We start from the raw sequence: 144,179 nt of genomic DNA, 5'->3' as shown, positions 1-144,179 counted from the left end.
ATAAAAAGGTCTACAGGCAAATATAAATACATCCTCCTAGTCATTTAGGTCTCAGCCTTACGTTACCTCCTCAATAGCTCTCAATGACTGGTCACCTAATTACCCTGTTTTACTTTCTTAATAGTACTTATTACTATCTAAAATTATCATAATTGTTTAGTTGTTAATTGTCAATCTTCCCTCACTGACATAAAAGCTCCATGAGAACAGAAGACGTTATTTGTCTCATAACCATGGTCTGTTCAATGCTATCAGAGACTGACACATAGTGAGCCCTCAATAAATGTATATGTTGACAAATGAAATACACGTGTCTCCTAAACAACCCCAGTTCCTTTAAAGATTTATTTATTTGAGAGACAGAGCAAGCATGATTTGGGGAGGGGCAGAGGGAGGGAGATAGGAAGAGAATCTGAAGCAGTCTACCCACTGAGCATGGAGCCCTATTGGGGGCTTGATCTCATAACCCTGAGACCATGACCTGAGCCAAACACAAGAGTTAGACGCTTAACTGAGTCACCCAGGTACCCCTAAATGTTCCTAATTCTAGCCATACTCTTCTGGATAATGCTCTAGTTTGTCAAAATCTTAGAGGTGCCAGAAAGTAACGGAAAAACAAAAAAATTATTCAAGTACCTGTTCTGTTAATTTTAGCAATGTGAACTTAGGTATTTATTTCTCTCAAAAACTGTCTCCTGATGCATAAAATGGTTGGAATAACAAGGTTTACCTTAAGGCTTGAATAAGGATTATGAGGAACAGTGCAATACAACTAAAGGAACACAAGGGTTCGAAGATGAAGGATGCTCCTTGCAACACCATTTATAACGGCAAAACATGATTATCAGTCTAGATGCTCATCAGTAATTGAGCAACTGACAGTACATCTGTTTGTGATGAAGCAGATGTTAAAAAGAATGATGCGGGGCACCTGGGGGGCTCAGTTGGTTAAGCGACTGCCTTCGGCTCAGGTCTTGATCCTGGAGTCCCGGGATCGAGTCCCGCATCGGGCTCCCTGCTCGGCAGGGAGTCTGCTTCTCCCTCTGACCCTCCTCCCTTTCATGCTCTCTGTCTCTCATTCTCTCTGTCTCAAATAAATAAATAAAAATCTTTAAAAAAAAAAAAAGAATGATGCAATTCTATCTAAATGTACTGACAAGAATAGATACCCATAACACATTCTTTCTTTTTCTTTTTTTATAGATTTTATTTATTTACTTGACAGAGGGAGAGAGAACACAAGCATGGGGAGCAGCAGAGGGAGACGGAGAAGCAGGCTCTGCGCTGAGTAGGGAGTTCGATGGGGGGCTCAATTACAGGACCCCGGGATCATGACCTGAGCCGGAGGCAGACGCTTAACCAACTGAGTCACCCAGGTACCCCCTCATAACACATTCTTAAGCAAAAAGGGCAAGTTTCAAAATGCTACAGATAAAATAAAGCCATTTTCTATTTTAAAATTAGATTATTATTATGGTTGTATAGCTCTGGAAATGAACCCTGAACAACCACTGAATTGTACACTTTAAATGAGTAAATTTTATGGTATATAAATTATATCTTATAGCTGTTAAAAATAAACACTTTTTGGGGGCTCCTGGGTGGCTCAATCAGTTAAGTGTTTGACTCTTGATTTCGGCTCAGGTCACAATCTCAGGGTCATAAGATTGAGCCCCATGTCAGGCTCTGTGCTGGGCATGGAACCTGCTTATGATTCTCTCTCTCCCTCTCCCTTTGCTCCCCTCTCCACCACTCTTTCTTCTCACAAACAAAAAAAACCCCACAAACAAAAAACTAAACACTCTTCTATTTTTAAAAATTACACTTATGGATGTTAATTATACATACATATAAAAAAACTGTTTGCAGCAGGCCTGAAAAAGGATGAAGTCCTGAAACAGACTATCAGAGGCAGTTTCGTGATGACTTTGCCTCAGTAATCAGTTCTTAATTATGATCAATCCAATTCTACTTAACAAGCAGCACGTATTTCATTTTTTAAAAACAAAAATGAACTCTGTCATTGTACTGCTGAAAATTACACATATTCTGTCTACAACATAACCCAATCTACTGATAACTACTTCATAAATGAAATAAAGATGGACACATCTTATGCTTTTATGAAGGAAGTTGGTCCCTAATGATAAGCAGTTTTCCCCTAAGCCTTCCCAAAATATTAATAGCCTACTAATGAAATTTTTTAGGTTTCACATTTAGCTCACCAGTCTAAAATTTACAGAATTCCCCTCTTGCCCTTCCTGAAAGTGAAAATATTTTCCATTTCCTGTTCCGCAACCTATCATTTCTCTGCAATCAAGGATTAACAATAGTGGTTATGCAATGTCATGTGTCAGTTCTCTCAATATCTGAGTTATATTTCATTCATAGCATCTAAGCCTTCCATTACTAAGTCACTTATTTTGGGTTTCAACTCCAAGTTTAGTACCATTTTACTATAAGTATTTTACCATTTGCAGTATCATTCTCCTTGACAGAGAAGATAAAAATTAACAAAATAAGCATAACTTGCTTTTCTCTGTCAATATACAACATTTGCTTCCATTCCTAACACAGAGCCTGGTAAACAGTAAGCAGTGCAAAAATATCTGCTGAACTAATAAATGCAAGTGATTTATCCCTTCTTTTTACTCTTAAAAAACTATAATCTTAGTTTTTTCTAATTATACAAAAATGCATCTTTATTGAAAAACTTAAATATTATATAATATAAAGTAGAAGTCCCTCATAATTCACCTCCCTCAACAGTAAGAATCACTTCAGTAGCCTGAATAATGGCATCCTAAAAGATATCTACTTCCTAATCCCTAGAATCTGTAAATGTTATCTTATTTGGAAAAAGGGACTTTGCAGATGTCATTAAGGATTTTGAGACGGAGAAATTATCATGGATTATTCAGGTAAGCAATACACACAATTACAAGTGTTCTTCTGAGAAGGGGGAGATCGGATACACACAGAAGGGGAAGAGGCAATGTGTCCGAGGGGACAGAGACTGGAGTGATGTGGTCAGAAGCAAGGAATGCCGGCAGCCAAAATGGCAAGGAACGGATTTTCTCCTAGAGCCTCTTGGAGAAGAGTGGCCTTGTCAACACCTTGATTTTGGGCCAGTGATACTGATTTTGGATTTCTGGCCTCCAGAACTTTAAGAGAATAAATGTATGCTTTTTAAATCCTCATGTTTAGTGATTTGTCATGTAAGCGGCACGAAAGTATATTAATACTGCATATTCTAGACATTTTTCCAAAGAAGACATACAAATGGACAACAGATACATGAAAAGGTGCTCAACATCACTAATCATCAGGGAAATGCAAACCAAAACCACAAGAAGCTATCACCTTACACCTGCCAGAATGGCTAGAATCAAAAAACAAGAAATAACGTTGATGAGGATGTGGGAAAAAGGAACCCTTGTACCCTGCTGGTGGGAATGTACATTGGTGCAACCACGGTGGAAAACAGTATAGATGCTCCTTAGAAAATAAAAAATAGAAATACCATACAATCCAGTAGTTCCATTACTGAGTATTTACCCAAAGAAAACGAGAACCCTAATTAAAAAAGATATATGCAGGGGCACCTGGGTGGCTCAGTCGTTAAGTGTCTGCCTTCAGCTCAGATCATGATCCCAGGGTACTGGGATTGAGCCCCACATCAGGCTCCCTGCTCTGCGGGAAGCCTGCTTCTCCCTCTCCCACTCCCCCTGCTTGTGTTCCCTCTCTCAATGTGTCTCTCTCTGTCAAATAAATAAATAAAATCTTTAAAAAAAAAAGATATATGCATCCCAATGTTTACTGCAGCATTATTTATCATAGCCAAGATATGGAAGCAACCTAGGTGTCCAATGACAGACGAATGGATAAGGATGATGTGGTACACACACACACACACACACACACACACACACACACAAAACGTACTATTACTCAGCCATAAAAAAGAATGAGATCAGGGCAGCCTGGATGGCTCAGTGGGGTAAGTGTATGCCTTTGGCTCAGGGCATGATTCCAGGGTCCTGGGATCAAGCCCCATGTTGGGCTCCCTGCTCAGCAGGGAGTCTGCTTCTCCCTCTCCTTTTGTCCCTCTCTCCCGCTTGTGCTCTCTCTTAAATTAATAAATAAAATCTTAAAAAAAAAAAACCAAAAAAACCAAAATGGGATCACAAAATATGACATCATTTTATATAATACATGAATTTATAAGAAGAGAATGCTGTGTTGCCCAAACTTATCTGACCAAAGAACTTTTTTCCTTCCGAGCATTTCATGAGATTCATTTCTATGGAATATATTTTAGAAGATGCTGGGCCAGGGGCACCTGAGTGGCTCATTTGGTTAAGCGTCTGCCTTTGGCTCAGGTCATGATCCAGGAGTCCCCGGATCAAGCCCCGCATCGAGCCCCACATCGGGCTCCCTGCTCAGTGGGGAGTCCACCTCTCCCTCTGCTCCTCCCCCTGCTCATTCTCTCACTTGCTCACTCTCTCAAATAAATAAAATTAAGGAAAGGAAAGGAAAGGAAAGGAAAGGAGAGGAAAATGCTGGGCCAGTCATTCTAATCCTGTATTCTGTAACTCTGTACTTGAATGATGTAATTTCTAACAGTGTTAACATCTGAGTATACAATGGTCCAGAAATGATTGAGGTCTGGTATATGTGTAATAATGTGTTTTAAGTTAAAATAAATGAAAAATTGGGCGCCTGGGTGGCTCAGTTGGTTGAGCGACTGCCTTCGGCTCAGGTCATGATCCTGGAGTCCCAGGATCGAGTCCCGCATCGGGCTCCCTGCTCAGCAGGGAGTCTGCTTCTCCCTCTGACCCTCCCCTGTCTCATGCTCTCTCTCTCTATCTCATTCTCTCTCTCAAATAAATAAATAAAATCTTTAAAAAAAAAAATAAATAAATAAATGAAAAATTAGTTTATGCTTATCTCTTTCATCTACATGTTGAAATATGAATAAAATATGATGTCTGGAATTTATTTTAAAATATGACTTCTGGAATTTTATTTACTTATTTATAATTGGGTTTTGTGGTGAAGTGGAGACACAGATGAGACAAACGTAGCTGATGACTGCTGTAGCTGGGTGATGGGCACATGAAAGTTTGTCATACTATCCCCCTTACTTTTGTATGTGCTTGAAATTTTCCAAAACAGAAAGTTAACAACTAAAAAAGAAAGGAAATGACTACAGTGCTCTGGATCTTGAAATGGTTCTGCTGCAGATTATTCTTACACAAATACAAAACACACAAAGAACACACAGGATTTCTTTAATTTAAAGGAACCATTAATTCCATGCAACAACATCATTTCAACATTAGCTTTTCAGGGGAAATAACAGAGACATTAATCTTTTTTTTTTTTTTTAAGATTTTATTTATTTATTTTAGAGAGGGAGAGAAAGCACAAGCAGGAGGGACAGGCGGAGAGAGAGAATCTCAAGCCGACTCCATGCTAAGCACAGAGCCCAATGTGGAGCTTGATCTCACGGACCCTGAGATCATGACCTGAGCTAAAACCAAGGGTCAGACGCTCATCTGACTGTGCCACCCAGGCACCCTGAAACATTACGTTTAAATGTTTGTTTCAAAAGGTAATCCATACCATCTGATTTCAATAATGATGGAATGGAGGAAATGTGGCATATCTTTATCTAATTGCTCTTGATAAATCCTTGTGCCAGAGACTATCTTCACATACTGCCCTCTATTTCCTAAATTAGTTCTGGCCAAAGCTCTGTGAACTGATGTAATGTGTCAATTCTAGGTTGAGGCAGTTAAAAGCCAGGGCTTCTCCATCTCTCTCTTCCTGCTTCAATAACAATGCTGGTCACATTTTGAGATGGTAGCTTCACAATATGGAGGGAATATGGGTTCCTAAGCCACTGGATGGCTTACTACTGAACCCCACTGGACTCTGTGTAAGGAAGGTAGGAATCTCTGTTGTGTTATACCACTGATATTTTGCGATATTACCACAAAACAGCCTAATATTATTGTGGAAATAAAGACCATCCAAGGGACGCCTGGGTGGCTCAGTCAGTTAAATGCCTGACTCTAGATCTCAGCTCAGGTCTTGATCTCAGAGTCATGAATTTGAGCCCTTGCAACGGAGCCTACTTAAAAAACATTTTTTTTAAATAGATAAATAAATACCAGTGAAAATAAGCAGAGTCTATTTATTAAGAGCCTGCCATAGCAAGGGAGGCAGCCAGCCACCATCTCTTTGGCAGAGATTCAAAGGCAGGCAGGGGAACGGAAAAGCTTTAAATTGAATAAAAGGGAAGACATCAGGTATGCTCTGCCAGAAGAAAGCTGGAGGCCAGCTAACTTGAAGCAGGGCAACCTATGTGATTGGTTGGGGGGTGTATTTGTCTTTCCCTGTTTAGTCCTGAGTTAGAAGTTGGCAGTTACTGACCAAGACCTGGCTGTTTGAGCCTATTGCTACTGAGGCTGTGGGTCACAGTTCTATTTTCATGTATGATCTGGCCATTGTCTATCTGCCTATTTAGTCTCTCATTCTCCTAATACAGACATTGGTACCTAGAAGTGACATGCTACTATAACAAATACCCTAATATAGTATAGAGTTAGTAGTGAGGCAAAGGGCTTCAAGGAAAGTGATGCTGGGGGCTGGAAAAATGAAGAACCATGTTTTACCGTGGCTAAATATTTGATAAAGCTGTTGTCTGCTATAACTTACAAGGTGACAAAGAGTCTACTGAATTTGTAGTTCTATAAAAAAGAGTTTGAGAAAGAGAATCTTAGAAGTGTATGTTGGCTGCTATTGGCTATTTGGGAAAGCATTATAAGTAAATGATAAGGTCAGGAAAGAAGCAGCTGATTTGCAAACAGAAATAGGAAGGAATAGACAGAATTCAGAAATTTAAAGTCTTGTTGGAATGCAGCTTGCTTCTAGACCCCAAACGGGAAGAGATGAAATTAAAAGGCTGAGCTCAGATGCCCACTGGCATCTCTCAGCTGACTAAAGTACCTCAGTGGTAAAACCCACACTGAGGGGATAGCCATCTCTCAAACAACCAACTGAGTAGAGAAATGGGAGCCCTCAATCTTTGGAAGAGGTTACTAACACATGTGAACTTATGGTTAGGGACACAGGGAATTGACTAGAACTAAACACATCAAAGGCTTACTAACTTTGAGGAAATTACTTTGTTAAAATTTTATTTATTTACTTATTTATTTTTAAAGATTTTATTTATTTGACAGAAAGAGACAGCCAGAGAGGGAACACAAGCAGGGGGAGAGGGAGAAGCAGGCTTCCCTCAGAGCAGGGAGCCCGACACAGGGCTCGATCTCAGGACCCTGGGATCATGACCTGAGCCGAAGGCAGACACTTAAGGACTGAGCCACCCAGGCGCCCCAGTTAAAATTTTTTTTAAAAAAACTACTCAAGCTGAGACTAAAAAAGCCTTTGACTATTCACAATTTAAACCCCTGGGGCTCCCAACTTCCATGAAGCATATTCTAGATGAGAAGATTTGCACCTTCCAAAGAGGACTAGTCTCCCAAAGTTCACACAGCCCTATGTGGCCAAGGATGATAATCGGAAAAAGAACCCCAAGGAGGTTCTTGGAGGGAACTATGGCCAAGGGTCACAGAGAACAATGAATGAGGGAGTTCTTTCCATATAATTGGATTAAGGCCCAATTAAGGAAAATCCCTACCTCCAAGGCTGGTTGCCTTTAAGACCTATGGTTGTCCTTAGAGGTATCAAAATTATTACAAAAAAAAAAAAAAAAATTATTACAGAACAGCGATTGCTGCTATTTCCTATTCTCCTTTTCTAACAGTAGTGCTTACTAAGGCCCTGCCATTCTTGTTATACCACTGTGTACTTAGTGGTGAGTGAATGAGTGAGAAGAGATGGAGAGGAGGACAAAGAGTGAGAGCAAAGATAACTGAACAAGTCTCTGGACCAAGAGGAACCATAGTTGTACCTGAAGGGCAGATTACTGGACATACGGGCCACAGGGCCTGTGAATCTAGCTATTGCCGCTTAGGGCTCAATATACTATCAAAAGAATAATGTAATACTATGAACATCTTTCGACAGTAAGTACAGTGTTTTCTTGATTCTAAGATACATGCTTTTCCATATTCTAGTATTTCTGAAATTGAGTATATACAAAAGTCAGTATTTATTTTTAAAGATTTTCTTTTTTCTATTTTAAGTAGGCTCCATGGCCAGCATGGAGCCCAAAGCAGAGCTTGAACTCACGACCCTGAGATCAAGACCTGAGCTGAGATCAAGAGTCAGATGCTAAACGGACTGAGCCACCTGGGAGCCCCTTAAGATTTTTATTTTACTTTTAAATATTATTTTTTTCCAAAGATTTTATTTCTTTATTTTCTAGAGAGAGAGCACCTGAGTGAGCAGGGGGAGGGGCAGATGGAGAGAGAATCTGAGGCCGACTCTGCATTTAGTGCAGAGCCCAGCACAGGGCTCAATGATCTCATGACTATGAGATCATGACCTGAGCCAAAACCAAGAGTTGGTCGCTTAACCAACTGAGCCACCCAGGCTTCCAAGATTTTATTTTTAAGTAATTTCTTCACCCAATGTGGGGCTCGAACTTACAACCCCGAGATCAAGAGTTGCACGCTCTACTGACTGAGCCTGTGAGGTGCCCCTTAAAGTCAATATTTAAAGAAATTTTGCCAGCTCCAAAGCAGAGAAGTTCTGGAACAGCAGACAGTGCACATAGCTAATTTGACCATAAATACGAGGTGAAATTTCCTTGTCATCTCAACTCTTTGTGTGTGTTTTTAAGTAGGCTCCATGCCTAGCATGGAGCCCAATGTGGGGCTTGAACTCAGGACCCTGAGATGGAGACCTAGCTGAGATCAAGATCTGACGCTTAACCGACTGAGCCACTTATGTGCCCCAACTGTGTTATTTTTACGGGCAGCACCACATATAGTTGAATCTAAACCCTTGATTAATAGTCAAATGTCTTTTTTTCAAAAAGATTCTATGATGTAGCATTTTGTACTCAGGCAATGCAATTAAAGGTATAAAGAATTGCCAAATTTAGGTGAGATCACATAATTTTCAAAGGTAGGAGAGATTCATAAAGTACATGCACTCAGACATGAAACAACTGTCAAAGTTGTCTGAGTTGTCATCATCAAATGTTCAATTTCCAGCAGTAATTCACTTAGCTAAGAAAAAAATAGTTTAAGCAAAAAGAAAAGACAAAACCCCAGTATTCTTCAATATGCCTCAAAATTATATACTCAATCATAAAAAAAAAAAATAAAAGTAGCATGTCCCCATATTATGTGTTAACTACCCCAAAGCCCAAAGAAATTCAGCCTTATTCACATTCAGAAGTTTTTCAGAATTTTTTCTGAATGTGAATAAGGCTGACTCAAACTTTATTGCCATTCAAAAAAAAAAAGGGGGGTTCTACAATTGACTAGATAAATGTATGCTACTGAAGGTTAATAAAAAACTATGTTTAGGGGCGCCTGACTAGCTCAGTCAGTGGAGCACATGACTTTTTTTTTTTTTAAAGATTTTATTTATTTATTTGAGAGAGAGAGAATGAGAGAGAGCACATGAGATGGGGGAGGGTTAGAGGGAGAAGCAGACTCCCTGCCGAGCAGGGACCCCGATGCGGGACTCGATCCAGGGACTCCAGGATCATGACCTGAGCCGAAGGCAGTCGCTTAACCAACTGAGCCACCCAGGCGCCCGAGCACATGACTCTTGATCTTGGGATGTAAGTTTGAGCTCCACAATGAGTACAGAGACTACTTAATTTAAAAAATTTTTTTAAGAAATATTATTGAAAAAATTAACTACAGGGGCACCTGAAAAAATTAACTATAGGTGGCTCAGCTGGTTAAGCGTCTGTCTTCGTCTCAGGTCCTGATCCCAGCATCCTGGGATCGAGCCCCATGGCAGGCTCCACGCTCAGTGGGGAATCTGCTTCTCCCTCTCCTTCTGCCCCTTCCCCTGCTTGTGCTCTCTCTCAAATAAATAAATAAAAATTTTTTTTTTAAAAAGAAAAAATTGACCATAAAAAAACTGTTTCTCTTTCTTTCCCTGAAATACTGTTACTAAATAGATGGTTTTAGACTTACTGTTTAGAATTTCTTGAAACTGAGAAAATATGACAATTCAACCTTATTTTTCTAAATAACTAAATATTGAATACATCATGTATATGTACCATAATTTATCTATCCCCTACTCATGGGCATTTAGGTTGTTCCCAATTTTTGCTATTATGATGTTTCAAACATTGATAACTTCAGCTGTACTGGTAATATTCTAGTTCTGAGGATGGGTGGAGAGTTCATGAATTTTTTTTATTATGATCATAGCTTACACGTATATAACATATTCCTTGTAAATATAAAAACTAGTTCATTAAAAAATAAAACAATAAACTGTTGTGCAAACATTGTTGAGCATTTCCCTTAGGACAAATTCCCAGGCACTGGGTGGCTTAGCTGGTTAAATGTATGACTCTGGATCTCAGCTCAGGTCTCGATCTCAGGGTTTTGAGCTCAAGCCCCATGTTGGGTTCTACGCTGGGCATAGAGCCTACCTAAAAAAATAAATAAATATTTATATATTTTTTATTTATATATACTATATATATTTATTTATATATATTTTATAATAAATAAAAATACATAAATTCCCAGAACTGGAATTACTGCGTCAAAGAGAATGCATACAGGCATATCTAGTTTTAGTATACGTGCTGCTGAAGCGAGCACCAGGCATACCTAGTTTTATTTGGTTCCTCTTTATTACATTTCAGATACTGCATTTTTTTTTTTTTTTTTAAACAAATTGAAGGTCTGTGGCAACCTTGCCTTGAACAAGTCTATCGACACCATTCTTCCAACAGTATTTACTCACTTCGTGTCTCTATGCCATATTTTGGTAATTCTTTAAGTATTTCAAAACTTTTCATTATTGGGCGCCTGTGTGGCTCAGTCGTTAAGCGTCTGCCTTCGGCTCAGGTCATGATCCCAGGGTCCTGGGATCGAGTCCCACATTGGGCTCCCTCCTCAGGGGGAAGCCTGCTCCTCCCTCTCCCACTCCCGCTGCTTGTGTTCCTGCTCTCGCTATCTCTGTCTCTGTCAAATAAATAAATAAAATCTTAAAAAAAAAACAAAACAAAAAAAACTTTTCATTATTATTTTATTTGTTATGGGGATCTGTGATCAGTGATCTCTGACACTATTACTGTAATTGATTGGGTACACCATGAACTGCACCCATACAAGACAGCAAATTTAATGTTGTTGTTCTGACTGCTCCACCCACCAGCCATTCCCCCATCTCTTCAGGCATCCTGATTCCCTGAGACACAACAATACTGAAATTAGACCAATTAATAACCCTATAATGGCCTCTACGTGTTCAAGTGAAAGGAATAGTTGCAGCTCTCTTGCTTTAAATAAAAAGCTAAAAACGAATAAGCTTAGTGAGGAAGGCATGTCAAAAGCTGACAGACCAAGAGGAACCATATCTGGACCTGAAGGGGAGATCTCTGAAATTGAGTATATACAAAAGTCAGTATTTATTTATTTATTTTTAAAGATTTTCTTTTTTCTTTCTTTCTTTTTTTTTTTTAAGATTCTATTTATTTATTTGAGAGAAAGAATGAGATAGAGAGCATGAGAGGGGGGAGGGTCAGAAGGAGAAGCAGACTCCCTGCTGAGCAGGGAGCCCGATGCGGGACTCGATCCCGGGACTCCAGGATCATGACCTGAGCCGAAGGCAGTCGCTTAACCAACTGAGCCACCCAGGCGCCCAAGATTTTCTTTTTTCTTGTGCCAGTTAGCTAAGTTGTAAATGCAAAGGAAAAGTGGTTTTTTTTTTTTAAGATTTATGTATTTATTTTATTTTATTTTATTAAAGATTTTATTTATTTATTTGACAGAGACAGACACAGTGAGAGAGGGAACACAAGCAGGGAGAGTGAGAGAGGGAGAAGCAGGCTTCCTGCTGAGCAGGGAGCCCGATGCGGGGCTCAATCCCAGGACCCTGGGATCATGACCTGAGCTGAAGGCAGATGCTTAACGACTGAGCCACCCAGGCACCCCAAGATTTATGTATTTATTTTAGAGAGAAAGAATGAGAGTGCGAGCAGGGGTAGGGGCAGAGGGAGAGAATCTTTCAAGTGGACTCTCCACTGACAAGGCGCCTGAGGCGGGGCTGGATCCCACATCCCATGAGATCATGACCTGAGCCAAAACCAAGAGTCAGACACCCAACTGACTGAGCCATCCAGACACCCCAGGAAAAGTTTTGTTTTTTTTTTTTTTAAGATTTTTTATTTATTCATTTGAGACAGAGAGAGAGCATGCATGATCAGGGAGTCCACGTGAGGCTCGATCCCAGGACCCTGGGATCATGACCTGAGCCGAAGGCAGACGCTTAACCATCTGAGCCACCCAGGCGCCCCCTTCTCCCCGGAAAAGTTCTTAAAGGAAATTAAAAGTGCTACTCCAGGCATGCCTGGCTGGCTCAGTTGGTATAGCATGTGACTTGATCTCAGGGTTGTAAGTTTGAGCCCTACGTTGGGTGTAGAGAGTACTTGAAAATAAAAATCTTCAAAATAAAAAAATAATAAATCAAATAAAAGTGCTACTCCAGTGAATGCATGAATGATAAGAAAGCGAAATGCCCTTATTGCTGATATGGAGAAAGTTTTGGTGGTTTGTGTTAACAGATCAACCAGCCACATTACCTTAAGCCAAAGACTAATCCAGAGCAAGGCCCTCCCTAACTCTCTTCAATTCTGTGAAGACAGAGAGGTAAAGACAGTGCAGAAGAAAAGTTTGAAGCTAGCAGAGGTAGGTTCTTGAGATTTAAAGAAAAAAGCCATTTCCATAACATAAAGTGCCAGGTGAAGCAGCCAAGTACTGGCTTAGAAGGTGCATCAAGTTATCTAGAAAATCTATCTAAGATAATTAATAAAAGTGGTTCCACTAAACAACAGATTTCCATTGTAGGTAAAACAGCCTCTATTGGAAGAAAATGCCATCTAGGCCTTTCATAGCCAGAGAGAAGTCAATGCCTGGCTTCAAGGCTTCCAAGAACAAGCTGACTCTCTTGTTAGAGGCTAATGCAGCTGGTGACTTTATCATTCTAAAAATCCTAGGGCCCTTAACAATTACGCTAAACCTACTCTGCCTGTGCTTTATAAATGTAACAACAATGCCTGGATGACAGAACATCTGTTTACAACATGGTTTCCTGAATATTTTAAGCCCATTGTTGAGACCTACTGCTCAGAAAAAAAGATTCCTTTCAAAATATAACTGTTCATTGACAATGTACCTGGTCACCCAAGAGCTCTGATGGAGATGTACAATGAGATTTATGTTGTTTTCATGCCTGCTAACAAACATCTATTCTGCAGTCCAGGGATCAAGGAGTCATTTCAACTTTCAAGCCTCATTATTTAAGAAATACATTTCATAAGGCTATAGTTGCCATACACAGTGATTCCTCTGATAGATCTGGGCAAACCTTTTCCAGAAAGGTTTTCCATTTCCAGAAAACCTTCTGGAAATGATTCACCATTCTAGATGCCATTAAGAACATTCATAATTCATGGGAAGAGGTCAAAACAGCAACATTAAGAGGAGTGTGGAAGAAGCTGATTCCAACCCTCATGGGTGATTTTGAGGGGTTCAAGACTTCAGTGGAGGAAGTAACTACAGATGTGGTACAACCTCATGATAAAACTCTAATAGATGAGGGGTTGCTTCCTTATGGATGAGTAAAGAAAGTAGTTTCTCAAGATGGAATCTACTGCTGGTGAAGATGCTGTGAAGATTGTTGAAATGACAACAAAGGATTTAGAATATTACATAAACTTAACTGAGTTTCTTAACTTAGTTGAGAAAGCAGTGGCAAGCTTTGAGTGGATTGGCTCCAATACTGAAAAAAGTTCTACTGTGGTTAAAATGTTATCAAACAGCTTGGTGTGCTACAGAGAAATCGTTCATGAAAGGAAGAGTCGATCGATACAGCAAACTTCACTGTTGTCTTATTTTAAGAAACTGACACAGCCACCCTAACCTTCAGCAACCACCACCCTGATCAGTCAGCAGCCATCAACATGGAGGCAAGACCTTCCATCAGCAAAAAGATTATGACTTGCTAAAAGCTCAGATGATGGTTAGCATTTTTTAGCAGTAACTTATTTTTTAATTAAGGTATATATATTATCTTTTTAGATGTAATGCTATTGCACTATCAAGTAGACTATAGTATGGTGTAAACATGACTTTTATATGCACTGGGAAACCAAAAAATTCATTTGACTCGCTTTATTACAATATTTGTTTTATTGCAGTGGTCTGGAACTAAACCTGCAATATCTCCAAGATATGCCTGTATTTAAAATCCTGACATCTGAATCGCTAAAATCAAAAACACAAGAAACAACAAATGTTGGTAAGGATGTGGAGAAAAAGGAACCCTCTTGCACTGTTGGTGGGAATGCAAACTGGCACAGCCACTGTGGAAAACAGTATGGAAATCCCTCAAAAAGTGAAAAATAGAACTACCCTTAGATCCAGTAATTGCACCACTGGGTATTTACCCCAAAAATACAAGAACACTAATTCAAAGGGATCCGTGCACCCCTATGTTTATAGCAGCATTATTTATAAGAGCCAAATTGGGAGCAGCTGAAGTATCCATCAATAGATGAATGGATAAAGAAGACGTAGGGTGCACATACACACTGGAATATTATTCAGCCATAAAAAAGAATGAAATCTTGCCACTTGCAAGGACATGGATGGAGAAACAGACCTTTAATTATAGAGAACTGATGGTTACCAGAGGGGAGGTGAGTGGGGGGGGATCGGTAAAATAGGTGATAGGGATTAAGGAGTGCACTTGTGGTGATGAGCACTGGATGATGTATGGAATTGTTGAATTACTATATTATACACCTGAAATATAACACTGTATATTAACTACACTGGAGTTTAAAATAAAATACAATTTTTGAAAAAGGGAAAAAAAATAAAAGATATGCCAAAAAATAAAATGAAATGAAATAAAATTCTGACACTTATTGTCAGATTGCCTTCCAGAAAGGTGTACTAATTTATAATTCCAACCACCAACAAGATATGGTCAACACTGGCATTAACAAATCTTAGTAATCTTTGGGGCGCCTGGGTGGTTCAGTCATTAAGTGTCTGCCTTCAGCTCAGGTCATGATCCCAGGGTCCTGGGATTGAGCCCCACGTCCGGCTCCCTGCTTAGCAGAAAGCCTGCTTCTCCCTCTCCCACTCCCCCTGCTTGTGTTCCCTCTCTCACTGTGTCTCTCTCTGTCAAATAAATAAATAAAATCTTAAAAAAAAATCTCAGTAATCTTTGCTAATTGCAAATGTGAAAATTCAAATTAATAATAAGTAAAGAGAGTTTTAAAAGAATTCTTCAAAAGCTATTTTGCTTTGAAACACGCTAACTCATGTTACAAACTGGTGCCAGATTAATCTTCCAAATAAATAGTTCTGATCATGTCACCCTCAATGACTCCTTTAAATTAGTGGTTAGAGAGCTTTGGAGTCAAACTGCAGGGTACAAATCCCAGTTCTACCACTAACTGGCTGTGTAATCTTGGCAAGCTGTGCCTCAGTTTCTTCATCTTCAAATGTGGGCAATAATGGTCCTATCTAATCGGGTTATTTTGAGCATTATGCTCAAAATACAGTTTAATACAGTTGACCCTTGAACAACACAGGAGGTTAGAGGTGCCAACCCCCTATGCAGTTGAAAATCTGAGTATAACTTTTGACTCCCCCAGAACTTAACCATTAATAGCCTACTGTTGACCAGAAGCCTTACTGATAACATAAACACAGTTAACATATACTTTAAGTATTATACTCTATATTCTTACAAAACTTTTTTTTCTTAGTTTTTTCTTCAGTATTTCTAGGTTATACAATTCATCTGTTTTTTTCATTTTTTTAAAAAAAGATTTTATTTATTTGAGAGAGAGAATGAGAGAGAGAGAGCACATGAGGAGGGGAGGGTCAGAGGGAGAAGCAGACTCCCTGTTGACAGGGAGCCCCATGTGGTACTCGATCCCAGGACTCCAGGATCATGACCTGAGCCGAAGGCAGCCGCTTAACCAACTGAGCCACCCAGGCGCCCTCATCTGTTTTTTCAATTTCTTGCAAATCTCCAAAAAATTTTCCAATATATTTAATGAAAAAAGTCTGAGTACAGGTGGACCCGCACACTTCATATCTGTGTTGTTCAAGGGTCAATGGTGCATGTCAAATGTTTAGAATAAATGCCCACTGGGGTGCCTGGGTGGCTCAGTCAGTTAAGCGTCTGCCTTCGGCTCAGGTCATGATCCCAGGGTCCTGGGATCGAGCCCCAAGTTGGGCTCCCTGCTCAGCGGGAAGCCTGCTTCTCCCTCTCCCACTCCCCCTGCTTGTGCTCCCTCTCTCGCTGTGTGTCTCTGTCAAGTAAGTAAATAAAATCTTAAAAAAAAAAAAAAATAGAATAAATGCCCCACTCAATTATCTTCTTATCTCTTTTCACTACCTCACTGGACTCTCCCCAGTGTACCTTATACTCTAACCAAGCCAAACTACTTGCTCTCAGCTTTTGTACCTCTGCTTTTCTACCTTCATGTCCTTACTCATCCTGTTTCTTCTTGGGAGAGGCCCTGCCATATTTTTTTCTTACAGAAATTATACCCAACTTTTAAGGTGCCATTCACATGCTGTCTTCACAAAGATTTCATTGAACTGCCTGTTTGTTAGCCTTCTCTGAACTGTAAATGCACTTTGCATGGTCAAATAAAACCTATGTTTTTGCCCTACTTTTGTAGTTGTCTCATTTTTCCTACTAGATCACAAATTCATAGAGAATAGGGTATCTTAAATATATATATCCCATCCCCCCCCATACACACTCCAGATGAGGAAATGGATCCAGAGAGATAAACTGGCCTAAGTTCACACAGCCAGCTGGAGGTCACACTAGAAACAGAATCCACACATCCTGAACTGGCCCAGTGCTCTTCTCATCAGAACCTGCATCTTGAGTTTCCTAAAGGCAGGGGTCATGACTCACTCATTCCTTTAAGGAACATTTAAATTGGTTAAACTGAACAGACAAAACCTCCGTTTCTTTGAAACTTCAGACCTTCATCAAATATGCAAATGTCAGCAAACCCAAACAGTTTTTGTAGATATCTCGTTCAATTTGGGGAAAAACCAGGTACCACTACATAATAAGATTTCAAAGTGTTGCCTCTGGTTGAATTATGTTCATAAAAAAAGATGGCCTGTCTCAGTGCTTTGATTAAGTCAGTTATGAGAATAGCAACAGTAGTAATATGTACTGTTTCTTTCTGAGCAGCATATAGTCTCAGTTGCTTAGACAGCAATATTCAAGACTCTATTGCTTACTGATGACATTTTCTTCAACTCGCTTTCTACAAAGCTGATCAAAAGTGAAAACTACCACTATATTTTATTTTATGCTGAAAAATGCCATTTCCACTTGATAAAAATGTTGTTCAATGACTAAATAACTTTGTGGTCTACAAAAAAGCTACTAATCTAAATATAACATCTAGAATGAAAACTAAATACCCAGAGTTGCATCTATTCCAAGGCTATATTTATACAGAATAACAAGGACTAGCATTAAAAACAAAACAACCTATAGGAGAAAACAGATATCATACCAAAAAAAAAACACTTCTAAATTTTTTCATACCAAAAAAAAAATTGTAGAAGTACTTTTTTTATTTGCCTTTAGAGAGTGGCAAGGCATATTCAACAGATATTCAAGCACAGAAAGAATGCGCCTTCCCCAGCATGTGCCACGATCCAGTTTCTTGCAGCAGCATCTGATCAGCAGAATACAATGCCGCTACTTTTACTGTTAAAAATCAGTCAAATTCCTCCACTGCCTGAGGGAATCAACTAGCTCATTTTACCTGCCTATGAACATTTTAAGGAAAGAAATAACCTTACTTAAATCACAAATGTAGCTATCTTAGCAGAGAACATTCATTCCAATTATAATGTCCTACCTTTTCTTCCTCATGAAGGAAATTTGATAAAGAATTTTAATCTTCAATAAATAATCCATAAAGGCCTGACAAGCTTCATGATCCTGGGTGAAGTAACACAATATTTGTGTGTGAGACTGTATTTATTTACTTATTTCTCACTAGATTTATGAATAACGTCTACACAGCGATATATATTTTTTAAGTCATAGTAACATATGGGGCGACAAACATTAAACCTTGTTCTCTTAGAAAATAACTTTCAATTGGAGAAGTGAGAGAATGGGGTTAAATCAAATCACCGGAGAGTCATTCTTTGAGATCCAAGTTCTTTTTGAAGTCATAACAAATAATATTCCTTTCCTTTTCTTCCCTTCATTTTATTTAGGTACACATTCCTACTCCATAAAAACCCTTCCATCCCTCCTACCCCTTCCAACTATGAACCGTAAGCTAACATTACAGTGGACTGGAAATAGAAATTCCCACGCTTTCTTCAAGGTAAATCCAGGATCGACTCTCTCTGGGATGCAAAGAACTGCGGCTCTTTCACTGCAATTTTCTTTCAGAACCACCTTTCACTTTCCTTCCTTCCTAAACACTGACCCGTCCGTGTTCGGGATAGGGGTGGAAGTGGGAGACACTCCGCGCAAAGCCTCCAGCAAGTCAGACTCTCCCCAACCTAACCCGCACTTCCAAGGCCGCGGTGCCTGCGGCTCTTCCTTCAGCCCCGGGCGCGGCCAACCCTCGCTTCCCCAGGGCAGGGCTCAGCTCAGGTCCATGCAACCAGCCAAATCAGGCCCGCACCGGGCCGACCGGGCCCGGCCCACCCGTCCGCAGCAGCCCCTGGACCCCCGCCAGCGGGGCTGGGCGTGGGCCCCGGCGGCCACCGCCCCGCTAACTCGGTCTCGGGAGGAGAGAGTGAGCCCCACCCGCTACGCCAGCCCCAGACCTACCTGCAGGGGAGACCGGGGCTCCTGGACAGCGGCCACGGGCCCGAGGGCGGTCGCCCAGGCGGCTGGAGCCCGTCCCAAGGACCCCAAGTATCCCTGGTGGGGCAGGGCGGGGAGAGACGCCGGGGAGCTGCCCCGGGCCAACGCGGCCCGTCGCGAGGGTCGCGGGGACCTGGCTCTCCCCTCAGCACCAGTCCACCGCCGCCGCCGCCATTTTGCCTTCCACTCGGTGTCGCCGCCGCCGCACTCCGCCGCAGGTTTCCCGGATGTAGGCATTTCCCGGCGTCGCTTGCGCGGGGGCCGAAGACTGGGGGCTTCTGTCCGCCCGGCCGCCAGCAGCCCGCGCGCCGCCTGCAGCCTGCCAGCCTCCTCCGGTCGCCTTCTCCTCAGCGTGTTGGCGAGCGTCGCCTCGCGTCGCCCCCGCCTGGTGCTGCCCAGGTGACTCGTCCCGGCTCGTGGGATCAGGCTCTCCCCCTCCCAAGTCCACTCATTTCAGTGTCTCTCTTTTTTTAATTGAGCTCTTCTGTGCACGGATAGAGAATAAGACGCACATCTCAAGAAGTTTAATTCTCAGAAGGAAACAGCAATGAGTTGCTCTGAAACCTCGCTGTGGGAACCAGGATCGAGATTTCTAGAGGCTTTGAAATGAATTGAGTTTTGCTTAGCACTCTTTCCTCGAGTAAGTCGGTAGTTAAGTATTTGCTGAATCAGCCAGATTAATATATTCTTGAGCCAAGACAGGGGTTAACAGAGTTTGGAGATTTTTAACCTGTCAACCGAATCGGTAGACGGGGAAGTCATTATTGCCATAATTGGAATAATGGCGACTGTCAGAAGAGGTTTTATTTCTTGCTAAGTTGAATTAGAAGTTTGGGATGGCATCATTAGGCTTATGGTGTTTGCAAGTACCGTCTACCCTTTGTAAAGAGTGCCTTTGCCAAATCTGCCTCTAGAAAATATAGTTAGTATTTTAAAACATCTTTCTTTTTCTTTTCTTTAAGATTTTATTTTTTAAGTAATCTCTACACCCAACATGGGGCTGGAACTCACAACTGGAAGATCCAAGTCACAAGCTCCACCGACTGAGCCAGCCAGGAGCCCCTCAAACATCTCTTTTCATTCTTCTACTAGAGACTAACTATAAAAATTTTCTTCGAATTAAAATACTTCTTTTCATGATGTTAAATTAGGTACTGGCCAGGGCGCCTGGGTGGCTCAGTCGTTAAGTGTCTGCCTTTGGCTCAGGTCATGGTCCCAGGGTCCTGGGATCGAGTCCCGCGTCGGGCTCCCTGCTCCGCGGGAAGCCTGCTTCTCCCTCTCCCACTCCCCCTGCTTGTGTTCCCTCTCTCGCTGTGTCTCTCTCTGTCAAATAAATAAAATCTTAAAAAAAATTAGGTACTGGCCATTGTATCCTGAAGTTCAAATGTGAAAATCTCTGTTAAAAGATTCCATTCCAAGAGCACTTGGTTGAAACTCTGTAAGCACAAGCACAGAGATTGTAGAAGATACAGTGTATGACCCAAGGTGAGTCACATAATAGCCCTAGGTCTTACTTTCTTCAACTGCAGGACTAAGTAACCTTTGGAGACCCTTTCAGCCTCAAAATTATATGAATCTAATATGTTCACAGGCCTGCTTGCCCTTCTCAGAAGGATTATGTATCTGAAAAGACATACTGCCCCCCAAATCTTGTCACCTCTGTCATCATCCAGAGAACTTCTTTTCTTAAGCTCTTCAATTCTAAGCCTAAAGTGGAGTATCTCCATAAACTACTGTTCTGGGGAAATTTTCTGGATTATTCAAGGAGCTTAGTGAATTGCTCTGAGACGGGAGGTTTAACTCCAATGAAGCAGGGAGAGAAGAAGAGCAGGAAAGAAGGAATGATCAGGAAAGATGTAGCAATCCCCAAGATGAAAAGCGTCTGAGACTGGGGAATGGGGGGAGGTGAAAGAGCAGGGAAATGCTTACTAAGGCTGCTGGATGTCTGGATGGCAATACCTACCACTGCATTTGAAGGGCTTTGTATTGGTGTGATGGAAAACCCTTGGTCCAGCTTCAACCTACTCAGCTTTTCAATACTTCATGGAAATGGGGACTTGGGGTTTCATTTTATTTTTATCAACAGGTGTAGGGGCCAAATTTCATGCTTGGGTGACTGTAGGAACAGGGACAGCAAACATGGAAGAAGTCTGAAGAGCAATGTGGCCCTGAGAACTTAAGTCCTCTCAGTAACTCAGTCTTAGGGGAAGGCTATAGACTATGAGCAGCCCACACTTAAGGGGTGAAGAATTGCATTCTACCTCTTTTTGGGCAGAGAATTTACATAAATCGGTTGGAATTCTGAGCAGATTAGTCTCTTCTCCATTATTTTTTTTTTAAACATATCAATATGGACTCATGGATATTTATTTTATAGTTTGAGTATTTTATTTTGTTGATCAAATTGTTCCAGCTTTGACTATTGGGAGCTCTTCCAGTTGAATTGGCTTCTGTGTCCCTTTGACATACCCCTCCTCTCCCCCATTATTATGACATTTAAAAAAATTTTTTTTTAAAGATTTTATTTATTTCACAGAGATAGCAAGAGCAGGAACACAAGCAGGGGGAGTGGGAGAGGGAGAAGCAGGGTTTCCCGCTGAGCAGGGAGCCCGATGTGGGGCTCGATCCCAGGACCCTGGGATCATGACCTGAGCCAAAGGCAGACGCCTAATGACTAAGCCACCCAGGAGCCCCTTAAAATTGTTTGTTTTTTTTTTTTTAAAGATTTTATTTATTTATTTATTTGAGAGAGAGAGAGAAACAGCATGAGAGGGGAGAGGGTCAGAGGGAGAAGCAGGCTCCCCGCCGAGCCGGGAGCCCGATGTGGGACTTGATCCCAGGACTCCGGGATCACGACCCGAGCCGAAGGCAATCGCTCAACCAACTGAGCCACCCAGGCGCCCCTTAAAATTGTTTTTTAAAAGAACTCCCTTAAGGGGCACCAGGGTGGCTGAGGTGGTTAAGCATCTGACTCTTGATCTCAGGGTCATGAGTTCAACCACTGCATTGGGCTCCATGGACTGTGGAGCCTACTTAAAAAAAAAGAACTTCCTTACTTTCTGACAGTACAACATGCTTCAAGCTATCTTATATATTCCCTGTCTCTCCAAGAAGTCCTTGTTCCTTTTATTGGAGAATGGTATTAGAAACCAAATCTGGGGGCACCTGGGTGGCTCAGTCAGTTAAGCATCTGCCTTCCACTCAGGTCATAATCCAGGAGTCCCAGGTTAGAGCCCAGCATTGGGCTACCTGCTCAGCAGGGAGTCTGCTTCTCCTTCTGCCCTCTGCCTTTTACTCTGCTTGTGCTCTCTCTCACTCAAATAAATAAATAAATCTTAAAAAAAAAAGCAAATCTGGTTTCTAGGTATGCTTGTTACTACTGGAGTATCATTGTTTGTAGAACATCTCTTGCTAAGAAATTTTAAAATTTAGCTTCATTCCATACTATGAAGGGGTAAAATCTGTATTTTGATGAGTAGCAGCTATTATTTTACAGTCTACTATTACAGTTTAGCTTCTTATGTCCATGGCCTGCACAAAAATTATTTTTTGACAGCTGATGCATTTCTGATGACTCTGTTAGGCTAGTCTGTCAGCTAATGCCCCCCAAAGTCTAGTTATGACAGTTTGGAACTGAACATTAGTTTATTTTTCATTAAATTTTTTTTTACTTGATCAGCTATATTCTGGTCATTCTACTTCTCCCTTCTTACCTGCCTCCCGCCCAATGGTTTTCTCCCTCCTTGTTTACCTAATACAGCAAAATGTTCGAATTGTTTTGAAGCTAAGATGATGGTAGTCTGTTAGTTCTGTACATTGCCACTTAATGTTGTGGTTCAGAAGATACTGCTGAAAGAGTTTGAATACTTGCTTGTCATAGTTCAAATGTCCGCAGGTTTCTAATCTATAAGAGTAGAGCACTGCTACTGCTTCAAACCATGTAACTAGTCTGAGCTGGGTACCATATTGATACCATAAGCTTAAATGAAGGCTTGATATAAACTATACTGGTGGACTTAGTATTCTTCCTAGACAAGATTCTGGAATGGATTATTAAAAGGATGTTTCCACAATACTATGAAATGGAAGTGTTACAAAGGACAAGGAATTTTTCAATTATACAAAATTTTTGATGGGATAGCTATAGCACAGTTATCTCCCCCACAGCAGCTTTGTGAACAAGATAAATGGGGCAGAATGTCAATAAATTAGGTTTATAAAGATTTCAATAACTATAGTCAAACACCAATGATTTACATGTCACTGATAATTGGGAGGACTAGAGGAGTGGGCCTAAGCACTTCAGTACATTTATCCTATCGCCTAACCAATGGGGTGAGAGTGTAGATCATGCTGGGAAATTCTGAAAATGATCAGCTTCTGCTGAAAACATTCAAAGGAGATTGTTAGTTCTTTCCTCTACGGAAATAGGATTTGTCTTTTAGAACAGGGATTGACCTATAGTAAGGATCAAAATCATCTGCATTAACTCAACACTAGGGGAAGTACAGTATAGTATACTACATGTGTGAAAAAGGCAAAGGGTTTAAGTTCAACTAGTCAGCAGTCTAATTGAACAATAGTTAAGAATAGTTAAAATAAGTTGAGACAGCATTACAAAGGAATATTGTGCCAAGAACCAGGATGGTGAGATTTCTTAAGTCAACTCTGAGGGAGGCAGACACCACCTGGGAAAGCGTTCATTTTGGAGGTCACACTTTAATGATGGTCTTTGGTGGCAAAAGGGAGTATTTTTTTTAAGGGAAAACAAGACTGTGAGGTTAGTTCAGCTCAGTTTGCACTGACTCAGTGTTTACCATGGATCAGATACTATATTAAACATTATTAACACAACACTAAGGTATGGGCCTTGTTTGTGTGGTCCAGTAGAGACAGGCTGCTTAATACAGCTGTAAGCACAGCACAGGCTCTGCACAATGGGCTTTTGAAGCAGAGTACAATTTAGCCCAAATTGGCAGAGGCCAGGAAAGGCTTTCTGGAGAAAATGACACCTAAAAGGAGTTTGGAAGTTTTGGAGTTTAGCCAAGAAGGGCAAGAAACAATGCAAAGAGAACTTTGCCCATTAGAAACCATTGAAGGGATTTAAAAAGTTTACCCCAAAAAGCTATGATACATAGTTTTGAATATTTGGATATGTGATGAAGGATTTTTTTGTGGCTCCCAAGAAGACAAATGAAAGCAAATTTCAGGTCAGTATATGAAAATTAATTTATTTAGTAAAACCTTATAGTAAAGCACCCCAACATAATGTAAATTCAGTAAACTGATTGGTGATTGGCTGTCTTGCAGTAGGTTCACATGATCATTTCATTAACCCACAATAATATAATTCTACTTTTTGTTTTACAGTATTGTTATAGATTCCACTCATACACTAAAACCCTGCCATAATGCTGTATCAGTAAGAGCTGTCCAAGTGAGGGGAAGCTGCATTGGGAAATGGGAAACTTGGTAACAGTATATTTTCAAGTACAGGTTGGATGATAATTTGTCGGGAATGCTGTGGAAGTGATGGTTAAATTTGGGTTAGAGATGCTCTCCAAGGTACCTTCTACCTCTGATCCTGCAGCCCTCAAAGAAACTATTTGATAGTTTCATGAATAAAGGCAGTGATAATGAACAAATTTATAAACCAGGGTTTTATTTATACTACAGAAAGCTTATGTTTCTTATTAAATCTGGCAGAATTCACCAACTGATAAGAAATGTAACACTATCCAAACGTACTTTCTTTTATTCATGGTTACAAATACTCTTAAATCAAAGCAAAGCTTCAAACTTGAAACTTTTTGCAGCCCAAGTTAATATTCTAAGCCTACACATATGGCTCCCTCCCTCTACCAGTTATTTACTATAACAACCCAGGGAAATTGTATGTAATTGCTGCTGGAACCTGAGAAGGGTGCTAAGAACATGTATGAATCCTTCAAACTTTTCAGCAGCATATAATGTAGATGAAAGCAGAGGCACAAGTTTGCCACTCACTGTGCATGAAAAATGTGCCCCCCCAGGAGCTACCCTTCTAGGAGTGAGATCAACTCAGGGCCCACTCAGAGCAAGGATGTTAGTCTGCTGAATGGAATGGGAGTATGCCTGGGAAGTAAAGAAAGGGACACTGAAGCTTAGGTTGCAGCAAGACATTCATATAAAGGGAAATAAGTCAAAGGAAAATTAATAGCTATGTTTTTACTATGGAAACCATGTGATTACTCCTGGGGAATGTATATTCATAAATATAACATGATATATTTCATTTTAATAAAGTATACACACATTGATGGATAAAAAGGAATGAAAAGACTATTAATTGTCTGTATAAGTACTTAAAAATTTCTTTTGACTTTTTTTTCTGTAACAAATTACTTTTGTAATAACAAAGTCTTAAAAATTAGTCAGCAATAAAACTATAAACAGATTAAAAATTCCATTGGCAACATTTTCTTTCTTCTCTGATTCTTTATAATTCAAGTTACTAATTTTATCAAATATTTGAGTCAAATTTATATAAAAAAGATTGCATATATGTATTCCATTTAAAAATGTTGACAAAAAACCCCACACAAACCCCCCCCCCCCCGAGGTAAGATGGCATAAAAGAACTGAAAAGTATTTATTAGGACGGAAAAACAAAACTTTACCATAATTACTATCATTGGAATTATAAAGTAAACGAATACATGCTTTAAGAGCATAATAACAGTGATTTGTCATGAAGGTCTTCACGTTCAATAACAGACTTAACAAACTTTGGAAAGACAATGTCACAAAATTGTTTTTAAGCACTACACATTAACCTGAAACTAATGTAACATTATGTCAACTACACTCAAAAACAAACAAAAGAAAACACCTACATGTTAGATTATCATTAACATTGTAGACAAGGGAGGAGGGGGGTGGGAGGATGGGTTAGCCTGGTGAAGGGTATTAAAGAGGGCACGTTCTGCATGGAGCACTGGGTGTTATACGCAAATAATGAATCATGGAACACTACATCAAAAACTAATGATGTAATGTACGGTGATTAACATAACATAATTAAAAAAAAACATTGTAGACAAGGACAAAACAATATCCTTTACTCTTACCACATCATCATACTAGTCTCATACATGTTATCTATCAAATTTTAGTTTGGAAGTCAGCTCAGTTATCAATATCAAATTCTATTTTATTGCACAATGTCCAGTTCAGCAATTTTGAACTATGTTGTAGAACTAAATAAAAGCAAAAATCCTTAGGAAAAATGTACTTTTTCTTTTTCAAGAAAAATGAAGTTGGGTCTCAGCAGTTGACAGAGTTCTGTTCAAATCTACTCTAATAGAGGAACCTGTCAAAACACTTTCCTTTAACAAAACCTTTAAAAAAAATGGGAACACTACAAAAACCTGTCATCTTTGCTCTACTCAATTCTTTGTGAAGTTTAATAAACTTATTAAGGAAATAAAATGTGGAAAGATTGAAGAAAATATCTACAATAAAAAGGATAAACATTAACATTGGCCAGGGCCACCAGGGAGGGGTAATATCCCCCATAGTGTCGATAAAAAGAATAGGAACCTGTTGGTGGTTTGAGAATATTAAGTTCCATAACATCAAAAATGAAGAGCAGGTTCCATGAGCTAAAGCAGGTTCTACAGAATAGCCTGTTTGAAGGCAGTGTATACATGAGCAAAAGGATCCCTCTGATAGTCTTCCACAGATTCCAATTCTCTTGCCATCAGTCATCTCTCTGACTCTGCAACTATGAGAACATTCAATTGACAAAAGTCAAAACAGGGCATCGATATTATCAATAGTTTACAGAAGCTTCCTCTGCAAATTTCACATTTTCCAATAATAAAAATCTGCATAGAAGTTGTACTTCAAAATGCTAACAATATGCTTCACCTGAAATCTTGTAATTATAGTATTTTCATGAGAAAAGCTGTCTAGTAACATAAATGGCTTCTGAATCAGTTCCACAAACAAGACAAGGACCTAAAACATCCAAACTGTTCACAGACAAAGTCCTGCTGGGAAGCAAGCTTGTGATTTCAATACGGTCTTTTGCAGGATCAGTGCTGAGCCAGGAGCTTATGAGAGACTGGTGAACATTAGTCTGGCTACTAATGCTGTGAGACAAAAAACTACTATTTCTTCCTCCTGCAAGAAAAAAAAGGGGAACACATCTTTCAAGACTAATATTATGTCATAAACATCTGAAATTCTATTGATATTTTTAAAAGGCTAGGATTGAAACTTAATTCCAGAATAACAGGGTGATGACTTCATTATCATACATCACCATTTTTGACCAAAGGCTTATTCAGTGATATTAAATCCTCAAATTTCCATAGGATATTATGGATATCAAATTTGAATTCTTCAAGCAAAGCAGGAGATTTTAACCGTCCTTCTGGTGATTCTTGAATGGAAAGTCTCGGAAATGTAGCATGAAGAACCCTGGCTGTGCGAAGTTAGCCAGCTTATGGCATTTGTAGTTATCAGCACTAGAGTAGTAAGCAGCTGACAGATTTCAAGCCCTATGATACTAGAATTTACCCTGAGGCAGGAGAATGGAAACATTCTACCATTCTTTAATGTTAAAAATATGAGAATTTCTAATGTGGTATTTAAAACTATAACAAAATTCACACAAGAATCTTCATTAAATCCTTTTACCTTGGTTAAACAGTGATGATTTTTCAGGTACGTCTGTGGAGGCATCCCAATGCCAGAGGGATCCATCCTCAGAACAAGTAAATAGATGATCCGGGTTGGACGGGTGAAAGTGCACTTCCCACACTAAAAGATAAGAATCAAGAAGCTAATTCCTGTGCAGAAAAGTTGAACACACTTTAAGACCCTACCTCTAGGCATCATATTCCATTAACCTTCATCACACACCTTCAAACCCCAAGTCTGTGATAAAAATCAAAGGCTTCAGAATTAAAGAAAAGATATAATTTTCCAAATGGCTATAACACATAGATAGGATAAAGAAGCCAAATAAATCTACTTGTGTATTGGGCCAGCAAGTGAATGAAAATAAATGCTACCAGAAGCTATAAAGAACTTATCAAACTCAACACCCAAAGAACAAATAATCCAATCAAGAAATGGGCAGAAGACATGAACAGACATTTCTGCAAAGAAGACATCCAAATGGCCAACAGACACATGGAAAGTGTTCAAGATCACTCGGCATCAGGGAAATACAAATCAAAACCTCAATGAGATACCACCTCACACCAGTTAGAATGGCTAAAATTAACAAGTCAGGAAACGACAGATGTTGGCGAGGATGTGGAGAAAGGGGAACCCTCCTACACTGTTGGTGGGAATGCAAGCTGGTGCAGCCAATCTGGAAAACAGTATGGAGGTTCCTCAAAAAGTTGAAAATAGAGCTACCCTACAACCCAGCAATTGCACTACTGGGGATTTACCCCAAAGATACAAATGGAGTGATCTGAAGGGGCACAAGCACCCCAATGTTTATGGCAGCAATGTCCACAATAGCCAAACTATGGAAAGAGCCTAGATGTCCATCAACAGATGAATGGATAAAGAAGATGTGGTATATATACACAATGGAATATTATGCAACCATTTAAAAAAAAAAATGAAATCTTGCCATTTGCAATGACGTGGATGGAACTAGAGGGTATTCTGCTGAGCAAAATAAGTCAATCAGAGAAAGACAATTATCATATGATCTCACTGATGTGAGGAATTTGAGAAACAAGACAGAGGATCATAGGGAAAGGGAGGGAAAAATGAAACAAGACAAAACCAGAGAGGGAGATAAACGTAAGAGACTCTTAATCTTAGGAAACAAACTGAGGGTTGCTGGAATGGAGGGAGGTGGGAGGGATGGGGTGGCTGGGTGATGGACACTGGGGAGGGTATGTGCTATGGTGAGCACTGTGAATTGTGTAAGACTGATGAATCACAGACCTGTACCCCGAAACAAATAATACATTACATGTTAATTTAAAAAAACAAAAAGAAAATAAATGCTAATCATTTGACCTATTACATTTTTTTATGGAAGAATATGACAATGGGGTAATTCCTAAAATATGTACTTTTAAGATTTTATTTATGTATTTGTCAGAGAGAGCACACAAGCAGGGGGAGCAGCAGGCAGAGGGAGAAGCAGGCTGCCCACTGAGCAAGGAGCCTGATGCGGACTCGATTCCAGAACCCTGGGATCGTGACCTGCGCCGAAGGCAGATGCTTAACCAACTAAGCCACCCAGGTGTCCCTAAAATTTTTTTTTAAATTGTTAAGTTCTCTTATTTTCAATTCCTGTGTCATTAACATATGAAGAAAGGTTAGGTGTACCTGAGTGGCTCAGCTGGTTAAGCACCTACCTTCGGCTCAGGTCATGATCCCAGGGTCCTGGGATTGAGCCCTGCTTCTCCTTCTCCCTCTGCCCCTCCCCACTGCTCATGTTGTCTCTCTTGCTCTGTTCTGCTCTCTCTCAAATAAATAAATAAAATCTTAAAAATATATATATGAAGGTTATATTACTGGAAAAACAGAGAGAATACCATAAAAGTAACATACAAATGAATTTCTAAGCAGCAGTTCAATTTTGCTTCATGCCAGGCTTCTGGATACCTCTGGTATATATCACAGAAATAGCAACTAGCTCTTAGCAAACTAAAACCTATAAATGCTCCCAGAATCTGGACTCATTTTCAGATGGAGGGCTTTTAAGAAGCCAGTGTAGGATTGAGGACCCTGCAAGTTCTAAACTTTAAGGGAACTTTGTGTCAATAGACAAATGGGAGCCAACAACTGGCCAGGACGCCTTAGGAGGTTCTCTGCAGCACGCAAATCAAACAGGTAGTCTGTGAACAAGGGTTCTGTGATTCTGGACTAGAACCTTAAAGAGGCAGCATAGAAGGTGCCTGGGACATGGCATAAAAAGTATTAGAAGGCACATGCTTGCAACTGGGCAATTTTCATTCTGACAATTACCATAATTAAGCATCATGCCACAAAACATTAAAAGGTCATCTTCCTCAAGAGAACTTGTTCTGGGCAAATCCCTATGTAAAATACATTCATACTGTTTCATTAAAAAAAGTGAAAGAAAATAGCCTCTAGAGCCATAAGTCTACTGTACAAACCTAGATTCTTAAGTATTTATTTTCAGAGTAGAAAACAAACGTCTATACTAAAACATCTTATTTCATTTCTAGCCAAGAGTCAGAATGAATCAAAACAATACATTATGATCTGCTACATTTGTATGTATTGCTTGGCAATACAGGCTGGCAGTTAAGGGGGGCTGGAAGAAGAGATCTGAAAGTTTGTAATATTACTACCACTGGCTTAGCCAACATCAGATTCTATGAGGACATACCCTATTTTTTATTTTTTCCCCCCTGGGTACAGTTATAACTAGAAGAGGCAAAAAATTTCTATCCTTTTATTTGCTTATTAAATATAATCTTAAAAATCATTTATCTTTCCAAGGTAATAATGGAACTTAAAATCGAGATTACAATACTGGTATGTTTCTACTTCTGTACTTTTATTCAAGCAAAGCTTAACATAAACTTCTCTTAAGTCAGAATTTAAAACTATAATTTAGTCATGATATCAAAGATGGTGATAAAATGAAAAATTTCTGTCTAGTCAAAAAATCCCCCAAATCAAAAGATGAACAAAAAAGGGACAAGATCCTATATATACTGTTCCTATTTAAAAAAAAAAAAAAAGGTACAATTCTTCTGTGAGGAACACACAGATTGGTAATATTAACAATAGCCTGCATTTGCATGGGAAAAGGGCATCCTCTTATACAGACTATGGCAATATAAACTGGTATTATTTTTATGTATAACAGTTTGATAACATGTATCACAGCTTTATGTTTTGGCTCACCAATTCTACTTCTAAAAAATTATCCTAAGAAGATAAGCCCATAAAGATGAACATATAAGGATAATCACTGTGGTTTTGGATAAAATAATGAAACATGTTGAAGAACTTAAGCGTCAAATAAAAAGGGATTAATTATTATACATTTATATAATTCAGCCAAAAGCTACTATAAAATGATCCATATGTATGATTATGGAAAGCTGCTTACAGTACATCATACTACTATCCAACAAAAACTCATGTATCTCCACAGCACTTACTTTCAGCTTCATGAGCCTTCAGCAGAGACACAGGCATAGTGCCTTGTCTAACATCCCAAATACTCAGCATTCCATCCTGGCCACCTGTAGCTACAACGTGCTGCTGGTTGGGATGTCTGTCAACACAGTGGAGGGGCACTCGGTCACCAGTCCTTTTATGGGAGACACAATGACATCAAACATGTTGTGAAGTAGGATTTATCTTTGCATAATCCATGAAACATGTTTCACTCTAAAAACTAAATGATGACTTTGTGGCTGGAGCTACTAGCTGAACTTAAATTATGTCAAAAAATTGAGTGCATTAAATATATTTCTAAATATTAGAATTTTGCAATGAAATTAAAGCCAAAGTTATTCCCTCTTCAATTTGGAGACATAAGGAGCATGATAATCTGATGGTAAGATATGCAAACATATTTCCATTTCTTGGTATTTTAAAAACATTATGTACAACTAAGCAGCATATTCTTTACTTTTACCTTATTTAATATTTTGTTTATATAATTACTTTTTCAGTTTGACACATTCTGTATTCTTTTTTTTTTTTACTATTTTTTTTATTCTTATGTTAATCCCCATACATTACATCATTAGTTTTAGATGAAGTGTTCCATGATTCATTGTTTGTGCATAACACCCAGTGCTCCATGCAGAACGTGCCCTCCTCAGTACCCACCACCAGGCTAACCCATCCTCCCACCCCCCTCCCCTCTAGAACCCTGTTTGTTTTTCAGAGTCCATCGTCTCTCATGGTTCGTCTACCCCTCCGATTTCCCCCGCTTCATTCTTCCCCTCCCGCTACCTTCTTCTTTTTCTTCTTTTTTTTTTCTTAACATATATTGCATTATTTGTTTCAGAGGTACAGATCTGAGATTCAACAGTCTTGCAAAATTCACAGCGCTTACCAGAGCACATACCCTCCCCAGTGTCTATCACCCTGTCACCCCATCCTTCCCACCCCACCCCCCACTCCAGCAACCCTCAGTTTGTTTCCTGAGATTAAGAATTCCTCATATCAGTGAGATCATATGATACATGTCTTTCTCTGTTTGACTTATTTCACTCAACATAATACCCTCCAGTTCCATCCACGTCGTTGCAAATGGCAAGATCTCATTCCTTTTGATGGCTGCATAATATTCCATTGTATATATATACCACATCTTCTTTATCCATTCATCTGTTGATGGACATCTTGGCTACATTCTATATTCTTATTAGGGAAGAGAAAATCGCACACACAGAATGGGAATTTTTGCTCAGAAAAAATATCTTGGGATTGTATTTTTTTTTTTTTTAAGATTTTATTTTTTGACAGAGAGGGAACACAAGCAGGGGGAGAGGGAGAAGCAGGCTTCCTGCTGAGCAGGAAGCCCGATGCGAGGCTCAATCCGAGGACCCTGGGATCATGACCTGAGCCGAAGGCTAACGACTGAGCCACCCAGGCGCTCCTCGGATTGTATTTTTCACCCAATCACACCTGGATTGCATTGTACCTACTATCAGTAGAATCACTTGCCGAGCAAAAATAAATTCATTAAATAATATAAACTTCAAAGAGATAAAGGCTCTGAATCAATACGACAAATATTTACTAAATGCAGCACAGCAGTACCAAACCCATCAAATTACACTTGCTTTATCAAATTTAATCAGGGCTCATTCTCTTCAAATGCAATTAAAATACAGTATGGTTTAAAGTCAGTTGGTATAAATAATCGAACAAATTAATTTTGCATTACGGTACTGAAATTACAAATGAAAACTTACAGTGATAATATCTGAGAGGGCTCATTTCCTTGTTTTCTGAAATCCCATATTTTTAATTGCCCAATTGAATTTACTGTAAGAATCTCAGGAGTTCGAAGGAAGGTTACAGCATGGAGTGTACTGCTATCTGCATTGTCTACAAATTAAGAAAACAGTAGTGTGTGTTAATAAGTCCTACTTTTCCACAAAATTCTTAAATTGCATTCCTTCTATTGATTGAAATATTACAAGTGAACTTTTAAATAAGTCAGTCTAATTTCTATAGAAAAATGCACGGTAATATATATGTTAAAATGGACTCTCCTTTGATAGAAATATATTACTTACAGAACATCTGACTGTTTTCCAAACAGAGGGCAGAGTTTTCATATATTTCTCTATTTCCACCTAAGATTGTCACCCTCCAACGCTGATATAGCTATTCAAGTTCCTCCATATACAATTTTATATCTCCCACTAGTGCTTAACCCAGAACCTCCAAACCCCAGTGCTTCCTATAGAGCTCATTCCGAACTTGTATCAAATATTTGGCTGACTCATCTCAAATCTATTCATCTTTAGGGTCACCTGGTTGGCTCAATTGGCAGAGCGTGCAACTCTTCATCTCAGGGCTGTAAGTTCAAGCCCTATGTTGCATGTAGAGATTACTTAAAAATAAAATCTTAAGGGGTGCCTGGGTGGCTCAGTCAGTTAAGCATCTGCTTTTGGCTCAGGTCATGATCCCAGGGTCCTGGGATCAAGCCCTGCATCAGGCTCTGGGGTCAGTGGGGAGACTGCTTCTCCCTCTCCTTCTCCCCCCCCGGCTGGTGCTCACTCTCTCTTATGCTCGCTCGCTCGCTCTCTCATGCTCCTCTCCCTCTCTCTCTCAGATAAATGAGTGGAATCTTAAAAAATAAATTAATTAATTAAATAAAATAAAAAATCTTAAAAAAAAAAAAATCCCTTCATCTTTAGCCTCATTAACTCTCTTCTCCATGAAGTCCTTCCAGACTGGTATATACCGGTCCTTTACCTTTTCCTAGAGTGTTTAAGTTATACCACATATTTTTTTTAAGATTTTATTTATTTATTTGACACAGAGAGAGAGCGAGCGAGAGAGGGAACAAAAGCAGGGGGAGTGGGAGAGGGAGAAGCAGGCTCCCAGCTGAGTAGGGAGCCCGATGCGGGGCTCGATCCCAGGACCCTGGGATCATGACCTGAGCCAAAGACAGACACTTAACTGACTGAGCCACCAGGCGCCCCTATACCACATAATTTAACATATACTTCTAAACTTTTGTGACAGTCCTCCAAACTCCAGGCAATGGTCCTTAATGGTTAAATAAGCGTTCTTCAGAACTAAAAAAAACTAACAAACAAATACAAAAAACATTCATGGGCTGAATGCACAGAGGTTCTGATTCAGGAGGTCTAGGGTAGTGAGTTGTTAAAACTACTGTCAGGCTGGAAAGCATAGTTGAGAACTACTAGACTAGAATAATCCTTCTAAAGCATGACAGGGAGTTTATCATCCCCTTGCTCAGAAAGATTCAATGGCTTCTTAGTGGCCCAACTAACAAAATGTAACCTCTGTAGCTATGCATTAGACTCTTCACAACCTGGCCCCAATTTACTTCTCTTGCTTTATCTGTCACCTCTCCTACATAAGTATGGAAAACTACACTTTTTGTCATTCTCTAAATGGACGTATCCTGCCTCCATGTTATTCCCTTTGTTTGGTGTGCCATCATTTAGGATTATTTACGGTCTAGAACCTAGATTAAATCAATTGCCACTTGCTCCTCAATTCTTTATTTGATAATCTTCACCAGCCAAAAAAAAAAAAAAAAACCCAAACCCAAACCCAAAACAAACAAAAAAAAAACCACCCCCTCAAAAAAAAAACCCAAAATAGTTTCTCCGGCGTAGTCACTCATTCATACACGCCTTATCGACATATTGTCTTATAAAGGGAACCTACTCTGTATATTTTTACATCCCTCAAACACTTAGCATTGGGTCTGCTTAGCACATGGTAGGTGCTCAATTACTACGTGATAACAAAAGAAGTATGATTTTTTTTTTTTGGTATTACCATTCTTTTTTTTTTTTTAAAGATTTTATTTATTTATTCATGAGAGACAGAAAGAGAGAAGCAGAGGGAGAAGCAGGCTCCCAAGGAACAGGGAGCCCGATGTGGGACTCGATCCCAGGACCCTGGGATCATGACCTGAGCCAAAGGCAGACGCTTAACCATCTGAGCCACCCAGGTGCCCCAGAAGTATGATTTTTCTTACCTATGGTTCTCACCGCCTCCTTGTGATCGACTCTGAAGAGATTGATCCGACCATCTTCTCCGACGGTGACAATTTCTGGGTTACTGCACACAATACCTGTGCACGGTGCACTGCCGCAGGAAGGACTGCCCGGACCTGTGTGGTAGTGAGCGGCTGTCCACTGCTGGCTGACCGACAGAGTCTAGGAGTCAGAAATGAGAGTACGATGAATCAAAGCAAAGCCCTAAAAACTAGGACTTTTCCCTGAATGAAGAGTATTTTAAAATTCTGTCTCACACCCTCCTAGAGAAAGAATAACTCCCTCCTTTTTCCTTTGTATTTCTGGGCACTAAAGCCTAGAAACTACTTCCATCAAAGTTCTGTATACACTGGATTAGACTGAAAAAATGCTTTTCAATAATATCTCAAACTTATCTCAAAGAAATGGTTTAGGTATCAGATAGTTGTGTGTTCAAAAGCAACTCTAAATTCTTTTTTTTCTTTTTTAATAAGTTTTTTTTATTTGAGAAAGACAGGCACAGCGAGAGGGGGAACACAAGCAGGGGGAGTGGGAGAGGGAGAAGCAGGCTCCCCACTGAGCAGGGAGCCCGATGCGGGGCTCGATCCCAGGACCCTGGGATCATGACCTGAGCCAAAGGCAGATGCTTAATGACTGAGCCACCCAGGCACCGCCCCGCTTTTTTTAAAGATGTTATTTATTTATTTGTCAGAGAGAGAGAGACAGCACGAGCACGCATGCAAGAGAGCACAAGCAGGGGGAGTGGCAGGCAGAGGGAGTAGCAAGCCCCCTGCTGAGCAAGGAGCCTGATGTGGGACTAGATCCCAGGACCCTGGGAAGAAGACTTGAGCCAAAGACACTTAACTGACTGAACCACCCAGGAGTCCCTAAAAGCAACTCTAAATTCTTTTTTTTTTTTTTTTTAAGGATTTTATTTATTTGACAGAGAGAGACACAGCGAGAGAGGGAACACAAGCAGGGTGGAGTGGGAGAGGGAGAAGCAGGCCTCCTGCGGAGCAGGGAGCCCGATACGGGGCTCGATCCCAGGACCAGGACCCTGGGATCATGACCTGAGCTGAAGGAATTCGCTTAATAACTGAGCCACCCACGTGCCCCACAACTCTAAAATCTTAAGGGAATTAGCCTACATCTAAGAAATAAATCTCTAGTGTTTTCTAACTGAAACCATTAAGAAAAATACGTAAGAAGATCTGGGTCTTATATTTACTAGGCATGTCTATTAGGAAGATGACCTTTATTAGCCTGAAAATCTAAATAAGCAATCTCTTCAAGAAACTGTTACTACAAATGGGGCTATTTTAAAGAACTGCCCTACCATTATGAAGGTCAGCACTCAGGCTTTCAATACACAAGAAGGGCACTGAAAAAATGTCAAGTCTTCATATAGTGCATCCTCTCTTCTAATTAAAACCTAGGTTCTAGGGGCGCCTGGGTGGCTCAGTCGTTGAGTGTCTGCCTTCGGCTCAGGTCGTGATCCCAGGGTCCTGGGATCGAGCTCCACATCGGGCTCCCTGCTCAGCGGGAAGCCTGCTTCTCCCTCTCCCTCTGCAGCTCCCACTGCTTGTGCTTGCTCTCTCTGTCAAATAAATAAGTAAAATTAAAAAATAAATAAATAAATAAAACCTAGGTTCTATCCACAGAAGCAAAGTAGCTGTCCCTGTTCTCTCTAATGATACCCAAGCTAGAAGGTGCTCTTTCTTTGAAAGATCAGAACAGTAACTTTTAAAAGAGAAAATTACAGGAAAATTACTTGCCAGAAAACCATATTGATAGCTCTGGACCAACAGAATTTAAGAGATATCTAATTTCAATAAAAGCTCACACAAACCTGGTTTGGGAATTAATCTACTGAAAGATAGGTAATATGGTATTTCCCCCTCCATATTTTGAGAGTATGAAACTTATTTGTGTCATTATTACATACAATCTAGTTTAGGCCTCCTTAAAAATAATAAAAATATAAATTCAGTTTTCAAGCAAAAATTCTTTACCTGGTTATTTGGGTGGTGAAGGAAAACTGTTACACATCCTGTTGATGAAGCAGCTACAATTCTTTCCTGGTCAAAAAACTAAATAGAAAATTCCTGCTTGTTATGGATTCAGAAATATCGATAGGAAGGAAACCCATTTGTTTAACTCAATTAGTAGTACAACAATTTTAAAATGCAAAGAGCCTATAAAATGCTAAGCAAATAAAATGTGATGATGGATCTGAAAAGTCAAAACCACTACACAAATAAAAGGATTTTCATGAACAATAAATAAATTTTTTCCCCTCAACTCCTTCACCTAGAACAGGTTTAATTTTGGACTACCACCATAGAGGTTTAGAAAATAATCATTCTCGGGCGCCTGGGTGGCTCAGTTGGTTAAGCGACTGCCTTCGGCTCAGGTCATGATCCTGGAGTCCCAGGATCGAGTCCCAGGATCGAGTCCCGCATCGGGCTCCCGCTCAGCAGGGGGTCTGCTTGTCTCTCTGACCCTCCTCTCTCTCATGCTCTCTCTCTCTCAATAAATAAATAAAAATCTTTAAAAAAAAAGAAAATAATCATTCTCAGGGTTAGGCAGCTTTCTATAGAAGAAAATGCAGGGACTTTGAAGTCCTACAGACCAGGATTTGAAAACTTAGTTCTATTCCCCCCACTTTAATGGCTTTGAGACATTAACCAAGTTAAGTTCTCTAAGCCTTGGTAAACTTTTTAAAATGGAAGAACTAATCCCCACTTAGGGGGTTGTTATAAGAATTTATAAAGCAAAACTATGTATAGTGCCTTGCACAGTATTTGTCCCATGGTGACATACAACACCTGATTCACAAACACGTGATAAAAATATTAGACTTTTGTAAAGCCCCCCAAATGATGTTTGGCACACAGATGGCCAACTAATTAAACAAACAAACCAGGATTTTAAAAACTGTGATTAAATTCACATCCCCTTCCCCAGTTCTGATTCTGCCATTCAGTGGCTTTATAATTAATATTAGCAAATCATAACCTATAGAGAACTCAGTTTCCTGTAAACCCGGAATAAGACTAGACAAAATCTAAGGTCCTTTGCATCTCCAAATATATTAATCTCAGTTTTAAAAAAATTAGCTTTTGGAAGTTACACAGACTTACTTGTAAATCCATTACATCGCCATGGTGTCTGATATCACACAGTAACTGATGGTCTCCTTCAAACCCTCCATCAGAGTCCAAGTTCCCAAAATCTCCAATAGACCACAGAGAAACATAATTTTCCTGTAAAGCAGAAAGTTTTCTCTTGAGATGAAATATACATCGAACCCTTGAACATTAAAATCTGTATTGCCTTCAAGCAACCTTGCTTTGAAAGCATCTCAGATAAATGGAAGGTGATGGTTTAAAATACGAGATTCGAGGCTCAGGCACATCATCGACGGCTCTGAGGTACCGGACAACCGAACCTGAGATGGGAACTGGAGGACGGAGATGGCGAGAGGAGCTAGAAGGCGAGATGAGCTAGAAGGCGAGAGTTCGCGCGCAGACCCCCAGCGGCGCGGCTCTAGGGGAAAGAGAGGAAGCAGGAGCTTCCCGCCCGGGAGCAGAGGTACCTCATTGTCCCAAGAGCCCACAGCGAAGGTATCCGCGGTCTGCAGGCTCCCCGGAGGTACCGGTCGCCAGCGGGTTTTGCTGATTTTCTGAGACACAAACTTAGCATAAATATCCTCCATGGCAAAAGCAACCCCTACGGGTAGAGCAGGAAACACTGCGCGCGCCTCCGAGTCCCGCCCCTTCCCGCGGAGTCTGATTGGGCCGGACATTACAAGGCGGACGGTGGCTGCGGAGAGCCAATTCCCGTCCTTCGGCAATGCGGGTACCATCAACCCCCAAGCGGGAGGAAGTTGGAGGGTCCTTCCTTACTGAGGTGGCTTTAAACAGAGCCCTCAAAGTCAGTATAGGAACACTGAAACGGTGCATTTGTGCAATAATTGTGCAATGTAAGAAAAATTTAAGAGCAAAACCAAAACAAAATCAATGCAAGAGAAACCACCTAGTAGCTACACCCTAGCATTCAGTTTTGTATCTCAGCACCCATTGAAAATCCTGAAAATCCTTCAATTCTTATAGAAGTACCTTCATTACTGCACAACCTTTATTCTAAAGGTCTCCCTCTTTGTCTCTCAAACAAATACTTTGCTTCCAAGTTGTTAATACACACTGTCAGAGCCTGGAGTTGGAATTCTAAAAACTCCAATTCTAGTTTTGACTGAACTGTCTAGCTATGTAACCTTCCTCAATTCATTTATGTATGTAATTAATGAGTTTGATATGTAACGTCGACAGCCTAGGAATTAGTGCTCTAGGTTCCTGCTTCTGTACTTTGAATTACCTACAATATCCTTTTATTCCTTTCTACTTCTTAGAATCCTTGTCATCCTTCAAGGACAAGTTCCTTCCCCTATCTTTTCCTGATTACTCCAGCCCATGATGATCTAAATAAGCATAGCACTTGACATCTAGACCAGAATAGTACTTATATTTTGCCCTCTGCTGCCTGTTTTCTTTTAATGCAGATCTCCCCAATTAGAATGTAAATCCTATTGCATACAGAAGGTATCATTGATTTTTAAAAAAAATCTCCTTTATAATACATTCATAACTGTGTGTTGGTTGTTTCTTTAAAAGGAGCCCTGATATCTTCTTTTTAACGGATATTGGTAGTCCTATTTCCCAGCCACAGCTTATGGAAGCACCACATGTAGATGCAATTCATCTAGGTCAGCTTTAGAGAGACTTACCAGGCTCTTGTTGAGAATAGACTGGTTTTGTTCTTTTAACTAGAATATTAGGAGACTGCAGAGATAAGATAGAAAACTAGTAGAGTCCCAAACGGACAATTTTATTTCTGATATTAAAGAACACTGAGGTGCTTCCTTAGGGCAGTAGGCAGTGCGTCAGTCACATAAAGAACACTTTTTTTTTTTTTTTAAAGATTTTATTTATTTATTTGAGACAGAGAGAATGAGAGAGAGCACATGAGAGGGGGAGGGTCAGAGGGAGAAGCAGACTCCCCGCTGAGCAGGGAGCCCGATGCGGGACTCGATCCCAGGACTCCAGGATCATGACCTGAGCCGAAGGCAGTCGCTTAACCAACTGAGCCACACAGGCGCCCTAAAGAACACTTTTTTTGAGTGTGGTTTCATTTACGTCACAGAATCCCAGAAAACAGGTAATGTACAAGTGTATTTCGGAGTGGTAGTAGAGGCTGAGTGTTACATTTGACAAAATCTGACAAGAACTGGAATTTGAAAACCACTGCTCATGCAGTAGCGTAGAGGTCTTGACATTGCTTTGTTTCCTTTCTTAAAAGTTTATTGGACTAAATGATGACTGGATTCTGTCAGTCTCAGTTCTGATTAGGAGGCAGCAAGTTGGATGTGCCGGGCAATGTTCCCTGTCAGCTTCCCGAACTCATTGTCTTGCAGGGCTGGTAGCGATAAAGCTGGTGTCCAGTCTAACGGTGGAATTTGTGGGGATTAATTAGCTGAAAATGCTCACTTTTGTTGGGAAAATAACACATTCTCCATTAGATACTGTGGTAATTTTAGCAGATTGCATTGTTTGCAGGAGCAAAGCATTCCCACGCTCCGCCGCCCCCCCCCTCCCCGTTATGGTGTTCTTCCACTCTCTGAGTATGTGCTTTAGAGTTGAGAACAAACCAGGGTCCCAAAGTCTCTGCTAACCAAACACTGATGTACTTGTCACAAAGCCAGAGGCTCGAGTACTCGGGTGAGAGAGGGCCTTTGCCCTCCCGTTCTATTAAGATTATTCAGGCTCCACCATACCGAGCTCCGACTCGAACTGACCTAAATATTAGACAACTGGGTAGGGTGAGGAATAACGGAGGAAGCCCACCGTCTAACAATCTGGACAGCTATAGGAGCAGACCCGCGGCTCGCAGCAGCTGACTCAGCTGCGACTACGGAGCTACCCGCAGCGGCGTAACCGGATCCGGCAGACGCGGGGGCACAGATCGGTCCCGCCGTCGTGCCACCGCGCTCGGTGACCCAAGGCCGCAGCCAGGCACGCGAGCGACCACGCCGGGGCCCACCCCGCCTGGCCGCAGGGCGAACTCAGCAAGTTGGCGGTGCGCAGCCCGAGTCCTCAGAGAGGGGGCACGCGGCGGCGGCGCTGACTCAGCCCGGGCTCCCAGCCCGTCCGCAGCAGCCGCAGCTGCCACAGGCGCAGGCGGTGGGGCACGCGGCCACCCCTGCCGGCGGCCCCACCCCGCCGCACCCGAGGCCGCGCAGCGTCACAGAGCGCATGCGTGCCGCGGGGTATGCCGGGAGCGCGCAGTGGCGGCACCGGCGGCGACAGCAGTCACAGCGGAGACTACAGCGGGGACGCGAGCGGGGCGGTGACCGTGTGGGAGGTGGTCTCACTCTTGGGGAAGCTGCTGGGCACCGTCGCCGCGCTGAAGGTGGTTCTGTACCTGCTCCGGGTGTGCTTAGCGATGGCCTGGAAATCCGGCGGCGCCAGCCACTCGGAGCTAATCCACAATCTCCGCAGTAAGTGCCACCCCCGCCCAATGTGGGGCAACTGGGCCAGGCTAGGCCTGGACTGGGTCTCCCTGGGCCGTCCGGAACGCTCTGTCTACGCCCCGGCCCCGTGCCGGCTGGACGGTACGGTGCAGTGTTGCACCAGCAGTATCGAGCGGCGTGCGCTTGCTATCGCCTCCCCCGGGGACCTGTCACTCATCGGCGACGTGGACTGGAAGGGTAGAGAAAGAGCCACGGGTCGCTCTTGGTGAGGCAGGGGCAGGCGTCTCCCCGCGGGCCTGGGGGAGGGGTTGCGGCACAGGTGGTGGGGCTGTCACTCGAGTCCGCTGCCTGCTCGTTCGGGTCTGGCGGGCGAGGGGCGTGCCCTCAGGGTGGGGAGATGTTGGCGGGGCCTAGAGGCTGGGCTGGATCTGAGGGGACCCCACCTTTGACCCCCGCGTCGTCTCGCTTTCCTTCTCCTTAATAATCGGTCTCACTGCAAGCATTCTCTCCGTCCTATACAGCCTCCCCCGCCCTCCGTTTTTTCCTCTGGAGGGAGATGCCACCGTCTGATACAGGCGAGGGGAGGGAGGGAAAGATGAGAGTATTGTCATTGCGGATGCTGGGAGAAATTTCTGGGGCGGCTGGCCAGTGGAAATCTTCGTGGGGGGCGGAGGAAGAAATAATCAGAGGATGCTGTTCCTGAGAGACTTGTGTTTCAGGAGCTTTTAGAGGTCTTGGGATTCAACAAATGATTGTGTGTGTGGAATGTTCTAACTTTTTTTCAAGGCAGTTTCTTTATATCATTTTCTTTATTGTATTCCTTCCTTTTATGATAATTTTAGGGTGGGGTGAGTGCTGTTACTTTCTTTTGTTAAATCGAGATACAGTGTTGCTGTTGGGTCGGGAGACCAGAAGGACCGCAGTCCCTAATACCTTCACTCTAGTCAGAATTTATAGCATTGTTTGCCACCAGCTTTGCAAATAATTGTATCCTGCCACGTGGTGTTTTTAATTGTCATATGTTATTTAGCTTTTCTTGTATTTGTCATGTTTCCTAATTCAATTTGTAACTTCCTTGAGGGCTAGGACTTTTTTTTTTTATCTTTGAATTCTCTCAAACTTAATTCTCATTCCTTTTTTCATGAATGCAATTAAATATACATTATATGCTTGGATCTGTGCCAGAAATACCAAGATGAGTGAGAGAAATGGCACATGGTTAGTACGTAATATTAGTCATTTGACTTTTTTTTAATTACAGTATTTAAAAATTTTGTAATTGTATCCTTTGCATTTAGTAATGAAGAATGTTTAGATTTCAAAATTCTGTCAAGCATTGCCAATGTTCACTTTATGGAAGGGTATTTGAGTGGAAGTGGACATTTATATGCTGAGGCAGTATTTTTAAGTCTGATTTAGGTTCCCATGGATTACACATAAGCTCAATATGTTGTAAATATTTTAATAACATTTCTTAAAATGATCCAGTGCCTGCTCTCTTAGTGTACATATCCAAAACATTCTATGCACAAATTGTGACTAAGTAATTTTCAGCTGGTAAGTTATCACAGTAGACACTGGCCTGTGGCAGAAATTTGTAATCAGGCTCTTAATGACTCTCCTTTTTGGGTCAAACTGGTAGTAAGTCAAGATTAGCTCTTTCCCCAGTGGTTTTTTTTTTTTTTTTAAAGATTTTATTTATTTATTTGAGACAGAGAGAATGAGAGAGAGAGAGAGAGCACATGAGAGGGGGGAGGGTCAGAGGGAGAAGCAGGCTCTCTGCCGAGCAGGGAGCCCGATGCGGGACTCGATCCCGGGACTCCAGGATCATGACCTGAGCCGAAGGCAGTCGCTTAACCAACTGAGCCACCCAGGCGCCCTCCCCAGTGGTTTTATAACCATTTTATTGCAGGGTTATTATTCCTAGCTGAAATTTCTAAGGATGTTTTTCTGTCAGAAAATTTAATAACAAATGTTTAACATACATGGATGTCAATATTGCAAATATTTAGTCTTTACTGTATCTGTGATTTGAGTACTCAAATTGTTTAGCCTCTTGTAACACTTGCGCAATGTTAGTTTCAACTTCTTGCTGAATTCTAGCTAATAGATTTCATTTTTACTTATTAGTTTATTATAAAAGTAGTATTTTCTTGTGAGAATTTCAATTGGCACAAAATTTGAAAATTTCTCTCTTTTCCTAGTTATTCCACTGTTATGTGTTCTTGAAGGCTTCTAGTTGAATCTTTAGAAAAAGATTAAAGCTTGATTATGTTGTTGAATCACTCTATTGTATACCTCAAACTAATATAACACTATACTGTTAACTATACTGAAATTAAAATGAAGAACTTAAAAAAATGTGCTATGTTGATGTTGAAGTGAAAAAGGATCTACAAATTGGAAGAGGAAGCAAATTACAGTTGTATATTTTTATTTATTTATTTATTTTTAAAGATTTATTTATTCATTTGAGACACAGAGATACGGAGAGAGAGAGAGAGCATGAGCAGGGGGGAGACAGAGGGAGAGGGAGAAGCAGGCTCCCCGCCGAGCAGAAAGCCCGATGCGGGGCTCGATCCCAGGACCCTGGAATCATGACCCGAGCCAAAGGCAGACGCCCAACCATCTGAGCCACCCAGGCGCCCCTACAGTTCTATATTTTTAAAAGAAATGAAGTTCACGATTGCTTTAGTTTTAATATTATTATAATTTTATTGAAAATATCTACTGAGTTTTCCTTTTATAAGATGTCATAATAGAAATATGGTATATGATTTCATAGTTGATATATCATTTATGGAATATTGTAAAATGTAATGGTATGTCTCAGTATTTTATAGCTTATGATGACAAGCACTTTTTTTTTTTAAGATTTTATTGATTTATTTGAGAGAGAGAGAGAGAGAGGAGGAGCAGAGGGAGAAGGAGGAGCAGACTCACCATTGAGCTGGGAACCTGACATGGGACTCAATCCTAGGACCCTGGGATCATGACCTGAGCTGAAGGCAGATGCTTAACGGACTAAGCCACCCAGGTGCCCCAACAACCACTCTTAAGTAACTTAGAACAGTGGTCTAAAACTTGAGCATGATTCAGAATCTCCTGGATCCCCTGGAGAGCTAGTTAAAACAGATTGCTGTGGCTCAAGAACTTGCATTTTTTTTTTAAAGATTTTATTTATTTATTTGACAGAGAGAGAGAGGGCACAAGCAGGGAGAGTGGCAGGCAGAGGCAGAGGGAGAAGCAGGCTCCCCTCAGAGCAGGGGGAGCCTGATGTGGGACTCAATCCCAGGACCCCGGGCTCACGACCTGAGCCGAAGGCAGTCGCTTAACCAACTGGGCCACCCAGGCGCCCCTGTATTTTTTTTAATAAATAAATTTATTTATTCTTTTTAAGTAGGCTCCACGCCCAATGTGGAGTTTGAACTTACAACCCTGAGATCAAGAGTCACATGCTCCACAGACTGAACCAGCCAGCTATCCCCAGGAGTTTGTATTTTTAACACGTTCCTAAGTAATGCTGCAAGTGGTCTGGCCACCACTTTGAGAATCACTGATACAGAGAATTGAAAATTATGAGGTTAAACTCTACCAGTGTTTCAGCTGAATCAGTTTTATGCTTTAGAATAAAGTTTTAAGAAAAAAATATAACAGTCCTGTCCAATAGAGCTCTCTGTAATGTCTGTGTATCTGTCCTGCTCAATATGGTAGCCACTAGCTGCATGTGGCATTCAGCATTTGAAATGTGCTTAACACAACTGAGGAACTGGATTTTCATTTATTTAACTTAAACAGCCACATGTGGCTAATGGCTACCATATTGGACAATGCAGGTCTATAGAAATGAAGAATATAGTTATTTTATAATTACAGGCTGATGATGTGCTCTTAAAACAAATTAACTTAAAACAACTATGAGCCTGCTTAATCCAGGAAATGTGACAATTTAAGTAAAGTTTATATTAGAATTTATTTTCTACTTTTATTGGAATAATATCAAGCCATGGTAAAAGTTAGGAAAAGATAGGGGCAGGAGTAGATGAGGTTGAGAAAGGTGGTCTCCTAGAGCAGGGGTGTCTAAACCTGAGCATTTGTGGAAGGTTAACTCTTAACTGAGAGACTTCAAATGCTATACTGGCCACTTAAAACATTTTTTTTTTTTTTTTACCTATTTTTATTTGTTAGAAAAAATTCAATCCAGTGCTCTATAATATCTGTTATTTTTACTTTGCATTCTTGATTGTGTCATTTTGCGTATACTATAATGTTTACAGGATTTGTCAGTTAACTGATATTTAACTATCTTCTATATGCCAAACTGAACAAAACAAATACTCTCTTTTATAGATTACTTCTAATGGGAGCAGACAAGTATAATACCTAGTATGTCACATGATAAGTCACAAAGTAGGGAAGGAGATTTGGGAGTGTGGGGTACTAGGTTTGCAGTTGTGGGAGGGAAGGCCTCACTAAGGTGTCACTTGAGCAAAGAGTTGGTGGATGGGAAGAAATTCTACCTATGCAGATAGAGCGGGGGGACAGGCATTCTAAGCAGAAAAAATTGTGTGTGCTAGACTTGGGGTGTGGGAGAAAGATTGGAGTCAAGGATATGAAAGCAAGGTTTTGGGCCTGGGCATTTAGAATGATTTGCTATTTTCTGAGTTGGAAACAATAAGTGAGTGAGCAGCAGGGACTTTTGGGTGGTGGGGAGGAGGTGTGCAAGGAGGTGTGGAGAGCACGAGTTTATTTTTGGGGATGTTGTATTTGAGATGCTTAGGAGACATTTCGGTGGAGACCTTGAGTAGGCATTTGAATAAGGATTATAATAATTTGTAGTTTTTGTATTCTTACTTATTTCTGCAAATAAATTGGAATTATTTTCTTATGCTATTTAGAGTGTCAGTTCTTAGCTACTAGTAGCATGACTAGTGGAAAAGAGACCATTCCATTAGTTTTATTATGTGTGTTCATGGACCAAATATAACCAGCTAAGAAAATCCTAAGGGATTGTTTTCAGAAATTGGGACCTCATTTAGAGTCCAGTCCTCCTCATTTTGACTAGTTTCAGGTCAGTCTTATGGGTACATACTAATAGGTAAACTTACAATACATTGAGTAAGATCTAATTTATATGATGGGGGGGGCTTTAATATCAGTATGTCTACTTAAATTTAAATCGATTAAAGTTAAATGAAATTTAAAATTCAGTTTCTCAGTCACACTAACCATATTTTAAGAGCTCAGTAGCCACATGAGGCTAGATCTGTTAGTGCAGACATAGAACATTTCCATCATCCTAAGGTCTATTGGACAGCACTAGATCTAGATGGATTGTATTACATTCTATTTCATGTGGTCTTCAGTCCATTGTGCTGTTCCACATATTTTTATTAGTATTACATTTAGTTTTAGCCAACATGCTTTAAGAGTAGCAGTGAAAACACAGAAGATTATCAGACAAGGGTGATCAAGATGACCAGAGAGAGTCAGCATTTTATATGGTAATTTGATGGGATTGAGGTGGTTTGATTAGCAATGAGAAAGCTTAAGAGAGCAATAGTGTTGAAATATTTTAGGAAATGTCATGTAGTAGAGGGTCAAACCAGTACAAATGGAAGGCAGATCTTGGCTCATTATAAGGAAGTATTCACAAAGCTATCCTAACAATCAGGGGCGCCTGGATGGCTCAGTTGGTTAAGCGACTGCCTTCGGCTCAGGTCATGATCCTGGAGTCCCTGGATTGAGTCCCGCATCGGGCTCCCTGCTCGGCAGGGAGCCTGCTTCTCCCTCTGACCCTCCCCCTGCTCATGTGCTTTCTCTCTCTCTCATTCTCTCTGTCTCAAATAAATAAATAAAATCTTTAAAAAAAAAAAAATAAATAAATAAAAGCTATCCTAACAATCAAAGAGTTGGCTTTGAAAAATAATGTTTTCTGTCACTGAATATGTTGAAGCAAAGAACGGTTGACCATTTTTCTGTAAGGGATATCATAGGAGAGATCTGTCATCAGCTTTAACTGTATATAAACTCCTAAGGACTCTTCCAAATCCACGATTCTTGATTTCAGTTATGTCGTGGATTCTGTAAAATCAGCTGCAGGGTGGGGGGGGGGGGGGGTGTGTGTGTAGGAGAGAGAGCCACAGAAGTTAACATTTGGGTACCTATATTTTAGAATTCTGTATAACACTGTAGTTTGTCAAATGTGAGGAGTCCAGGGAATATCCTCCTTTAAGAAGGTGTCAAAAAGAAAAAGAAAAAAGGGGCGCCTGGGTGGCTCAGTCGTTAAGCGTCTGCTTCTGCTCAGGTCATGACCCCAGGGTCCTGGGATCACCCTGCATCGGGCTCCCCGCTGAGCAGGAAGCCTGCTTCTCCCTCTCCCACTCCACCTGCTTGTGTTCTCTCTTTCGCTGTCTCTCTCTGTCAAATAAATTAATAAAATCTTAAAAAAAAGAGAAAAGAAATAGTGTCAAAACAAATAGTTAACTTCATGTATCTATTAGGAGTGATAGCAGTCCAGGGCGAGATGTGTTTTTTCTTTCTTACTTATCTGACACAAAGTGCTACATTAGTTTCAAGTGTACAACATAGTGATTCAACAACTCTAGGAAGAAAAATGTATTTTTAAATAATCTCTGGTACTTAGATGATATGCTTTATCATAATTTGCCATCATGTGAAATTCTTCTTTGATTATAGTATGAATTTAAAACTAATTTCTCAGACTTTCTATACCGAAAGTGTCTCAAGCTCTGTTTACCTCTTATGCCTAATCATTCTAGATAGGAAGTAAAGGTGACCAGTTTGTTCATTTCTTACTGTTTTTCCTGGCATGTTGATAGTTGAGAAGGAATATAGAGTAGATGGTTAGCAACTGTTCAAGTCAAATAAAGTAATATGTAATGTAATACTTATTTTATTGGAGAGAGAGAGAGAGAGCACGAGAGCAGGATGAGGGGCAAAGGGAGAGGGAGAAGCAGGCTCCCTGCCGAGCAAGGAGCCTGATGGGAGACTCAATCCCAGGACCCCAGGATCATGACCTGCGCCAAAGGCAGACGCTTAACCGACTGAGCCACCCAGGCGCCCTGAGATGCAACTTTGTAGCAACTTTGTAGCAAAAACTTATTTGAAGTCCATGGCAGCTTACTTCCCCCCCCCCCCCCGATGTTCAGTGCTTCATATCAACACAGGCTTTCTTCCTTTCCGTTTCTGCCAGGGTTGCTTCCATTCTTCTGTTCTCCTGGATCAAAAATCTTGGAGTAGTCATTGATTCTTTCAGACTGTTACCACATTAACTCAGCAGTTCTTATGGATACCTTTCCTAGTCATTGCTTCCACTGTTATTGTATTCTCCCAGCCTGGTTCCTTAGTGCATACTCAGAGTGATAGACCTCCAAGTGTCTGATGGGTTGTCACACTCTCAGTTTCCCTCCCCTCAGCTCCGTTCTACACATTATGCTAGTTTTCCTAAGATACTGCTTTCTGTTAAGTCACTTGCTTGCCCAGGCTTCCCACTGCTTACTCTATCAAGTGTAAACACCTCTTGCTCAGCTTTCAGGCCTCTTTAGGGTCTTCTACAACCTATTTCCACCCTCCAACTCCATTCCTGTTCTTCAGACTGATCTTGTTTTCCTCCTCATACACTGTGTGCATTAGGGTTCCTGTTCAGCTGCTATAACAAAGACCACAATAACAATGGCTGAAACAAAATCAAAGTTCTGTTTCCTGTAACAACCCAAGCATAAACAGTTCAGAGCTAATATGGTGGTTCTAAAGTGTTGAGGACCTGCGTTCATCTCTCTGTGCTTCCTAAAGTCTTTCCCTTATCTGAAAGGTTGAAGATAATTTACCTCCATCATTTCCGTATTCCGGCCAGTGGGGAGAACAATGGGAAAAGAGAAAAAAACCCATTCCTCTTTAAGGGGATGATCTGGAAGTTGCATACATAATTTCTGTGTATGTTCTGTTGACAAGAACTGAATTTTAAGACTACACATAACTACAGAGAGGCTAGATAATGCACCCAGTTAAAATTCTAACACTGGGAAGGAAAACGAGTCCCCTGCCACATCTTACATCTTGCTAATTGGAGGTGTGTGTGTGTGTGTGTGTATTGTTTATATATTTATATAAATACATACTATCTGATAACAAGGTTAGAATTAAGATTAATTTTTATTTTTTTAAAAGATTTTAAAATTTATTTCTTTTCTTCTCTTTTTTCTTTTTTAAAGATTTTATTTATTTATTTGCGAGAGAGAATGAGAGAGAGAGAGCATGAGAGGGGGGGAGGGTCAGAGGGAGAAGCAGACTCCCTGCTGAGCAGGGAGCCCGATGTGGGACTCGATCCCAGGACTCCAGGATCATGACCTGAGCCAAAGGCAGTCGCTTAACCAACTGAGCCACCCAGGCGCCTTCTATTTATTTATTTTCTAAGTAGGCTCCACACCCAGCGTGGAGCCCATTGTGGGGCTTGAACTCACAACCCTGAGATCAAGACCTGAATGGAGATCAAGAGTCAGATGCTTTAACCAACTGAGCCACCCAGGTGCCCCAAGATTAATTTTTAGTCAAGTAATACATGTACATGGTTAAAAGATAAAATCCTACACAAGGGCATTTATTGAAAAATAACAATTGCTTGGCTCCATTCCTTCCCACCCCTAGACTCATTGCCTAGAGGGAACCACATTTAACTACATTTTTTTGTTTTTTCTCGTGATTATCTTCATGTCTTTAAATCATGTGGTTAAACTGTCATTTCTTGTTTTATCAACTTCAGACATTATCTGTTGACCTCCTGCCAAGATAGACAAGTATTTAACTCTACAAACCCACCTCTCCCTCATATAGTTATATCATAATTTTTTGCTTCCTTTTTTGTGGTTACCTTTCTAACATTAAGTAATATACTTTAACCTCAGTTTCTTGTTTCATAATTTATAAACTAACACTACCTCTGGTTAACCCTTCTACTTTGTAAGAAAGGATACTAGGGAGTTCTCCCTCTCATTTCCCAACTTATTAGCGGCTCTTTTACATTGTCAAAGTTGATAATTTGTGTTCTGAGCAGTAAATAAATTTTCTGCATTTTGTTGATTTTTAAGTGTTGAAAATCAGTAGTCATCAATTGTATGACTATGTCAACATTTGGCTGAGTTATGTAGTCTGCTGTGAGTTTATTCCCTACTTTCTGTTTCCAATATCACAGACCCCTCCACTATTGTAGAGGAATAGTCGGATATTTTTCCTTGTTTTCACATTTGATCAGTTGCTTGAAATCATGTCACATTTTAGTTTCCTTCATATCTAAATCATGACTCTTACAGCATTTTTGTTTTTTTCCTGGAATTTATCTGTACCCTTCCACCTCTGCACCCTTCCACCATCCATCAAGTTGAAAAGAGAAACAGACATCTTAACATGGCTCTAATCTTTTCAAGTTTTTTATTATTTGACTTATGGCTTGGATTCTATTGCATTCTCCTTTTTGAATCCTACTGACTTCTCTTTTGGATCAATTGCATATTTGGACCAACATTAGCCATTATTATAATTATTATTTTTAAAGATATTTATTTATTTGAGAGAGAGAGAATGATAGCGTGAGAGGGAGGAGGGTCAGAGGGAGAAGCAGACTCCCTGCTGAGCAGGGAGCCTGATGCAGGACTCGATCCTGGGACTCCAGGATCATGACCTGAGCTGAAGGCAGTGGCTTAACCAACTGAGCCACCCAGGCACCCACCATTATTATAATTATTTAATTAAGGTCCTTGGTCTCTAGGGCACAGGAGGATTGGGTATGGGTGGTTCTAAAGCTGTTCACTATTTCAGAAAGCCTAATGGTAATTACACATTTACTCATAATTAGGCTATCCACAAAAAAGTGAAACATTAAATTATTTTGCTGTTTGATAAAAATTTTCAAGGCACTGGCAGTTGTATATGTCAAATTACCAAAAATGGCAAAATCACTTAATAACTTAGTAAATGTATCTTAGTTTAGGCATCTTTCAAAATACAGAATTCAGGGCAAAAATAAAAAGAATCTTCTGGTGAAAATTTTGGAAACCAACCAATAATGGTCTAATAAACCTTGATTCTGAGCCTTGATGTGTTCAGCTTTTTAATAAATAATGACATGATTTAAAAACCATTTGGTGGGGGGTGCCTGGGTGGCTCAGTTGGTTAAGCGTCTGCCTTCTGCTCAGGTCATGATCCCGGGGTCCTGGGATGGAGTCCTGTGTGGGGCTCCCTGCTCAGGGGAGAGCTTGATTCTCCCTCTCCCTCTGCCCCTTCCCCCCGTCGTGCTCTCTCTTGCTCTCTTGCTCACTCCCTCAAATAAATAAAATCTTAAAAAAACCCAAACATTTAGGCGGTGCTTGGGTGACTCAGTCAGTTAAGTGTCTGGCTCTTGATTTCGACTCAGGTCATGATCTCAGGGTTGTGAGATGGAGCCCAACAATGCTGGGCCTGGAGCCTGCTTAAGATTCTCCCCATTGTGCTCGTGTACATATGTACATACACACACGTGTTCTCTCCTCTCTTGCTTAAAAAAAATTACAATTTGAAAAAAAATTTTTTTTTTTAAAGATTTTATTTATTTTTTAGGGAGCAAGTGAGAGAGAAACAGCATGAGAGGGGAGAGGGTCAGAGAGAGAAGCAGGCTCCCCGCTGAGCCGGGAGCCCGATGCGGGACTCGATCCCAGGACCCTGGGATCATGACCTGAGCCAAAGGAAGATGCTTAACCATCTGAGCCACCCAGGCGCCCCACAATTTGAAAAATTTGACAAATTTAGTTGTGTAACCCAGCACCCTAATGATATAGAACAAGGGTCAGCAAACTACACCCCATAAGCCAATCTGGGCTACTGTCTGTATCTATTTATTTATTTATTTAGATGTATTTATTATATATAGAGCGAGTGTGTGCCTGAGCAGGCTGAGGGAGGAGCAGAGGGAGAGAGACTTCTGAAGCAGACTCCTGGCTGAGTGTGGAGCCCAAAGTGGGGCCCGATCCCAGGACACTGAGATCGTGACCTGAGCTGAAATCAAGAGTCACAGCTTAAGTGACTGAGGCACCCAGGCACCCCTACTGTCTATTTTTAGATATAAAAATTTATCTTAATATAGCCTTTATTTGGTATTGTTTGTGGTTATTCCCATACTACATTGACAGTTGAGTTCTTGCAACAGAGACTTTGGTCTGCAAAGCCTGAAATATTTACTATTTGGACTTTCATGTAAATTTGCTGATCTCTGATATAGAACATTTCTTTTACCCACAAAGTTTCCTGATGCCCCTTTGCAATTAATCTACTCCTTTTACCCCCACTCTCTAGCAATCACAGATCAGCCGTCTGCCACTATGGTTTTGACTTTTCTAGAATTTGATATAAATGGAATCATACAGTGTATAGTCTTGTCTGACTTCTTTCACTGAGATTAGTACTTTTGAGATTTATTCAAGTTGTTGAATGTATTAGTAGTTTGCTTTTTTTGTTGTTTTTTTGTCATTGTGGGATTTTAATTTTTTTTTTTTTTTTTGAGTAAGCTCTATGCCCAATGAGAGGCTTGAACTCATGATCCCAAGATCAAGAGTTGCATGCTGTATGGACTAAGCCAGCGAGGTGCCTCAGTAGTTTGCTTCTTTTCAATTGCTGATTTGCATTTTCTTTTCTTTTTTTTTAAAGATTTATTAATTTGAGAGAGAGAGTGTGCAAGGTGGGGGCCGGGCAGAGGGAGAGAGGGAATCTCAAGCTGACTCCGCATTGAGCACTGAGCCTGACCTGGGGCACGATTCCAGGACCCTGAGATCATGACCTGAGCCAAAACCGAGTCAGATGCTTAACCGACTGAGCCATCCAGGCATTTTCTTTTCTTGAATTTCTTGAAAATGTTGATTCATTCTTGCTTTGCTTTGAATTTTGCTTTTAGGAAATCTGATGGTTGCCTAACCTTTTTTTTTTTTTTTTTTTAACCCTTACTAGGTAATATGATTTTTTTGCCTTGAGGCTCTGAGGATTTTTTTCCATGCCTTTAAAGTCTGAGTTTTTGTTGTTGTTTGTTTTTGTTTTATAGGGAGTATGCTCCCAAGCCAGGCTTGGGTGCAGGGCCAGTGGAGGAGGGGCAGAAGGAGAAGGAGAGAGACTCTACACCTAGAACTGTGGGGCTCCATCTCACTACCCTGAGATCATGACCTGAGTTGAAATCAGGAGTTGTATGCTTAACCAACTGAGCTACCAGGTGCCCCTAAAGTCTGATAGTTTTATTAGTATATGTCATGAGGTTGATTATTCCTGGTAATACTTTTCCTTACTTTCTGCTGTTTGTTTCTGTTTAATCATCTGAAATTTTTTTTAATTTTTAATTTTTTAAAGATTTTATTTATTTGAGTGAGAGAGAGCATGAGCAGGGGGAGGGGCAGAGGGAGAGGGAGGAACAGACGCCCCACTGAGTACAGAGCCTGACATAGGGCTCAGTCCCAGGACCCTGAAATCATGACCTGAGCCAAAGTCAGATGCTTAGCCGACTGAGCCACCCAGGCACCCCTTTTCTGTTTTTGTTTTTTTAAAGATTTTATTTATTTTAGAGAGCACAAGGAGGGATGGGAGGGAGAGGGAGGGGGAAGAATCTCAAGCAGACTCCTTGCTGAGCTTGGAGCTCAAGGCAGGGCTTGATCTCACTCATGACCCAGAGACCATAACCTGAGCCAAAACCAAGAGTTGGATGCTCAACCTGCTGAGCCATCCAAATGCCCCTCAGCTAAAATGTTTTGATTTGCATTTTGTTTTCTTTTTACAGTATCTTTGAATGGAGTTGGGTTTTTTTTCTTTTTCCTATTTTTGGACATTTTGTGGACACAGTTCCAGAGCACCTTTTTCAGTATAGTGACTTGCAGTTTCTTTAAAGGTTGGTGATGTGTTAGGAGTAGTGCTGGGGAAAAAGGGGGAGGAGTCGGCACATCTTGTTGCTTTTTGTTTCTGCAGGATCCTTAATTTTCTTTTCCTTTATTGCTGCACCAAAAGGCACCATTCTTTCCCTGTTTTCTTTTGATTCTTCCCCAGAATCAGAGCTTCTCGATTGCCACTTCTAGTCCCATTGAGTTTTTTGTAAAGATTTTTTATTTATTTATGAGAGAAAGAGAGAGATTGAGCAAGCAAGTGGAGGAGCAGTGGGAGAGGGACAAGCAGACTCCTCGCCAAGCGTGGAGCCCAACGCAGGGCTTGATCTCAGGACCCAAAGATCACGACCTGTCCTAAAACCAAGAGTCAGACGCTTAACTAACTGAGCCACCCAAGCACCTCCATTGAATCTTTTCTTTAAAATATATATTTTTTTTTTTTTTTTTTTTTTATTTTTTTTATTATTTATTTGACAGAGAGACACAGCGAGAGAGGGAACACAAGCAGGGGGAGTGGGAGAGGGAGAAGCAGGCTCCCTGCAGAGCGGGGAGCCCGATGCGGGACTCGATCCCAGGACCCCGGGATCATGACCCGAGCCGAAGGCAGTCGCTTAACCGACTGAGCCACCCAGGCGCCCCTAAAATATATTTTTAATTTATTTTCCAATTTTTTTAAAGTAGGCTTCCCACCCAGCTTGGATCCCAGTGTGGGACTTGAACTCACGACCCCGAGATCAATACCTGAGCTGAGATCAAGAGTCACTTAACCGACTGAGCCACCCAAGCACCCCCATTGAATCTTTTTTTTTAAACAGCTTTACTAAAGTATACTTTTATTATATAATTCACCTATTTATTTATTTATTTTTAAAAGATTTTATTTATTTATTTGACAGAGAGAGACACAGCGAGAGAGGGAACACAAGCAGAGGGAGTGGGAGAGGGAGGAGCAAGCTTCCTGCTGAGCAGGGAGCCCGATGCGGGGCTCGATCCCAGGACCCTGGGATCATGACCTGAGCCAGAGGCAGACGCTTAACGACTGAGCCACCCAGGCTCCCCTAATTCACCCATTTAAATTGTGAAATTGTAATTATATTATCTTGTTTATTTCTAATCCTATATAATAATAATCCTAAGTGTGTACCATTGTATCTGCTATGTATTAGACAGTCAGTAAGCATATTGAGTGAGTTAATAAGGGCTTTACTGAATAATAACTGTGCATGGTACCATGAGGGTTATTTAAGTTTAACATATTTACTCAATCTCAAAGAATTTATAGTTTATAATCATTGACCTTGCTTTCCTTCTTGAAAAATTTCTTTTCAGTTGGGGTTTGTAACAGTTTATCTACTTGATTTTCATCTACCCTTGTGGCTGCTTTTTGTCATAATCTTTGAAGGTTCCACTTCCTTTGCATATCTCTTCAATGTTCACTTTTATTTTTCTTCTTTGTGTATTCTTCCCTGGCTACTTGAGTTCACTTCCATTGTTTCAGTTACCGTCTATATTACTAGAAGTCTCTATCACTGTCCTAGATCTCTTTCCTGAGCCCCAGATCCACGTGTTCAGTGGACTGCTGCTTTTCTCCACTTGTATGGTTTATAGCCACTAACTGAATAAGTAAGTTATCATTTTCCTCCTTACTCTGCTCCTTCTCCAGGATTTCGCAAATCAGTATATGATATCAGCATCTCAACCATTACCCAACATCCTTCCTCCAAAGCTAGTTAGTTAGGTATATATTACCTATTAAATGTAACTCAAATCCTTCTACTTTTCTTCATCCTTAGTGTCATTGCTGAAGACCAGGTTGTGTTTACCTGGGCCATTACAGCAACTTCCAATCTTGCTCTCTTCCACTCCAGTCTCTCCAGTGTAACCAGAGTGAATTCTAAAGTATATCTGGTCATCTCGCTCCTAGCTTAAAATGTTTGCCTCATTCATTTCAGAAAATGGAATCATCAAAACAGATAAAGTATTTGAAGTAATGCTGGCCACAGACCGTTCCCATTATGCAAAATGTAATCCTTATATGGATTCTCCACAATCAATAGGTAAGGTCTGGATTTCTGAAAATGTCACATTTTTACTCATTTACTGTATAATTTTTGTTAAATAAAAATGGACGGGGACACAGATATTTATTATTACCTTGCTAGTTTGAATTTTATGCCTCAGTTAAGTGTCATAATTCCAAACATAGCCATTTCAATAAAATGATGTTATGTATTAAGTACCTTTTCTATTTTTTCAAACTGTGTATAATATATATGAAGAATATTTTAAACATTTTTCTTAAAACATACTTTTAATGAAAATTTAAGTTTAAACTGAGTGCTTAGCTTTCTTTAGGCCCTTAATGTTGACTAAAGTTGTTTTTCATATTAACATCAGTTTTTTAAATCAATATTAAAGGAAATAAGTGTAATTAAGTGGTTACTGACTTCTCTGCTTCACTTGCCCTGAATTTTTTGGTTTGTGCTTGGTTTTAGAAAGTTCGGTATTTAACTCCTTCTCCTGAAGCAGGTTTTACTGAACTGCTGAGCCTTGGCAGTGGGCGCCTTTGAGGCTTAGAAGGGCCACAGGATTCTGTCAGCCAGCTGCCATGCTTTCTTCTTTTGAAGCACTATAACAGTCAGCAGAGAAGATCCTGGGGAGCTTCTGAACCCCGAAGGCACCTGCTACCACCGCTCAGTGAAAATAGCTTCAGATGCAGAAGCAGGTAAATAAGTTTTGAGAAAGCAACACTGGAAGAAAAAACTTGAAAGCTTAAAAACTAAGAAAAGATTGTGAATTACCATCAGGCGATAGTATAAAGAGTAAACTGAGGTAGTTTTTTAGTCTCTTAAGCTACTTTGATTGCCAGTTGCTCAATAAGTTGCCAGAAATAGGAAGCAATTTAATTTTCAGAAATTTTGCATACCTATTATATATGGAAGTTTATTTTCTTTTTATAAACCTGGAGAGAAAACAAGTCATAAACTTACAAACTCAACTTCTTGAGTTCGTAAGCTAACTATATGGGAGAAGAAATTTTTAGAAATAGTGGGAGTGTTGTACTAGATGAGCATATTAGCCTTTGGCATGATGTATTTTCTCATTATAACTGCTACTTGACAGTACTCTAAAATGCAAAATAAAAGTTTTATTTTCTTGAGATCATAAAAACGAGAAATATTATTATGAAAAAGAATTTGTGGATGTTAGGAAAGGAGTTACATGGAGTATCTGGTATGTTTTTGCAGCTGAATGTGTCAGTAGTTCTCTTCTTCTTTTGCAGGTTTCCAAGCAACAATCAGTGCTCCACACATGGTAAGTTAACGTTGGTCATTTGGGTATAAATGGATCACATTTTTCCTCTAAGATCATTTTCTTTAGTAAAAAAGGTTTAAAAAAAGTTGAACTTTTAATTAGATCAATTTTATCATCTATGAGTTTTGTAGATTGGTAATGAACCTCTTATTCTTAATACATGATATATAGAGAGAAGTCTTCTTGGTAGAAACTGTCATTAAAGTTTTTGTTGGTTGTCATTAATATCTAATCATGTAAAAATTGGATATAAAAGGTTATTTAGTGATGAGCAAATTAAGGAAGAGAATATTTTTTTTTTAAGATTTTATTTATTTATTAGAGTAAGAGAGAGCACAAGTAGGGGGAGTGGCAGACAGAGAGAGAGAAGCAGGCTTCCCGCTGAGCAGGGAGCCCGATGCGGGGCTTGATCCCAGGACCCTGGGATCATGGCCTGAGCCAAAGGCAGACGCTTAACCGACTGAGCCACCCAGGTGCCCCAAGGAAGAGAATATTTTATTTTATTTTATTTTTTTAAGGATTTTATTTATTTTTATTTATTTGACAGAGACAGTGAGAGAGAGAGCACAAGCAGGGGGAGCGACAGGTAGAGGCAGAGGGAGAAGCAGGCTCTCCGCCGAGCAAGGAGCCTGATGTGGGGCCTCGATCCCAGGACCCTGGGATCATGGCCTGAGCCGAAGGCAGACGCTTAACTGACTGAGCCACCCAGGCGCCCCAGGAAGAGAATATTTTAAATAATATAATGGATATATTGTAGAAATCTCAAGTTGAATATTATTTCTTTTATTTCATATCTTATTTGGAAAAATCATTAGGGATTGGTCAAATATAGCAGCTGTGAAGCTGTATAACTGAGAAGGACCTATTTTAAGTTATCTAGCACTTTTAATCTGTTAGGAATTTTCTTGGGTTTTAAATGTCAGTTATTTGAATGAGTACTCTGTTGGCTTTTGGGGAGAAGAACAATAGCTTTTCTGATTCTCTGAAAGTATTTGGGATTGGAGAAGCTCTTATTTAAATGTAAAGCCTTCTTTATATTAAAATAAATTTACATATATTTATGATGAACTGTTATACTATATGAAAATATAGGAAAATTATTATTTATAAACATTAAATAGAAATGACTTGGGGCACCTGGGTGGCTCAGTCATTAAGCATCTGCCTTTGGCTCAGGTCATGATCCCAGGGTCCTGGGATCGAGCCCTTCATCCGGCTCCCTGCTTAGCGGGAAGCCTGCTTCTCCCTCTCCCGCTGCCCCTGCTTGTGTTCCCACTCTTGCTGTCTCTCTCTGTCAAATAAATAAATAAAATCTTAAAAAAAAAAAACTTTAGGGCGCCTGGGTGGCTCAGTTGGTTAAGCGACTGCCTTCGGCTCAGGTCATGATCCTGGAGTCCCGGGATCGAGTCCCGCATCGGGCTCCCTGCTCGGCAGGGAGTCTGCTTCTCCCTCTGACCCTCCTCCCTCTCATGCTCTCTGTCTCTCATTCTCTCTGTCTCAAATAAATAAATAAAATCTTTAAAAAAAAAAAAAAACTTTATTTTTTAATTTTTAAATTTATTTTCAAAAGATTTATTTATTTTAGAGTGAGAGAACACAAGCTGGGGGAGGGGCGGGGGGGCAGACTCCCCACTGAGTGTGGAGACTGATGTGGGGCTTGATCTCCTGACCCTAAGATCATGACATGAGCTGAAATCAAGAGTCAGATCCTACCAACTGAACCACCCAGGTGCCCCTAGAAATGACTTTTTAAAACATGACAAAAGATGAGCCATTAAAAAACACAATATATTTTGCAACATAAAAATTTTGGATTTCTGCAGAGAAAAAAATGTTATAAGCAAAATTAAAAGGAGAAAAACTGAGGGAAATATTTAGAATACATACAACAATCTAGGTCAAATTTCCATATACAAATGTGGGTTTGTATCCTATAAATTAAGAAATGAAAGACTGGTGAACCCAAAAGAATATAGTTAAAGTACCAGAATGATAGTTAATAGAAAAAGAAATAGAGATGACATTAGCACTTAAACAAATGAAAAGATGTCATTTTCATTTATATTTATATAGTTAGTAAATTACACATTAGCATTGTAGTGAAGTACCATTTTTCACCTATCAGATTGTCAGAGGTGAAAAAGTTTAATACTTTGTATTGGAAAGGGGGAAACAGTTACATACTTTTTTGTTGAGAGTAAATTGATAGTGTTGGAAGGCAATTTGGCAAATTTATAAAATGTGAGATAAATATACCTTACATTCTTCAGTTTTATTTCAAGATATTTATCCTATGGTACATTTTTGTAGGTACAAAATGACTAAAGATGTTCATTGTCACATTATTTATAATAGCAAAAAGACATGATCACTGATAGTCCACTAATAGTGGATGGTTAATAATTAGTTTGTCCATACAGTGAGTTACTGTGAAGCTGTTAAATGAGGAATTTCTGTAAGTACCAATATAGCAAGATGTTCAGGAAACATTAAGTATAAAAGCAGAGTACAGAAGAGTATTTAGAGTATTCTGCAATATACAAAAATCAAATCTGCATGTATACACACATATGTCTTCCTCTAGGCATGAAAACTAAAAATGATTTCTTCTAAGGTCAGAAGTAGATGATTGGAGGGATGGGAATGAAAGTGAGATCTGCTTTTCACTCTGTACCCTTTACATGTTACCAATTTCTTTCTGTTTTCTTCTCTCTCTTTTTTTCAAAGTTTATTTATTTAAGTAATCTCTATAGCCAATGTGGGGCTTGAACTCCCAACCCCAAAATCAAGAGCTGCATGCTTCTCCGACTGAGCCAGCCAGATGCCCCCTTCTTTGTTTTTTTTAACCATGGAATAGGAATGGGTTTTTTTTTTTTTAAATATTTACTTATTTTATTTTATTTATTTATTTTTAAAGATTTATTTGAGCGAGCACGCAAGCTAGCACAAGCCAGGGGAGAGGCAGAGGGAGAGTGAGAAGCAGACTCCCCACTGAGCAGGGAGCCAGATGTGGGGCTCGATCCATGGACCCTGGGATTATGACCTGAGCCAAAGGCAGACACTTAACTGACTGAACCACCCAGGCACCCAAAAAGGATGCATTTTTATTTTTTTTAAAGATTTTTTTTTTATTTATTTGACAGAGAGAGTCACAGCGAGAGAGGGAACACAAGCAGGGGGAGTGGGAGAGGGAGAAGCAGGCTTCCGGCGGAGCAGGGAGCCTGATGCGGGGCTTGATCCTACGACCCTGGGATCATGGCCTGAGCCCGAAGGCAGACGCTTAACTACTGAGCCACCCAGGCGCCCCAAGGATGCATTTTTAATCACTTATATATCTTTACTTCTGTCTCTTAATAAGGAAAATGTGTGTATTTATGTGTACGTATATAGTCACACAGTACATCTATATGTATGCTTGTATGTACAAACAGTAATAATACAGTGTCCTTTGATGCTTGCTGAACCAGGATGTGAGTAGAATAAAATAGTATTAATCGTATTATACAAACAAGAATTTGTGATTTAGTATCATTTATTGCATAGATCTTAGAAGTATTAAAAGAGAAACAAAGTGAGGAGCAAAGATAAATAACATCTCTGTTTAATGAACTTTAAAATCACAGACTTGCTTGGAAGTATCTACAATCCTGGAATATTTTCCAAAGTCTTAATTGAAAATGTGATATATGCATTGGGTAAGATTAAAAGCAACCTGTTAAAATGGCATCCTGGTAGCCGTGAGTACACATAGTATGCAGATATTGAATCCTAAAAAACATTTCTCACTAAATGAGACTAGAGCTCCTTGGAGAAGTGACTGAATATTAGAAAGTGAGGAAGTACTCAAAGGTTGATGGGGTGAAGTTGGAAGGACATATGAGCAGGTTTGAAGAGATTCCCAGAGGCCAAATTGTAGACAATTTGAAAATTGAAAAATGATAGATAATCAAGGTAATGGATTGTAACACTGTGAATTAAGAAACAAAAATCCAGGGTGCCTGGGTGGCTCAGTTGGTTAAGCGACTGCCTTCGGCTCGGGTCATGATCCCATGATCAAGTCCCACATTGGGCTCCCCTGCTCTGCGGGGAGCCTGCTTCTCCTTCTCCCTCTGCCTGCCACTCCCCCTGCTTATGCTCTCTCTCTCTCTGTCAATAAATAAGTAAAATCTTAAAAAAAAAAAAGAAAAGGAAACAAAATCCATGAGTTCATAGAAATTTTTAAAAAAGCAAGACGGAAAAAAATGAAAAACCAGAAGAATGCCAATTAATACATTTGGAGGGAATAATAGAGCTTTGTAAAAAAATCACTATTTTGTAATCATCAATATGATTAAATTGGGCAGAGATCATCAATTAATCTAAAACAGTTTAGAGAAAGGTTATTGAGGAACAAAAATGTTCATGTAGTCTCAAATTCTTACTCTACATATTACTTATTAATTACTAAGAGAAAATTATGCCTTTAAAATAGAGTGATCTAGTTGTTACCATATTTACTGAGTGGTTGAGCTTGGCAAGTCCAGAGGTAAGGTGACCCAACATTATGTGCTTCCTGATGTGATGCAACGGGAGGTGCCTAGCAAGCCTCGTGTGCTGTTCTTGCTAACTCTTGGATCTGAGTCTAACCTTGAGGAAATTCACACATCTAGAATATGGGGAATTATGTGGGACAGCCAGACAGGACTCCTTAAAGGAGTCAGTGTTCTGAAGAATAGAGAAGTGGTAGGTAGAGGAGAATTGAGGGGAGAATATTTTATATTGACAAATGCAGTGCATGAACCTTGAATGGATTGGGGAAAAAACAGCTGTAAAGGACATTTTGGGGACAGTTGAAATTTGAGTATGATACGTATGTTAGATGATACTAAATTGATTATTTTCTTGAGTGTGTTAATGGTGATGTGGTTGCAAAGGGAGATGTCCTAGTTTTTTAGCAGATTCATGCTGAAGTATTTTGGGGTGAAGTATCGTGATGTCTACAGCCTATTTTCAGATGGTTTGGTAAAACATTTGGCACAATATGTAAAGTTGGTGACTGTATGTAAGGAAAAAAAGGGTATTCAATGTATTTGTGGGTTTAAAATTTTTCATAATTATAAAAAAGAGCTTTTAAAAACCATAGTTTGAGGATTTAGAGATAAACATGGGTTATCCAGAAAAATATTAGCTAGGGTGATAAAAGCATAAAAAAAAGCTAATAATTGTGATTGAAGGCCTTGACATTTTAAATCTGAATGGGACTTTAATAATAACTCAGCATACTCCCCTTTTAAAAAAACTAAATCTTATGCAAACATAGTACTGAAAAAAATATTCCTGAGGTTTTTTTGGAATTAAGATGGTACAGTACTGCCTGTAGATTGGGGATTGGTACCTTAAAGAAGTCCTTCTTGTCCTTTGATTTCTGGATCCGGAAATCCAGATATTGCAGAAGTTATTTTGTTTCTTTGATGACTTCCCTATTCTTCTAGTCCCATGCTTGTTATCTTATTAGTAGAAATTATTAATCCTCATAACTGATTGTTGTAAGAGTCTGATGAAAGCTACTTTTGATGTTTAATCCAGAACTCTTTTTCATGGCATGAATGTTTTTCACTCTTTAGGCAAGAGCCTCTTTTGTAAAGCAATCCATATGAAAAATTGATAAAGGTAGTTCTCTATTACTCATTTCCCAAAACACACCCATCCCTCAGTGTGTATTTGTGTGTTATCCCTAATGGGCTTTTGTGGAACCTTAATGACTTTCTGGAACACTGAAAACCCTTGGATTGTGTGTGGTTTTATCTATTAAAGGCCTTTTTTACATTAGTTGTGGAATAGTAGCCTTAGCTTTTTCTTTTTTAACTTTTTAATATGGAAAGTTTCCAACACCACATATACAAATAGGATAATATAATGAACCCTCATGTAGCCATCATCACCTTTAATAATTACCCACAATTTGTTAATCTTGTTTTATCTTTGTCTCCCTCTTACTGAACCATTTAAAAACAAATCTCAAACATAATATTATTCACCCCTCAATATTTAAGTATAAAATCTGATGACTTTAAAAACATGACTACAATACTATATCATACCTAACAATGTTCATTAGTATGTTATTACCTTACACATAGTCCGTACTCAGACTGGACCAGGTGTTTCCAAAAAATTGTTTTATGGTTGATTTGCTTAAATCAGGATCCAAACAAGGTCCAGAAATTGCATCTTTTTAGTCTTTTTCAGTCTTTTTAGTACCTTTTAATTTTAAAAGACCTCTTTCTTTTTTTAAATACCACTTATTTATTGACAAAACTCATCCATTTGGGGGCGCTTGGGTGGCGCAGTCAAGTGTCCCAACTCTTGGTTTCAGCTCAGGTCCTGATCTCAGGGTTGTGAGATTGAGCCCTGCGTTGGGCTCCACATTCAATGCAGAGTCTGCTTAAGTTTCTCTTTCCCTCTCCCTCTGCCCCTCCCCTCCGCTCTTTCCCTCCCTCTCCCTCCCTCTCTCAAATAAATAAGTTCTTAAAAAAAAACCCAAACAGGGCGCCTGGGTGGCTCAGTCGGTTAAGCGACTGCCTTCGGCTCAGGTCATGATCCTGGAGTCCCCGGATCGAGTCCCGCATCGGGCTCCCTGCTCAGCAGGGGGTCTGCTTCTCTCTCTGACCCTCCTCTCTCTCATGCTCTCTGTCTCTCAATAAATAAATAAAAATCTTTAAAAAAAAAAAAAACCCAAACAAACCCTATCCATTTGTCCTGTAGAATTTCCCATATTCTAAATTTGGTTAATTGTTTCCTAGTGGTATTTAACTTATTCCTCCCACCCCGACACACACATCTTTCCCCCCCCCTTTTCCTTTTCAAGAACACTGCCTAATGATTTTTTTTGTTCCACCACATCAGGGGTACATGAAATCTGATCATCCACTTTTAGTGATTGGAATACATAGTCTTTTCAATAACTTTTTTTTTAAGATTTTATTTATCCATTTGAAAGAGAGAGAGCGAGCGAGAGCAGGGGGAGGAACGGAGGGAGAGGGACAAGCAGACTCCATGCTGAGTGTGGAGCCTGACGTGGGCCTCAATCCCAGGACCCTGAGATCATGACTTGAGCTGAATCCAAGAATTGGACACTTAACCAACTGCACCATATAAAACCCAATGATATTATACACGCTTGGTAAGGTACACAAATCTTAAGTGTATAGCTTAATGAATGTTCACATATGTATACGTGTAGCCACCACCTAGATGAAGATCAGAATGTTTCCTATGTTCTAGCAGGCTCTCTCATGCCAGTTTCTTAGCCTTTACCCTCTGTGTAACCAGTATTTTGGCTTTGGTCACCTAAATTAGTTTTCTAAATAGGGAGTTTCCATTCTGTCCTCCATTTTGAACATTACCTGTTTCTGATGCTTAAAATTTTTTTTTTTCTTTTTAAAGATTTTATTTATTCTAGAGAGACAATGGGGGGGGAGGGACAAACAGACTCCATGCTGAGCATGGAACCCCATGTGGGGCCGATCCCATGACCCTGAGATCATGACCTGAGTCAAAACCTAGAGTCGGACATTTAACAGACTGAGCCACCCAGGCGCCCCTCTGATGATTTTTTTTTTAAGATTTTATTTATTTATTTGAGAGAGAGAGAATGAGATAGAGAGGGAGCATCAGAGGGGGGAGGGGAGGAGGGAGAAGCAGACTCCCTGCTGAGCAAGGAGCCCATGTGGGACTCAATCCTGGGACTCCAGGATCATGAACTGAGCTGAAGGCAGTCACTTAACCAACTGAGCCACCCAGGTGCCCCCCTCTGATGATTTTTAATAATGAACATAGCAGGCATTTAAGGACAGCTTTTGAGATAACATTTATTAGTTCTAATCACATATTTTGGAAAAGCACAGAAATGTAAGTTTATAAAGAGGAGGGAGTAGAAAAGGCTTTATTTCTTGGTTTGGTCCATAGTGTATCCAATATGATTTTATTTGATTAATAATTTATATATACTGTAAACATAAAACTATATATCCTTTGACCCCCCCCCCCAATTCTACTTCTAGGAATTTATCCTATAGGTACACTTTATAAGATTTTTTTTAAAGATTTTATTTATTTATTTATGTGAGAGAGAGAGAGCATTAGTGGGGGAAGGGGCAGAGGGAGAGAATATCCAAGCAGACTCCTGCTGAGTGCGGAGCTGGGTGCGGGACTCGATCTAATGACCCAGGAGATCAGGACCTGAGCCAAAACCAAGTCAGATGCTTAACTGACTGAGCTACCCAAGTGCCCCACTTTATAAGATTTTTATAAAGATTATTATATTATCCTACACATACACTTTTTAAGATTATTTCATATCTTCTGTTATAGAAGATTGGAGCTAACTTAAAAATCCCTCATTAGGGATTTTTTTGGGGGGGAATTTTTGTTATTATAATATACATATAAGAATATACTTCTCAGCCATAAAAAGGAATGAACAGGCTATTTATTTATTTATTTATTTTTAAAGATTTTATTTATTTATTTATTTATTTATTTATTTGACAGAGAGAGACAGCGAGAGAGGGAACACAAGCGGGGGAGCGGGAGAGGGAGAAGCAGGCTTCCTGCCGAGCAGGGAGCCCGATGTGGGGCTCGATCCCAGAACCCTGGGATCATGACCTGAGCCGAAGGCAGTTGCTTAACGACTGAGCCACCCAGGCGCCCCAATGAACAGGCTATTTAAGTATGGGTAAGAAAGGTTCTTCAAGGGGTGCCTGGGTGGCTCAATTGTTAAGCGTCTGCCTTTGGCTCAGGTCATGATCCCAGGGTCCTGGGATCGAGCCATGCATCGGGCTCCCTGCTCCGCAGGGGGCCTGCTTCTCCTCTCCCACTCCCCCTGCTTGCGTTCCCTCTCTCGCTGTGTCTCTCTCTGTTAAAAAAAAAAATCTTAAAAAAAAAAGGTTCTTCAAGATATAATAAATGAAAAAATAGATACGTATTTGCTTCTATATGCATAGAATGGTATGTTTGAAAAGAATCACAAGAAACTGACAACATAGATTGCCTTTAGGGAGTGAAATTGGTTGGGGATGTGGAAGGTTACGGACAGGGGTGGGGTGGAGACTTCACTGTACATCCTTTTGTAGCTTTTGACTTTGAATTAATTAAAATTAAAAAATTCACACACTGGGGATCTAAAATTACTAAAACATTTTATATAAATGTAAGAATTTAGTCTAAAAATTTTTTTACATAATTCTGTAAATGTAAGTATATAATATGTTGTGTTTTCATTATCTTGGTAGATGACAATTGTAGAAAAATTGGTAGGAAGTTGGCAACTTTATTTGTATGCCAGGGTATATGTACTTTATAGAGTCTTGAAAAAAAATGAATATTTGCTTTGTTTTCTTTTGGCAGCATGCATACGCACTAGAACTTCTATTTGATCAATTGCATGAAGGAGCTAAAGCTCTCGACGTAGGATCTGGAAGTGGAATCCTTACTGCATGTTTTGCACGTATGGTAAGAGCTTTCTTTTTCATTCCGTTCCAGCAGCAGCATATTATATATTTGGCTGTATGTTTTTTTACTAGCAGTTTTTGAGTTGTTTTTTTTTTTTTAATTCTAATATAGCAGTTGGAATATGTATCACTTAGGTTTTTTTGTTGTTGCAAATAACAGAAGATTCGGTCCAAATTGGCAGAGTAAAAGGGAATTTATTTGGTTTATATAATGGAAAAGTCTAAAGTATATCTGGCTTTTTGTGTGGCTGGATTCAAAAGAAGATCAGACGTTGTTATTGACAGTGGGTTTCTCTTTGGTTTGTGGTTTGGTTTTGCTTTCCTCCAAATGTTGGCTTCAGTCAGGCTCTTCCTTTGTGATCGCAAGATGGCAACCAGTAGCTTCCAGACTGCATTCTTTCAAATTCGCAGTTGGCAGAAAATGATATAGAGAATCTGATTTCCAAACACTCCTCCAGGGTTATTAGAAATGAGAGTAGAGCTTCTTTTATATTAAGAAAAGTACTCTTAGAAAAATGCCTTGTTTATTACACTTCAGGTTTTATCACCAGAGGCTTATCTTGGTTCGTGACTGTCCAGAGTCTGGTTGGAGGCCTACTCAGGCACTTTGAGTAAAGGTTTATCTGTGCTCAGATAATCAAATCAATTTGATTATTATGAAAAATCTTGTCCCTGAGGGCCAGATAGGAAGGTTCTGGTCTAGTTAGGTTAGGATTCATGGATGATGCATCTTGGACTAGAATCCATTTAACTTGCTGTATATATGTAAGTGGCAAACCACTAGCATGTAAGCTCCAGGGAGGCGGGAATTTTATTTAATTTTTTTTTTCCTTTGATGTATCCTAAGCATCCACAACAGTGCTTGTTAAATAATAAGGACTCGGGTATTTCTTTTCAGTTGTTTTACTTGTTTTGTAGAAGTTAAGCCCTCCCTAATGGAATGTCAGGGTTTTTTTTTTTTAAGATTTTATTTATTTGAGAGAGAAGCGTGCGCTAGAAAGAAAGAACACGAGATAGAGAGAGAAAGCGAGCATGAGCAGGGGGAGGGGCAGAGAGAGGAAGACCCTGGACCCTGGGATCATGACCTGAGCCAAAGGCAGACACTTAACCAACTGAGCCACCCACACACCCTAGGATTTTTTTTTTTAAGTTTAGACACAGTATTTACTTAGTAACATGTTCTTGATATTTGACATATTTATGGTTTTAGAGAAAAATACACTTATTAAAAATTATTAGATTTCTGAATTATCTTTTTAAAAGTAGTGTTAATTTAATGTCCTTCACATACTTACCATGTGCTAGTCAGTGTTCTAAGTGTTTTTCGTGTATTCTTTTATTTAATTCTCACATCATTTATGAGGTACATACCCTTTTCCTCATCATTTTACAGTTGAGGAACCCAATTCATAGAATAACTTGCCAAGGTTGTACAGTTGTAAGTAAGTGATGAAGGTTAGATGTGAACCCAGGTTGTCTGACTTCAGAGTCTTTATTTTGCTAAATTTATTTTACAATTAATATTTATACTTGGGGCCTTTTTATACTTTTATGTATTTTATATTTTCCGCATATGGCAGTAGAATCGGGTGTAGAAATCCCTATAGAATTTTTTATGTAACATTTTAATGTTTAAAGTCACACTTCTAGGTGGAATTTAAATTAAAAATGATTGCACCAACTACCATTTAATATTAAGTGCAGTTTAAGTATTTAATATTAATTTATTAAACATTTTTTATTATTAATATTTAATATTAATATTAAGCATTTAATATTAGTTAATTATTAGTTAAGCAGTTAAGTCTTATTTCAGGGTTTGGGGTTTAAAAGTTAGAAATTGAAGAAAAAGGATTTTTTTTTTAGTATTGCAAGTTTTTGTAATTCTAGCTTCTTAATTCCTGAAACGTAATTATCCATTTGAGGGTTATAGCTGAAAAAGTTGTATTTGGTAAATATTTTATAGTAAACTGAATAACAATCTAATTGGAGGCTTGAGCTGTTTGTCTTCATTTCACATTGCAAAATATGACTTTAGGTGAGGAAACACTTTAATGACACTTCAGAAAGACAAATTTAGGCCAGTGAGCTATTGAATTATTCCCTTATTTCCAGGTTGGCTCTAGTGGAAAAGTCATAGGAATTGACCACATTAAAGAGCTAGTAGATGACTCAATAAATAATGTCAAAAAGGACGATCCAGTGCTTTTGTCTTCAGGGAGAGTGCAACTGGTTGGTGAGTATCAGAAAACTTCAAAAATTTCCTCTTTGGAGAATTTTTATTTTCAGAAGATCCCATGCAAGCCAAATAATACTCAAGCTAATTTTTGCTTTTTTTTTAAACATTCACCTTTAAGTACTAGGTAAGGAAAACAGTTACTGTAAAATGTTATGCTGGTTCTACCTTGACTATGGTGGTGATACGACTGTTAACTATTTCAGAAAATGCTCATGTTGTAAATTCTTTCTTCATTACTTTTGAAGAATTAATAGTAAAGTAGCAAGTGTCCATTATGAAAATTTTAAAGTGCAAAAATGTGTAAGATAAAAAAGAAACCCCTCCTTTTCTGTCTTAAGTTTTCTAGACATATAAATTATACATATGAATAAATATACATATATACACAATTTTTTTTAATTGACTCATATATTCTGTCGTTTAGTTTCCTTTTTTCAGGAGTATAGAGTGAACATATTTCCGTGTGAGCACACTGTACTATTATGAGAAGTAACAAACATTAAAACATAAATGTGAAGCTTAGCAAAAATACCTGCTTCATCATCACACTGATCGATAGAAAGGGAACAACATTGGTAACTTCGATGTCTGCTTGCTTTTCCCTCCTCAGAACTCTTTCCCTTCTCCTTAGTCCTGACCAACATCATTACTTTTATGCATTTACTGCTTAGCTGCACTTCCATAAACGATGCTCAATTTAATTTTGAACTTTAGATAAAGAGAATCATACAGTATATATTCTGTGATGATTTATTTCTTTCATTCAATATTATGTTTGTAAGAGTCACCCATCTTTTATATATAGTTAATTTTTATTGCTTGCTGTATAACATTGTACTGTAAGGACATTACCAAAATTTGTTTATTCTACTGTAGATGGATATTTTGGGTTGTTTCTAATTTGGGGATGTGCACAATGCTGCTGTGAACATATGTGTACAAAGGTCCAAATGCATATATACACTCATCATACAAGCATTCATTTATGTAGAGTATTATTACAGGTTCATAGGATAACCATAGATATCCAAAACTTTTTAAAAGTGATTGAACCAATTTACATTCCCATCAGCAATGTATCAGTGTTCTTAGTGCTCTATGCCTTATCAACACTTGGTATTGTTAGATTTTTCTTTTTACCCACTTAGTGTATAGCAGTAAGTGTTTGTAATTTTAATTTTGTATTTTCCTCGTAACTGATGAGGTCGAACACTGTTTCATATGTTTGACCATTTGGATGTCTTCGTTTGTGAAATGTCTTGTTCAGATAGTGAGTTGTTTATATTTTTCTTTGATATGTAGGACCTCTATAGATTAGCCTTTTGTCTATTTATACATATTAGAAATCTTTTCTCCCGCTCTTTGGCATGCTTTTTCACTTATATTGGTGCTTTCTTGATTAATAGAAATGCTTAATTTTATTTTTTTTAAGATTTTATTTATTTTTTTACTTGAGAGAGAGAGAGAGAGAGCACGAGCGGGGGGAGGGGCAGAGGGAGAAGCAGACTCACCAATGAGCAGGGAGCCCGATGCGGGGCTCCATCCCAGGACTCTGGAATCATGACTTGAGCTGAAGGCAGATGCTTAATCGGCTGAGCCACCTAGGCACCCCAGTAGAAATACTTAATTTTATCTATCTATTTATTTATTTATTTTAAAAGATTTTATTTATTTATTTGACACTTAGAGAGAGAGAGTACAAGCAGGGGAAATAGCAGGCAGAGGGAGAGGGAGAAGCAGGCTCCTACTGAGCAAGGAGCCTGATACACTGATCGAGCAAGGGCTCGATCCCAGGACCCTGGGATCATGACCAGAGTCGAAGGCAGTCGCTTAACCAACTGAGCCACCCAGGTGCCCCAGAAATACTTAATTTTAATGTGTCAGACTTAGTAGCTTTTTCCAGTGTTTTCTGTGTCCTTTTTTTTTTTTTTTTTTTATTTCTTCTAGAGAGAGAACACAAGTGGGAGGGGCAGAAGGAGAGGGAGACAGAATCTGAAGCAGACTCCTCTTGAGTGCAGAGCCCAATGCAGGGCCCCACCTCATGACCCCAAGATCACGACCCTAAGATCATGACCTGACCTGAAACTGAGTCGGATGCTCAACTGACTATGCCACCCAGGCTCCCCTTCTTCTGTATCTTCTTTAAGACTACTTTAAAATCGGGATGCCTGGGTGGCTCAGTTGGTTAAGTGTCTGCCTTCGGCTCAGGTCACGATCTCCAGGTCCTGGGATCGAGTTCCTCATCGGGCTCCCTGCTCAGCGGGAAACCTGCTTCTCCCTCTGCCTGCCGCTACCCCTGTTTGTGTGCTTTCTCTCTTTCTGACAAGAAATGAATAAAAATCTTAAAAAAAAAAAAAAAGACTACTCTAAAATCATGAAGATATATCCCTGTGTTATTTCTCAGAAGCATTATTTTAGCTTTTCACATTTAGATCTTTGATCTGACATTGATTCTTGTGTATGTAAGAGATAGATTCAAGTGTGTATATTTTTTCCATATGAATATCCAGTTGTCACAGCATCATTTATTAAAAGTCTCTCTTTGCTCTGCTTTAAACCTCCTATAATTCTTCACACTGGGTAGTTCTATCTGAGCAGATTTTTAAAGTATAATTTTTTTTCTTTCAGTGGGAGATGGAAGAATGGGATATGCCGAAGAAGCCCCTTATGATGCTATTCACGTAGGAGCTGCAGCCCCAGTTGTACCCCAGGCAGTGAGTTGGGTTTTTTCCTGTGTTTTTGTGCTTTAGTCAACTAAAGCTGTAAAAGATTTATAGAGAAATGACTTCTAGGTGATCAAAACATAATTAGACTTTTATGTCATGCATTTTAATTACACTTAGTAGGCAATTTTTTTTCATATAAATGAGTTATATAAATGACTTGGAAAATTACGAATAGTTCATGGCTGTCTTATTTGAAACTGCATTTGATCCATCTAAGAACTCATACGCCAGTAGAATTAGAAAAATCTGTCTGGAGTTCATGATCTGATAATCACTTCGTGTTTTATTAAATACCAGAATGTGCAAGATTGCTAAGTGCATGGGTGAGACCAAGGAGATATTTGTCATACATCTTATGTATGACATATCACAAAGCTTATATTCTGGAAGAAACGTGTCATACATATAACAGGGAAATTAATGCTATGATAGCATGTCATCAGCATATAATATATATTGAAGGGAAAAGAAAACATGTGCTACTGTAAGTTCAAGGGAGGGAGAGAACTTTATGTGGAACAGTTAAAGAGACTACATACAGGAATGGAATTGGAACTGAATCTGAAAGAATAGTAGGGTTTGCATAGTTGCAACGAGATGGAAGGATATTCCAGTATTGTATAGTACATAATCAAGGAAATATTTAAGTACAAAATTGGTTTTTTGTTTTTAAAAAAAAATTTAGAGAGCATGACAAGTGGGGGGAGGGGCAGAGGGAGAATCTCAAGCAGACTCTGAGCTGAGTGCAGAGCCCTACTTGGGGCTTGATCCCAAGACCCTGAGATCATGACCTGAGCCAAAATCAAGAGTCGAATGCTTAACTGACTAAGTCACCCAGGTGCCCCCAATACTGGTTTTCTATTTCAGTAAGACTGATGAGCTTCTGTCAGCCCTTAATAATCCTTGGTTAAGTTCACTGAGATGTTAGGTTTCTATGGTGTCTGAGTTTTCCACAGTCTGGACTAGATGACTAGGGGCTGAGAGTGACACTTCTGCCAAGTCTCAGCCACTCCCCAGTCTGGAAGGGTTCTGTTTTGTATGTTTAGATCAGCTAACGAGAGGCTGAAAGTTAGGGAACTTGTTCTGGTCATTGACTTCCTGTTTATTGACTGAATGACTTTGAGAAAATTACTTATTTTCTCTGGCGCTGTTACCTGTTTTTGTTGTTGTTGTTTGTTTTTTCAAACTAAACCAGTGGTTTTAACACATTTTAATTGAAGGGTTGATATGTTGTAGAGGGGATGCCTAACTGGCTCAGTAAAGCATGCACATCTTGATCTTGGGGTCATGAGTTTGAACCCCATGTGTGGAGTAGAGTTTACTTCAAATTAAAAACATATATGCAGGTGCCTGGGTGGCTCAGTCATTAAGCGTCTGCCTTTGGCTCAGGTCATGATCCCGGGGTCCTGGGATCGAGCCCCGCATCAGACTCCTGCTCAGCGGGAAGCCTGCTTCTCCCTCTCCCACTCCCCCTGCTTGTGTTCCCTCTCTCGCCGTCTCTCTCTGTCAAATAAATAAATAAAATCTTTAAAAAAATAAAAAATAAAAACATATATGCTGTAGAAAGATGTACAAGTCATAAATGAATAGCTCAATGAATGTTCACATATAGACACATGATCCGTAGGTTTTTAACTTTTTTTTTTTTAATGCAGCCTAGTAGGAACAATTAAAATGTGAAATAGAACTGTGTTTAAATGAAGGGGCTGGGGTGCAGGGCTTATCTTCCCCCACTAAGTCTCTGAGATGATCTTGAAGGGAATTTCTGGCTTTAGCTCAGTATGAATTTAAAAATTATTTATTTTAGAGAGAGAAAGAGCATGCACACAGGGGGTGGGGCAGAGGGAGAGGGAAAGAAGCAGACTCCCCACTGACCCCGCTGACCTGCTGAGCACGGAGCCCAACACAGGGCTCGATCTCACGACCCTGAGATCACAACCTGAGCTGAAATCAAGAGTCAGACGCCTAACTGACTGGGCTACCCAGGCATCCCTAGCTCAGTATGAATTTACATGTGATTGAAGAGAGGGGCCTTCCAGTTTTAAGATAACAGAAAAGATGTTTATGCCTCCTTTTGTATATTACCCCCAAACAACTAGAAAAGCAGGAAACAGAAACACAAACTCCATATTTCTTTATCTTGGAGATTATACCTGTGCTCCTGAACCCTGTGGTGTATGTAGATGGAAAGTGGATGGAGTAATAACTGACTGCGGAGGGCGGAGGAAGTTGAACCAAAGAGCCTGCAGAGGGGATCATTGCAGAAGCAGTTTGCTTGGCACAACTTGGAAAGGGCTTAGAAATCAGAGGCATGAGGATCTCGGAAGTCAGAGATGAAGCATGGGTCTGACAAGAGGAGCTGATGCTTGAAATTCTGTATGAGGAACAATTAGTGCTAAGCCTTAGGCAAGAAAATTTCCCAGAACCGAAGGACATGATTCTATAGTTTGAAAAGATCTATTGAGTGCCCATTATGACGAATTTTTTCTAAAAAGAGAGGGAAAAAAAAAAAAAACCATATCACCATAAAATTGTAGAGTATTAGGGATAAAGAGAAGATTCTAAAAGCTTCCAGAACAACAAATCATAATCTGTTAAGGATTGGTAATCAGAAAGGCATCAGACTGCAGAATAGCAGCATTAGAATCAACAAGTCAGAGTAACAAATCCTCACAGTTCTGAACTGAAAATGATTTCCAACCTTGAATTCTGTACCCACACATATTGTCAAGTATGTAAAATAGTTTTAGACTTGCAAATTTTAGTCTCTCTCTTTTAAAATATTCCATGCACTGTTTCACAGAATACTTCTAGAGGAATTGCTTTAATGTCAAAAAATGAGGGAGGAGAGAGATGGTAGGAAAAACCAGAAAAAGGAAGCCCTGAGATCTAGGTGGCTAGAACAGCTGGTTCAGGAGAGAGATGATGAGAGTCCCCACTGTTACCAGGGAACTCCCCTGACGAGAGCTGTGCAGCGGGCCTGGGGATTAAGCAGTCCAGATTTGGGGCAGGAGGAGGAAGGCACTCGAAGGGAGTCTACCAAACAACAACAACAGAACACTAATTAGGTTTGACTGAAGATCTTATTGAGAAGTTGTTGGAGGGTACAAATATTTAGAAAACAGTTACAAAGAAAATGAAGTGAATGAAAAAAAAGAGCTTAAGGTTCTTTTTTTTGTTTATTTTTTATTTTTATTTTTTTTAATTAAGAATCTCTATGTGCAATCTGGGGCTCGAACTCACAGCTCTAAGATCAAGAGTTGTGCTCTTTTTTTTTTAAATCTTTATTTTATTTTTATTTTTAATTTTTTTAAAGATTTTATTTATTCATTTGACAGAGAGACAGCGAGAGAGGGAACACAAGCAGAGGGAGTGGGAGAGGGAGAAGCAGGCTTGCTGCCGAGCAGGGAGCCCGATTTGGGGCTCCATCCCAGGACCCTGGGATCATGACCTGAGCCGAAGGCAGACGCTTAACGACTGAGCCACCCAGGCGCCCCAAGAGTCATGCTCTTCTAACTGAGCCAGCCAGGTGCCCTGAAAGAGCTTCAGTTTCTAAGTGCAGGATAAACAACTGTTGTATAAGAAAGGAAACAAGCATTGGCTACCTCTTGGCTCAGCTGCAAATGATGTTTACAGTCATAACTGAAAATGGTTTTAAAAAATTATGATATTGGTTGGATTGAGGAAGAGGGGAAGGGAGCAGAGTAAGAGAGCTCAGGCCTCATCTAGCATATAATTTGAAATAACGTAAAGACTCTACAGCATGGTCACTGTAGTTAACAACACTGTATTATATATTTGACAGTTGCTGAGTGAGTAGGTCTTAAAAGTGCTTTTCATCACAAAGAAAAAATTGTAACTATTTGTGGTGATGGATGTTAATTAAACTTATTGTGGTAATCGTTTTGCAGTATATACATATTATCAAACCCTTATGTTGTACACCTAAAACTAATACAATGTTATATGTCAATTATATTTTAATAAAAAGCATAAAAGACATGCTTTAGAAATAATCACTACCAAAAAAGTAAATACTAGTAGACGACACAGCTAAGAGCACTTAAAATATTTAAAATGACTGGATTTAGGGAGCAAGATTGGAGTAGGTGCAAGTCTGCTTCATTTTATCATAAACCTTGACATTTAGAGAAACAACTCAAAGAATACTTGCAAGAATTACTTGAATAAAGATTAAAGTGGGAAAAATTAGATAGGCTTGCTGACAACTGAAATTTTGAGGGCGCACTTTTCTGGGATAATCTATCCAAAGTAAAGTTTCTCCCTTACAGTTTTAGATTAGTAGTCGTTGGTAAGGCCACATTCAAATGGTAACATGTGACCTAAAAGTTTTCTGACTGGAAGGGCTTTCACTGAGTAGTCTTGGTTTTTCATTGACAAGGGTGTCTTACATTCTAATGCTGCAGAACTCCAGCCCTACCTTCCTTTGTCATGGTGTGAGCAATCCTAAAATCAGTCATAAAACCGAGGTTCCCTTATTTTTTTGGCTCAGTGATGCTCTAAATTCTACAATGACAGGGTAGGGACTCCTTACTGATTTTCTGCACTCCCCTGCTCCCTTCTCTGCTCCAAACCACACAGATTTAAAACAGTATACAGGCATTGAAATGTTCTGCTTTGCCTTTGGTCTTCCCAAGAGGATAGCTCTACATTATGTGGTTCAGTTCATTTTGAGCCCTGCAGTTGTACCATGTACTATGTTAGGTGCCCAGCGCACAAAGATGAATAAGATCACAGTCCCTCTCATCAAAGAACTTGTAGTTTAGTAGAGGAGGTCGATCGGTAAATGGTTAAGTGGTGATTGAGTAATAAGTTTAATAATCAAAGTATGTATCTACTAAATAAAGTGCATTTCTGCTTTCTGCGCATGGACACTGGAAAGTTGTGGTGATGTAAAATGACTCTTAATATAAAATCTGTAACTTGGTGTGTATATCTTTTTCTTTTTCTTTTTAGCTGATAGACCAGTTAAAGCCTGGTGGGAGATTGATATTGCCAGTTGGTCCCGCAGGTGGAAACCAGATGTTGGAGCAGTATGACAAGCTACAGGACGGCAGTGTCAAGATGAAACCCCTGATGGGAGTGATATACGTGCCTTTAACAGATAAAGAGAAGCAGTGGTCCAGGTGGAAGTGATTTTATCTTCTGCTCTTTCTTCTTCCACACATGCAAGGTGAAGGGTGTGGATTCTAAGACATTAGACCACAAGAGCTGCTTTTTTTGGTTGTCACCCTTATGCTTCTCCATTTTAACATCAGAAATTCGCTACATTAAAAATCTAGAAAAATTTTGCATGAGTCTGCCCTTCTTTTGGTTTAACTCATATCTTTGGGAAAGGGGGGTGAGACTTGGTTGGCACAAAGGTGGGTTTTTTTTTTTTTTTTTTTCCTTTTTTTTTAAAAAAGGCTTTTTGCCCCAGTTCAGGACTTTTTAAGGATACTTATTATCAGCCATTGTTTTTCTGTATTCACAAATCATTTTTGTAACTGCTTTATGGTCATGGAAAGAAAGACTTTGGTCCGAAGAGAAGGGGCCATCCTTTCTGCCCCGTTCACACCCTGTGTATACCATTGTTACAAAAAGAAGGGAAAAGATACTCTTGTCCCAGTTTTCAAAGGTGTCAGAATCCCAGGGAAGACATTTTTCCGCTCAGCTTGCTTGCTTTCAGTCAGGTTCATTGACATTCTAACAACCTGGGCCAAATAAACTTCTCACCAGTCTATAGAACTGGCCAGCCCATTTTGAAGCCACCCTAAGTTCCTGGGGAGGGGAGTGGATTCTGTGAGCTCAAAGCGAGTGCAATGCCCAGGTCTCACAAACCCACCCAAAGGGCCAACAGCATGCAGCATAATCCTCAGTACAGCATGGCTCATTATAATGCCTACTTGTGTTTTATGTCTCAGCATAATCCAAGTATTTTGTCTGAAGCCAAGGTTTCTCTTCTTCCTCTCTCCTTCTCCCTTTCCCTCCCCATGTCCTTCAGTGGGAAGGAGTGAGATCAGTAAGAATGACACTAGCTAAGACTACTTAAAATTAAATGTCAAAATAAGAAAGACTTTCAAGTTTCCTTGTTTTAGAATCTTTTATTTGACAGAGGTACTTATTTTAAGATAATTATTTTTTTAATAAGTAAAATGGTGATTATAAGTTTAATAGACCTCTTAATTTTGTTTTTTTGGAAGGAGGGAAGATACCATGTGAATGAATGTTTAATTGCAAAAATGGTAACTAATCTCAGTTTTTCTTTTTATTCTGATTGTCCATTTCTGAGATATGTTATTAGGAATTGCTTTATTCTTCACTTAATGTGGACATAGTTATTTTCTTTGAGTTCTAACCTGGAGCACGGCCACTTAAAAAAAAAAAAATTACAAAGCTATGAGTCCTGTCAGTTAAAATCATATAGTTCTTAACAACTAATTACAACCTTCCTTGACTTTGCTTCTAGTATGGTTATGTTGTTATATAATTGTATAGTTGCTATTGTATAAAAGGGGCAAACATACACTGAACTTACCGAAATTTGGTATCAAGTAAGAGTTCAGATTTTCATTAGTAAGTTTAAAACTTTTCTTTTTATATACAGTAAATATTAGTATTGAACATTCCACTGTAGTTTGATGATGAAGGAATTACAAAAAGGTATTTTGTTTTTATAACCAGAGGTGGATTTAGCATGAAGCAAACGAAACTTAAGCCTCAGGGCCTTCACATGCTTGGGGGCCTTCCTGGCCTTACACCTAATATTATAGGCAGTCTTGTTTTTAGTCCTCTTTTTTTTCCCTTCATGAAGAGGTTCTCCCCCTTCCCAGGTCATACAAGCTCTATGTTTCCACAACACCTATATTCACCCCTTATAAAACTAAATTATTTGTATTAAATTTAGAATAATTTTTAAATTTATGGACAAGTGATTTACCAAATATATTTAGTCATTTACCAAATATTTAAATATATATACTTGTTTTTCTTTTTGTTTTTCAACTTTTTAAAAGATTGGGCAATTTCACTGGAAACTTTTCTCTAGTTGTACCAGGAGGACTTCCAAATTCTTTTTGTTGTCAATTTTCTGTTTGTTCAAACATATTTTCCTACATCCAAAGATGTAGTGGGTCTTTTTTGTTTTGTTTTAAGTAAGCTCTATGCCCAGTGTGGGGCTTGGACTCATGACCCTGAGATCAAGAGTTGCATGTTCTACCAGCTGAGCCATCCAGGTGCCCCCAGAGATAGTTACTTAATTGTAAATCTTTAAGTTTAAAGAATATAGGTTTAAAGAATGTAAAGGTGAAACAAAATCTGAAAACAAAATTGGAAAAAACAACTGCCACATTAAATTTTTTTTGTACTGAAAGAAATTACCAGAAAATAGGATGTTTGAAAACAACAGTTAACTTAAAAATCTAAAGAGACCATTAATCTGCTATTTCTATTTGTATTCTTAGACTCTCAGTCAGGGTCCAGAACAGAAAGTATGCTCAGCTAGGATTTTAAAGTGATTTTAGTGAAAGGACTGTTCAAAGAAATATGGGAACGGTTATGGAAATCCGGAAAAGACGTTGACATACCCAGGTACCAGGGTCCTACCATGATAGGCCATAAGGGGAGGAAACAGTTTTACTGGAACCCACTGAGAGCAGGGACTGTACTAGGGCCATGGATACATAGCTGAGAATTTGAAACTGACCATTCTCATGGAACTTACAGTCACTTGGGAGATCCAAAAAAATCTGAAGAAGACAAACAGGCAATTAGAGTATAGTGTGTTTAGTAGGGAGCAGCTGTGTTGAAGCCAGACAGTGAAGTAATCAGAATTACATTTCAGAAAGATGACTCTGGCTGTGGTGTAGAGAGTAGATTGGAAAGGGACAGAACGACAGAAACAGAATGTGGTTGTAGCAAGTTAGGGGTGAAATGGTGGTGGCCTGAGTTAAGGCAGTCGATAGAATGTGGTTGAAAAGAGTCATTTACCATTTTCTAAGTGCCCAGCCCACATTTGGGATTTATCATCTCAGAAGCTCCTAGTCAGTTCTATTGCCAGGTTAGGTGATCTTTGTTCTTTCAGATTTTCTTCAGGATTAATTTAACAGCTCATCTCCATGCTTTCTTCTGGACGTTCTCTAGCTTCTCACCAGCCTTCCATCCTTTTCTTCCTGAGGAGTCCAGAGCTAGTTGCAGTGCTCCATGAGGGTGAGATCCAATCTTTGCTGAGGAGGTGTGGTAGAAACTATATGGGAAAAAAGAGCCCTAGTGGGCATGCTGAATTCTCATGCCAAATAAAGCCCAGAGCCTGGATGTAGACTTACGTTTCCTTATACTTGGAAAAATATCACTTCTAATTTTGGTGGAGTAATAAAAGGGGAGACAATGCCAGATGTATGAGCCATAGACCTAGAACCTGTGTATTATGTTCATGACTATGAATGTGTAGTAGTTGTATTAGTTGCTTCATAAACTCTTTATACTTTTTAAATCTGTATTTTATTTTATGTAAGTATTATATGTAGAAATCAATATTTTGTTAATCATCTGGTAAGTTTTATTTTTGTTTTTAATGGTCACAAGAGTCAATGGAATAAGCCCATCTCTGGTTTGTGAAACTGAAGAATGTTTCAGGATTCTCATTCTGTAAGCGCTTTGCTTATCAATGTCATCTCAAAGTGCCATGCACACATGAAAAACATGTTATGCATTGGTTGGGCATTTCTAAGATTGACAGTATAGGTCCTAGGGTATCCAGTTATCCTGTGTTCATATTGTTCTGTATTGTCCCTTTTTAATTTCTTTACATACATCACAGCATTATGACATTTTGCATTCTTAAAGGCAGGGATATATTTTGTTGCTTTTGGAATTATTTTTATGTCTCTCATAATACTTTGTATAATTTATTATCTCAGAAAACCCATTAAGTAGAAACCATTCATGGATTTTGATTGTTGTTTCTTGGTAATACATCTTTTCATTTGTTCTTGATAAAAAATATATAATACTAATGTTAGTAGGTTAGAGTTATTAACCTAATAAGTTATATATAATTATACATTATATAATGAAATAATATATATATAGTTATTAACCTAATGAATATGTTTAGCACATATATAATAAAGAGACTTTCTAGAAATTTAGGACATAATACTTTTTATTGTAAGTTATCTACACGTGTAAGTCAGATAAAGATAGTTATGTAGAATTTGGAACATTAAGTGGAAAAATAACTTGAAAGTTACGTCAATTTTGGAGTATTAGGATGGGACATTTATACATGCTCTGACAGCAAATTTTTGGTTTTCTTTGGCATCCTAAATGTTAAAATTCAAGTCCATAGACTTAATTTCTTTTCCTTTTTTTTTAGTGCTATACATTTCCTTTTGTTTTTAATAATACTGTTTCTGACTACCAAAATAATACATATGTAATGTAAAAATTTTTAGACGTACAAAAGATGAAATAAAAATCATCCACAGTCCCAGAACCTAGAGATAACCACTATTAACATTTTGGTAGATTTTTTTTTTTTTTTTTAACTCTTATCCATAGTCCTGTATACATCTTTTTGTAATCCTGAGATCATATAGTAGCATTATCTTGTAATCTCCTTTTTCCATTTAATAATTTCATCAACATTGTCCCACATTGTTAGCTTTTTAAAAATATGACTTTTTCCCCAGTTTTAGTGAGATATAATTGACATAGCATTACATTACTTTTATGTGTACAGCGTAGTGATCTGATATATGTATATACAACAAGATGATTACCACATTAAATTTCGTTTTATGGTTTGAGGTCTTACATTCAAGTCTTTAATCCATTTTGAGTAGATTTTTTGTGTGTGGTGTAAGATGGTGGTCCAGTGTCATTCTTTTCCATGTGGCTGTCTAGTTTTCCCAGCACCATTTACTGAAGACATTATCTTTTCCCCACTGTATGTTCTTGGCTCCTTAATTAAATGACCATATATGTGTGGGTTTATTTCTGGGCTGTCTATTCTGTGTCATTGACCCTTGTGTCTCTTTTTATGGTACTACCATACTATTTTGATTATTATAGCTTTGTAATATAGTTTGAAATCAGGAAGTGTGATACCTCCAGCTTTGCTCTTTCTAAAGATTGCTTTGGATATTTGGGTCCTTTTATGGTTCTATACAAATTTAAGGGTTGTTCTGTTTCTGTGAAAAATGCTGTTGGGATTTTGATATGGATTACATTGAATCAGTAGATTGCTTTGGGTAGTATGGATATTTTAACAGTATTCATTCTTCCAATCCATGAGCATTGTGTCTTCTTCAATGTCTTTCATTAATGTCTTATACTTTTCAGTGTACAGATCTTTCACTTTGTTTAAATTTGTTTTAGGTATTGTATTCTTTTTTGATGCAATTATAAATGGGATTGTTTTCTTAATTTCTCTTTCTGATAGTTCATTATTGGTGTATAGAAACACAACTGATTTCTGTATACTGATTTTGTTTCCTGCAACTTTATTGAATTAGTTTTTTAGTTTTGACATTTTTTGTTGGTTTTTAGGGTTTTCTATATATGATATGTTGTCTGCAAAAAGAGACAGTTTTACTTCTTTCTTTCCGATTTTGATGCCTTTTATTTCTTTTTCTTGCCTAATTGCTCTGGCTAGGATTTCCAGTGCTATGTTGAATAAAAGTGGCGAGAGTGGGCATCCTTGTCTTGTTCCTGATCTTAGAGGAAAAGCTTTCAGCTTTTCACCACTGAGTATGATGTTAGCTGTGGGCTTGTCATATATGGCCTTTATTATGTTGAGGTACGTTTCCTCTATACCCAGTTTATTGAGAGTTTTTATCCTTTTTAAAAAATTTTTTTAATTGAAGAGGATATTTGGAAATGTTTGTACTGTGTTGTTGGGCAATAAGGATATTTATTTATAATATCCTTAATGCTTTGCAACAGGCAAGTCAAATATGGGAAATTATTTTACAAAAACAGTAGTATCTTCAATTCACATTTTAAAAAGCACAAGTGTATTTATGAATAGAGCACTTTGCAAGTGAACTCTTTGTAGATTAAATATTTTAATGCTTGCATGAATTTAAGTGAAATCTATTCTATGAGAATTATAGTGCTTAAATTATTTAGAAGAATATATTAAGAGGAACCAGAACTGATAATTTGTCATTTAACAGATAATCCAGTACTCTATGACAATGGCAGCTTATGAGAGAAGTAATCTTTAAAATAATTTCTCACACGATTTATAAAATTCAGTTTTAAAAAGAAGCATATTATCTGATAATCCCTTAATTCACCACATACCTGGGAAATTTTAGCTCTTTATTTACTTTCCCTTCAAATTTATTTTAACTTTTAAAAAGCTTTTTAATTTTTATTACACATTGTAAGAATAGTATGAAGACTTCCTGAATCTCTTCATCCAGAGTTACCAATTGTTAACATTTTTCCACATCCACTTTCTCACTCCCTCTTTCTCTCTGTATATATACACAGGTCATATTTTTTCTTGAAATCATTTGAGATTTAGTTGCAAACATCATACTTCTTCACCCCTAAAATTCTTGAGTGTTGAACAGTGTTTTTGTCACTCAGATTATCCTCAAATATGAAGCTTTTTGGGTAGCTTTATTTTTTCACTTTTAACAGCTTTCTTGAGGTATAATTTATACACCATACAGTTTGCTTTAGGCTGCATTCTTCCTTCCTTCGTTCCTTCCTTCCTTCCTTCGTTCCTTCCTTCCTTCGTTCCTTCCTTCCTTCCTTCCTTTCTTCCTTCCTTCGTTCCTTCCTTCCCTCCCTCCCTCCCTCCCTCCCTCCTGGCAGAGGCTGGTACATCGCTGCACCCGGCTGAGCGAGTGTCCTTTGGAGCTGAGAAGCTGCCTTCTGAAATCAGCTGACAGATACACCTACACAGGATGCTTTTTCTCCCAGAGTTTGGGTTGAGACTGACCCACTCAGCATTTGCTAGCAGATAGTCTAAGCAAAAGGCCACATTTTTGTCCAGTTTTGTCAATGTAACTGTAAAAAATTATTCCAACTCTAAATACCCATCGCCATTTTATGATAAATAGTGTTAGCAAGATCCTAGATCCAAAAGTTAAAATTTCTCTGAATTTCTGGTCTTGAAGGAAGAAAGGTACCTTTAGAATGAAAAATAAGGAATCCAGGGCCTTTAGGACTCATTTCATTCTGCAGTAGCACGAGAGATGTTTGGATGGCTGACTTCCATTTTTGCTTTGACTTGGGGCTGTTTGCTTTTTTTTTTCCTTTTTATTGCTTGGGGATGGGTGTATTTTTACTTATTTACTAATTGTATCTAAATTATTAGCCAAGTTTTGTAGTATGTAACGCCTACTTATATATTTCTCTTTTTTACCCCCAGGGATGAACTGTAAAAGCACCATCAGCTTGACCAGTATATAATATTACAGTGGATTGCTCATCTCAGTCCTCAAAGCTTTTTGAAAACCAACAGCATCACAGCTTGTTTTGGACTTTGTTACACTATTATTTTCAGCATGAAATGTGTGGTTTTGTAGGGTTTCTAGTTCTTCAAAGAGGCGCAGAAGCTGAATTGGTGAAAGAACGATGCAAAGTATAAATTTGTGTATTATTACTTTAACACGCCCACATTTTACTTAAAAATATTAAAAGACGGGGTTCCACAAAATGGAAGACTTAGTTTGTGAATTGATTTTGAGGAGTGGTTTTTCATAGATACTTAATTCTGTTTCAATATTAATTTATCAGATTGCTCTTGTGCATCAGATAACACCATTCACAAGTTAAGATTCTTAGTTTTTGGATGTCTGTTAGATGCCACTAAGAAAATAGAGATGAGCTTCCTTTTTAAAGCTTTTGATGTGGTGTCCTAGAGTAGCATGTTGTAGATACAATCAGCTGCTTTGTTACCTTAAAACTAAGCATTTGTAAATATTAAAACTTCAGAAGATGGCAGGTGATGTCCTTCACAACACTTAGCTGTTCAGATTGGACATAACTGACATAGTTCTTCCTTTCCCTCTTTAAAATTATAGGAGACTTGTAGCTCAGTACTGTTTTTTCTGTTTCTCATTTGCTGCTGATAATGTATATGAATTTACCGTGCTGTGTAAGCTGGGTCCTAGTCACTGAACAGTTTATGCAGTGCTGCTTTGCCAAATAAAGTTAAAAGTAAAAGAGGCATTGGTGGTGTTTGAATATAAAAGAAAGAACCACATGTCCCCCCCGGTACGGAATGCTGACTTGAGATCACAGAGAGAGAATTGTGTCTCTGATGCTCCGTTTTATGAAATCTGAGTAGCATAGATTGATAGCATTAATCCAGCCGTGCATTTGTAGAATATGACTACGTTTCCGGCCCACGAGGACTACACTGCATTTGTAGAATATGACTACGCAAGGGCTACATCATTTTTCTCTGCCTAACACAGGGCTTGCCCTCTTGTAGGGGAACAGTAAATGCTGCCTGAGTGAGTGAATGAGTTGACTTCGTGTCAGGGAAGAACAGGGTTAAGGATGCATGTTCCAAAACACATTTCTCATCTATAAATAGATTTATTAACATAATGACTGGAAAATGAGTTTCTGTGAGGGCAGTAGCACTTTGGGATCTTGTTTAAATACTGTGGTCTAAAGCCTTTTATAAAAGGATCTTAGTTTTTCTAGGAGTTCTAGAACTTGAGAAAAATGTAAACTAGATCTAGCAGAACTAGTACTCCCAGCAAAGCAACCCCCTCCTGTGTGCAAATGTGTAGGATTCTGCCAAGTCCATCCTTAAGAGTGTGAGGCACCTCTTCCCCACCTCTTAAAGTCTTAAGCTTTATTTGTTTAAAAACGTTTTTTTTTTTTTTTAATTATGCACACATGTTTTCACTGGTGTCTTCTTGGACAAGACCTCAGACATGAGAAACTAGCATCCGTTGGCAGCTAAAACTTGTGTTTCAGTTTCTTGCTGGCTTCAGTTCGCTGCTGTTGGTACTGCTTCTGGACCCAGGCCATGGACCCTTTGGGGGCAGCACTCAGTGTCATTTGAGGTAGTTTCAAAGGTTTTCTTTAGGTCTTAAAACTGAATTGATTCTTAAACTTATCCACTAGTCTGTATCCTTCATAGCCATTGCCAACATTTTATTATATGTAAATCCCTTATGTTAGGTCTTGGGGCTAGAAAAACGTGCTTAACTCTCAAGGAGTTTACAATCTGGCCGAGGGGACAGTTTATAAATACAGTAGGACCAACTGCCACCTCATTGGTATAGACAAATGCCATGTCACGCATTACTGTTGGATTTTACACTTTTGTGAATTAAAATTTTTAAATGTTGAATAAACAGGAGTGGATTTTAAGGGAGCATCGATAAGTGGCAGAGACAGCAATAATGGATTTTAACTAGGTCTAAGAGCTTTCCTTTTAAGAGCTAAATTTATATATGTGCTGGTCAGAGATAAGAAATGTCTCTTTAATCTTTAGGATTCACAATCTCTAAAATATTTTAGCATTCCATTTTTTCTTAATAGAAGTGATTCCTTCATACAGTATAAAGAAGACAATGAAAATATTTTTAAAAGTTCCAGTCTTGTGAGATCCTATTGAAACAAGGTGTTTTTACAGAATTGACTTTATTAAAGGACAAATCTAGCTCCTAGTTAAGAATTAAAATTAAGAATTCCAGTTTCTATTTTTTTTTAATTCTTTGTCAGATAATTTTTTTTTTTTTAAGATTTTACTTATTTTATTTCAGAGAGAGAGAGCATGAGAGGCGGGGAGTGGGAGAGGGAGAAGCAGACTCCCCGCTGAGCAGGGAGCCCGATGCGGGGCTCGATCCCAGGACCGTGGGGTCATGACCTGAGCCAAAGGCAGACGCTTAACGACTGAGCTACCCAGGTGTCCCAAGAATTCCAGTTTCTTTTTTTTAAACAATTTTTTTTTTTTAAGATTTTATTTATTTATTTGAGAGAGAGAATGAGAAAGAGAGAGCACATGAGAGGGGGGAGGGTCAGAAGGAGAAGCAGACTCCCTGCTGAGCAGGAAGCCCGATGCGGGACTCGATCCTGAGACTCCAGGATCATGACCTGAGCCGAAGGCAGTCGCTTAACCGACTGAGCCACCCAGGCGCCCAGAATTCCAGTTTCTAATGAGGGTTTCAACTCTTTCCCAATCAGTAACATTAGGGGAAAAAAATGACATTTTAGGAAAATAATACATTGTGTGAATATTTAAAATCCTATTGCCCTAATTTTTAAAAATAGCCATTGCTAAAAAAAAAAAAAAAAAAGTCAATTACACTTTTTAAGTTGACCATAATGTATCTATCCTAAAGCATCTTTAAAAAATCAATGTATTTTAAAATAGGATAACAAATAATATAATGCTCATGAATTTTTTGAAACCATTCTTAGCATCGGATTGTCAGCCAAGAAATAGAGCTTCTCCCTCATTAGAGAGGGAGGTGTTTCTAGTTTTCAGCTAAATGTTAACAAATTTTCCCGTAGTTTGGTATGGCACGAAAAGAGCTCATATGATAATGGTAATTGAATACTAATGTTGTAAACAAAATATCAAACATCGGTAATTTTTTAAATGTTCTAAATGGGGTTCAAAAGGCCAATAACTTAGGTAAGTGCTAAGTCTTTGAGGGTATAAATCATCACTTCCTACAAATTTTATTGAGTTATTTAAAGCACTAGCAAACCAAAGTGTTCTGATCAGATTTCAGTTTCATGTCTCTTGAGTTCTCCTACCATTTTTCAGGAAGATGACCGTGTTTTGTCCCCATTGTACTTAAAAGGGTGGCTCAAATAGATGGCCGGTAAGAAAATCCTGCGTGAAGAAAACTGGCTGGCCCACGTGGCCGGCAGAAATTCACGTCTGTGTCCTGTAATATCATAAAAATGAAACAAGTCCAACAGGTTCCTTATCTTTAATCCTTCTATCAGTGCTGTAATAGTAGGTGTTACTTCCCGTCCTCAGACTTCCACCTTTGTATCTAACTGTGATGTCTGAGCCAGGACTCCATGAAGCGTTCCCTTGCTTGGTGGAAGAGAAAGCATCTGCCTTCTAGTTCCCATAGATGCTATCCGGAGCCAGGGAATCCCTCTCTTCCTCTCTCTGTCTTTTCCTTTCCCCTCCCTTCCTTTCCTGACATGAGGTCCGAGGGCTGCTGGAGCTGAAGAACTCATTCTTACTCAGTGGGAGTGTCCTAATAGGATGGGCATCACAAGAATACTTTTTGTCCCAAGGGCAGGTGATCGCAACACTGAAGACATTTTAAATATGAGAGTGCAGCAACCCAGGGGTCTGCGGCAGCTGAGGACATTTATATTTGAATTTCCACTCCCCAAACACATCACTGTGCCCCACCCCCACAGGATCACATCACAAAGAGTCTTTTTTTTTTTTTTTTTAACCAGCCCTATTTATTTAGGTTTTTGGTGATAATCCTGTCAAGATTTAGCTTAGAAATTACATTGTAGATGAAAGAGCCTGTAGATGAAAGATGAAAGTAGCATTTCCATGTTAACACAACTGTGTCAGTTGTAAATAATTTATAAAAAAAGATATTTTCTGGGGAAAAATACCTGCCTTCTTTAGGATCTTGGCTCCTTTATGCGATTAGCTTGTAGGGAACAGAGTTGGATCAAGCAGACCGGAAGTTACAAGTGGGGGTGTCAAGGAGTGTCAGACCATCTCCCCTCAACAGCAAACAACACTGAAGGCACGATCTCAGATTGCACAGTTCATTGTTCTGATTTCTTCGTTCTTCTACACATACATCTGTAGATTACACATTTAGAGATATTTCTAAATCTCTGTTTTCATCTGTGAAACTGCTTTGTTATTAAATATGAGAACATAGCTTTTTGATTTATTTGGAATTTTGGGTCTTCAGTCATATGAAATGATGAATGAAAATAAAAGAACTTTTTTGTTTAAGTCCATATACTCAATACAATTTTCCCTAAGCTTTTTGGTAAAAGTTAAAATAATTTTAAAATGTGTTTTGAGGGGTGCCTAGCTGGCTTAGTCAGAAAAGCATTCAACTCTTGGTCTTGGGGTTTGAGTTTGAGTTTGAGCCCCACGTTGGGTGTTGAGATTACTTAAATAAAACTTAAAAAATTTTAAAAGTGTGTTTTGAGAAGTTTCCTAAGTTTTGAAATGACTGTATAAAAATATCCTTAAGCTGAATGATACTGTATGTTGATCTCTTTCCAATTTACAGTGTGGTAACTCACAAGACTCAGAACTGAGGTGATGGGAGAATTAAAATGAGTAGGAATGAAGACACACTGAGAGAGACCTACATGAAGCAAAGGGAGAAAGCTCGGTTCTAACCAGCTCATCTCTGGACACATTCAGCTTTTTTTTTTTTTTTTGAGATTTTATTTATTTGACAGAGAGAGACACAGCGAGAGAGGGAACACAAGCTGGGGAAGTGGGAGAGGGAGGAGGTTTCCCGCAGAACTGGACTCCGGGATCATGACCTGAGCCAAAGGCAGACGCTTAACGACTGAGCCATCCAGGCGCCCCTGGACACATTCAGCTTCTAACCGTATTTTCATCCTTGGTGATTTTATATTTAACCCAAAAAACAAACAAATAAACAAACACAAAAAACTGTTTGCTATCCAAGTAGCCATGAAATAGGTACTTTATTTTGGATTCTAGAATTGAGCAAGATCAGAGAGCTGAGAAAAATGGGGCCAGTCCCCAAGAAAAAGGCAGCAACACAATTGCTTAAAAAGCCAGGGAGATGAGAACACTTGTGAACAGCAAACTGCAAGCTAGGCTTTTCCCTCTTTCTATATGATGTGAGCAGTGTTTTTCATTAGAAATTGTCATTCAGTTTCAATGCCAACAGCTGCAGAAAACCTGGAGTCCAGAAAAGAAGTACTTGGAGTCACTCTGATAAGAACAAAGTGGTGCAATCCCCAAACATGAAATTGGGGACAATAAACTTAACAGAGACCCCAAATGCCAATCTCAGGCTGGGATGCTTCTGTTACATGGCATCATTGCTGTGATGTAGACAGAAGGCAGGCGACAGAGCCCGGCACCCGGGCTCCTGGGCACACCACACCGCGGTACGTTTCCGTATGTGATGTCCAGGGAAGTCATCAGCAAGGTCTGCCTTGAACCCTAAAACTGAAGAATAGAAATATACATCTCCGCATTTGGGTTGCGGGAAAATCTAGAACAACATGCAACAGCCGTCAGTGGCTGAGGAGGGTTGGTAAGTGCGAAGGTGAATGGTGTGGCCAAGTCACAGATGATGAAAAGGCAGCAGGAGAAAGATGAAGACACTCTGTCGTCTTCCCATGGAAGAGAACAAATCTGATCCTCGAGCAACTGGAGACATTCAAATGCTTGGGGAGGGATGGAGACTAGCTGTTGTCTACTTGTATTGAGAATTAGAGCAAAGAAGCTGTATGTTTTCTTTTCTTTTTTTAAAGATTTTATTTATTTATTTGAGAGAGAGAGTGAGAGCATGAGATGGGGGAGGGCCAGAGGGAGAAGCAGAACCCCCGCCGAGCAGGGAGCCCGACACGGGACTCGATTCTTGGGACCCCGGGATCATGACCTGAGCAGAAGGCAGACACTTCATCGACTGAGCCACCCGGGTGCCCAGCTGTACATTTTCTGAAAGGTGGCTTACATGGGCCTTTTCTCTCTCAGGAAAAGACACGTGAGACACAAGAACATGTTTGAGCAGTAAGTTGTGGACAATCTTCCCTTTAAAATTATTTTTAAATTATCTTAGATGCAGAACTCCTCCAATCAGATACTCACAGGTAAGGTAACTTTAAAAAGTCCCATTCAGTCCACCTGACAATGTAACTATTTTTTTCTTTCTTTCTTTTTTTTTTTTTAATTTTTTTTTTAAAGATTTTATTTATTTATTCATGAGAGACAGAGAGAGAGAGAGAGAAGCAGGCTCCCAAGGAGCAGGGAGCCCGATGCGGGACTCGATCCCAGGACCCTAGGATCATGACCCGAGCCGAAGGCAGACGCTTAACCATCTGAGCCACCCAGGCGCCCAATGTAACTATTTTGTAGGCCTTGATTCTCCTTCTTTAATTCTTAATTTCCCCCTTTGCAAGATAAGGTTGATATGATTAAATCCAGGTGATATAGTAACAGCTCAGTAAATAATAGCAACTCATGATGATGATTAAATTAAAAGGTTATTTTAAAAAGGCATAAGAATAAAATAAAATTTATTAAAGGGATATTGTACACATGGATATGGACATATTTTCTCAAGTATTTCAACACCATAGCAATGCTAAACTGTGTTTAATTTCTTCATGTATAAAAAGATGTGCCGAAAGATGCATGCCTCATCGGTTTTAATTTTATTGGGTATGGCTATCGGTGACACCTTCTCTAGAAAAGCAAACTGCAAAGTGGCACACAGAGAGTACAGATATCTGAAGTTCATTCACACAGTCATTTCTCCAGTCTGCTCTTGAGGAGAACTTCAGATCTTTGCTCAATTCTAAACATTCAACAAAATGCTTGCACCTCTTGGGAAATAAAAGTAACCAATTTCTTTGTTTTTCTAGACCTAACTTTCCGTTTATTAATGTAGTCTGTTATATTTCTGACCCAGATTAAGCCCTTTGCTAAAGGGACAACTTACCTCAGTCTGAAAATAAAGTGTTCTACAGTGTTTTCAAGTATTTTAGAAGATGTGCCAGTTCTGATAAAAAGCCGTATTATATACATAGTAATATCATGTGAGTGTAGACAGGCACCACACGATAGATTCCTCTCAGGAGAATGATTTCTAGGATGTGTATAATCCCGGCATGAAGTGATGATGGGAATAATTTGCCTTTAAAATCCTACGGATTGATTAAAAGGGGAAAGATGCGAAACTAGATGCCAGTTTTCTGTAAAGATGAATTTGTGCAAGACTGCTTTATGCTCTGGGAATATGTAAGCCTGGCATTGGCCGATTGCACATTATAACATTTTACAGCACTAAACAAATGATGGGAGAAAACTGGCCTATTCCATTAGATGAAAGAACCTGCTGATACTTAAACATGGGACATTTTTACAAAAGCTGCCCCTAGAAATCTACTCAGTGTTCTGCTTTTCAATTTGAATGCATTTTTCTCTTCCATCGACACAGATTCCTGTTGAAAACCAGTGACTGTATAAATAAAGCTGCTGTGTCCTGGACCATCTAGCAGTGTTGAGTAGATTCGAGAAAGTACTAATGGTCGTCCTGGCACGTTGCCCTCAGCTGAGTTTGCGTTCAAACGTTTGACTTCCGCCTCTGCTGTCACCATGACGTCCTGCCCCCCTGCAGGACCACGTGATCTGAAGTCAGGGTGTGTTCTCCCCAAGGCAAGCCTGAGGGGGCAGCCACCCAAGGGACCTGAGGTCAGAGGCACTGGGATAAACTCACACTCACCCGCCCTGACACCTCCTCGACATGCTCACGAGGGTTATACTTTAGACACTGCTGCCAGAGGGAGCATCTCATTGAAGGTCTAAACTCACTTGAGATCCATTCTCAGAAATAGGTTTTGAAGGGGAGAAGAGAAAGGAGAGCACTGGAACAAGAAGGCCTCTGAACAAGAGAAAGCTGCGCGTAAAGTGGCCCAGGGCTGCTGGGGGCCGATGGTTGGCTTCTAAAAGGTAAAGGGTTAATGTTGCCATTCGAAGGCCACTCCTCGAGAACCAGGATTTTCTGCCTTGGCTCACTGCAAATTGCTATTTTTCAGGGACAGCTTACCTAAGTCAGAATTAGATCTGTGAGTCTTTACTCATATAGACTCCTCTCTGAATTTCGAAACATTTCACATACTCCCCAAAGAAACTCTTTCTACAATAAATTTAAAAAAAGGTTTGGGGTTTACAGAATATTCTGGGGTTTCAGTATTTTTCTTAGCCCAGTTCAAACCAAAGAGGTTATAAATATCCAGAACCAATCTATGGCTAAATTATAAGGAAAACATGGTCGCCCCCAGCTATGTAAGTGACACTTATTACAGATACATCCCGTTTATGAGGTAGTCAGATTCCTCAGACGTAATGGGACGAGCTTTCTTCAGCTTCTGTTTCACCAGGCGCAGGCGGCACGCGACCATGAGAAGCAGCAGCGCCGTGATGGCCAAGCCCAGGGCCAGGGGTAGAACCGCACCTGTGAAGCGGTTAGACATGAACAGGGCAGGTCAGTGATCAGCCACCACAGAGCCACAGTTTACGGTACGATGAGCACTTTGCAGGCACTGTTCTAGTTCATCCGAACGACTCCATTACGTAGCTACTTGGACTATCGCCATTTTATAGATCAAGGTGCGGAGATTAAGTCATGGGTCTAAGGGCACCTGGTTTGTAAATGGCAGGCGTAGTTCTCAAACCCAGGCTTCTTTCAAACCAGATTCTGTACCGGGTTCCTACAACATGTGGGTAGCGTCAGTGGGCACCAAGGTTGCAGCCGGATCCCCCTCAGCCCCCCTGTAACAGACTCTAAGTGGACAGCGGTGAAGACATGGCGGCCACAGGAGCGTGTTCATCGTAGTCACAGATGGTATTTGTGGATCCATCCATGATTATTCTCTCAGAATAAGTATGGACTAATTCCTGACTTCTTGTAGGGTTTTAAGAAATTTATTTTCTTTTCGAAATCCAGAGAACCTACCCTCAGCCAGTAAGATCCACTGTTGAGAGCCAACTGCAAACGATGCTGGTGTAATTCTGGCTAAGGGTACTTGAAGAAAAAAATCTCTCTCACTCTCCTTCAAAGGGTCTCTCCTGGGGGTTGTGTCCTAGACACCCAGACGAGAAGCGAGAAGCGGCCTTTCGAGGCCAGCAGAAGTCTGGAAGGGACAGGGTGTGCCCCAGCTCAGTCTTCCTTATCAAGTTCAGCAGGCTCTATTCTTAGTCTGATCTACTCTGGAGTCAGACCAGGCTTGGAGACGATATGGTGGAGCTACTTTTAGCTGCAGGGGTCTTGCCAACTCGTGGAATTAGAGGGATAAAAATGCCCATCGCATAAGCTGATTCTATAACCTTTCATCTCGTTCCTTTCTTCACTCGTGCAGTGTTCAGTCAGAGCTATGTGCCTGACACTGAGCTCAGTGCTGGTGACCAAAGATGATAAGCCCATGTTACAGAGTCCTGGCACTGTTCTAAGTGCCTTTTGTTTTTTTTTAAAGAATGATATATTTTTTAAAGATTTATTTATTTATTTTAGACAGAGAGAGAGAGAGAGTCTTAAGCAGACTCCAACACAGGGCTTGATCCTATGACCCTGAAACCATGACCTGAGCCGAAACCAAGAGTTGGACGCCTAACCGACTGAGCCACCCAGGCGCCTGCACTCTTCTCAGTGCTTTATGGTATAAATCATTTAATTCTCAGAACCACCATTTGAGTTGGTACTATTATTATACCTATTTTGCAAGTGAAGGAACTAAGATACCAAGAATGAAGTGACTTGTCTGAGCTTGTCAGGTCAGTGGTGCAGCGAGGACAGGGCCCCAGGCAGGGCAACTGCAGACCCACCACCGTACAGAACTTCTTCAAAAGGGAAATGAGATCATGATTTTTAATGACTTCAGGTCTGGGTAGACAAACATTTAAGTGAAAAAACACCATTAAGTACTATAATTACTGTGACAGAATTAGATAAGAAGTGCAGATGTAAAAGGAGTGGTTTGTGTATCCAGTTCATAGGATTTTTGCTCCAGTGGTTTAAATGTATGATGGCGCTCCTTTGGGGTGGGTGGGGGAGATAAATGTATTTTCTGACATTTTTGGATTGAAATGCCTATACATGATTCAGGTAGAATTTTCTTTAGGTTTCTGGAATTTTTTTTTAAAGATTTATTTATTTACTTGAGAGAGAGAGGGCGAGAGAGAGCACGCGCCCATGGTGGGTGGGGGGCAGAGGGAGAGAGAGAGAGAGAATCTTAAGCAGACTCGCTGCTGAGTACGGAGCCGATATCACGACCCTGAGATCATGACCTGAGCCGACATCAAGACTCAGATGCTTAACTGACTGAGCCACCCAGGTGCCCCATAGGTTTCTGGATTATTTGGGCCTAAATATGTGAAAGTCCTTAGTGTCGAGGTCGTGGTTGCAGCCACAAAGGGGATGAGATTGCCAGAGAGAAAGGGAGGAGGAGGAGGGCCAGGAGAGAGGCCCTAGGAAACACCAACATTTAAGAGGGCCAACAAAAGACAACCCAAGAGAACAGAAAGAGGTGGATCAGAGAAGTGGCAGTGCAGCCAAGGGAGAGGGGAGCCTCAGAAGCACAGGGAAAAGACTTTCAAGGAAGCACTTGGCCGAACCAAATGCTAAGAAGAGGTCAAGTGAGGTGAAGCCCAGAGAGGCCAAGGGACTTAGCAATCAGAAATTCTTTTCAGGGAGACTGAAGATTGAGGGATGCTATTTCGTTTTTATGTGTTGGGAGAGATCTGAAAGTGTCTGCAGCTGTTGGGGGAACGAGCCAGTAGAGAAAGAGATTAAAAACACAGGAGAGTTGGGGCGCCTGGGTGGCTCAGTCGTTAAGCGTCTGCCTTCAGCTCAGGTCATGGTCCCAGGGTCCTGGGATCGAGCCCCACATCGGGCTCCCTGCTGGGTGGGAAGCCTGCTTCTCCCTCTCCCCCTCCCCCTGCTTGTGTTCCCTCTCTCGCTGTGTCTCTCTGTCAAATAAATAAACAAAATCTTAAAAAACAAAACAAAACACAGGAGAGTTAATCAATGATGGAGAAACGTACCTGAGAAGATTAGGGGCTTGTATCAAGGTCAGCGGGAGACTGACCTCGGAAAGAGGGGACACTTCTTCCTTTAGTACTGAAGGAAAGGAAGCGGGGTGGGGGCAAACGGACGAATGTTCACGTTTGGGGATGAGTAGCTGAGGACGATCACTCTGCTTGTTCAGGGCAGGGAAAGGACTAGAGGCTGCCCTTCTAAATGTGTGTGATTTTGCATAAGGATGAGCACCAGTGCTTAGGCCTCAGTGAACGGGGCTGTGCTTGAAGATCCCAATCCCAGGTCTGGGATGCAGATGCAGCCATGGTAACAACAGAGCAGACATACAATCTCGGCGAATTTTCTGTTTGCCAAGTCAGAGATGGGCTGGCTAAACTGTCAAATTGATTTCTGTGTAATGCTTTGAATACAAGGAAAATGAAATCTCCCATAAAGAACTTGCTACAATACTGCAAATTATTCTAGACTTTTCAATACTCATTTGGCATGGTTTCTTCATTGTCTTTAGTTTGGGTATTTGGAGACTTAAAATTTTCTAACCCCTTATAAAACACATCATGATATAATTTTCTCAGGAACCAGCTAAGGAGATGAATTGGGTATTCTGCTCGTATGAGTGGGAGTGACGTTCATAATACATAAGAACTGGAACGGGCAATGGGCAGTTAGAATGGAGACTGCATACAGTCAGCCATGGGGGCCGGGCAGGCCTGGTTTCCCTTTACGTGTCCATGGGCGACAGGGCCCTTTTTATTCAAATATCTGGGGCCGGGGTAAGTCCAGCAGGCCTACAGACTGAGCAGCATCTAGGTACTTGAGGTCTGGATTATTCTGGCCATCTGTTGGTTAATGGTTATACTTTACTGTTGTCCAGATTTTACAAAGAACACTCTAGGGTAAAGAGAAAGCCTTCTCCACGTTCAGATCTATAATTTAAGAATCATCTTTTGTTCTCCTAAATCTTCTTTTACTAATTAGTTCGTGGGATTTAGGACTAAAACCTACTTTTCTACAGAACTATGTCGAACGTGTTTTCTTTCTCATTAAAAACCACCCAAATCATGGAATTATGGTATTCTTCTTGTACTCACTGAATATTCCCTCGACCTCCAACACTCTTTCCTCATTCTTACGGTCTTGGGTCTTTATCGCTCGAGTATGCTGGAGAGAACTAGGTACTCCAAGATCTTTCCTCTTGTCGTATAACTGACTCAAACATAATAGCCACCATTTATCTGGCTCACGGTATGAGCCGCACAGTGTGCTAAATGGTGTAACTGTCCCATTCATCCTCTCTAGCAACTCTGAGGCAGTGAGAGGGGTTATCTCCCTCTTACTAATGAGGAGACTGGGGTCCAGAGAGAGAAAATCGCCCACCCCAGGTCACAGAGTTCAGTGGTGGAGTAAGGGTTTGAACCTTGGCATCAGATTCTAGAGCTTGAGGTTTTCTTTCATTCATTCATTCATTCATTCATTCATTCGTCAGAGAGAGAGAGCACAAGCAGGGGGAGCGGCAGGCAGAGGGAGAGGGAGAAGCAGGCTCCCCGCCGACCACTGAGCCCGATGCGGGGCTCCATCCCAGGACCCTGGATCGTGACCTGAACTGAAGGCAGACGCTCAATGGACTGGGCCACCCAGGCGCCCCTAGAGCCCACGTTCTTAACCCTTGGGCGTGAGTATTACTCTTCCCACAGAATGTTACACCTGGGAGGGAATATAATGATAATCTAGTCCAATCAACTTCTAAAAGAGGAGGCCAAGGTCCGAAGGTCCGAAGACGTGAGGTTACTAGTTTAAGAGCCCAGCGAGGCAGCATGACAGAGGAGGGGAGAACTGCGCCGTTCTTCCGACCCACAGATCCGGTCGTGACTCCTGCAGCTGCATCTGGTAACTGCAGCTAGAGGATCTGGCATTCGACAGATGTCTATACTCTGCAATGAATTTCCAAGTTACACATTTACCTGTTTCTGGGGCTGGGTGTTCCCCTCCTCCTCGATCGCTCTTGGACTCAAAAATATAATTTTCTTCTTTTCTGTTCTTCCCTGAGGAGCCACGATCTACAGGAAACAAATAGAACATATACTGAAGGTACAGCAGAAACTTCAGGAAACAGACATGAAAACACAGCCTTATTTATTTTTTTAGGATGGATTTAAAGGACTTACAGAATTTATTTCTCTAGTAAACCTAGGTCTGTGTCGGATACTAACCCACTGGACAGCTCACGTGACCGGTTTAGCAATGCGGAGGATGGGGCTAGAACAAAACCGCGGGCAGAGAAAAGGGGAAGAGGCAGAAGGCACCGGAAGTCCAACCGGCGCCCTGACCCTGGAGGGTGAAGGAGAGGCCTTGGCTTCAAAAGTCAAAGGTAATCTCTGGACTTCATACCACAGAAAGCCGAAGCAGTCCACAGAGGTTTTTCTTTAAAAAATGAACAGTGAGCGGGAGCCTGGGTGGCTCAGTCGGTTAAGCGTCTGCCTTGGGCTCAGGTCATGGTCCCAGGGTCCTGGGATCAAGTCCCACATCGGGCTCCCTGCTCGGTGGGAAGCCTGCTTCTCCCTCTCCCACTCCCCCTGCTTGTGCGCTCTCTCTCTCTCCCTTTATTTATTTGAGAGAGAGAATAAGAGAGAGCACGAAAGAGGGGAGGTTCAGAGGGAGAAGCAGGCTTCCCATCGAGCAGGGAGCCCGACGCGGGGCTCGATCCCAGGACCCTGAGATCATGACCTGAGCCGAAGGCAGACGCTAAACCAACTGAGCCACCCAGGCATCCCTAAATAAATAAAATCTTAAAAAAAAAAAAAAAAAAAAAGAGCAGTGAGCATACAAAAGGCACTCAGACACACTATTTGACTTTCTTACCTCAACCCTACTTGGCAGGTATTCATTGCTTCATGTGTTCTGGTTTGGTCACAGAGGCTTGGCACCTGCTCAGGTTCTTTCGAGTAGTAAGTGGCTCAGAGGGCTGGGGTTTATTTATTTATTTTTTGAGAGAGAGAGTGTGTGCAAGGGAGCAGGGGCAGGGCGGAGCGGGGTAAGAGCTGGGAGGCACAGAGGGAGAGGAAGAGAGAGAATCGTAACCAGCTGAGCCACCCAGGCTCCTCGGGGCTGGGATTTAAACCCAGGTGTGCCTAACTGCTTGTTGGCGGAAACCAGCCCTTGTGATGTAATAATGTGCTGTTAATTGCTCGCTCTATTCCCTTATATTATATTATTGAGAGCAAATAGTGAGAAAGATCAAATCTTAGGATTTTATCCCAGGTCTGATGAGCCACGATTATACCATTGTATCATCTCCTATCTAGGAATTGACAACAGTTGTGTGCTTATTACATTGACAATATAATGAGTAATGAGCTAGTGGAGTTGCCCTCCTGCTGTGATCTCAGGGGAGACTGTGGGATAATATAATTCTCAGTGACAACATATTAGAAATGATGAACTGGCATGAGGAATTTTACTGAGAAACAAAACCAAATTTTAAAGCTTCTTTACTCATAGGTCATCAACAGGTACGTTCATAACTCCTGCAACTGAAATCAGGCTACTTAAATATAGTATTTATAAAATTCTTTGTAATTTGTACTAAGGGATATGCCTGGATGTACTAAGGATCACAAAAATCAAGAGGATAATGGAAAATTGTGAAATTATTGCAGGTACCTACTAGAGCCAGAAAGCCATGACTTAAACGGATCGTAGCAGCCCCGGGCTAACGCTGTTAAAGAGAAGGGACTGCAAATACGTTTAATTTCTTTAAGGCATCCTTGACGCTCCTTTTCACTCAGCCCCGCCAGTCATCCATCTCTGTACAGTGCAGACCCTGTCTAGGATGCCCTGTGAAATATCCCCGACTGTGGCCCCTCTTCTCTGTCCTCAACGCCACAGCCTTAGGTGTCTGTCACCTTCAACTCAAGCACTGCAAGAACCTCTGCCCCGGGTGGGGTGTGTCTGCCCAGGTTCCTCACCCACACTGCCCAGTGTCCGTGCCAAGAGGCTGGCCCGCTCCCTCTGTTCTGCTGTGCTTCTCCATGCTACTCTAAAAGGACCCATCCAGGCCACCTGCATATAGCCAGCAATGTGGGCTGTCCTCCATAAACTCCTGGCCCAAAGAGAATGAGACACATGAGAAGACACAATTGCCACAGACTCTAGAATTTCCAGGGGATTTGCCCTGCCCGAGTCGGTATTTGAAATGAGAATTTCTATTTTCTACATTTCAGGGAGGAATTCACTGTCATTTCCCAGACTGCCTGATTCACTTTTCCTAGAGGCCCATGTCTGGGACACCACAGAGAAACGCTTCATTTGCACATGTCCTATGGTAGGCTCTAACCAGAGTGGCAAGTCAGCAAAAACATGACAAAGATGGCATTTGCTTCTGCAGATAGCTTATTTCTAACGACCCTTTTACAAAAGTTAATGTCTCAGGAAATTATTTTGTCCCTTTTCTGAATGACATATTGTGCTATGTGTACATGCAGAGCCATGCATCCACAGAAGGACTTGGAAGCTGGATGGAGTTGTTTTAATTTCATTTTCAGTCACCATGGAACATGCACTGGAAGGAAGGTGGAAATACCAGCCGGAAAAGTGGCTACAATACGGGCCTGCCTTCCAGAATGCTCTATGGCTTCCTATGACCACCTGCCGACTAACAGAGACCACGGAATTTTTCTTGGTCACTATTCACCGGCAGAGCATGCTGCAGGGCTGCAAAGTAGGCAAGAGGGCGCTCTCTTCAGGAAATGTTCTGGATTGTACTAGGATAAGATCCATCCATTTCAGAAAACAGTTGATTCCTGCTATCACATTAGAGCATTAACAGGCTATTCAGCTATGCTGCTTATCAGGCTTCAACAAATTCAAACTACCTTCCCAGAAATGTTGTTTTATAGTTTCAGGATGTTTTCTCAATAAGAAAAGAGACAGTCCAGCATAATGAAAAGATGAAAGACCCACGAAAAATACACGGCACATGAAAAAGCCCTTTTGAATATCGTTTATAAGGATATCCTCTCTGGATAAAACCCCTTGCACACTAATGCAAAGGTCACAGTTGTTACTGCAGTTAGCACCGCAGAGAAGCTGAAGGGTGAGGCTTCGGCACGCTTAGTGGGGATGTGAGAAAGTGCAGGCAGAAGCCCCTGCATCCATACAGAAACCGCACATTCTCCCAAGTCCGTGCTTCAGTCTGGGTCCTTAGGGCATCTGGTTGACCTGCTGGACTGGACATGAATTCTCAAGTTTCAAAAAACTGAACTCACTGTGAACATGGATATACTACTTTTCTAGCACTCTGCAGTGCCGGGAGTCAGATTTCTTTCCTCTGGCTGGGTCAGATAGAAGAGGACAGCCTTGTTCATGAGTGACGTGACCACCCAGGGAAGAGGCCCTGCAGAGGCAGGCACGTCCAACAGTTCAGCCATTGAGCCCCTGCGTGCTGAGCACACAGTCTCGACCCGCGGTGCTGAGTGCACGTGGTATCCATTCCCCGTGTAACCGAGTATCTGTACACATCCTTGGTTTGATCCTTAGTAACATGCTTAGGTGTCTGTCACCTTCAAATTCCTAATGGTGAGATAACTGAATCAAGGCACGTGCAGATTTAAGGCTTCAGAACCTGCCTTCTAGAAGATTGTACTACAATCTTCTTTGTAGATTGTACAGTTTTAAAAAAAAATTTATTTATTTTAGAGAGAGCACTCGCAGAGGGGAGGGGTGGAGGGAGAGTCTTAAGCAGATTCCCCACTGAGCGGGGAGCCTGACGCAGGGCCTGATCTCAGGGCCCTGAGATCACGACCGGAGCAGAAACCAAAACCAAGAGTCGGTCGCTTCACCAAAGGCGCCATCCCGGCGCCCAAGATTGTACTAATTTTAATCCCACCCAGAGTGCATGAGTCTTGTTTCTCTGTGCTCTGTACATTAATTATTATAGTTTTTCGCTTTGCTAATGGGACAGATGAAAAACTGCATTTCATCACTTTCTGTACTACATGATCAGTATTATTCCTAGTATCTCTTTAACAAATCTTCAATGAGTTAAGTTCCTTTTTTTTTTTTTTAAGATTTTATTTATTTATTTGACAGAGAGAGACACAGCTAGAGAGGGAACACAAGCAGGGGAGTGGGAGAGGGAGAAGCAGGCTTCCCGTGGAGCAGGGAGCCCGATGCGGGGCTCGATCCCAGGACCCTGGGATCATAACCTGAGCCGAAGGCAGACGCTTAACGATTGAGCCACCCAGGCGCCTAAGTTAAGTTTCTTTTATCCTCACAACATGTCTGTGGGGGAAGGAAGTGGCAGAAAATTTAACTTGTCCATATGTATTGTACTAGCTGATGATCTTTGAAAAACCCAGGCACAGGTTGCCAACAGTGGAGCATTTTAAAATCTATTTATGTTATGCTGGGTAGAGCCTAACTTACCTCACATGAAATTGGAGGCTGGGGACGCTAGTGTGGTGGTCTTAGGGATGGGGAGGGAGGTGATAGTTGCTGTCTCAACAAACTGCATGTTGTGAGGGCCCTTTCAAACATTTTCAAAGTTCTGTCCTTCTCTTCCCACTTTCTTCATCCTGGACTTTCAAATATTGTGTTTTCTTTCTTCACCCATCCCCCACCTACCTCCCCTCTAGCACCCATCAGTTTGTTCTCTGTACTTATGAATCTGTTTTTTTTGTGTGTGTTTGTTTTTTAAAAAGTTTTTGTTTTTGATGGATTGTAATAACACAAGAATATACTCCTGAGAAAAATAAAAGTTTTATATACCTAACGTGTTCCTAATTTTGTTAAAAGTGAATAAATGTCCAAAAAACTACTAGAACTGATACATGAATTCAGTAAAGTTGTGGGATACAAAATTAATATACAGAAATCTGGTGCATTTCTATACATTAATAATGAAATAGCAGAAAGAGAAATTAAGAAAAAAATCCCATTTACAACTGCACCAAAAAGAATAAAATATCTAGGAGTAAACTTAATCCAGGAGGTGAAAGACTTGAACTCCGAAAACTATAAAACACTGATGAAAGAAACTGAAACTGACACAAACAAATGGAAAGACACTCCATGCTCATGGACTGGAAGACCAAATATTGTGGAAATGTCTACACTACCTAAAATAATCCACAGATTTAATGCAATCCCTATCAAACTACCAATAGCATTTTTCACAAAACTAGAACAAATAATCCTAAAATTTATAGGGAACCACAAAAAATCCCAATGTTGTAGGATCGTCAAAGCAATCCTGAGAAAGAAGAACAAAACTGGAGGCATCACAATCCCAGATTTCAAGGTATATTACAAGGCTGTAGCAATCAAAACAGTATGGTACTGGCACAAAAACAGACACATAAATCAGTGGAACAGGATAGAAAATAAAAAAATAAACCCACAACTATATGGTCAAAGGAAGCAAGAATATACAATGGGGAAAAGACAGTCTCTTCAACAAATGGTGTTGGAAAAACTGGACAGCCACATGCAAAAGAATGGAACTGGACCACTTCCTTATACCCTACACAAAAATAAACTCAAAATGGATTAAGGACCTAAATGTGAGACCTAAAACCATAAAATTCTTAGAAGAAAACATAGGCAGTAATTTCTTAACATCAGCTGTAGAAACATTTTTCTAGTTATGTCTCCTTTGGCAAGGGAAACAAAAACAAAATTAAAGTATTGGGACTACATCAAAGTAAAAAGCTTTTGCACAGCAAATGAAACCATCAATAAAATGACAAGGCAACCTACTGAATGGGAGAAGATATTTGCAAATGATATATCCAGTAATGGGTTAACATCCAAAATATATAAATGGTTTGATAAACCTAACACCAAAAATCCCCACAAAAAAAACCCCCCAAAACAAATAATCTGATTAAAAATGGGCAAAACATCTAAATAGACATTTTTCCAAAGAAGATATATAAACAGTCAACAAACACATGAAAAGATGCTCAAGACCACTAATCATCAGGGAGATGTAAATCAAAACCACAATGAGCTATCACCTCACACCTGTCAGATGGCTAAACACAAAAAAACAAGTAATACAAGTGTTGACAAGGACGTGGGAAAAAAAGAACCTTTGTATACTGTTGGTGGGAATGTGAACTGGTAAAACCACTGTGGAAAACAACACAAGAGATTCCTCAAAAATTTAAAATAGAATTACCATATGATCCAGTAATTCCATTACTGGGGTATTTACCCAAAGAAAACAAAACACCAATTCAAAAAGATACACGAGCCCCTTTGTTTATAGCAGCATTATTTACAATAGCCACGACATGGAAGCAACACAAGGGCCCCTCCATAGATGAATGGATAAAGAAGAGGTGGTATATATACACAATGGAATATTACTCAGCCATAAAAAAGAGTGAAACCTTGCCATTTGCAACAATGTGGATGGACCTAAAGGGTATTAGGCTAGGTGAAATAAGTCAGACAGAGAAAGACGAACACCACACGATTTCACTCACTGAAATTAAGAAACAAAACAAAGAAAAAAAACGAAACAAAAACAAAAAAACAGATTCTTAAATACAGAGAACAAACTGATGGTTACTGGGGAGGTGGGTCGGGGAGGGGTGAAATAGGTGATGGGGATTAAGAGCACACTTATCAGGAGGAGCACTGAGTAATGTATAGAATTGTTGAACCACTCTATTGTGCACCTGAAACTACAACACTGGATATTAATTATACCAAAAAAAAAGTGAATAAATGCGTGTACATATGCATATCAATTAAAGTGAACAGAAAAAATGCGACAAAATATTAATGGTGAATTTTGCTAGATGGTCTTAATTTTTTTCTTTATATTTTTCTGTACTTTTCAAATTTTCTACAGTAAATATGTATTACTTTAATCATTAGGAAAAACAATATATATATTATGAATAATAACTGGACTTTTATTTTTTATTTTTTAAAGGTTTTATTTATTTATTTGACAGAGAGAGACACAACAAGAGAGGGAACACAAGCAGGGGGAGTGGGAGAGGGAGAAGCAGGCTCCCCGCGGAGCAGGGAGCCCGATGTGGGGCTTGATCCCAGGACCCTGGGGTCATGACCTGAGCTGAAGGCAGACACTTAACGACTGAGCCACCCAGGCGCCCCATAACTGGACTTTTAATCTCTCTGCATCTGTGAAACTCCACTCTTTACATCTTTATAGCCAAAGTCAGAGGCTTATTATCAAAAAGGACAAAGCAGAGACTGCAGATATATTTCAAATTGAGTGCTGGCTCCCATCAAGTGGTGGTGCAGCCTGGAGTATTGTTTTCAAAGAAATTCTGAGGCTGAGTCCTCACCGCCCGGGAGACAGCACTGGGATCAGTCTCTGGCCGGGATGAGGGCACAAGCATCAGGCTATGGATCATTCCGGAAGCTCTCCCCGCGTTACACAGGGGCTTCAAGGCCGTCTGGTTGAAATCCCTTCCTAACTGCTGAGGGAACAGGTCCAGAGTACGAAGCAGCTTGCTCAATGCTCTAAAGGCAGAGCCAAGCCTGGACCTAAATTAAGGAGACGTGGGCTTTGGTCTGCACTCTGCCTTCAGCTGATCCACTCACCGTCACGTGAGCCTCTCTACCGCAGAGTCGCAGCGAGAGTCCATCCGTCCTGGCCTCCGAGAACTCCGTCCTGTCTGCCAGCCCCTCATCCCTTCAGCCCTCCTGCCCAGAACCCTGGTGTCCCCTGACTCTGGCCTCAGGGAGCCAGACCTTCCCTTCGGAGAAAACGGACTAAAACAGTGGATGGACTGACTGACTTGCCCAGCAGATGGCAGTACGAACACGGAAGAGACCCAACGCAGGGCTCTGAAAGCACCTAAATCTGAGCCTATCGCGAAATATTTTGTGCGTGTATCTGTAGAGAGGCACTTAAAATCTAAACAGTAGTGCGCGGACATGGCCTCAAACGACAACACCCAACAGGCAACCCAAAGCTATGGGGCCTACCGCACCCAGCCTGGACAGGGCTATTCCCAGCAGAGCTTCAGCCCTACGGACAGCAGAGTTACAGTGGTTATGGCCGGTCAGCAGACACTTCAGGCTACGGCCAGAGCAGCTATGGTTCTTCTTACGGACAGACCCAGAACACAGGCTATGGCGCTCAGTCAGGTCCCCAGGGATATGGCTCAACCGGTGACTATGGCGGTAGCCAGAGTTCTCAGTCATCTTACGGGCAACAGTCCTCTTACCCTGGCTATGGCCAGCAGCCAGCTCCTAGCAGCACCTCGGGAAGTTATGGTAGTGCTTCTCAGAGCAGCAGCCACGGGCAGCCCCAGAGTGGGGCTATGGCCAGCAGCCTGGCTATCGTGGACAGCAGCAAAGCTCCTATAACCCCCCTCAAGGCTATGGCCAGCAGGACCGTGGGGGCTGCGGCCGGGGTGGTGGCGGTGGTTACAACCGCAGCAGCGGTGGCTATGAACCCAGAGGTCATGGAGGTGGCGGTGGAGGCAGAGGTGGCATGGGCGAAAGTGGCTGTGGTGGCTTCAATAAATTTGGTGGCCCTCGGGACTAGGGATCACGTCATGACTCCGAACAGGATAATCCAGACAACACCACCATCTTCGTGCAAGGCTTGGGCGAAAATGTTACAGTTGAGTCTGTGGCTGATTACTTCAAGCAGGCTGGTATTATTAAGACAAATAAGAGGGCGCCTGGGTGGCTCAGTTGGTTAAGCGACTGCCTTCGGCTCAGGTCATGATCCTGGAGTCCCTGGATCGAGTCCCACATCGGGCTCCCTGCTCGGCGGGGAGTCTGCTTCTCCCTCTGACCCTCCCCCCTCTCATGTGTTCTCTCTCATTCTGTCTCTCTCAAATAAATAAATAAAATCTTTAAAAAAAAAAAAAAGACAAATAAGAAAACAGGACAGCCCATAACTAGTCTGTCCACAGACAGGGAAACGGGCAAGCTGAAGGGAGAGGCAGCAGTGTCGTTTGATGACCCACCTTCTGCTAAAGCAGCTATTGACTGGTCTGATGGTAAAGAATTCTCTGGGAATCCCATCAAGGTCTCATTTGCTACTCAGCGAGCAGACTTCAACCGGGGCGGGGGCAATGGTCGTGGAGGCCGAGGGTGAGGAGGACCCGTGGGCCGTGGAGGCTATGGAGGTGGTGGCCGTGGTGGTGGTGGCCGGGGAGGATTCCCCAGTGGAGGGGGTGGTGGCGGCGGCCAGCAGCGAGCTGGTGACTGGAAGTGTCCTAATCCTATATGTGAGAACATGAACTTCTCTTGGAGGAATGAATGCAACCAATGTGAGGCCCCTAAACCAGGTGGCCCAGGAAGGGGGACCAGGAGGCTCTCATATGGGGGGTAACTATGGAGATGATCGTCGTGGTGGCAGAGGAGGCTATGATTGGGGCGGCTACCGAGGCCGAGGCGGGGACCGTGGGGGCTTCTGAGGGGGCCGGGGTGGTGGGGACAGAGGTGGCTTTGGCCCTGGAAAGATGGACCCCAGGGGTGAGCACAGATAGGATCGTAGGGAGAGGCCGTATTAGCTTGGCTCCTAAGGTTCTGCAACAGCTTTTCTTCTTGTACCCGGTGTTACCCTCATTATTTTGTAACCTTTCAACTCCTGATCACCCACGGGTTTTTTGTGTCGGACTATGTAATTGTAACCATACCTCTGGTTCCCATTAAAAACCATCGTTTTAGGTAAAAAAAAAAAAAAAAAAAAAAAAAAATCTAAACAGTAGATAAACAAAAGATTGGAAAGAAATACACCAAAATAGTAAAAGTTGTTTTCAGTAAGGGGTGGTGTTTTAAGTCATTTTCCTTTTTTATTATTTGCATCTCTGCAATGAACAAAAAATTTTCATCAAGGAGTTATTAAAATAGTGAGAGATTATTTCCGTATAATGTAGGCAGAGTTGGAGTACCGAAAAGACATTTACAAAAGTGTACAGAAATGTGAGATCCTATATTTCTGTCTATGTCATCAACAAATACAAATGTGCAAAAATAAATTTAAGATGATAGAATGCTAATGCTTCAGCAGTGTGAATATATTTAAAAATCTTATTAGCCTTATTAGAAAGAACAAAAAATTACAGATCTAGTTAAATTGGGGACAAAACACTGAATTACTGACACATGCAATCATTTCCATATGATATATTTTCTTCACATTCACTTGCTTAGTGTGAAGAGGATTTACATGAATACAAAGGGGTTATGCTGCTTCATCTCAAAATTAACACTTAAAACCTAAAATTTAACACTTAGGGCATTTGTTTCCTTAATACAGGTGTTGAAATTGCCTAGTTCTAACTTACTTACTAATAAATGTACTGGTATCTCTGGAGTATGTATGAATGTATTTAGGAGGTGTTCTTTACTATAAATAATCAGTGCAAATAGATTTTTTTTTCCTTTTTGGCCAAATTCTTCATTTTAACTCTCTTCTTTCTTGTATTTCCTTAACACTCTTCAAATATAACCTGAGTTTTGGGGCACCTGGGTGGCTCAGTCGTTAAGCATCTACCTTCGGCTCGGGTCATGATCCCAGAGTCCTGGGATCAAGCCCCACATCGGGCTCCCTGCTCAGGCGGAAGCCTGCTTCTCCCTCTCCCACTCCCCCTGCTTGTGTTCCCTATCTCACTGTATCTCTTTCTGTCAAATAAATAAATAAAAATCTTTAAAAAAAGGACACAAAGTTAAAAAAACAAAACAAAACAAACAAACAAAAAAACAAATATAACCTGAATTTTGAAGCCAAGCGTCACTACAGAACATGAGGCTGTTTCTGGAGCACCTGCTCAGCTCCTTACCTGGCATCACAGGATCAGTTTGACTCTCTGGTCCCCAAAACATGGAATGATTCCTCTTCTCCGTATTTGATAACGCTGGTGGCTGGTTTTGGACAGTGACTTTCTGGAACTTTTCCAAGAAGGAGCTTCCTGCTGCATCTTTGCTTGGTCCTGTGATTCTAGGCTGGGCAGTCGCTGTGTGGGTCACCATCTTCTGGTCAAGGCTCACTGGAATACGGAAGAGCTACTGTTAGTTGTTGGGTTTCTTTTCTGAACTGTAATTAAAACCACTAAATTTGGTGGGGTGCCTGGGTGGCTCAGTCGGTTAAGCTGCTGGCAGACTCTTGGTTTCAGCTCAGGTCATGATCTCAAGGTCATGGGGTCAGCCCCATGTTGGGCTCTGAGCTCAGTGGGGAGTCTGCTTACCTCCCTCGCCCTCTGCCCCTCCCCCCTTCCTCTCTCTCTCTCTCAAATAAATAAATAAATCTTTAAAAAAACCCCCCAAATTTGCAGTAGATTTAAAGTCATGGATATTTGGGAATAATAACCATCTAAGACATGTCAGAGCCCCATAAAAAACTTCTCTCTTTTCAAATGGGTAACCTGTTTTCTCTTCTTCCAATAATTGACTTCCTAAATGTCACACATAAATTGACAAAAACAAAGCTTAAACCTAAGGTTGTGAGATGTACATCTTTCTTCAAACCAGAAGCTTCACTTTACACTTTCTGAAGCTTTTCTTCTTTCTTGTGATGCCCTTCTATGTATCTGGATGACATTATAAGACGGGTTTATAGTCCTGAGTTAAGCACATCCCAGTACATCATAAATTTTCAAAATACATTGATCAAAATAAAATCTTAACTCACTTTAGTGTCTTTAAAAGCCATATTCTACACAGCTTTTTTAGGATGGGGAAGAATCTTTTGGAAAACTGAAAGCAATTTTCGAAAAATGTAAGCAATATAAAAAGTTGGACATTTATAACTCAGATTAAGACTTCTAGTGAATGCTCACCTAATGTAAGGCATAGCTTATTCACATGAAGTTATTCACATGAAGTTATAGCTGAAGTAGAAAAAGAGCAATCCTGAGTTTGCATTTTGTTATGAGGATACAGACATCTCTTCTCCCGCCTTGCCTGAAAAGGCCATGCAGCGGACTCACAATTTTGGCAGAAAGCCTCATCAGACCCATCAGGACACTGCTCCACTCCATCACAAGCCAGGGTGATGTCAATGCAACAGCCATCATCGCAGAAGAAGTGGTAGCGCGAGCAAACCTTCGAGCATCCTGTTTACAAACAGTCTCAGGTCACGGGAGCGTGGGAAAGTCAACATTTCACTGCATTCTGAGTCACAAAGACTAAATGTACCATGAAATGCTTTGGGGTATAGTGATGCATATAATGGGGAAACACCCAGTAGTGTGAGCTGGAGCAACATGTTTCGAGAAAGTGAAGGGTGTCTCCTTGACCTCCTGGCTTAATTCTGAGGCATCACCACGGGCTCTTGTCTCAGGGCCATTCTCCAGGCCAACACTGCGTAAGAGATGGGAGCAGGGAAGCAGCAGTTCTGGTCTTCTCCAGCCAGCCCGGGTTTGCTCCCTCAGGGGTCTCCCTCTGCATTCCTTTGTTCAGCCCATCAGCTCTGTGGGCCGCCTAACACTCTTACCTGGCCATGTTCTATCAGAGACACCATTTTATACATGCTATGTCTCGCATTCTTGTTTCCTAAGTAATAATTTTTACAGACATTAACTTTCTACTATTGAACCCTATTTGTTGACTACCATACATCCTTGGTGTTATAAAGAATAAACAAAATCTTTAGTTACCAGCTGGTACGAATTTATTTTCTTCAAATAATGAAATTGTCTCCCTTTTGGAGCCGTTAGGGGTTTTTAATCTACAGTGTAATTCAGAGGAGCTACTTGTATTTTCTTGAAAGGCATTCCCCCACTCCAGATTAAGCCAACTTTACCAGACTTAGCTATACAACAACTGGGTGACTTTGACCCTGGTTAATGGAGAGTAATGGTTATCAGGCTAGAAGTAGCTCTTAAGGAACTCCATAATTTTCCAGGGACAGAAGAAACTAACAATTCTCTCAGGACATGGGAGAGCAGTAGATAATGATATTCTACTGAAACAAATGGTTGAGCATAGTATACAAGCCCAAGTGAAATCTTGGATACATACTCCATTGGGAAGCAGTTAAATTAGGTCCTGGGAAAGGAGTCCCTCTGGGTACAAGGCAGTTTGAAAATACCTTGATCCAGGAAGAAGAAGAGAAGAAATGGTGGTAGAGCTCCTGAGAAAGAAGAGGAAGCAAAGAGCTTCAGTGATGACCGAGAATTTGGGCCCAGAAAGGGGAATCTGCTTCTGTTCCAGGAAAGGAGCTTAGAGGAAAAGTGAAGGGGAACTGGGGTTACCCTGAATACCAAGCAGGATAGAGCTACTGCTCACATTTTTAAGTTCATGACATAAAAATCCTAAATATCTCAAGGTTTTACTTATTCACTGGTAGTTTTGGAGACAGATTGGTATCTGTAACTTATCCATTTATTTCTAGATTAGTGGTCTCTAATTCTTTTTGACCATGCATCTGATCAATACATATATTATCGTATACTATACGTGTAGTGTAGTAAACACACTTCTCCGTCTATAAATAATATGCATGTACTACTATACTAACATATTAAACATGTTATAAAATATACTAAAAATGTAAGGAGATTAAAAATTACTAAAAATATAAGTTCAGGTGTCTTCTTTTCCATCCAAAAAGTGTCTATCTCTGGGGGATCCTCTTTGGAGTCCACTAATCTAGATCATATTAGAAGTTTTTGTTGGCTTGGCATTTGAAGAGATTATTTCCCCCAAGCTTGAAAACACGCAGCCTCTACACTGAAAGTCAACCACATTATTCTCACATAACCAGGGGTACATGCTTGTCTGCTTCCTCCAGAAGATGCACCCTTGGTTACCATTACAGCCGGGTTATTAACTGCAAGACCACTACATACATAACAGAGGGGAGAGAAACACCTCTCTATCCCCATTTCTGGTTTTCAATGTCTCTATGTGGTGTTTGATTACTTTCATTCATAGTATGTTATTCCAGTCTAGCCAGAGAGTGATTCCAGATAGCAGTTAATAACACAGCCATTCTTTTTTATTTTCTATATGAAGTTACATACATAAGACCTATATCCAAGTGGCCTTTCAGTAATCAAAAGTGATTCACGTAACTTTGTCACTTCGAATACATTTTATTATCCTCTCAGAGAAAGGCCAGAAACGTACAACTGGTCATTTACCTTTGGAGCCCTGGAAAATTGGCCTGAGTAAATAAGCCAGACTGGTGCAGCGTTAGTCATCGGCTTGGACCTGCACTTACATCCCTTCCTCCCCCCCAGGCACCTTGGTTGTACAGAAACAATCCCTTTCCAACTTCGGTAGGGATAGCGGGGTATTCCTGCCTTCTTCCCATGAGCTCTTTCCTCCAAGGATCAGCACGTGACTCGCTCCCTGCCCAGGTGAGCCCTGGATCCCAGGAGGACAGCCGTCTGGGCTCAGCGGTCCTGCACAGGGAGTGAGTGGTTGGAGCCGAGCCCGTGTTTCCAATGGCCCTGGTGCATGTCCAGCACGCCAAGGTACCCCCAAATGTTTTCTTTTCTCAAAGTTTTTTTTAAGTAATCTCTCCACCCAGTGTGGGGCTGAAACCCACAACCCCGAGATCAAGAGTCACACACTCTTCCAACTGAGCCAGCCAGGCGCCCCTCAAAACTGTTCTGAGTAACTGTCTGGCTGTCCCTCGGAGCTGCACGAAGTCAGCGGCCCTGCGGGCATCTGGGCCGGATCGGATTCCTGGCCCGGACACTCCTCGTGCTTGCTGTCAGGGCTTCAGAGGGCAGCGGTGGGCAGGACCTCGGTGCCAGCCAGTCCCCGGGCAGTCACCCTCCTTCCTCACAGGACACTGGAACCTTGGCTGGACGGGGAGTCAGCCAGCCAGATCCTGAATGCTGCTTGTGTTCTCTGTCCCTGTGGAAGGCAAATTATCAAGGTTGCCAAGTTCTCAGGATTCTAAAATCTCGCTTTGTTTCCCATATGCACACTGACCTATGTCGGATGGAAGACAAGACTGGCGACATACAGTTATTTTCCAATCTTTTTACCCTTATTCTTCCAGCTGCTGGCTTAATTACCATCTAATTACTGAGTCATCAGGGATGGCAAAGACATGCTGTGGGTTTACTAGAGCCGAGGCTAGCCACTGTGAAGGCTAACTACGTGGGGCCGGGGCCGGGTCTGTGCAGCATACCACCGTCCGCCCCGGTGCCTAGCACAGCTCCTGGGAAAGAGCCCCGAGTTCCTGCAGACACAGAGGAGCTGCAGGCCGAAGGGCAAGGCCCTCAGATACACACTTATCTCTGCACTTCTCCAGAAGTGAGTTGTGGGGGGTTTCCCTCTGCAATACCTCTATATTTTTAGTGCTCTCAAGTTCAATATGTATATTTCTTAAACTTGATGAGCTAATCTTAGAAACGTAGATGCTTGGGAAAGTAAGAAACATAGATAAATGAAAAGGGCGAGTTTATATTGTGCAACAGATTATGAGAACAATCACAGATATGTAAAGCTATATTATAAGTGTATCTGTGTAATGGGTCCATGAAAAATTTTAAATAGTCCTTTTAAACTGACACATGCACAATTTAAAAGGACTATTAATTGTTCTAAATACGCTTCTTAGCTGCACTCTCTGAACATACATATCAAATAGGCCGCCTTTCTTTAAACAAGATCCTCTCCTAGAAAAACCACATGATTGTCTTTTGTGAAAATCAGGAAAGATGAAGAATCTCTAGGGTCGTGTGGCTCACACAGTCTATTCTCATCCCCTGGAGCCTCCTCCACCCCAATCCAGCAGTGCCACGAAGCCCAAAATGTAATGGAGCCTATTTTTGTTGTCATATTTTTAGAAAAGACTCTTATTTAACAACAACAAAAATAGAATGGAAGAGGGGCGCCGGGGTGGCTCAGTTGGTTAAGCGACCGACTCTTGATCTCAGCTCAGGTCTTGATCTCAGTGTGTGAGTTCAAGCCTGTGTTGAGCTCCATGCTGGGCGTGGAGTCTACTTAAAAAAAAGAAAAAAAGAAAGAATGGAAGAGCCCATGGAATGCAGTCGGAATATAAAATGCCAGTGTAATACCATTCTTCTGTGACTAGCTGGTATCTGCCGGCCACTGTGAATGCAAGGGAAGGACTTTCCCCTCACCTCCCATGGAGAAGGCCACGGGGAGCACGGTCACCGAGACGTTGTCAGAGCTTCTCTGCCCGGCGGTGTCCGTCACAGTGAGCTGAAAGGTGTATGTTCCCTCTTGTAAGTGGGACAGCTTCAGGGTTCCTGACTGAGGTACCTGACACCCAAACAGGAAACAGCACATTTAGTTAAGAGAGCTGAGGCATGGGGTCCAGCATCATCCATTATCCTTGGAGGAGTCCCATGACTCGCCTCTCCACTCCCGGTCCAAGGATGTGAAATACTAAATCATACACTATTTTGGCAGTTTGCCCCACTTGGAATTCACGATCCTCAGTTTTATCTGGGCTGACACTATCCTTGACTCACAATCCTTCTCTTGTCCTTAGCAACCACTGTTCCCAACCTGTAACTCCTCCAAGCTCCACACTCAGTACCTGGTGTCTTCCTTCTCAGCAGATGACCTCATCTGCTTTGAGAACAAAATTAGGACTATAATTATGGCCATGAGTATGGCTCCTGCACTCACCCCATGCTGGGAATGCACCTGTTCTGTACCTATCATCACCTCCTTTCCCCCAGCCGTAAGATGAGCTGTCCCTCCTGCACCCCAGGCCAATCCTCCATCCAGGCCCTGACCTCTTCCCCCTCTCAAATGGCTCTGCTGTCACTATGCTCAAGTTACTCTTGACCTAAAAACAAACAAAACAGCAAGTAAAACACCCTACACTCCAAGATCTTCTCCAGCCATAAATCATATCTCCCTTCCATTTCAACTTACCTTTTCAAAACCTTGTTCATGTGGCACTTGCTGCTTCCATTCGCTCATTTCCCATTTATTCTTTATCCCACCCATCTGGTTTCTTTCCTCACCATCCTCTTGAAACCGCTGGTAAAACTCACTAACAGATCTAGCAAAGGTCACGGGGTTGTCAAGATCAGCGCTACTCGCTAGCCTCACCTTCCACCAGCTTCCCCTCCACTGGCCCTCTTACTGTATTTTATAATGTGGCCACTCCTGGGTTCTGGAACTCCCAACTTCCCAGGCTTCTGTTTCTGTGTTTGAGTTTCCCCAACTATTCCTTGCTGATCACCCTCATAGACTTCACTTCTGCTCACTTCCTAAACCCAGGGCCCCATCTTGATCCTCTACTCTTCTCATGCCACTTTTCTTTTTTAAATCTTTTTTTTTAAAAATTTTATTTATTTTTATGAGAGAGAGAGAAAGAGAGCACGAGCGGAGTGGGGGGAGGGCAGAGTGAGAAGCAGACTCCCTGCTGAGCAGGGAACCCTATGTGGGACTCGATCCTGGGACCCAGGGATCATGACCTGAGCTGAAGGCAGACACTTCACCAACTGAGCCACCCAGGTGCCCATCTCATGCCACTTTTCAAGGAGCCTCCTGCTCATGGCAAGAGCAATAGCTTCTGAGGCTCAGTTCTACATTGTGATTTTGGGAGTCATTTTTGGATGCTCAATCAAACTACTATATTTTTCAGCCCTCCAAAGATACTATAATGGTTTAATATCCTATTTTTCTAGGAAAAATCCCTTTTTGCTTAAGCGAACTAGTCTGGATATCGGCTACAAATGAATTCTGACCATTACACGGTTTATTACAGGGATGCATTAACGGACTTGAAAGTACAGAGAGTTGTTGCCCTGTTAGAAGTATCAGCTGCTGGTTTGTATTCATGAAATCCTAGAATTGAGATTCCTGCACATGACCCTGGCTTCGAGGCTTTGTCAGGACTATGTACACACGCGAGCAGAATGCTTTACAATCACTCAGAGGCAATGTAAGGAGATACAGTCGTTGCCACACTTTAGGCTGCTCAGGAATCAATCACCAGAGCTCCTGTTAAGCACAGATTGCCCAGCCCAGCCTGAGAGTCTGAGTCAGAGGGTCTGAGCGTGGGATCTGGGAATCTGAACGTAACAGGCACACCCAGATGATACACTGATGACGCTGGAAGAAAATGAGTGAAGCGGTTAAGAGTGGAGTCTGGCATCCAATAGAGCTGGGGTGGAATGCCAGGTCCAACCATGTGCCAACTGTGTGACCTTGTACAAGTCACTTAACCTACTTAAGTCTCAGTTTCTTCATCTGTGAAATGAAGTAATAATGGCACCTATCTTGTAAGTATCAAATGAGATACCTACATAAAAAGAGCTTAATATAGGGCTTACATAGAATTATAAATATATATCAAAAGAGCTCGAAACATAGTAAATGCTTAGATATATCCATTATCTCCCTTGGTTAGTTCTCATCTCAAGCTGAGCCATCCAGTTTTTATAGACAGGGAAATGAAATCTCAATAATGTGACTTTCAATCACTGAGATGGTGACAGAATTGAGACCTCCAGATGCAAAACCGGCTATGAGCAGTCCCATCCCTCCCCCTGCAAAAGCTGTAGGCTGGACATCTGGCAAAGAAGACCACCAGTCCTTTGTGGTTTATTTCAAAGAGATGTTAAGCAGTTTTCACTGCCACATGGTTACATGAACTTCAGGCCCAGCTACACTAAGAGAATATCAAACAGGGGTCACTTCTATGAGAATTAAAACACTACCTGAGGGGCATGCAGAGAGAAAGCTGAAGATGACAAGCTAATTGCAGAGTCTGGGGTGGGCAACTGATCCTCGGAAACAAGAGGGTGCTGCAATGTCTGAGAACATCAGAGATTCAGATGAGTAGGATTTAAAATGAGACAAGAACTGTGGTTTGAGACCGCAGGGTTGTATTGAACCCCTGTTGTCTTTTACATTCCATCCAATTCGTCAGGAAATCCTGTTGGCTCTACTTTAAAAACACATCCAGGGGCACCTGGGCGACTCAGTCGGTTGGGCGTCAGACTCTTGATTTCCGCTCAGGTCATGATCTCAGGGTCATGAGAACAAGCCCCACAACGGGCTCTGCGCTCAGTGCAGAGTCTGCTTGGGGTTATCTCCCTCTCCTTCTGCTCAACCCCCGCCCCCCTTACAAGCTCTCTCTAAATAGATAAAATCTCTTTTAAAAATCCAGAATTTAACCACTTCTCATCATGTCCACCATCACTGTCACCACCTTGCTTTGAGCCCAGTCTGGTCTGAGCCCACCCTGTCTCTAGCCTGAGTCACTGCAGTGGTCAAGAGATTTGCACTCCAGTGGGATTGGAGCCCGACATCCTTTTCTTCTGGAAACTTCCCCTCCCACCTTTATCCACATGATTGTAAGGTAAGTGTCAGTTATGACTTCTCCCTATGGCTGTAGGAGTGTGAGGCTGAACCAAGGAGAGTCAATGACTGCAAGGGGCAGGAGGTGGTAAGGCTGGTGCAGGTGGTGGACTCTCACTCTCTCCAGCTCTGGCTCAGAATCAGGCAGGCCTTGCCAGGTGGCAGCAATGTAATAGGTAAGACCACTACTTATTGCTTCTTGGGACACATGGATACATGGTGGCAGATGATGACCACACTGAGCCCTGCAGCATTGAGTAAGGTGCTACAAGGGAGAGAAGCTGTCCTAGCTGGTTTGCCTGAATGCAGACAAGACCTAAGACTGCAGAAAGCCAACAGCTGAGGGCTTTGTTGCCTAGGTACCTGAGAGGAGAGGGTAGACTATAGGATTGAACAGAATGAGATTTGTAAGGTCAGGGCGACCCTGAGTGGGGCCATAGGAGTGAGGTGGAGGTGAAGTTAATGGAGATTTTAAGAGACCGGGGAGGCCCTGAAGCAAGGGATCTAGATGGGCCATCTATGTGGACGCTATTATCACCCCGGCCTGTGCCTAATCTCTCTGGGTGTCAACATTCAACACACTAGTATCAAACTGAAACTCTGAGGACCTGGGGTTTGTTTGGGAAGCCTCTTTTCAATGCTGGGGCTGGAAGGACAGAGCATCCCGTCTAAGAGGTCATCATCCACCTGGGCTTTGGATGCCTCTCTCTGCCTTACTAGGCACCTCCTTTCTGATGTCGGAAACACTGATCCAGATCCAGACCATGGTGATAACCTTCAAAGTCCTGGGTGAGCTTAAATTTAGATCTATTCAGATTAATATCCCTTTCCCGACCCCTTTTATTCATTTAGCTAACAAAGGGTGTCTTTCCTTGAAATCAGATATTTAGAATATTTAGAACATAAGATGGATATTTTCCCTTCAAGCCCCCAGGTAATCCTTCTAGACATCTTCTCATATTTATATGACATTGGAAAGGGTTTAAAGTATTTTACAAACATTTCCTAAGTGTTAGGGTAAAAAATATATATAGGAGAAAGAGAATGAGACAAACGTTCTCATTGTTCCTGCCAAGAGAGCAGGACAATATTTCCTGAGAACATGAACCCATTTTCTTGACACCTGGCCATAATGCAGAGTTTCTACAGACAAAAGATTAGTACTGCTTCTTTCTTGTTTCTTCTCCTACTGCCCTTCTCTCTAAACTAGGGAAGATCAATATTGATATCTCGGTTTGGCAAGATGTGGGTAAAGTGGGTAAAGTGTACACAAGATCTCTCTGTATTATTTCTTTCTCTTTTCTTCATTTATTTTAGAGAAAGAGAGAGAACGAGCAGGGGGAAGGGCAGAGAGGGAGGGAGAGAGAGAATCTCAAGCAGACTCTGACACGGGGCATGATCTCACAACCCTGAGATCACGACCTGAGCCAAAACCAAGAGTAGAATGCTCAACCGACTGAGCCACCCAGGTGCCCCTCTTTTTTCTTTTTTTTTAAGTAATCCCTACACCCAATGTGGGGCTCGAACTTACAACCCCAAGATCAAGAGTTCATGCTCTACCAGCCAGGCACTCCTCTCTGTATTATTTCTTAGAAAAGTAAAAGTATGTTACTATACAGACCACTGGGCAAATGGCCAACTGTCCTCTGGGCAAAGCCAAACCTGATTCTCATTTTGAATGGATTCTGATTTTATGGCCCTCAGTCACCATACTGAGAGGATACACATTGACTTTGAATGCTATCAGGCACGTCCAAAATGTTTGCACTATAGAATGTGGATCTTTTCAATCTGAAAAGTTCAAGTCAATATAATTTTATAAGTCCTATTTGTCAGAATATTAAGATTATAGAGACAGGTACCACAGGGCCCTCATCTGTGAAGTCTTCTCTGACTTCCCTGAACTAGATTATAATCTCTCCTTCTCTGAATTCTAGCAGCACTTTATCTATATTCTTTTACAGTCTTGCCCTTTCTACTTGGTATTGTTGTTATTTAGGTGCACATCTAATATCCTCCACTGGTGTCAAGCTACATGAGGGCAATATCCCATACAACTTTTTCACGCCTTACTCCCTTGCTCCTTGCCTTGAAGAGGCCCTCGTTAATTTTTTGTTTATATACAAGTGAGTAAATCTATTCTGTTTGTAGTTCAGCTAAACTATTGGTCAAAAGAGACCAGTATTTATATCCCAAGATGTTTAGAATTCACCGTAATAGTTACCTCTCCTGGAGCGCTCATGTTATGCTCTGTGGCACGCCAAGCGCTTTATTTGCGTTTTCCCACTTTGATCCCTTACTGAAACTCTATCAGGTGGTATTATCCTCTTTACAATTGAGGAAGCTAAGGCTTAAATAATGAAACAATTTTCCCAAGTTCACCCTGCTAGGGAATTGGCAAAACTGGGTTTGAGTCCAGGTCACTTGACTCCAAATTCCATAGGCACAGCGGTTCCAGAATCCTACCTCTCTGTCAGCCCAGTAAGGCCTTCCAAGGTCCTTATTCCAAGAACCATTTCTTAGAAAGAACCCAGGCACAATTTATATACAGACTGGCCAGCTGTAATGCTCTAAAAAAAGCAGATACAGTAAATCAGGTTGAAGCCCCATCTGACTGGAAGCACAGATAGATTGCAGACTCCTGGGGTTCTGGAAGCCTACTGTGCTGTCAATTTATTGTCTGAGAAGTTGTGTGTTTGTTTCTGAACAGGCAAAGAACTTCAAAGCTTCTGCCCTTACTGGAATAGAGCTTTCCTAACTCAATTTACCCAGATTTATTTATCATGAATTATGCACTTTTTCCCCCCAGGGAGATTATTTTTCAACATTTCCTTATAAGTAATTTTCTTAAAGAAAAAAATGCAATTAAATATTCAAGGCCTTGAGGATTGTGTAAAAAGAATTCATACGTAAGTGAGGGTAGGCTACATTTAAGCTCGTGGTCAACACTGAAACACAACAGCTATGAATTATTACCCTATATAAGCTAATAAAGCGCTTAGCGTACCACAGAGCATAACATGAGCACTCCAGGAGAGGTAACAATTATGGTAATATTTACTTCTCTTCTTCTCCTTTTGCTCTCATTCCCAGGAAAAACCTAGACCCTCTGGTTTTCTCAGTGTCAAAATGGCTCCTACTTAAAGTCCTTTTTGGCCTCAGACCAGAGTCTGAAAGGTTGCCTCTTCGGCCATTTGAGGAGGGAGGTTTTGTTCCCTGTTAAAGTCCTTTGTGCACCGGTGAGCACATGGAGTGAGTCTTGGTGGTCTGGGTTTCCTTGGGAGAATCTCTAAAAGAATACTACCCAGGCAGCAACACAGTCTTGCCTGGGTATAAGACAAGGCTATCAAGAATTGTGTGAATACTATCAAAGGAAAAATGATCTCATAATAAATTGAATAATATCATCATGTTTGAATGTCTACTGTGTGTGGCTCACGGCTCCAGGGGCCTTACCTACACCACCTGGTTTAACCCCAATAATAATGCCTTGACAGGAGGACTGCTCTTATTTTCATCTTGCAAATGGCTTAAGCCATCTGTCTCACAGATAGGAAGTGGTAGAGCTGGGATTCAAAAACCACAGCCTAAAGTAGGTGCTCTGTTAGAATTCTTATCTGTTTGCTCTCTTTGATTTATGACAAATTGACTCACTTGAAGGAGGAAGGAAATAGGTTAAGTGTGATATGAAACTTTCTCAGGTACCCAATTACCACTTTTCTCTTCTTTTTTTTAAATTTAGAAACAATCTTCCCCCCATCACTCCCCACCACCAAAGGCCTAGAATGTCTGAAATAACTTTTATTGAAGTGATTTACAATTTGTTTTTGTTTTTTTTTTTAAAGATTTTATTTATTTATTTGTCAGAGAGAGAGAGAGGCAGGCAGAGGGAGATGCAGGCTCCCTGCTGAGTAAGGAGCCTGATGTGGGACTTGATCCTAGGACACTGGGATCATGACCTGAGCCGAGGGCAGACGCTTAACCGACTGAGCCACCCAGGCATCCCTTACATTTTGTTTTTATGAAGACTAGAAATTGTCCAGTAGCCAAGAAATAATAATAGGTTATGTGTGCTTAGGATCTCCTTTGACGAGGTGCAAAGAAATTGTCAGACAACACTCACTGGCTCTTTGTAATAGCTGTATGAGTCCAGAGTGCTGAGCAATGTTGTTTCACCCATCGTGCTAGGAAGGATGATACAGATTTAGGGGCTAGAAGAACACTTTTGGAAAGGTTAGCTGAGCAACCAATTAATTAAAAAAAAATTAATTAGTAAGTATTATTAGAATCCTAGTAAGTATATGCATAGTTCTAAGCTTTGGGAGAAAAAGGGAAAAAAATATCAAGAAAGGAATAAAGGAAGGAGGGAGGGAAGAAGGAGAAAAGGGAGACAGGGCCCCTCTGTCAGGGAAACCCCTCTTCAGCTCATCGTTCCTTCTCTCACGGAAAATACTTCTACAGGAATCTTTTATTATTGTTAGAATTCTGTTGTGATACTATAGATTTTATGTATTTCTTTGGCCTGTTATCAATGAGGATGTGTAGAAAACAGAAGACAACAGATACAGTTAGTGTTTAATCTTTAAAGACCACGGTAGGTTCTCTGGAATCTCTTGGTTAAACAACTGCAGGCTGCCTTGAAAATCCTGCTCCCTAAATTTTTATAGTCTTTCAGTAGGTTTTTAAATCACCTCTTTACCATGTAATAATTTGTTCCTTTTGTGAGCATTTTCAGTATTGACCCAAATTATATCCCAGGAAGTCTGACTGAGGAGGAGTAAGTGACCAAATGGCTCCTCTACAAGGAGAGAGTGCAATTTGAAATTCAACAATTATTTTGTGCTCTCTTGCCCTATGTCAAAAAAGTCAATTATTGTTTCTATTTATGTTCCTTTTCCAGAAACCTCTTCTCTAAGGCTGAACTATAAAATACCATTTTTTAGAAGGTTTATTTGAGGGGGGAGGGGCAGAGGGCGAGAATCTCAAAAGGAGTGTGCAGACCCATGTGGGGCTTGGATCTCACCACCCTAAGATCATGACCTGAGCTGAAATCAGGAGTCAGAGGCTTGAGGGTGACCAGGTGGCTCGGTCAGTTAAGCATCTGCCTTTGGCTCAGGTCATGATCCTGGGGTCCTGGGATCGAGCCCCACTTCGGGCTCCCTGCTCAGCGGGAAGCCTGCTTCTCCCTCTTCCACTCCCTCTGCTGCTCCCCCTGCTTGTGTTCTCTCCTTCTCTCTCTCAAATAAATAAATAAAATCTTAAAAAAAAAAAGAGTTAGAGGCTTAATCAACTAAGCCACCCAGGCGCCCCTATAAAATACCATTTTATGGTATTAAAAATGAGACTAAGGGGGAAACCTCACATAGACCATCCAGTGTAACTTGGATTTTATCAAGAAGGACCCACGTTCCTGGCCCGGGCCCCCGGACTGGAAGCGCCGCGCTTGAACCCCAACCTCCTCGTCTATCTTGAAACACCAGCGCCGCCAAGATGCCGGCTTACCACTCTTCTCTCATGGACCCTGACACCAAACTCATTGGAAACATGGCACTGTTGCCTATCAGAAGTCAGTTCAAAGGACCTGCCCCTAGAGAGACAAAAGATACAGATATTGTGGATGAAGCCATCTATAATTTTAAGGCCAATGTCTTCTTCAAAAACTATGAGATTAAGAATGAAGCTGATAGAACCTTGATATATATAACTCTCTACATTTCTGAGTCTCTAAAGAAACTCCAGAAGTGCAATTCCAAAAGCCAAGGTGAAAAAGAAATGTATACGCTAGGAATCACTAATTTTCCCATTCCCAGAGAGCCTGGTTTTCCACTTAATGCAATTTATGCCAAACCTGCAAACAAACAGGAAGATGAGGTGATGAGGGCCTACTTAGAGCAGCTGAGACAAAAGACTGGACTGAGACTTTGTGAGAAAGTTTTTGACCCTCAGAATGATAAACCTAGCAAGTGGTGGACTTGCTTTGTGAAGAGGCAGTTCATGAACAAGAGTCTTTCAGGACCTGGACAGTGAAAGGAGCCTGAGCAGACACTTTCCACAGCCGTGGGCAGCATTTTACAGCAAGAGGTACACAGTTATTTGCCTTTATTTGATAAAGTTTTGTACAGAAGAGAGAAGAGAGCATGTCTTCACTTGAAGAGCTCTTTATCAAGAATTTGGGTGAGGGAGGGAAAAATGGGTGATTTGAAATTTTCTGCAGTATTAAGCTGGTGCTTAATAAAAATAAGTAAGAATAAAGAAATTTCTAACATTCCATGTCAAAAAAAAAAAAAAAGAAGAAGAAGGACCCATGTTCCTGTTTGCTTCAGTTTTTCTCTGTGCATGAGCAGGGGGAGGGGCAGAGCTGGAAGAAGGGGGAGAGAGAATCTTGAGCAGACATTGTGTTCTCAGGGGAAAGCCTGACCAGTGAGTGCTCCTGAGGGGTGGGGATGGTCAAGGGGCATAAGAACAAGTGTATCGCACACTGGGTTTTAACTTAATTGCTTTGCTATGTTAGCCTATAATTGCTCTTCCCCCATTCCCAACTTTTCAAGTGAGCCCTGTTTTACAGCTAGAAGGAGGACTGAATTAACATTCCAGTCAACTGGATCACATTCTCAGAAAAACAAAACAAAACAAACCCCAAACAAACAAACAAACAAAAAACTGACTTAAGAGTTCCAATTTTCCTGTCAGAAACTTGGGGGTGTAGGGACACCTGGCTGGCTCAGTTGCAAGAACACCAACTCTTTTTTTTTTTAAAGATTTTATTTATTTATTTGAGAGAGAGAATGAGAGAGAGAGAGCACATGAGAGGGGGGAGGGTCAGAGGGAGAAGCAGACTCCCTGCCGAGCAGGGAGCCCGATGCGGGACTCGATCCCGGGACTCCAGGATCATGACCTGAGCCGAAGGCAGTCGCTTAACCAACTGAGCCACCCAGGCGCCCAGAACACCAACTCTTGATCTCTGGGTGGTGAGCTGGAGCCCCATGTTGGGTATAGAGATTAATAAATAACATAAATAAGCTATTAAAAAAAAGGAAATTTTGGGGTGTAAAATCCGGCTGCCCAAGTGAAAGGGATCAGTGAGATGGTCCCTGAAGGGTGTTAATTACTGTTAAAGGAACATTCTCAAAATGTCAAAACTATGACTCTCACACAAATCTAATATGAACATGAGTCAAAGATTTTATTTAATTCATTAATTAAAGAGAAAACCAAAAAGACATTCCATAGATTCAAAGGAGAATCTGAGGGGTGTCTGGGTGGCTCAGCGGGTTAAGCACGGGACTCTTGATTTCAGCTCAGGTCATGATCTTAGGGTCCTGAGATGGAGCCCTGCGTTGGGCTGTGCACTCAGAGTGGAGTCTGCTTGTCCCTCTCCCTTTGTTCCTCTCCCTGCTTGCTCTCTGTCTCTCATAAAAATAAAATCTTTAAAAAAACGAACAAACAAAAAACAAAGGAGAATCTGAGGAACAGACAGAAATAAGCAGCCATGAATGTTTAAATGAAGTTGCTAGGAGATGCAAAGCTGAAACAAGTTTCCTATTAGTAGTGATTAGGCATCAACATGTGTGGATTAATAGATTAATATCCATGGGTGTTAAAATATCATATTTGAAATCCACTTTTCCACAGGGTAGAAATCAACTGCATCTCTATATGAAAAAATTTATTTGCATTTCTATGGACAAGAATCATTTGCATTACAATCTGTTCTCTACAATCTATAAATGCTAACCTTGAAGGACCTGCCCCGTAACCCCCAGCATTTCATTGAAAGGTACTCAGTAATCTCTTGCCACTTCAAAGTCTTTAATGATGTTATATTATAATTTTAATCCACAAAGTAGGGATGTGCCTGTTTGTGAGGTTGTTCTGAGGATTACAGATAGGTCTAAACCGCCTGGCATTGACTGGGTGGCTCAATCAATGACAGCTTTATTATGATGAAGTCAGAGTAGGATGAGAGTTTACTTTTGGGGGCATTCATGAATGTACACCATTATAAGACAGTCACAGTTTGGTAGCAAATGACTCTCTTATTGCAGATTTTGCCACTTAGATTATGGTTGTATAACTTTAGATCTATCTGCCAGCACATTATACACTTGGCAGGGGAATTGGTCCACATTTCCCTCTTGATGGCAGAGCAGTCAGACCTAAAAGCCCATGAGAAATGCCTAATTTTGTTAGGCCTTTATAGTTATCTTCAATAAATTAAATACTGAATCGTCAGCATTATTTTTATTCAGCACTCAAATATGCAATTCATTGCTTACAGAATAAAGCTTTTAGTAGCAAATAGACAAAGCTAGATGATATGGAGGCAGATTTACAGTGCTTGAACAAATATATCCCAGAAGTGCCAATTACCAGTCAGTGTCCATCTCAAGGGAGCTCTCTAGTGGTATGATCAATGGCTCGTCTGTGTACCTTTCCTGATCAACCTTAGTTCCCAAAGATTAAATAAAGATATATTAATTTTGCAGCTGACACAATGCATCGAAGGATAATAAATATGCTGGATGACACTCAAATTTCAAAATTATTTCTGTTGTAGATGAAAACCCAAAGGCTGAGATGTAAAAAGGATAAACATAAGGTCCTGCACTCAGGTTCAATAAATCAATTATATAAACACAGGATGAAGAGGCCATCAGGGCAGCAGTCCATGCAGAAAGATGAAGCAGAGTTTGGGTAATCCTGCTACTGGAAAACTCAACATGAATCTGTTGTGTGAAGCAGCCACTAAAATAGTTTATGTAAATTAAGCTTCATTAGTAGAAGTAGAGACAACGTCTAGATCACAGGAGGTGACAGACTGTGTCAGGAAGAACCACAGTTACATATGGGGTTCATAAGCATGTCAGATTTTTTTTTAAGATTTTATTTATTTATTTCAGAGAGGGAGAGAAACAGAGCACAAGCAGAGGAAAGGGCAGAGGGAGAGGGAAAAGTAGACTCCCCGCTGAGCAGGGAGCCCGATGGGAGACTCGATCCCAGGACCCCAGGATCATGACCTGAGCCGAAGGCAAACACTTAATTGACTGAGCCACCCAGGCACCCCAGGATGTCAGATTTTAAGAAGGGCCTGGAAGAATCTGAGAAAATCCAGAAGAGGCTGGATGGTAAGTGGGACCCTCTGAAAATCAATTTATAAGGAACATCTGAAAGACTGGGAGTGTTGAGTTCTGAGAAGAGCATTCCAAGTGGTTGACATTCATTTTTTTTTTTTTAAGATTTTATTTATTTGAGAGAGAGAGAGACAAAGATAGAGACAGAGAGCATGAGCAGGGAGGAGAAGGAGAAGCAGCCTCCCTTCTGAGCAGAGAGCCCGATGTGGGGCTCCATCCCGGGACCCTGAGATCATGACCTGAGCAAAGGCAGACACTTAACCGACTGAGCCACCCAGGCGCCCCTCATTTTTTTTTTTTCTCAAAACTTAAGTGGCTGATAAATAGAATAAAAAGATGTATTCAGTGCTTTTCCAAAGAGAAGATCTAGCACAATGCAAAGAAGTAATAGGCGGCACATCCTGTTGACCTAATAATTAGAGCTGATGAAAGCTGTTACAGGACATGATATGAAGTAGCGAGCTTTCATCTCTGGAAATACCAGGAAGAGAGCGGACAACCACTGGAAGGGGCTTCTAGATGGATGGGAGCTGGGTAAGACGTTCATCAAGGGTCCAGGCAGGTCGAAGACTACATAATCATTGAGTAAATAATGGACACAAATCAGTCTTGAAGGACTAGCTAATTATTGTTTTTGTTCCAAAAGAATATAAATCAGAGCTTCCCCACAGAGGAAGCACTGATTTTGGACACTTTGATCTTGGACCTCCAGCCTCCAGGACAGTGAGAGCTTTCTGTTGGTTAAGCCATCCAGTCTGTGCTAGTTTGTTATGGCAGCCCCAGCAGACCAATACAGACTTTTTCCTCCTCCTCCAACTAAAGTGGTTAAGCCAGGAAATACTCCCATCTAGGAAGGATCCTGACAGAGTTAATTGGAAGCCACTTGCCTCACAACTCAAGATACCCTGTGTTGATCCCTCAATTCCATTTCTAGGTATTTTTTTAAAGGAAACAAAACACTAACTTGAAAAGATATATGCACTCCCCCGTGTTCATTGCAGCATTATTTACAGTAGCCAAGATAAAGAAACAACCTAAATGTCCACTGATGGATGATTGGATAAAGAAAAATGGGGTGTATACATATATTTAGCCATAAAAAGGAATTTTGCCATTTGTGACAGCATGGAGGGACCTTGAGGGTATTATGCTGAGTGAAATAACTCAGAGAAAGACAAATGCCGTATGATCTCATTTATATGTGGAATCTAAACAAAAAACTTGAGTTCATATATACAGAGAACAGATAGGTAGTTTCAAGAGGCAGGGTGTGAGGGGTGGGTGAAATTGGTAAAGTGGGGTCAAAAGGTACAAACTTCCAGTTATAAAATAAATAAGTCATGGGATATAATGTAAAGCATGGTGGCTATAGTTAATAATACTGTACTGTATATTTGAAAGTCACTGAGAGTAAATCTTTAAAAAAAGTTTTCAAGGCTTCCTTAAAAAAGAAAAGTTCTCATCACAAGAAATGTGTTACTATGTGAGGTAACAGATGTTAGCTAGGCTTATTATGGTGATCATTTCACAATATGTATAGATGTCGAGTCATTATACTGTTCTTCTGGAACTAATATAATGTTTTTTAATAGCTCAATTAAAAAAAAAAAAAACAGAAAGACTCCTGGGTGTAGGCAGCCAATGGGAGAGTGACTCATTCTGTCTGTAGCAATTCTGATCAGCCCAGATAAGCCCGATGAACATTAGCGGGGAGGGCATCAACAGGGACACTTGCCCTCACTGACTGACTCAGTTATCTCAAGCAGGCCTCCTTGCCAGCTGAGGTGGTTGCTTTCTGGATCCTGTGAAGAATTGGTTTATTCTTTTTTTTTAGATTTTATTTATTTATTTGACAGACAGCGAGAGAGGGAACACAAGCAGGGGGAGTGGGAGAAGCAGGCTCTCCGCTGAGCAGGGAGCCCGATGCGGGGCTCGATGGGATCATGACCTGAGCCGAAGGCAGCCACTTAACCAACTGAGCCACCCAGGCTCCCCAAATGGGCTTATTCTAATGTTATTTTCCTTCATATTTTTCAAATTTTCTACCTGGACCTTGAGCTAAGAAAAGAAGAAATAAAAAAATTTAAAAAGTAATCTGAGTCATTAAAACAAAGCCTGAGTCTTTTCCCTTAAAGTGTTTTGCCAAAAAAAGCAGCAAGAACAAGAGTAAGCTTCAAAACAAAGGATCAGAATCACTGTTTATTCAGTGGAAAAGTAAATTCATATAATAAACCACTTTTTCAGCTATCACTTTTGTGTGTTCTCCATTTTATGCCTCTTCTGCTAGCTTACAGATATTTTGGGAACAGGAGTAGAAGAATATTATGAGAGATCACCTCATGGAAATATTTGCAGTCATTACAATGATGTCATGAATTACCTTCATGTCCACTGATGGGTCACCCTGCAGCAGTGTCCACTCATACCGGACAATGGCATGGTCATCTGTGCTCTCGCGGCCGTCCAAAACCACTCCATCTGTAGGTAGATGCAAGACCACATCCTGCCCGGCCTTGCTAAGTGGAGGCTCATCTTTTTCTGTAAAAGAAAATCAATAATTCACAAGAGAGATGATGCCCTATTTTTTTTATAATTTATTTAAAGAAGTATCTTGTTTGCTAGAATAGATGTAGTCCAGTGAACAACTACTAAGAGAAGTATAGCAACTAAAAGTTATTTTCTTATTGATTTTCATCATATTCTCTTTACATAATAAACAATAAAATAGCAACATATTAGGAATATGGACTTTAACACGTGCAGAAGAGGAGGTGTGGAGCATCAGCTAGTAGCAGTATCTATAACAAGCTTGTGAGTACTAGGCTATCCAATCTGGAGTAGTACTTTTATTCTCTAGAGTCAAATATTCATTTAATTCATAAATAATTTTAGTTCAAAGTTCTATTAAATGAATTTATCAAAAAAGGACTTCTGAAACACATCTTTTTTTTAAAAAAAAATCCACCTCTGATATAGATTTTTTTTTCTCATCCTCAAGTTTTTAAAATAGAAGTGATATTAAGTGTTCAATGCGTAGGAAACTAAATTAAAGTTAAGGCAAGTTCTTGGATTCACACAAAATAAAACTCACTTAGAAATTTTCTGGAATACAATTTTTCATCTAGGAAAACAGAAAACATTCACAGGTTCTAACAACTAATTTTTATTTTTTAATTCTTTTTTTTTTTTTTTTTTTTAAAGATTTTATTTATTTATTTGACAGAGAGAGACACAGCGAGAGGGGAACACAAGCAGGGGGAGGGGGAGACGGAGAAGCGGGCCTCCCGCGGAGCAGGGAGCCCGATGCGGGGCTCGATCCCAGGACCCCGAGATCATGACCCGAGCCGAAGGCAGACGCTTAACGACTGAGCCACCCAGGCGCCCCCTTTTTTTTTTTTTAAAGATCTTATTTATTTGACAGAGAGAGAGCACAAGCAGGGGGAGCGGCAGGCGAGGGAGAGGGAGAAGAGGGCTCCCTGGGGAGCAGGGAGCCCGATGCAGGGCTCAATCCCAGGACCCTGGGATCATGACCTGAGCTGGAGGCAGACGTTTAACCGACTGAGCCCCCCAGGCGCCCCTAACAACTAACTTTATAACAAGCTGGCACAGAGTTTCTGTATGATAGCAAAACAAGTACGTATTTACCTTTGATCTGGAATGGTACTAAATAATTCAAGGCTAACGTGAAGTAGCCTTGTTATCACGCTCACTGATAGCAGACGGATAGGAGAAGCTGCATACAGAAAACATTTCTAAGAGCAGAGTTGTGAATATTTTATTGATTTATGCTTATTAGTAAACTTACCCAAATGCACTTTTATCTTAAAGAAACTAAGTAATATAACTGCGGGGAAAAAAATCTATAGGTTCTTATAATCTATCCTTTTTGGCTGCCACCATTTCCTCCCTCCTCTCATGCCAAAGCTCTGCCCAAATTCTGGCCTGGATTTGTTCTTCCTTGACTTTCTCTGAATGACGTTGCTGAGACATGGCTCTCTTCCTCCAGAGCCCCCGTGGCTTCCTGAGCAAACCTCTGAGGGCCAACCCAGATATCCCAGGGCCTGAGGCTAGCAGCAATCCTATTTCTCACTAGGCAACAAAGGTCCTCACTCTTGATACACTACAGCTAAAATTACTTTTCTGAAATTCTAATCTGATTGGGTCATTTCCCTGCTTAAGAAAAACGCTCCAACAAATTACCATGACCTTTCAGATGTTGAGAGACCTGCTCGTCCAGCCTTATCTTCTCATCTACTGATTCTCCCAATACCCAGAAACAGAGAATTTCTATAAGGGGCTGGCAGCTCTTAGAGCTGTGGCTTTTCTGAATGAGAATGCTGCTAGTAGCCTCAAAAAGAGATGACTTTTTTATGAGCCTATTTACAGGGAATAAGCACACTTGCTATTGCCGATGGTTCCATTTGTCTTTTGAGAAGATGAGTCCCATTTGTTGTTGTTGTTGTTTTTTTTTTTAAGATTTATTTATTTGAGGGGGGCCTGGGGGAGGGGCAGAGGGAGAGGAAAGAGAGTCTTTAAGCAGACTCCGTGCTGAGAGCGGAGCTGGATGGAGCTGGATGTGGGGCTTGCTCCCATGACCCTGAGATCATGACCTGAGCTGAAATTAAGAGTCGGATGCCTAATTGACTGCACCACCCAGGCGCCCCAAGACGAGTCCCATTTTTATAGTCATTTAAAACAATGAAGACTAATAACTCAGATTTAAATAAGCTACACAAGCAACCTTTGCCTAAGAAGAAATTTGTTCTGCCTTTTCCATCTCTGAGCAAAGACCTAGTGTCTGAGGTCTTTATTCTGCTTCTCCCAGGTAAGGAAAGAGGTGACAATTTCATTACTAATAAGCCATTTTTCAGAGTGTTACAGAGAACTTTCTTTTGGCTCTGGAAGTTTCATTGCTTTCCACACAATGGTTTACCACTTTATAATTCTGGAAATCATCTTATAATTCACAGTAATACATTATAGTTAGCAACTATCTGCATGAAAATTTATTTTAAAATACTTTTTGTAGGTAAACAAACTAAAATATGCCTATATGATATAAACAACAATGAATGCTATATTTTTAAGCTCTCAAAGATGTAACCCCAAAGACTTAAGATGGAAAAATCAGGTAAGTTCTGAAATATCCCACATAATTACAAAACTAATTAATCCTGCCTTTCCTGAAGAAAGAAATCATTGTTTTAGTTGTTAAGTTTTCTGTAGGTAAGCTTTAAGATATGATTTATGAACATAGCGAAACCTTCATATCTTCCACATTGATCACTGTTGTAACCGAAATAAAAGAGATACATTTCCTCCTCAGTTCAAGTCCAGGTAAATTATGCTGCATAATGTATTCTGAAATAAGCCAGAGCTTATCTACCCAGGAACAGGTCTTAAAAATAAACAAGGGGCGCCTGGGTGGCTCAGTTGGTTAAGCGACTGCCTTCGGCTCAGGTCATGATCCTGGAGTCCCGGGATCGAGTCCCGCATCAGGCTCCCTGCTCAGCAGGGAGTCTGCTTCTCCCTCTGACCCTCCTCCCTCTCATGCTCTCTGTCTCTCATTCTCTCTCTCTCTCAGATAAATAAATAAAATCTTTAAAAAAAACCCACAAAACAATAACAAGAGGAAAGGAGTGTGCTATCATTTAAAAATATTTGACTTGCTGGGGCACCTGGCTGGCTCAGTCGGTGGAACATGGGACTCTTGATCTCAGGGTTGTGAGTTTGAGCCCCACGTTGGGTGTGGAGATTACTTAAAATCTTTAAGGGGTGCCTGGATGGCTCAGCTGGTTAAGTGTCTGACTCTTGATTTCGGCTCAGGTCATGATCTCAGGGTTGTGAGATGGAGACTGGCATGGAGCTCTGCACAAGGCATTGAGGCTGCTTGAGATTTTCTCTCTGCCCCTTCCCCCCCTCTCTGTGTCTCAAATAAATAAATAAATAAATAAATAAATAAATAAATAAATAAATGACTTGCTGATAAAGAACAAGATAAAAGTAAATTTGAGGGACGCCTGGGTGGCTCAGTTGGTTAATCGTCTGCCTTTGGCTCAGGTCATGATCTCAAGGTCCTGGGATCGAGTCCCACATTGGGCTTCTTGCTCAGCAAAGAGCCTGCTTCTCCCTCTGCCTGCCGTTCCCCCTGCTTGTGCTCTCTCTCTCTCTTTCAAATAAATAAATAAAATCTTTAAAAAAAAAAAGGTAAATTTGAATTTTCATCATAAAAATGTAATAAATCAATGTTAAGTACTATAGAAACACTGATTTCTTTTGAAAACTAAACACACTTGGTCAGATCTACAGAGGCAAAATAAGACTCATACCAATTTTGATGAAGCATATCAAGTTAAAACATTTTATACAGATAAGAATATTGTTAAGTAATCTGATTTACAATATACTGCTGTGAACGGAGCCTTAATAACAAGGAGGTTCTGGAATCTGAATCTGTACTGTGTGGGCACAGAGGATATAGTGGTGGTTGAGAAATTAGCAGAGACTCCTAAAGTCTGGACACAGAAGTGGGGCCAGCCTAAGGGGAGAGGCTTAGATACTATGTGTCAAAATCTATGTAGTTGGTTTATTTGTTTTTGTGGTTTTCTTTTTTCATTGTGTGTTCTTCCTAATTGTAACACTTCAGGAGAAGATTATTCACAACCCCAGTACGATTATCATCATTTTTGGTGTGTACCGTTATAGTTTTTCTCTGTATGAGCTGATGATAATAAGTAAGAGGTGCCATTTATTGGGTGATTTCTTTGTACCAGGCACCAGGCTAAGTGCTCACGAGCCTTAATGTCACTCAACTTTCACAAATCTCTGAGGGAGGGAGGTATTATAATCTGCATCAGATTCATGAGGGAATGAGAGTCAGATGCTTAGTTGCCTAAGATGATACAAATGATAAATTTGTCAGTTTGGATGTCAGCCCAGATCTTTCTAAATATACTTTGGGAGTCCCCAAAGTGTATCCAGTTATAGGAAATAGAAATTTATATCCTGAATTAGCCTACTAACTCATTAATATGTTCTATTTATTGATATTTATTCATATATTCTAGTATTGCCCATGTAACTCCATAAACTTCACAGTTGCCATTTTAATTTTAACCTCTGCTATTGGACACATACTTTATCAATTTTTTCACCATTATAAATAATGCCACAATAAATTTTCTCGCTCCTACTTTTTCTTTAGCATGGATCACTTTCCTATAAAAATATCCCAGAAGAACGAATGACCATTTTAATGGTTTCTGCTATGTATTTCCTGGGAGACACTTGGACACGGCTCCACAACTCACATGTGGCAAGGCTTTTTTGGGCAGTTTACTTTCTCTCACAGAGCTTTCTAGTACACTGGGGATTATAACAGAACCTAGATCTTTGGCTGTTGTGAGGAGAGTGAGTTCATGTGTCTAAGCACCTTATAATAATGTCTAGCACCAAACTCAGTCAGTGGCCACAACAAACATGGCTGATGGGTTCTGCTATAAATTTGTGCCATCCCATTCCACCTGCCCCCTCATCATTTCATGTTTATATTCACCTCAAATGGCCCCCTGACTAATTCTCTGCAAGAGCTTTTCTAAACGATATTCATGCTCAGTAGCCTCCAACTCTGTATACTCACAGGAGTTGGAAGAAGAGGCAATGCAAGAAGGAATAACGTGTAAGTTTCAGAAGCATAAAGAGCTTCAAGAGGTTAAGCACCTAGGCAAGGCAAGGCAAACACAGGGCATGTGGGCAGGTAACCTTTGCCCTAGCTGCAAATAAGGGTACCTCGGGACCTGAGCTACACCCTTCTACGTGTTGCTGGGGATCTGAAGTGTGAGTATGACAGTGTTTTCCAGAATGAGGACCAAGCCCTGTGATCACCCATTTTTATCCCTAACATCTACATAATTGAATTCCCAGACAAACACACCCTAGGGAAGGGAATGGCAATGAAGGAAGCGGAAGAAAAGTGACTCAGAAACTCCTACTAGTAAACCTAACTTTTTTTTTTTTTTTAATTTCCATGAGCATATTCTTTCCTTATTTTCCTTTTGATTTCCCCTAGCTTATAAGAAAGCTTCCTTTGGTGATGTTGGTTTCTTCCAGATGTGCAGTGAGAACAAGAGAAAGGGATTTTAGGGCTCCTGGGTGGCTTAGTTGGTTAAGCGACTGCCTTCGGCTCAGGTCATGATCCCAGGGTCCTGGGATCGAGTCCCACATCGGGCTCCCAGCTCAGCAGGAAGCCTGCTTCTCCCTCTCCCCCTCCCCCTGCTTGTGTTCCTGCTCTCGCTGTCTCTGTCTCTGTCAAATAAATAAATAAAATCTTTAAAAAAAAAAAAAGAGAAAGGGATTTTGTTTCTTCACTGCTGGGATTTTTTTAGTCCATGTTTGAGCAAAGAGGAAGGATGTGTGTGTAATAGCCATGGGGCAGGCTCAGGGATGCTGGCGGAGGTCCAAGAGAAAGTGTCTCTTGCTTTTGCTTCAGGGAGAAAACTTTGGGGTTCTTCCCAATGTCTGCCTCAGGGCTGAGCAGTCCCAGGGTGACCTTTGAGGTCTGCTCTGCTGACAAGGGTCCTGAACTTTCTCTCCGGTGGAGGTGAGTGAGGAGATGGGCCCTTGTGGATACGGTTTCCCAGACCCTTCTCTTTGGACCTTCAGGTCTTGGAGACTCCAGATTTCCAAAGTGGCTGAGGCTCCCCCCACCCCCAATCTCGCTATATCATTCTTATGTTATCATAAATCAAAGAGCAACAGAATGCAATCAAACACACAGCAAGAAACAAAATCCCTTTCTCTTGTTCTCACTGCACATCTGGAAGAAACCAACATCACCAAAGGAAGCTTTATTATTAACTCACAGGAGTTGGAAGAAGAGGCAATGCAAGAAGGAATAACGTGTAAGTTTCAGAAGCATAAAGTTTTTCATTCTGTGGTTTTACTTCCTGCAGATGCTCTGAATGACAGTAAAGGCACATACAGGAGACACAAAAAATGTGGCTGTTGGAGATTAAAGCCATTGAGGGAAAAAACCTTGATTGGGCCCACATGCAGGAAGTAAAACCACAGAATGAAAAACTTCATTATTAACTCTTTTAAAAAGAGACGTGCCCTCAACTTTATTTTCAACTAAAATCAAATCCCTTCCTTTCCCTCTTTACAAAAGGGACCGTAGTTCATGGGAGTCAGCTGGACCCACTTCAAAATTCCTGACACCAAGTTTCCTTTCTCATTTTTGTCTGGTGAAAGCCACTGCAGGTGGAATCATGAGTCAAGCTAAGAAACGGGTGTGCTATGAGCAGTCTGGCACCTAATTAGATTTTGCTCCTGCGATTACTTGACACAAACCATGACTTAACAAAAATCTGAGCCCAAAATAAACTTTTTTTTTTTTTTTTTTACTTCGAGCTTTTCTCCTCCTTTAAATCGAATTTCTGCGAATCCTCTCAGATCAGCCTCCCTCCCCAAGGCTAGAAAAATTCCAGAAGCAGGCCACGGTGCCCTCTCTGCCCAATCTTACTAGGTTTCTCAGAAAGCATCTATAAAACAGCAATCAAAGCCACTCCTCCGGATGCCCCCGAACTAAACTAACTTGGAACGAGGCTGTTCCATCTTTCACTTGGCTATACTGCCTCAGTGGTCTCCCGGATGCAGCCACCCAACAGGCGCCAGGGCAGCAGGACCCAGAGGTCTGGGCCAACCCCCTCCCGCGAGTGCTCACCCGTGCGAGGCGCGGCTTCCAGCTCTTCCTGCCCGCGGTCCAGCGCGCGGCTGAGTCTGTAGCTGCTGTAGCCGCGGTGCAGCGCGAACTTGCAGACGCTGCGGCCGCGGGCGGTGCAGTTGAAGAGATAGCAGCCGAGCGCGGCGGCGGGGGGCGCGGGCCGCCGGGGCAGCTCCACCACGGCCACCGAGCAGCGCGGCTCGGAGCAGCAGGCCGCCACGCACTGCCGCCAGTCCCGCACGGCCGCCGGCGCGGTCAGGAAGCTGGCGCCCGCCGCGAGGGAGTCCTTGGTGCGGATGATGGCGTCCGGCATGGCTCTGTAGCCGCCGCCGCCGGGGCCCGGGCAGCCCTCCTCGGGGGGGCCGCCGCCCGCGCGCAGCTCCAGCTCCAGCTCCTCCTGCGGCCGCTCCTCCTGCAGCTGCCGGCGGAACTCCTCCAGCAGCTGCTCCACTCCCGAGAGCTGCGCGTGCAGCTCGGACAGCGGCGCGGAGGCCTGGCCGGCCGCGCGGCCGCTCGGCAGCCACAAGCAGAGCAGCAGCAACCCGCGCAGCGCCCGGTGCCGCGGCGGCCGCCCGCGCCCCGAGCCCGCGCCCTCCCGGGCGGCGAAGGCCATGGCGGCCGGCAGCTGAGGCAGCGAGCCTAGGAGGGGCAGCAGAGCACGAGGAAGGCGGGGCGAGCCCGGGCCCTGTGCCCCTCCGGCGCGGCCGCGGCGGGCACTAGGCCCTGGCGCCTCACAGCGCGGCCTCCCCGGGGCCCGGCTGCGCCCCCGAGGCCGCGGGTGCGTGGTCGCCGGCGGGAACCGCAGCAACGGGAGGCATAGCCGGCCCGGCCCGGCACCGCCGCTCGTGCTTTGTGGAGGCTTGCGGGAACGCCCGCGCCTCTCTGCCGGGATCCGGGGCTCCCTCTGAGGCGGCAAGACGGCCTCGGCGCGGATCAGCACCGAGACTGTGAACAGTGGCCGCGGCGGGGGCGGAGGCGGAGGCGCGCCAATCCCCGCCCATCTCCCCCCTACCCCCGCGGCGGCCCCGCCCCCGCCCCCGCCTCCCCAGCCCCGCCCCTCCTGCGTGCTGTCCTGCCCCTTGCTCGCGTTGACCCGTTCCACACGCCGCCTTCTGCAGGCTCTTCCCAAGGTGGAGGTAGGTTTCTAGCGGCGCTGTACTGAGAGTGCATCTACGACCGCGGCCCTCCGAGGCTGGGCGGGGTTTGTGTCTAAACCCGCTCGGCTTTATTAACACGGGAGACTTGCTCGGGTGTCAGCCCAAAGGGGAAGCTCAAATCTTGGTGACGTGAGGGTCTGCTTTAGAAAAGGGACTTGAACTGGGGAACCAATTCAGACAATCCATTCTTTCACCTCCAACGTCCCCCGACACATTCGATTCCCCAGATGTACTTGGGTAGCACAAGGCGGGCAGTGCTGTTGAAACATAAAAATCAAGTAGTCACATGCAGTCATATTTCCACAAACATAACCGGAAATCTGAACACAGCCAATCATGAGGACCTGATGAGCTATCTCTATATAGCATGCAGAGAGGCCTTCAGCTTGGATCATGTAAGATCTAGTGAAGATGTATTTTATTTAATTAAATTTAGCAGATAACCTTTTCCTTTATTGAGATACGCTTGACATATAACATGTTAGTTTCAGGTGTACATAATGATTCAACACTTGTATATATTGTTGACGGATCACCACAGTATCTGTCACCATACACAGTTACAAAACTGAGCAGCAGTGTTTTGGGTTTTTTTAAAGATTTTATTTATTTGAGAGAGAGAGAGAGAGAGAGCACGAGCCGGAGGGGCAGAGGGAGACTGAGAGAGAATCTCAAGCTGACTTTGCACTGAGCCCAGTGCCCAGCACCGGCTAGATCTCACACCCCACGCAGGTGGATCACATGACCTGGAGATCATGACGTCAGGGGAAACCAAGAGTGGGTGGCTCAGCCGACTGCGCCACTGAGGTGCCCCAGAGCAGTAGTGTTTTTTTGTTTGTTTTTAGTAGTGTTTTAAATGGCATAATAAGGTTTATGAAAATCCAGTCCAGTGGAGACCACACCCGAGAGTTGTAACTGCCTGCCGGTGGTTTCTGCTTTCTTTTAATTTCATAGTCTCTATTGATTCGTTTTTCTGCTGATTATGTATCACATTTTCTTGCTTTTTGGCATGTCCAGAAGTTTCTTTGATTGGATGCATGAACATTGTAATTTGTACATGGTTCAATGTCGTTTTTAGGAGGGAAAGAGAAAATAATTGGATAGGAAAATAGCATATATATATATATGATTTTAGAGCTTATATTTAGGAACCCGTTGCTTTCAGATCTAGAATAGAGAAGGATAGAACTCGAAGGTAAAAATACAAAAGAAGAAAAAAGAAAAAAAGTCCAATATTTCTTGCTATTCCATGAAAAGGAAAATTGATAGAGTTCATGAGGTTGTGTATATGCATGACTCTGAAGCTGAAATACTGGCCTCTTAGCCCTACAGGGAGTGGCCCACTTTGGGTTACAGGTTCTTCCACCTCTGGGATATTCACCCCACACAACTGAAGCCACTTAAGGATGTCCTTGACAACATAAGGATTCCTTTCACCTTAGACCTCGGAGAGCTCCAGTAGGCTTATGATAAGGAGAAACTGTCACTGGTGATAAAAATGGATCCTGAAGGTAGCATTCAAATCTTCTAAATACTAGCTATGATAAAAATAATGATACGAAAAAACCCACATATGATAATAATAGGATATAGCATTGATTAACAATTGTGTTATTTTCAAAGTTTGCCAAGCACTTTCAGGCACATGATTTCGTTTGGCCTTCACAAAGATTTTAAGATGGACACAGGACCCTCATTCCTGCCTTTGGGACAGTGGAAGGGAAGTCGGCACAGAGTGAGACCCAGCTCACATGTTCCATGGGGGAGATAATGAGGGCGAGTGGGAGGGATAGCGTTTCTCAGGAGCATTTATTTCCAATCCTGCCAGCGCTGCTAAAGATCCCCCCTCTCTAACTTCACAACAGGGTCCTTTTGAGAAAAGTGGAGGGATGCCTGGGTGACTCAGTGGGTTAAGCATCTGCCTTCAGCTCAGGTCATGATCCCGGGGTCCTGGGATTGAGCCCCGCATCGGGCTCCTTGCTCAGTGGGGGGAGCCTGCTTCTCCCTCTCCCTCTGCCACGCCCCCTGCTTGTGTTCCCTCTCTCACTGTCTGTCTGTCTGTCAAATAAATAAATAAAATCTTTAAAAAAAATAAATAAGGACGTGATCCTTCTGACTATGCTGGCTTCCTGCCCGGAGAGGGATTCCAAACTGCAAGCCTGGGAGGGGAACCCAAAGGGAGCCTGGCAGTCTCTCTGAGCAGAGAAAACAGAATTGAGAATCAGGGGGGCCAGGTGGCTAGAATCCACAGAACAGAGTACCAGAGGGGAGAGAGCTGTACAGAAAGAGTTCTGGAGGTCTGCTGAGGGTTCCCTCCACCGCCAGACCTTCACCGGAGTACTGGTCAAGTGCATGCGTGTGAGGAAACTATCCAAGGCCAGAGGAAGAACCACTGGAAAGAAGCAGGCAGAACAATTTCCCAGCTGCACAGGCCTGGGAATAGTTGATGTTCTGGGCAGCCTGAGTGGAGAAACCTGTAATTCTGGGGTGCAGTGGGAGGGAAGGATTACAAAGAAGTGCAAGGACAGTTGAACTAGCAGGTGATAGATGTTCCTGCTTTGACTATGGTGATGTTTCACTGGTGCATGCATATGCGAAAGCTCATCAGATTGTATATACTTTAAGTGGATATAGTTTATTGTCTTCAATTACACTTTATTTATTTATTTTTTTTAAAGATTTTATTTATTTATTTCAGAGAGAGAGAATGAGAGAGAGCACATGAGAGGGGGGAGGGGCAGAGGGAGAAGCAGACTCCCTGCCGAGCAGGGAGCCCGATGCGGGACTCGATCCAGGGACTCCAGGATCATGACCTGAGCCGAAGGCAGTCGCTTAACCAACTGAGCCACCCAGGCGCCCTTACACTTTATTTTTTTAAAAAGATTTTATTTATTTCTTTGACAGTGAGAGAAAGAGCACAAGTAGGCAGAGCAGCAGATAGAGGAAGAGGGAGAAGCAGGCTCTCCGTGGATCAGGGAGCCCAATGCGTGGCTCCATCCCAGGACCCTGGGATCATGACCTGAGCCGAAGGCAGATGCTTAACCGACTGAGCCACCCAGGCGCCCCTTCAATTACACTTTAATAAAACTGTGACAAAACAGGTTTCATCGCATGGTGAATTAGGAGGGAGATTTGGGCTGATTATGATTTGTGATAGAGGAGATAAATCATTTATCTCCAAGTTCTAGTTTTTCTCCTTTCATTTCTATCAGAAATAAAATATCTTTGTTTTGAAAACCTAAACATCAAAACCTTATCGATGGATGAAGAATTTGCATGTGAGGATACATATGTCAGGACTGTGGGCTGAAAAGATGGAGATGCGTTACAGTTTTATAAGATCACTAAGGGTAAAGTCCAGCAAATTGGGATTTGCACATTGTAGGTCCATTCACTGAATGTTGGAACAAGATTGTCATCCTAGTGACCACCATAAATGCTTGACAGGCATTAAATAAGTTAAACTGGTGCATGCAAAGTACTTAGAATAGAATCTGACACATGGTAGATGCTCAATAAATGCTAGTTATTATTATTTCCGGTTCCACTTCTTAATTTTACAGGTACAAAAACTAGGGCTCACAGAAATGAAGGAGATTCCCCAGGATTAGAAGGTGTGTGACCCCCTGAAGCCTGAATCTCCTACAACCTACCAGCCAGCCAAGTGGTCATTATACTATGATTCCTCTCTGTCCACACCACTTTCGGAGTCTACTCTGCCCACATCCCTGGAAGGGGCAGCCCCAGCTTCCAGGTACCCCACCCCGTCCGCTCAGGGAAACCAATAATGAGCACCCGGCTCAAGCTGAGCCCATCAGATACTCTCTCCCAGGAATATACAATATAGAATTGAGAAACAGATGGAATCAGTGAGAACAGCATAGCTGGAAAGCCACGTGGGCTCCAGGGCTCCATGGAAGGGGAGAATAGAGCAGGGAAACTGCTCAGCAGAGGGGGACAAATGGAGCAGTCAGGAGGGGCAAGCAGGGAACAATGAACACACAGCCCTGGGAGAGGAAGAGACTGAAGACAGGAGTTGCCTCTCAACTTTAAAGCCCCAGATGGCTTCCCTGAGCGTGCCTCCTTGGCCTTATACTTGGAGTCCTTTGCATGCCCGTTGATGTTGAAGTGCTAATGTCGAGCTAAGGTTGCTTTTCACCTCTAGCAAAGCATTAACGTTAAGGCAGTTGTGAGTTCTGGGAAGGTCATACTCTGCTTGTCTCAAGTATTTGCCAATGGGCTGCAAGCTGTAAGGACATTTAATTTTGTCTACATTTCTTTTGCCTTTGTTCTCATCAGCTATTCTCTCTTCACCTGCCTGCAGTGAACTCTAAGGGGATGGAGGAGCAAGGTCAAAGCAATAGATCTAGGTATTTCCTCCCTTTCGTTATCAAGTGCGGTCCCCTCCCCTGGGGGGCAACTGCCACCCCCCCCCCCAGGTCTCAGTGATGAGGACAAAGCCAAGGCAAAGCACAAGCTGACACCCTGCAACCCCTTCCACCCCCAACACCTGGTAGGATCCGGCACTCTTGGCTGCCGTAAAGCTAAGGGAAGGAAAAACAAGTGGTTAACTTACAGAGATTACAGGCCTGCAGGACAGGCGTCTCCCTCAATTTACAAATATCTGAGTGATTTACAAGAAAAAAGCATTCTTATCAGTAACCTAACTTCCAGAAGGAAATGTAGGTAAAATTAAATGTTCTTATAACCTGCAGCTCATTGACAAATAACTTACTGTTAACCCCTTTCTAGAGGGAAAAACAACCTTAACTTGACAATGGCAAGGCCTCCAGTATCTTGTAGGTCCTCTCTAGCATAGGAAAGTTCTTTTGAAAACCTCCCTTTTTCCTTACCCAAGTATATAATCAGCCACTCCTTCCACCCCCTCTGCAGCAGCTCTTTCTGCCCAACGGTCCTGTCCTCGGGCTTTAATAAAACCACCATCTTGCACCAAAGTCTCAAGAATTCTTTCTTGGTCTTGGACTCCAGACTTCACCTACATTCCCAAACTTAATCATCAGGATTGGTGGCTTCCAGGATGATGGGATTTCCTGCCCACTAGTTCCCCTTCTCACTCTCACTCCCCCAGGAGGCTGTGGCGCAAGGTCCGCCCCCAGGGCCAAAGCCGCGGCCGCAGTGGAGGCTGCAGCGCCTGTGCCCGCCGACAGGGCGCGCTGATGGGCTAAGAACTCGGAAATTGCTACAAAACTCCCCCACCGGCGTGGTGGGTGTGACGTCACCGTGGGCGCCGTGGAACTTTTTGAAAGTTCCCTCTTGCGGGTTTTCGGTTTCCGCCGTTTTCTCTGGTTTTCTCTCTCGCTCCCTGAGAGCCCGAAAGCCCGGGGGCCAGCCCCAGGACACGGCGTCTCGCGGGGGTGGGGGTGGGGGAGGGGTCCCGGGCGCTGGAAGACGGGGGAGGACCCCGGGGCCCCGAGCGGGGTCCGGGGGCCGCGCGCGGGGAGGGCGCCGGCCGGGCTCCTTCCTCCAGTCCAGCTCGGAGGGGCGGCCCACTCCCCCAACACCTCCCCGCCCCCCCAGTCGCCTCACTTCAGCTGCTCTGTTCCCCCCCACACACCCCGCATACACCCCCCTTCTATTCTCCTGACCTCCCGCCTCCCTAATCTCGCATTCTCCCCCACCCTCTCTCCACCCGATTTCCACACTCTAATTCATACACAGGTGTAACCCCTACACAGTTCAAACCCCACGTTGGGCTTAGCCTAAGGTCAAAGTTCAGCCTCTAGTCCTTTGGCCTCTGGGAACAGAGCAATTTACTAGATGAATGGCTTCATTTCTAATTCTCATAGTGTTTGATGAGTAAAATGCTTCCAGGGGAAATATCATCCAGCAATTCCTATCTTTATCTTGTATACATTTCTGTGTCTCAGGAGGCTAGGGCTTTTTATAAAAACACTGGCAAATCTGAGGCAGTTTTATTTTCCTATAGGTTCATATATTATGAAGTAATTGCTAGTCTTTCCTTTCTAAATTTTATTTACTTATTTATTTATGTACTTATTTATTTATTTATAAATCTGGTTTTTATGTAGGCTCCACACCCAACCTGGGGCTTGAACACACCACCCTGGGATCAAGAGTCAGATGCTCCACCAACTGAGCCAGCCAGGTGCCCCAACTGTGAGTCTTTCAAAGTGGGACCAGCCTGCTGTGGGGAACCTCTGGAAGTCACACACAAAGGTACAGAACCACAGTATGCATTGCAATGTTTATCTATCCTATGCTACCTGCTTGGAAATATGGGTAGAAAAAGAGAAACATGGTTTGGAAAGTATGGAGCTGAGCCTAGTGCAATGGGAAATTATTTTAATCATCAGACAATTCTCTTTGCCCCTCTCATCACAGCCTAAAGGTATGTGATTAGTTTTCTATTGCTGTGTGACAGACGACCACCAGCTCATCTGCTTTAAGGGCACTCAGTCAGTAGCTCACAGATCTGTAGGTCAAAAGTCTGACATGATGAGGTTGGGTTCTCTGCTTGGGGTCCCACAAGGCTGTGATTAAGGTGTTGGTCAGGTACCAGGTGATTCTTAAAAGAGTTGAGGGGCGCCTGGGTGGCTCAGTCTGTTAGGCGTCTGCCTTCGGCTCAGGTCATGATCCCAGGGTCCTGGGATCGAGCCCTGCATTGGGCTCCCTCCTCAGCAGGGGAATCTGCTT

At 41.3% G+C, this 144,179-nt stretch overlaps 4 protein-coding genes and 1 pseudogene across 7 annotated transcripts; 3 read left to right on the top strand and 2 right to left on the bottom strand.

The window, feature by feature from the left end:
• Positions 1-24,291: 24,291 nt before the first annotated feature.
• Positions 24,292-39,023, bottom strand: NUP43 (nucleoporin 43). 2 transcript variants are annotated; one of them, XM_044917416.1, is made up of 9 exons: positions 38,890-39,023; positions 38,435-38,557; positions 37,304-37,381; positions 35,294-35,474; positions 33,018-33,153; positions 31,245-31,396; positions 27,766-27,888; positions 26,992-27,246; positions 24,292-25,194 (listed from the first exon to the last, which is right to left on the bottom strand). In XM_044917416.1, exons 1-8 carry the CDS (start codon positions 39,007-39,009, stop codon positions 27,017-27,019), a joined length of 1,143 nt encoding a protein of 380 aa, XP_044773351.1. In that variant the 5' UTR covers positions 39,010-39,023; the 3' UTR covers positions 24,292-25,194; positions 26,992-27,016. The 2 variants fall into 2 exon arrangements, with proteins under 2 accessions (XP_044773351.1, XP_021549048.1); XM_021693373.1 differs by lacking the exon at positions 24,292-25,194 and having other exon boundaries at positions 26,940-27,246.
• A 2,595-nt stretch (positions 39,024-41,618) lies between these two features.
• On the top strand, positions 41,619-85,690 carry PCMT1 (protein-L-isoaspartate (D-aspartate) O-methyltransferase). 3 transcript variants are annotated; one of them, XM_021693669.1, is made up of 8 exons: positions 41,619-41,847; positions 56,678-56,782; positions 58,009-58,040; positions 67,428-67,532; positions 69,647-69,767; positions 72,399-72,484; positions 77,474-77,643; positions 84,888-85,690. In XM_021693669.1, the coding sequence occupies exons 1-8, from the start codon at positions 41,619-41,621 to the stop codon at positions 84,898-84,900; spliced, it is 861 nt and encodes a 286-aa protein (XP_021549344.1). In that variant the 3' UTR covers positions 84,901-85,690. The 3 variants fall into 3 exon arrangements, with proteins under 3 accessions (XP_021549344.1, XP_021549346.1, XP_044773592.1); XM_021693671.1 differs by having other exon boundaries at positions 77,474-77,690; XM_044917657.1 differs by lacking the exons at positions 56,678-56,782; positions 84,888-85,690 and having other exon boundaries at positions 77,474-77,807.
• A 7,752-nt stretch (positions 85,691-93,442) lies between these two features.
• On the bottom strand, positions 93,443-136,960 carry LRP11 (LDL receptor related protein 11). Its single transcript, XM_021693079.2, has 7 exons — positions 136,348-136,960; positions 129,007-129,164; positions 114,291-114,432; positions 110,172-110,297; positions 109,026-109,232; positions 98,202-98,297; positions 93,443-93,660 (listed from the first exon to the last, which is right to left on the bottom strand). Exons 1-7 carry the CDS (start codon positions 136,958-136,960, stop codon positions 93,506-93,508), a joined length of 1,497 nt encoding a protein of 498 aa, XP_021548754.1. The 3' UTR covers positions 93,443-93,505.
• LOC110583026 lies at positions 106,159-107,753 on the top strand (annotated as a pseudogene).
• LOC110583027 (actin-related protein 2/3 complex subunit 3-like) lies at positions 122,932-123,537 on the top strand. The gene has a single exon (XM_044917196.1). It carries the CDS (start codon positions 122,986-122,988, stop codon positions 123,520-123,522), a length of 537 nt encoding a protein of 178 aa, XP_044773131.1. The 5' UTR covers positions 122,932-122,985; the 3' UTR covers positions 123,523-123,537.
• Positions 136,961-144,179: the final 7,219 nt, after the last annotated feature.

This window comes from Neomonachus schauinslandi, chromosome 8 (assembly GCF_002201575.2).
Source record: "Neomonachus schauinslandi chromosome 8, ASM220157v2, whole genome shotgun sequence".
Lineage (NCBI taxonomy): Eukaryota > Metazoa > Chordata > Mammalia > Carnivora > Phocidae > Neomonachus > Neomonachus schauinslandi.
This window is presented reverse-complemented; position numbering and strand designations above follow the sequence as displayed.

Excerpts from the sequence above, each read along its gene's own strand:
- NUP43 (XM_044917416.1), bottom strand. The coding sequence starts at position 39,009 with ATGGAGGATATTTATGCTAAGTTTGTGTCTCAGAAAATCAGCAAAACC. Across the intron at positions 33,154-35,293 it reads GGAGGCGGTGAGAACCATAG|ACAATGCAGATAGCAGTACA; the intron begins GTAAGAAAAATC and ends CTTAATTTGTAG. Across the intron at positions 27,247-27,765 it reads ATCATCACTGTTTAACCAAG|GAGGAAGAAATAGTAGTTTT; the intron begins GTAAAAGGATTT and ends TTTTTCTTGCAG.
- PCMT1 (XM_021693669.1), top strand. The coding sequence starts at position 41,619 with ATGCCGGGAGCGCGCAGTGGCGGCACCGGCGGCGACAGCAGTCACAGC. Across the intron at positions 67,533-69,646 it reads CTGCATGTTTTGCACGTATG|GTTGGCTCTAGTGGAAAAGT; the intron begins GTAAGAGCTTTC and ends CCTTATTTCCAG. Across the intron at positions 69,768-72,398 it reads AGGGAGAGTGCAACTGGTTG|TGGGAGATGGAAGAATGGGA; the intron begins GTGAGTATCAGA and ends TTTTTCTTTCAG.
- LOC110583027 (XM_044917196.1), top strand. The coding sequence starts at position 122,986 with ATGCCGGCTTACCACTCTTCTCTCATGGACCCTGACACCAAACTCATT.
- LRP11 (XM_021693079.2), bottom strand. The coding sequence starts at position 136,960 with ATGGCCTTCGCCGCCCGGGAGGGCGCGGGCTCGGGGCGCGGGCGGCCG. Across the intron at positions 109,233-110,171 it reads TGAGGCTTTCTGCCAAAATT|TGAGCCTTGACCAGAAGATG; the intron begins GTGAGTCCGCTG and ends TCCGTATTCCAG. Across the intron at positions 93,661-98,201 it reads ACACCCAGCCCCAGAAACAG|GTGCGGTTCTACCCCTGGCC; the intron begins GTAAATGTGTAA and ends ACCGCTTCACAG.